Source organism: Pyrus communis, chromosome 15 (genome assembly GCF_963583255.1).
Source record: "Pyrus communis chromosome 15, drPyrComm1.1, whole genome shotgun sequence".
Lineage (NCBI taxonomy): Eukaryota > Viridiplantae > Streptophyta > Magnoliopsida > Rosales > Rosaceae > Pyrus > Pyrus communis.
Genome location: NC_084817.1, coordinates 2614540 through 2755575, shown reverse-complemented (window position 1 = coordinate 2755575; position 141036 = coordinate 2614540). Strand labels below are relative to the sequence as shown.

The window sequence follows — 141036 nt, the reverse complement described above, 5'->3', positions numbered from 1 at the left end:
CCTACCTATCAGGTTCTTTCGTTTTTGGGATTCTGAAACAACTAGGCTTTCCAGATGACAGACTTGTGACCTATGATACCCCTGAAGAGTTGCATAAACTTTTTCAAAACGGGAGTAATAAACATGGCATCTCGGCAGCTTTCGACGAGACACCCTATATGAAACTATTTCTTGCAAAGTATTGCTCAAAATACACCTTGGTTGAGCCGACATTTAAAGCTGATGGTTTTGCCTTTGTAAGTTCACCTGCTTTCGCTCCTTTGTCTCTATCATGTTCAAATGTCTGTTTTCTCATGTCATGTGGGATTATTTTGTGTCCTTTCAATTGAGAGTGTGAGTTTCGAGTCGGAGGATTAAAGCGTTGCATAAGTTTAATTATCCTTCGCTTATACTTAACTCCTCGAGAAGAATTACTATAAATATTTTCCTAATACCGTCTTTTGACACTTTCACTTTGTGACTTGTGTAGGTCTTCCCGATTGGTTCGCCTCTTGCTCGTGACGTTTCAAGGGCAATCCTAAACGTGACCGAGGGACACAAAATGAAAGAGATTGAGAAGATGTTGTTCAACAATCAGTCAAGTTGTGCAGACCCTAATAGCGTTGTCTCTCCCAACAGTCTCAGCCTCGAGAGCTTTTGGGGCCTCTTTCTCATAGCCGGTGTTGCTTCAACATTAGCTCTGCTCATATTTGCTGCCATGTTCTTGTACGAACACAAGGGCATCTTCTCGCAACTCGATCCAGAAGCCTCATTGTGGAGAAAATTTTGTGTCATGCTAAGAATTTACGACAAAAAGGACTTAAATTCGTTTACTTTTAAGAAGGGTGAACTGAAAGGTAACACCATCTTCCCGCCAAGTCCATCTGTCTACTCAAACGACACTGAATCGCGCAATGTTTTCGAGGAACAGATAGGAACACCGTCTACTGAGCATGGTGGTTTCAGTCACAGTGATTGTTCGCCAACTAGAAGAGAGATGGAATCAGCCATTGAAATTACTGAGAGGCCAAGACCTTACGAGATTGCCTGATAGGATTTTTACCATTTGTAAAAGTATAAATAAAAACATTTTAAAATACTTGCAAGACAATAAAGTAGTTGTAATAAGAATGCTCATGCAAGGTTGTTAATTTCCACGAAGATTATTTAAAATAATTTATATTAAAATTAAATCTTAATTAATTATTTAAAACAAAGTTTTAGAAAAAATTGATTTTGGAATTTAAAATAATAAAAACGAATATGAATAAAAATAATTAAATAAATCAGCAAAAGGAAAACAATTTTCAAAAATCAAGTTGTAAAAGCATATGGTTTACCGTCATCTTAACAATCCTACGTAATTCTCTCAATTACTTATGGCTTATACATGCATATTTTGAAGGTTAAGTTTTCCTAAAGTATGCTTTACCTGGACCCCAAGCTAACTTATACATGCATATTTTGAAGGTTAGGTTTTCCTAAAGTATGCTCTACTCAGGTCAAATCTAAACATATAAGACTCATTAATCTTTTTGAAAACCTCTTGAAAAATCATGCAACCCGTAAGACGTGATATTCATCCTAAGTAAAATTACAATTATTAACCACAAGAAGCCTTCGTCAATTTCAAGGACAATCCTCTAACCAAAATTGCATCAAATTACTTTTCTAAATATTCTAATGGTGATCAAACATCAAGACAATTAGATAATTTCAACATGGTGATTAATAATTCAAAACTTGCTTGCATAATATCACAAGTAAATTGAAAAGAAACTACATATTCTTGATAAGACTCATGGCCTCATCCTAGCAAAAGAGATTAGTTACACACAATCATAAAGAAAAATACTATTAAGAACATGGATAGAAAACACCTTGTAAATAAACTTAAATCGTCAAAAGCTCTCTAAGCCGAATTCTCCAAAGTAGTGCGTGGAGAACGCTAATGGCTAATAGGTCTTATTTATGCTACTACAAAATAAAATCCTTCCTATAAAATGTATTCTTAAAACTAGGAAACATAATAAATTAAGAGAAACTAGGAAACATAATCCTAATCAATAATGGGAAATCTACCCAGCCACGTTTCTGGGTCTTCAGGGCTCCAAATCAAATCCAAAACTACTTGAATTAAAGCTTAGAACATCCTCTCCAAGTTCCAACATGAACCTAATAGCAAAAGACACCATCTTGGATGCCAAAAAGCCAAAAACGTCACTTTGATAGCTTCGCGTGTTGGTCCTTTATTTCATCACCATAAATTAACTGCTTGGTAGAAAAATGTGAAACTTTGACACTAACAAGTTGAAAGACTCGTGAACATCTTCCAATTGGAATCACTCTAAAATTATCCGTTTGATTATTTTTTGCTCAAGAAGGAGCTGCGTATCTACATTAAGAACATAAATCAAAGTATTAAAATTCAAGCAAAATCACCAATAAATTATAAATAAGAAAAAAATAAAATATATAGTATAATATCGACTCATCATTGCCCAAGAAAGCAATTGATACAGTTTCATAGTTTCACATAGTCATGTACTCATTGTAGATGTAGCACCTATAATTATACTTAATCTTATATGGGTACAAAATATTGTAAATTGGGTTAGAAATAAAATGATAATATATATAACACATGAACACCACGGATTTTACAGAAAGCAAATACTAATTATTCTCTTTAATAAATACATAACTTTGTTACAACTTTAGTATACCTCTCGAACGCCAAGAACCTAATTATGCAGAGGTGCATATAAAGCGCCCTTATATGGCTTCTTAGAAAAAAATAAATGAACGAATTAGCATATACGTGAAGGAAGCCACCACAGCCTAAGAGAAACCAACTAATAATCTCTAATGCACCTTTCAGCCCATGAAATCCTTGTGAAGATCCCTCTTTCACATTCATCACATCATACTATGGATATCTTAGGTCATCTCCAACCGAAGGGTTCAGAGGGCCAGAAGACTGAAAATAGCCCTAAAACCGTCTTCAACCGAGGGCTATGCCAAAGTGCTCGTGGGCCCCACTAGACAAAAAAGGGTCAAAGGGCCAACCGGGCGGCCCAAATGAGATAGCCAACTAGCCCCAGGCCAGGCTAAGAAATTTGAATCTCAATAGCTAGCTAACGTCAACTAACCGTTATTTTTTAATTTTTTTTTGGGCCAAAAATTTAAAAAGAAAATTTAGTTAAGGCCCAAAAAGGTGATTGGTAAACATGTTTGATTGCTCAAACCTCTCCCATAGCCGTTGTGGGACAAATATAATGGGTGTCACACATGCAAGTTTTTGCTTGCTCAATTTTCTCCCGACGTGGGACAAATATAATGGGTGCCCTAAATATATGCTTCCTATTAGAAATGGTAAATGTGCATTTATACATGGTAAACGTGTATTTAATTTAAGTTGTTGTAGTTTTTAAATTTAAATAATATGTTTGGCCCTTTGGCCCTCGGTTGGAGATGTTTTGTTTGTGACATGGCTAAAACGAGCACTATGGTCCTTTGGCCCTCAATTAGAGATGGTAAGAAATATGGATATGCACTGTTCATTAAAATATTAATTTCTTGGAGGGCCAGAGGGCTAAAACGAACCCTCTGGTCAACCTTTGGTTGGAGATAGCCTTAAAGTTTGGAAAGCCGGATCAAAGTCCTCAACCCCATGAACAATCAGTCTTCCGTCGTTGTAGACATCCCACTCAGTGACTTTGACTTGGTTAAGAGAAGTGTATCCGTCAATGCCGGTGGGCAGGGAAGTAACAACGAGAGGATGACAGGGCCCTTCGACGACTACAAGTGAGAGCTGGGGTGGACGCTGATGGCGTCGGTGGCTGCCCCTTTTTTTTGGTATTTACATTTTAGAGTTAAGTGGCATGCACATGTCGGAAAGAAATAGAGGATACACGAAAGAGACATCGATTTGGGGACATTCGTGGCTCTGTTGATCTATTGGAGTACGTATTTTCATCCTCCAATAGCTAGACCAAATTTGATTTGTGCTATAATATATATATTTATGTATTAGCAGAAAAAACAATTAAGTTTTTTTTAACAATAAGAAACAAATTAATATCCAAACAAAGAAACAGAGAAATATTAATTATCTCAGAAGAAACAAATATGATTTTTGATGAGTCTATTACGTAGATTTGATCAATTTCTTCACGCACTTAACAGTAAGAAAAATTGTGTCAAAGAAAGTAAGGAAATACAGTTAATTAAAAAAATTGGAATAATGTAAAGAGTTACAACCTTAACTAAGTACCATAAAACGCCAAGAACCTAATGCAGAAGTGCATACTCTCCATCCTCAGTCGGCTTATTACAAAAAATAAATGCAGGAATTAGCAGATAGGTGAAAGCAGCCAGCACTGCTAGTAAGAGAAACCAACTAATAATCTCCACTGCCTTTGGCCACCAGAAAAATCCTTGAGAAGAATCCTCTTTCACCTTCATCACGTCGTACTGCGGATACCTGAGAGTTTGGAAAGCCGGATCGAAGAAGTTCTCAACCCCATGAACAATCAGCCGTCCGTCGTTGTACACATCCCACTCGGTGACTTTGACAGGGTTGAGAGAAGCAGTGCCGGTGGGCAGAGAAGTAAGAACGAGAGGATGACCGGGCAGAAGAGTGTCAACCTTGGAACCATGACCGAAAGACGCCTCCACGGAATCTTTGTCCATCTTCAACGGCACAACATGATACTTAAGTAGTGTCAACGGAGGCTGTGGATACTTGGAGTAAAAGAAACAGAAAAGCAAAGAGATACTATTAATATTGAAAGACAAAACGATGATTATTTAAGTTCTTATGCAGTGCCGGCAATTATTTTAATGAACTTTAAAGGCGAAAAGGCGTAGAGAGAGTTGAAGTGAGATCCTGGGGGGTTACTTTGACCCGGTTATAGCTTAAGGTTGTGTTATAACTCTAGATATTGAGATTAATCTAACGGCTGATAAAGAAATGCGCAAATAAGACACTTAAGAAGCCATTCAAAACCTATGGCTCGTTTGGATGTGCTTTTAAAATGATTGAAAAAGCTTTTAGGGAAAATACTTTTAGGTTCCAAAAGCACTTAAAGTGCTTTTTGCAAGAAACACCAATTATGTGCTTCTTTCAAGAAGCACTTTAAGTGTTTTTTTTCATAATTTACTTGCATTTTTACCAAGGATTGGTTTTAAAAACTCTTTTCACTAAAAACGCTTTCAGTAATTTTAAAAGCACATCCAAATGAGCTAAGAATGACCAAAAACCATCAACATAAATAAGGTTCACAGGAAAATTGGGTTTTCTATTTCAGCCCATTTCAATAATTTAAGGCCCATAGATTTTAAGTCGGCCCATTTCGCAAATTTAAGGCCCACATATTTTAAGTCGGCTTCACCTTCTTCTTTACCCCTCTTTTGACAATCCGAAACCCTAATTTAATCAGAGAGTACCAAATCAAGCACCTCTCTCCGTCCCCAAAGCCCCAAACTTTCCCCGTCTTTTTCTCACTTTCGCACCATCCAAACACCCCACAACTGCCACCATGAGCACAATCAGCCTCCGCAAGGTCAACACCCGCCTCCCGCCGGAAGTCAACCGCGTGCTCTACGTCCGCAACCTCCCATTCAACATCTCGAGCGAGGAAATGTACGACATCTTCGGCAAGTACGGCGCCATACGGCAGATTCGCATCGGGACGAACAAGGACACCAGAGGCACCGCCTTCGTTGTTTACGAGGATATCTACGACGCCAAAACGGCGGTGGATCACCTCTCCGGCTTCAACGTAGCGAACCGGTACCTCATCGTGCTGTACTACCAGCAGGCCAAGATGGGCAAGAAGTTCGACACGAAGAAGAAGGAGGAAGAGATCGCCAGGATGCAGGAGAAGTACGGCGTCTCCACCAAAGATAAGTGATTCCTCCGCCGCTCTTGTGGTTAGTGTTGTGCTGTATGGATGCTGGGATTATCTGATTATCCCATTCCAGGTTATCTTTATTCTGGATTATGTAATATGCTATTTGGGGTTCTAGATTTTAGAGGTGTTTGTTGCTTTGTTATCCTCAGCTTCGAATAGTGAAAACAGTTGATTTTAATTTTGAAAAGTTTTATCTTTTGGAGTTGTTGTATATGTACAATTCTATAACCCCATAATGCTGATAATATTTTGAGTGAAATATGAATCTGATACATCGATTACGGAACTTTCATAGCACAAGCAAACTATCATAGGTGTTTATGTCAATCGGGTAGGTAGTATTCGAAGCATACTATAAATTTTGGAATGTTACGGGATATCTGTTATGACTGTTATCGGTCCGGATTATGTAATATGCCATTTGGGATTTAGTTTTTGGATGCGTTTGTATGTTATCGTGGCTTGGAATTGTGAAAACAGTTGGTTTTAATTTTGAACAATTGATCTTTTTCGGAGTTGTTGCGTATATTTAGTTTTTGGATGCGTTTGTAATGTTTTGAAGAGAGGAATATGATACATTGAGTACAAAACTTTCCTAGCACAAGCAAACCTTCATTTTCTTTGTACACAAACGTAGGATTTACAATAGATGCTTGTATCGATCGGGTAGGTATTGTTCGAGACGGTCTTTCAATTTTTGAAACGTTACAGGCTTTGGCACGAATGAGTCCATTCCACTTTTGAAACATTCTTCTGCACTCTCTGAAAATGCATTTGCTGTCATCTGCATCATAATTTGATGGCATTAGTATATAATGCTGTTAGTAGCTTATGAGAAAACTTAGGTTAGAGCAATAAGACTGTAAATATAGGCGCACTGCTATGATCGGGATTCGCTTTCCACAAGGCGTGTAGCCATGACCGTTCTGTGTTGTTTCTGATGAAGGCAGAGGAAGCTCAATTCCAGCTTTCTCAGCTGCATCCCAGTTGCCAGTTTCTTCATAAGAACGTATAAGTCTTGTAGTTTGAAGGCCATCCATAACTGGCATGTGAACATCCTGCAAATTTTACAACAGCCATAAGTACCAAGATGTGTGTGATTCTTTTGTTTCTATAGATGAACACAGCCTTTGGAGTTTTGTAGAAATTATGTACCATGAGGATGAGATCGTATCTACAGCGTTGAACTGCACGCACAGCTTCCATTCCGTTGTTCACAACATCCATGCTATGGCCTAGCCGCTTCATCATGTTCTGTGCCACCATAACGTTAATCTTGTTATCTTCAACAAGAAGAATTTTAGGTTTTGATGTTGGTTTTGGTATTTTTGAACTGCTGCTACAAGTACTGTCCGAGTCTGCGTCGGGTTTCTCCTGCCTCTTACATGTACCTTGGGATTCTCTTGTGGGTGCTTCTACAGCTATTTCTCTTCCTTCCGCTGAAGGATGACTTGAAACTGTACTTATAGAGTCTTGGAATCGGTTATCCATATCATCTCGACCCTGTTTGTTTGTACTAGCTGGATTTTCACTACTAGGGTCTCGGTTGCGACTCGCTGAGGAACTCTCTGGTTCTGATAACGTCTCCGCAAAATCACCTTCCGAGCAAGAGTTTTCAACCGAAGCTATCTCCTCCGGTCTCATGTTACCGTTCGGAAACGAGTATGAATTTTGTTCAAGCCCATTGAGTTTATGCGAACCAGTCAACCCCATCTTTTGCGGTAACAATTTTGGTGTCCTGGCGGATCCATTAGAAGAGAACAGAGAACCCAAAGTCCTCGGCTGGAACTGGAAATAGCTCTCAGCTACTTCATCAGTTGCGCCCTCTTGGCTAGCCATATCCGAAGCTTCGTCAGAATCATTGGGGTCATCGGATTGTTGTTCCGACGATGTCGAGACCTTGTACGGGAGTACAAATGTAAATGTTGACCCACGTTTTTCTTTGCTAGATACTGTGAGTTGACCCCCCATTAGCTCGACCTGCACCAAAACACATCCAAATGCTCTAAGAAAACAGTTAAAATAAAATTGGGTAAAAACAGTAAATAATTTATGGCAAAAAGTATTTACCAATTGTTTGCATATTGCTAGACCTAATCCTGTCCCTCCATATTTCCGAGCATGATCGGCACTGACTTGCATGTATCTTTTAAACAGAGAAGGTAAAGAATTTTCTGATACATGAAAAATTCAAAAGAACATATTTAGAAATTTCAGTTTCTTCGATCCATTTGAAGAAGTGACCACTTAAAAAGCATACCTGGTATTCCGATTCCGGTGTCGTATACATCGCATCGTAACCAAACCGTTTTCGTTTCTGGCAAATGAGGTTCGTCCTCTTGATCTGCTGCATCCATCGAAACCTCACTCTTGGCCGGGGTTCTAGGTTCGTAGGTAAGCGAGCGATTTCGGTATGGTCGGTCTACATCGAAACCCTCTTGATCACAAGAAGTTTGAGATGCTGGTTTCTCCGCTTTCAGTCCATTCTCTGAAACCGTCGATTGAACTGTTTCCGAATTTTGGGGACATCCTTCACCCTCTTCCAATGACGGATCCGATACCACGTAGAGTTTTATCCCAACTTTCCCTTCATGAGTGAACTTGATCGCATTACTTACCAAATTGGTTAGAATTTGGCGAATCCTTAAAACATCGCCGATGACCTGAAATCGAAACAAGAAAATGAAAACACAAAAATATTTAGATGTCCTTAGAAAATTAGAAATGCAGAGGATGCAGGCGCTGCAATATAAAGCCCTCACTTCCACGGGAACATCCTCAGATACATGCCCTTCCAGGTTCAAAATCTTCTGCAATGATGCCGCCGCAGTCTGTAGTACATGCCTTACTACCTCTCGTGGCCGGAATTTCGTAGCTTCCAACTTCATTACTCCTGCACCAGCAGAGTTGAGGAATATCAGACAACACGAGGTATTGTTTCCGTGAATACGAGGAAAAGGATGAACCTTCAGACCTGACTCCACCTTGGAAAGGTCAAGGATGTCGTTTATCAGTTGAAGGACCAAATCTCCCGAAGATAACATGACGTCCAAAAGTTGGCGTTGCTCGTGATCTAGTTTCGTGGTGGTGAGAATCTCAGCCATGCTAACAACCCCGGAAAGAGGCGATCTTATCTCATGAGACATTGTTGCAAGCATCTGTTTCGCTCGCATTGTCTCCTCTGTGATGTGAATTGTTTTGTTCAGTTCTGTTTCTTTGGCTTTCTGGACCGCGATTTCCTCACGAAGCTTTGCCATCTTCTCTCTTTTCCTCACCTAAATCATGCATGAAGGTGTACGAAAACCTCGATTGATAAGTGATCAGAAGAAAAGCCTTGAAATTCAACACTAAAAATGTGCAAATACCTGATCAGTTACATCCATCCCCATATAGTTTATACCAATTGTCTCCCCTGCCTTGCTGAAGACAGGTTCCACATATATCAAAAACGTTTTCGACCCGAACAAGGGCGTTTCAAATGTCATCTCCCTTTTTGAAGGTATGCCTTTCTCTAGGACCTCTTTCTTGAAATCTTGAGATTCTTTAACGCCGGCTCCAGAAAAAATTTCAACATCTGTTCTTCCTATAATGTCCTGCAGAAAAACAACGAAAGCGATGAACTTTAAGTGGTTCAGTATCACCCTTTCACTTAAGCAATGCTGCGAAACAAGAAGCGAAAAACAGATTATAAAGAAGAGGTGAGGATTAAGAACATCAGTGGCAATTAAATTACCTCCTCTTGCAAACTTGGGAAGTGGTTATAGATAAATCGATACCGCAATTCTTTATCCTAAAACAGAAAGCAAAAGAAAATGGAAATCAGTGATAAGTGAGACCGTTTCGAACACAAACATAAGCTGAAGTTGTCCGATGACCAAGCCTTGTAGTTATGCTCGCCTAATCCTTCGTTACTCTCGCTTTATCGTTAAGAAAAATTTAAACATAGGATTCACATGGTATTCTAAATGTACCTGGTGGCCAATAACAACAGGTGCATTCTGAAGAACAAAATGCAAGAAATTATCTGCTCTTTTCAAAATCTGAGAAAGTTCTTCAACTGGCGATGACTGCCTTTCGAGACTCCGAATGCTTTCCTGCAATTTTTCCACAAGAATCTGCTCTCTCTCGGCACTCGCCTCCAACAGTTTCTCCAATTGCATTGCCCTCTGCTTCCAGTACGCAACAGTGTCATACTCGGCTTCTACCTCAACCCTCTTGGTCAGCACAACAACATCATGTTTCTTCGGGGCGATTTCCGGCCATATGTCATAAACTTCATCCAAAATCGAAATGGGGCGCTTGTCGCCTCCATAACTCTCTGCCTCAAAGCGATGTTCTTCCAGTATCTCCAACTTCTTGAGCTCAACCTCCTGCCTTTGCTTGCTTAAGATGTCGAGTTCTTCTCTGAGAAGGCGCACGGCATTTGCCTGCTTATACTCCCAGTGTTTTACGAGGAATGCAAGTTGCGAAGAGCCCTTATCGGTGTAGTTTGTCAGCTCGACAAGGCGCTGGAAATCAACGATTGTTGGTTCCTCTATGAATGTCACCTCCTCCAGCATGTCCAGATCTTGCCCCGGCTTGTCTATGTTGAATTGCTTTCCGGCATCAGCTCCGATGTCGTCAGGCCACATGGAAGGGAGACCTTCCATGTCCATTTCGTCGATGTTGTCGGTCTCCATATCCCAAACCATAACTTCAAAATTTTACTACTTTCTCACTCCTTGCATTTCAGTAAATCACAATTTTTAACTTTCTGCAACATATAAAAATGACAACTTTCCCGGGACCCTGAAGAAGAATCCCAATTCTGGTCAAAACCGAGATACCGAAAAAATGAAAGTAAATCAAATTCAACAGAAAAACTTAACTGGAAGTCTCAAAATTAATCGTGAGAAACAATTAAATTAAGAACTAAAGTGTCAAAATCGACAAACTATGTTGTTAATTTTTTCACTCGTAAGTTAAATCACTTCTCATTTTTTTCAATAGAAGGGAAGACAAGACAAGAACCTGAATTTCGGCACCATGAAGCCGAGATCCATGATCCATCAACAAAAACAAGTCAAACATGATTAGAAAGCCAAATGAATCAATGGGGTTGATCAAGCTGCATAATTTGAAAAATAAAACATACCCAAGTGAGAAATCAAGGCCAAAACAGTGAATTAACGACTGCCATTGACGAAGAACTAACCTTTTCGCAACGAAACAGAGAAAGAAGAAGAAGAACAGAGTCCGAGAATGGCGAAAAGCTTTCACTGTATATCTGAGGAGGGATCTTATCAACTGGTTTAGTCAATAGGCTTTCACCGAAGTTGAATCAACTAGAGAGAGAGAGGAGAGCATGTGAGGGAAAAGAAAACCACAAGAAAAATATTTGGGAGACGAGAGAAAACCAAGAAGCCATGTGCATTTGGAGGTCCAAAATCTTAGAGAATTATTGGTTCCTTATAAGATGGCCAATTTTTTATTTAAATCTTTGTTTATCTTTCTCTGTTTTGTTGGAGGTTTTACATCCTCTTCTGCTACCCACCAAAAAGATTTGATCTTGCATACAGAAAGCTTGGAATTCTCTCCCCGGTCTTCTTTCTCTCTCTAGAAAATGCGTGAGCTGGAGGGGAGAGAGAGAAGGGGGATTTTGGGAGTTTGGAGTTTTTAAATGGGGTGGGAGATCATGTTATTCCCCGCCATTTCCTAGGTGGGTGACGTGTGGAGGACGGCGCGTGTAAACGACGCGACAGCAGAGGGGGTTTGAGTGAAGAGATTTTTTAGTGTGACCGTCATACGAGATGGTACATCATATGTCACTATATAAATAGTGGAATTTGTGTGTTAAAAGGTTAATAACTTAAAAAGTAAAATTTTCCACCATTTACATAAAAACACGTGGTGTATCATTCGTATTCCCGTCACAATAAAAAATTTCTCGTTTGAGTGAGAGTTGATGCATTACATACTTATCATAGACTTAACACTTCAATTAGAATTTGAAAAAAAAAATAAAAAAATAAAAAAAATAATGCTACGGAGACTAAATTTGCAAACTAAATGATGTGTCACCAATGAGAATGAGCACGTTTTTCAACGCTTAAGTAATAAACCAATTATAAACTTCCATGTCCTTTAGTTTTCATAACATTACCCTTAAAAAAAAGGATAATGCTAGGGAGACTAAATTTGTAGACAAACTTTTCTAGAGTAAATTGTAGCAATGATCCCTCAATTTTAATCAAATTGGAGCAATGGTCATTTTCATCAACTTCGTCGAAAATTTTGTCAAAGTAAGTTATATTGGAAGGATCATTGCTACAATTAGGGTCCCTTAACTCGTCAAAACGTGTAGCTATGATCATTTCCATCAACTTCGTCAAAATTTTGTCAAAATAAGTTACGTTGGTAGGATCATTACTACAATTCGGTTAAAGTTTGATGGACTACTGCTCCAATTGGGTTAAAGTTGAAGGATTATTTATCCAGTTGGATTAAAGTTGCTAGACCAATGGTAATTGATTTTTAGTTGAGGGATCATAGTTGCAAATTTTGATGAGTTGAGGAACCAATGGTAATGAATTTTTAGTTGAATGACCATTGCTCCAATTCAGTTAAAATTAAGAGATCATTGCCACAATTACTCTAAACCAAATGATGTGTCATCAAAAGAAAATGAGCATGTTTATCAGCGTTTAAGTAATAATTTAATCAGCAACTTTCATGTCATTTAATTTGTAAATTTTATTTACAAATTTAGTCTTTCTAGCATTATGTTAAAGAAAAATATATTAACGGACCTGGCAAAACCAACTGACAACTTATGCATATATTCCGAGTTCTCATAGCTAATCGCGCCTTAAAGGAAGCCCTACGTGTAAAAAAAACACATAAGATACAGATTAATTATGGCACGGAAATTGAATTTACGCCAAGAGATATCGACATTTCGAAGTGATTAGTGCTCTAGGCAACTTCCTTACACCCTTAAACAAGGATTAAGTTGAATAAATAAATACAGGTCAATGTGATACGTACAGTCCCCTTTTCTACTGGGTTTATATGATTAGAACGTTTTAGGGTTTTTTGGTTTTGAGTAGATTATTAGAAACTTATTAAACAAACTCTTATATTCTAATTAACCTGCATTATTATTTTGTTAGGGTTTTCGTACATTATTTTTCTAAGGCAAGTGACTTGGGCTCTGTTTTCTCTGCAGCAATTATATATATTATCTAATTTGGGGAAGGGGATCGGTGCTCATATGATATTGATATGTACACAAAGACAGACCAAAACATCTGACTTGGTTAAAATACGCAGTATTTATTATAGAGTTAAAGTATACTACAAGTCTCTTTGGAGATTTATTAAAAAAGTCTTCTCTTTTTTTTTTTTAACAAATCATTCACAAAAGAAATTATTGACGGCAAGACTTGAACTCATATTTTAGCAAAAAAATTAAAGAGGTAGATTCTCTGTCCTCTTATTTTTCGTGTCCTTCTGTTTTGTGTGGTCACAGTTAAGTCACGTCAACATTTTATATTACTATTCCTTTTTGTCTTATTATCTCTATAAAAAAATAATATAAAATGTTAAAACGACTTAACCGTGATCACACAAAATAAAATGACACGGAAGGACACGAAAAATGAAAGGGTAGAGAATCTGCCTCCAAAAGTTAATCCTTACCAGCGCAGCTGAACCTCGTTGACTGCACGGCTGAGACTTTGCTCTAACCCCAACATGCAATCCACCATAAATTTTGGTGGAATTAGAAATTAGGTAGGTTTAACCAGTAGTTCTGCGCCACCTGTTTTGGTCAGGTTACGTCGGTCAGAAGTTAATTAACATGTTCATGTCAAATTCATACACCCACATGCACATAAGACTTAAAAAATGTTTGGTTACCAACCCTTAGTTTCATCATTTTCTTAATTCCCTCTACTACAAGCAAGACGTGAGGTCCCATGCAATGAACTTAATTATGAACGGATCCATATAAGGACTCGGAAGGTCCCGGGACCCTTCGTAATTCTGAAGAAACATTTGTGATCGATTTTCGGGACCCTCCAATAATTTGGATAGGTGCAACGGATAGGTTTGTTGCCTCCATGGACGTGCATGCAGCAATGCTTATAACGAAGAAGAAGAGGTTTCTAATTTTTATTTTAATCTTCCAAATCGTCGCAACCTCCCAACTTTAAACTCAAGTTACCCAATCCCCTAGCACCATTTGCCGTTTCACCACCTCTAGCTGCCTAAATTTATTTCTTTCAAATTCATTTAAGTTTTTTAATCCTAAACTCTAGTCTCAACTCCAAATTGTAATATATATGTTACGTTAACAAATTTCATCTTTGTAAAGTCATTAATTGATGCATTATGTTGTTGAGGAGAATTTGTTGGTTTTATTACCTTTGAGATTAATCTTGATGATTATTATTTTATTTTTTTTAAAAGCGGGACAACTAGTAGCAAGTCACGGTTATCCACCCCTTCTAGGGGCCTAGAAGACTCACATAGGCATTTTAGCTTTCTCCTAACCACGGTCAAGCAGACACACCAGCTTGGAGCCTCGAAATCCACGCCTTTACCACTGGGCCACTTGATGTGGTTGATTAATTTTGATTATGGGATACTTTGGATGAGGTCCCTAATCCTTAATATTCTTTGATTAAAACCTTAATAGTATTCAAAGTTTGATCAAAGTCCCTTGACTTTGTATACCTCATTATATTACTATTAATATTTATATTTTTATAGTTTTGACATTAATTGTTTGATATTTTATGAGATTTATAATCGTATAAATTTAAAATCCCTTATTATAATACTATTAGAAACGATTACAATAAAAAAATTCAAACATTTTAATTGAATAAATGGATAAAAATATATATATAAAAATAAGAAATAATAAATGGCAAAAGAATGTATCCGTTGTGACATCCCACATTGCCCAGGGGAATGATCCTTAAATGTATATTCTCATCCCTACCTAGCACGAGGCCTTTTGGGAGCTCACTGGCTTCAGGTTCCGTAGGAACTCCGAAGTTAAGCGAGAAGGGGGCTAAAGCAATCCCATGATGGGTGACCCACTGGGAAGTTGCTCATGAGTTCCCCAAAACAAAACCGTGAGGGAATGTTAAGCCCAAAGCGGACAATATCGTGCTACAGTGGTGGAGCGGGCCCGGGAAGTGATCCACCCCGGACGGGGATGTGACATCCGTAGTGTTAAAAAAATTGGTACATATTACAAAAAAAATGGTACATTTCACATTAACAAAGTGGTACATTAATAAAGAAGAATGGGTACATTATAAATAAATTAGGGTACAAATAAAAGATTAGAAAATTATGAGTACAAATGAATTTTTAAAAAATATAGGTGCTAAAAGAAATTAATACATGGGTACAAAATAAAACTAAAAATAAAATACTACAAATTTAAAAAAAAAAATATTGCAAATTAAAAGTGGGTACAAACTAAAAATATAAATATATGACATAAAGTTTAGGCATAAAACATAAATATACCATGGGTACAAACACAAAAAAAAACTTTAAAAAATATGGGCACAAAAAGAAACTAATATATGGGTACAAATTAAAAATGAAAAGAAAATTGGTACAAATTAAAAATAGGTACAAACTAAAAATAAAAATATATGATAAAAAATTTAGCTATAAATATAAATATACTAATTGTAACATTTTAACACTAAAGGAATATATTTAAAAATAAAAATATTTTATTATTCAAATAATTAATGATGTTATTAATACCCAAAGACCTTGATAAAAATTTGAAAATAAATAGGATTTTAATTAATGGAGTAACAAAAAGAAGGATGCGAACCTAATTTTCCCTTTGATTATTCAATGAACCAAATTCAATAAAAAATAGTGCTATGGAACCAAACTAGTCTAATAATTTTTTTTTTTTTTGAACTTTTATCTTGAGACCCCCCAATCTTGAAATCCTGGATCCGCCATTCGTTGTTAATGTACTCAATTTGGTAATTTGCGTATGTAAGCGATATGCAAATGTTAATTTACGTGGGGATTTAAAAATGGATCTTGTTAACGATTAAAAATCGCTCACATGCATTGCATATGAGACTAGTTAACAAACATCTTTAGTCGAATCCTCTTAACCATTAAATATCATTCATCCACATCGCATGATCAAATATTTTGTTTACGATTAAGAGTCACACTCATATACATTACATATGCGACTAATTAACAAACATTCTTAGTCAAATCTTCTTAACCATTAGATATCATTCACCCCCATCGCATAAGCAATTGTTGTTAACAATTATTCTTAAGAGGTGTGATATCCACACACTTCTTTTTACTTCTCTCACACTTTTTTAGTTTTCAGCTGTCGGATCGAATGAATTGAAGAAGATCAACGGACATAAATTAACAAGTGGTGTGTGAGAAGTAAAAATAGGTGTGTAGATAGCACATCCCATTCTTAATTGTAAAGCCATGCGCATTGAGGCAATACCGGATTTGGAATAACGCACATTTGATCTTGGTATCCATGCAAATAAACAAGGAGGCAGATTGTCTGCCCTCCTATTTGGGTGCCCTTCCCATCCCCTTCTATTTGTGCTGTCATGATTAAGTCACGTCAACATTTTATATTCCTTGCCTATTGCTTTTTGTTTTATTATCTCTATAAAAAAATCAATATAAAATGTTGACATGGCTTAACTGTGACCGCACAAAATAAGAGGATATGAGAAAGACATCCAAACAGAAGGGCAGACAATCTGCCAGACTCCATCAGCAATTAGGTGCCTGGTAGGCGAGGGCTCCACACTTTCATGCCACTCCAGCCAGCAAATTGGCCACGTTGAGTGCGGGACCCGCATGCTCACCCGTTTTGTGCGCATTTTTTCGAGATAGCTACCTGTAAAAACCAGCTTTGCTACGAACGAGGATCTTCTTCGGATTCACATCGTGGAAATTTTAGAAATTCTTATATTCTAGTTGTTCATTGTATATTATGTAGTCAGTTTTCGTCAGATATTATTTGTGTTTAATTTTAAATAAAAAAAATCAAATAATTTATGACCTCACGATACAAGATAAATGACTGAGATGTGAAAATTCTTAAAATCCCCACAGAGTGAATCCATATGGGATCCAATTCCACTACAGAAGAGGATCTTTGCTACTACAAATTTTCCAACATAAAATTAAAAGCTAATGCATTGCTGATGCTGATGCAAATTGGAAGTTGCTTTCCTTTTGAATTGCCCATGAAAAATTATATATATATATATATATATATATATATATATAAGACCACAATAATTAGATATTGTAGTTAGAGGTTTAGAGAGTTGTTAGGATTCGAATTCAATGGAGGTCAACGATTGTGGAGTTGGATGTGTGAAGTCGCATGTGCCACCAAAGAATGAAAAGAAACAATGCCAAGCACGTTCCAACCCAAAAAGGAAAGATGGTAGACGAGCGAGGCTTATTTGAGTTGATATATGTGAAATATTAAGATGAGCGAATAAATAATACCATGTATATCAACTGTTTTTTAAATTCAATTATATTCTTCAACCATGTTATGTAGATCGAGTTTAAGTGTCACATTTTAATGGTTCGACATCATACCAGAGAGTTAAAGTGAAACTTATGAAAAGAAAAAGATCGAGTATCATTCATATCAATTGTTTTTATCCAAAATGATATCTGAGAGATCACTTTGGCTAAAAAGCCTCGTTTTTAAATGCAACTATTTTCTCAATGCTCTTATGTAGATCAAACTATACATAAGCGGTCGCATTTTCATGATCCGACTTCACATTAGAGATTTAATTAGCACATCAAAAATTAAAAAGATCGAGCCAATGACGAATTATGATTTATGATCTCCAATTCCCGGATTTGGGAACTTAATTAGGAGGAAGTGTGGAAAGCACCAAGAACAAACACAATCCACAGAGTGCGGAGTTAGCTAACCCTGTTATTATTAACAACCTTGGATTTGTCAATTTGTCATTACAAATTGGATCACAGACAACTCCTGAAAAAATGGACTACCAAGTTCATGAACTTAAAAAGTTGGTAAGTTTCCCAAATTAACACGATTAAATAAATAATTTGGGAAACTTACCAACTTGGGAAACTTCCCAAATTAACACGAAGAAAAACTACATAAACATTTAAATTACCAATTGAACTGCATGCATTCAACTTTTGATATTGATCACAACATTTTTCATTGCCTACACACTCTACATATGTATTTACTACCGCGTAAAGTTTCAACCTGGTCGCATTTCCCTTCAGATTTGATTGCATTGTTTGATGTTGAAACTAAAAAGAATTAGAGGCACGAAAAGTAGTTGTAAACATAATATGCATTGCTATATGAATCGTGTTGTTTCATAAATCATCAACAGCAAGTTCCAAAGTGATTAATTTCTAAGCGAAAGCACAAATGCATGAAAAGATCACGGTCTTAGTTGATTTGCTCAAAAGCCTTCACTGCTACTGAACGAAGAAGCAATGCATTTGGGCCCGTAAATAAAATACTAACAATGTGAGTGAATTTTTTAATTCCTTGCTATTTTCTGGTATCATTTTCTCTGTCTGTTTTGTTTTCTGGGGTTGCATTCAGAGTTCCTCTTCTGCAAAACCTGAGACTAACAGCAACCACACAAATCGATATCAATTTACAATACAAAACTTGAATTCTTTGGTTTTAAATGCATATTAAAATAATAATATAAATTTTTTTTACCATATTTCATAATATGAGATATTTTAAATATCGCATGTAAAAATTATTATGAGTATCAATAACTTGTCAATTAATCACTTGATACTCAAGTAATTCATTATTTAAGTGACTTGATATTCAAGTAATCTTGCAGCTCCAATATGGCTAGAATAATAGAATCTTAACTCTGATTAATCAATTTGGTACAACAATTTGATTTAACAACGATTTGCTATTTGTGACACCTCAAAAAAAATTTATTTTGGCACATAAATTAATCATACTTTCCACCTACTACTTATAGTTGTGTTTCCAACCCACCTTATATCAATACTCTCTTTTATTCCTATTATTTTTATAATTACTCCATAAAACTTCTCCTTCACAAAAGGAAATTTACAAGCTCGTCTAAGATAAAATTTTAAACAACCCACGAAATTACAGAGTCGGCCTTATTTGCCATATTTGTAAAAAGAGAAATGCTAAAAATGCTCTTTCAAAAGTAGACTATTTGTGACACCAATATGGCTAGAATAATAAAATCTTAACTTTGATTAATCAATTTGGGACAACAATTTGATTTAACAATGATTTGCTATTTGTGACACCTCAAAAAAAATTTTTTTTGCCACATAAATTAATCATACTTTCCACCTACTACTTATAGTTGTGTTTCCAACCTACCTTATACCAATACTCTCTTTTATTCCCATTAGTTTTATAATTACTCCATAAAACTTCTCCTTCACAAAAGGAATTTTACAAGCTTGTCTAAGATAAATTTTCAAACAACCCACGAAATTACAGAGCCGGCCTTATTTGTCATATTTGTAAAAAGAGAAATGCTAGGAATGCTCTTTCAAAAGTAGGATTTTCTATAGATTCTTTATCATCTCATACTTTTGATGTAAAATATTATAATGTTGGCACAAAAATTAAAGTTAAACTGTGAAATGACAGATAATAAATTCATCATCCATGTCTTTTTCTTTGGTCTGCCTTCAAACGGCAAGTCCCCAAGGTTTCCAAATTAAAACTTGTAAACAAATAAGATACTCAACTAGACCCTACACCAATGTTCAAACCTAAAAGTCCACGACAAGTAATCAAGTAATGAAGTTAAGAGTTTTATCTAACATGGATCGAAATTCATGACCAATGAATTCTTAATGGGTTAATCATTTATTAAGAATTCACTCAATCTATACTTTAGACATGTCTATTTTAGAAAACTTTGATGAAATTAATTAACATGTTAGTAGTCGCTGAGTGTTGATTTGATCACTAATATTAGTCGAACATGCTATTTAATCGAACAGTTTGATCATATTAGATGATCAACAAATGATATGATTAAAAAGACTAACTCAGAGATTTTTTTCCCTTTTTGACAAACTCCATGAGCAACTATTCCCTCATGTGTCTTAGCTTGCGAATCTCTTGTTTTATGGACGAGCTCATTGCTTATTTGAGAATAACGTATTTTGACTGTAAAAATTTGATAATTGGAGATTATTTATTCATTCAAATGCATATAACAAACTGACAGTGCAGGTATCAAGTAATATATGGCTCGTTTGAATGTGTTTTTAAAATGACTGAAAGAGCTTTTAGAAAGAAAAAAAAATTGGGTTCCAAAAACACTTTAAGTGCTTTCTGAAAGAAGCATCAGTTATGTGATTCTTTCATGAAGAGCTTTAAGTATTTTTCCAGGATTTACTTGCATTTATTAAAGATTGGTACTAAAAATATTTTCATCAAAGACACTTTCTGTGATTTTAAAAGCACATCCAAATGAATACATATTCATGATGAACTGTTTATTTATTTGATACGTTAGACGATTAAACGATATCCAGTTCGAATGAATTTTTGTAGAATTGAGTTTAGATTAAACAGCTTTGGTCGATTTTATTCAATAAAATTACATTATTTGCAAATGAGAAAATATAATCATTCGTAAATCGGAATGAAAGTATTATCCAACATAAAATCCAATAAATGATTTTTTTTATTGGCTTGAATAAATAAATAAACTTTTCACCTTTTTATAATTTTCTCCAAATCATTGTTAACGTAACCCAAAAGCTAGAAGAACTAGAAACACAGAGAATGGGAAAGAACTCTCCAGAAAATAAAGTAGCTCCCCTTATCTCCTCTAACACACTCAAATTATAATTTGTAAAACCCTAATTTCCACCCATTTCTCTCTCTCCGCTGTTCCAGATAAAAAAAAAAAAAAAACCCATAATTTCCATTGGCGAAAGGACGAAATTGCGAGAAAATCCACAAATCGAGCTGCGAGTTGCGTCGATCACTGTATAAATTATCGATGAGAAGAATCTGGGTTGCGGAGGAATCGAAGATCGAAGCTGGGGAGGCGTAGATGCATGTCGCGGGAGTGAGCTTGGATCTGAATTGGTTCCTGCACTTCATATTTACAGTTTTTATAATCGCCTTCTGTTTGCTGCACCTGGTGAAGAACACGGCCTCGAAGTACTTTGAGGTCGACGCCAGCTTCGAGGGAGGAGGTGACGGGGGTGATCGGACCCCAATGCCTGGCGCGCTCATGGAGGATCCTGTTTGTGCTGTCTGTGGGAATTCGGGTTCCAGGAGGTGCTCTCGCTGCAAGGCTGTTAGATACTGGTATTGTTCTTCAATTTAATTCGTTAATTTTTTTTATGAATTTATGTGCTGCTTTAATCATTGTATCTAAAGATTGCTTCTTGGCACTTAATTATGGTGATTTAGTTTCTTAATTGACGCTGGTTTAATGGATTATGGAAAAGTTTTAATCTGTGGTGAAATTTATAAGTTGTCGAAGATATATATCTGAGGCAGTTAGATATTTCTGTTGATCATGTTGTCTCACAACTGTCGAGTATTAAGTGTTCTGTTTCATAGGAAAGATAAGGAGGGAAGAGTTATTGTTTTATTGAGTGGAAGGTTATTTATCTGTCTGAATTTCTTAGGGACCTTCGCACGGATGGTCAGTTGTCTCCATTTTATTTACATGTAAAATTTATTTGTCCAATTATTGCACTTTATATGGAAACTCCTTCTAGTCAGGCTTTGATTCCAACTAGGATGTTCAATTTGAAAATTCTGGTTCATGTTATGCTGTCAGTCAATGTGTTGCAAGCATCCTACGTTTAGGCTCGGGATTGATCAATAACATGGATAACTTTGTTTTCGGTATTGATACTTGCAATGATATATGGGGTTGTTTATAGGAGACGTGTGAAGTAGCAATAGCATGTTGGAACCTTGTTGAATGGGTGATGTGGTGGTATCAGTCTAATCTTATAAAAGTGGTGATTTGATATGTCAATTCAATATTTGTATGATGGTGATTGTTTTTAAGACAATGGTAGAGATTCCTATAAGCGTGTATTCTTCCTTAAAAATTTTGGTTATAACCCTTTATAATTTTGTAGCTCACCGAAATGCCAAGAAAAACATTGGAAGTCAGGGCATAAGACAGAATGCAAGGACTTTCAACTATCTGGCAGAGTGAATTCAGCTCAGAACACATTGAGTAATCGGAGATTTAAAACTTCTGGTGCTGGGGGCAAAACTTCCCCTGGACTTGCACTTGTTCCCGCTCGTGGAATTTCTAAGCCTATCAAGAAGCCTAAAGAGGTGAACTTCCATATAGTTTTTCATAAGAAATGCTGCTTATAGATTTTTCGTAATTCTTATCTGGCACATATACGTATTAACAAATGCTTAATACTTTTCAGATTCTTTTTCCCTATGAAGAATTTGTTGAACTTTTCAATTGGGACAAGCCAGGGTTTCCTCCTTGCGGACTGTTAAATTGTGGGAACAGGTTTTTCTTTACCCTTTTTACAGTACATTGTAATACCACTAATTGGGTACTTCCATTTGATCAAGCGGCAAACTTGACCACAGATGTCTTCACTCTATACATGCCTGTTGCCCGCAAGCACGCTAGCATGCAAGCACTCACACACTTGCACTGACATTCCTTTCATACTTGTACTACCTACAATTTTGTTTATGCTTCTAATTTCCCTTTTATTTGCAGTTGCTTTGCCAATGTGGTTCTACAGTGTCTTTCATCCACTCGACCGCTTGTTGCCTACTTGTTAGAGAAGGGCTACCGGAGAGAATGTAGAGTCTTAAAACCATTCAGTGTTACTTTTTTAGGATGAAGGTGCTTAAGCAAGTCTTGACTCATCAAACAATTGCTCTTGTTTTGCTTTTCAGGCATACGTGAAGACTGGTGCTTCCTGTGTGAATTCGAAATCCATCTCCAAAGAGCTAGCCAAAGTTTGCAGTCCTTTTCACCAACCAACATTATCTCTAGATTATCAAATATTGGTGGTAATCTTGGCTATGGGAGGCAGGAGGATGCTCATGAACTCATGAGGTTTCTTTATGTGCACTTGATTTAGTTTCTATATTGCCTGATGGCTGTTATATTGAATACATTGTCAACACTCTACTTGCACTTGATTTTGTGCATCAACAAATTGTATTGAAGTTCTTGTATTGTTTTGTAGATTTGCCATTGATACAATGCAGTCATTGTGTCTTGATGAGTTTGGTGGAGAGAAGGCTGTGTGTCCAAGCTCTCAAGAGACAACGTTAATTCAACATATATTTGGTGGCCAGCTACAATCTCAGGTTATCATCTTATGGCTAAGTGTAAATTCAGTTACAAGCTGAATTATTTCTTGATTTTACTGTTGAGCATTGCTTGATTGACGCTTACAATCATGTATCGACTCACGTATGTTAAATGGAGAATATGTCACAGCAGTTTTATATTCTATATCTAGATAGGTTGTAGTGCTTTACCTTTTTGGTTCTGGTATCATTACTTGGAATATTTTCAGTGTGCCTAACATTCGAACTTTGGCTGTGGCATTTTCCTTGTGTTTTGTAATTTTACATCCCTTCTAACGTACTTTCTCTTTTTGGAATAATTTGAAGGTGATTTGTACAAATTGCGAGAATATATCAAATCAATATGAAAATATGATGGATTTAACTGTTGAAATTCACGGGGATGCTTCATCATTAGAGGAATGTCTAGATCAATTCACCATCAAGGAGTGGCTTCATGGAGAAAATATGTATAAATGCGATGGGTATGATCTCTACTTTTTCTTTGTCAATTCCATTCGTTATATTTGTTGCCTTTTTCAGTTTTTTGTCAATTCCATTCGTTATATTTGTTGTCACAATTACAGTTGCTTCATGAAGATATATTGTTTCTGTTAACAGGTGCAATGACTATGTCAAGGCTTGGAAGCGTCTTACTGTTAAACGCGCTCCAAATATTCTCACAATTGCCTTGAAAAGATTTCAGGTTCAGCTATACTCATTTTATACATGTTGCTTTCTTAATTGATGCTATGGTGAATCCTGAAATTTTTGTGTTGGCAAATATTTCAGAGTGGACGGTTTGGGAAAATTAACAAGAGAGTAACATTTCCGGAAACATTAGATCTTAACCCCTACATGAGTGAAGCGGGAGATGGTACCAATATTTACAAGCTTTATGCCGTTGTTGTCCATATTGATATGCTGAATGCTTCATTTTTCGGACACTATATCTGTTATACCAAGGATTTCAGTGGAAACTGGTACGGAATCGACGACTGTAAGGTGATCTCTCTTTTCCCTCCCTCCCCCCGCCCGCCTGCCCCTCTCCCCCCCCTCCTCCTCCTCCTCCTCCTCCTCCTCCTCCTCCTCCCTCTCTCTCTCTCTCTCTCTCTCACACACACACACATCCTATAGCCTTCCCTATTACAGAATATTCAGATGCACTCGAAACTTTTATCTAACATGAACTATGTACCCAAGCAGCTTATTTCTTTGCTGACTTATTTGCTATTTTCACAGGTTACGACTGTAAATTTGGAAGAGGTACTTTCCCAGGGAGCATATATGCTACTATATAGCAGGTGTGTATATGTGTGAACTTTACATGTTACTCTGATTAAGTTCTATATAGTTGGCTTAGACGAATGCAACATGTGTGATTGTGGACCATAGTTCAAACTGAACTGATATTGTGCGTCATTTTTTTTTTTATGAGAAGCATTATGTTTTGACGATCTAAAATGATTTTGGTTGGCTGTTGCTGTGCAGGGTTCAGCCACGAGCATCATGTCTAAGGACTCTCGAACCTCCAAAGAAAAAGGAGGAAATGATGAATGTTGAAGGAGAGCCTTGCCAAAAGGAACAACTTGAATGTTCCACTACTGAGTCTGCAGATCCTACCCACAATTCTGGGTCTGTGCCATCCGATACTACATTGCTGCCACAGATTCCAAGCTCTGTAACAAACTCGGCTGCTGTAATTGATGCTGAGGTTGTCCTAGAACACTCTGATAATGTGGATCTCAGGCTTAAATCACCGCCAACTGTTTCAAAAGAGGTTTGCATATTTGAAAATGGTGCGGTTAATTCCCCGTCTTGCCCATCTGTTTCAAGGGAGATTTCTATAGGCGAGGACCCTGCTGGTGAGTTGGATTTGGATACCATAAGAGGTGATTCAACTCCAGCTCCAGATGGTATGGATATGTCTAATGGTGACTCATATCAGGCTATTCTGGACGATGTATCAGCACACTGCAAGAAGGATCTCTTTTCTTCAGGCCGCGAAGCTGAAAAAGGCATTTCCCAAGATATGGATATTGATCATTGTGAGTCAAGTTCATCGCCTGCAGAGGACATTGAAATTTGCCGGAGCAATGGGCCAACGACTCAAGCAAATGGGAACGCTTCTCCGGTTGTGAATTCTGGTTTTCTGAACTGGAACGGAATCCACAGAACAGAAAAAGTAGACGGATAAATAATCGAAGGTGGATTTCTTAACGATTATTATTTTGTTCATAATTCTTTAGGTCCCCTCATCGTTGCCATAAGGAAAAAGATGGAGGCTTGGGAATTTTTGTCCGGGGTTTCATTAATTGCAGAGACCTCCGATTAACATTTTAGTTGGGAGAGTCATTAGTAATTCTCATGACACAGTTAAGCGTTATTTGTATCATGAAGAAGCACTGATAAGTGATTGACCTAGAAACATTTTTAATTATTGCTAACAAATGTAGTTAGAAGCGTTTTTAGTTGTTAGAAATTTAGAAGTAGGCTGTCAAATAGTTCGTGTTTATTGTGTTCGTGTCATATTCGTTATCTTAACAGGTTGTGTCAAGTCAAATTTGTTACTTTAACGGGTGGCTTGATAACAACCGCATTCATACACAGATCATGTAATTTTGTGCTGGATCGACTGGTCCAGTTGTTTCGTGTTAGGTTAATTGGTCATGCAAGAAATTATCAATTTTAATGTTTAGGTTGGCAAACGATATCTAATAGAGTTTCTAACCAGTGACACGATTTGTTAAAGGGTTTTTAATGAGCAATCGGATTGATTTGAAATTTGTTATTTTTGTATTGTTTCGTGTCAAGTTAATGGATTTTGCGAAAAGATGTTTAGTACTATTTAGTAGTAGTCTTGAACGTGCTAAAATTTGGTTTCTTTATAATATTAAATAAGTTCATTAAGATTTGATAATCCAATTTAGCAAACGGGGGAAAAGATGCCAACTTGTAATTTACCAAAACGGTAAAACAGAAAAGAAGGCAACTTGGATGACTCGAGCTTGATGAAATGTACGCATCGAGATCTCTGCCAACTGCCATTGGCAGCCGACCTCCAAGGCCTTGGACTTTGGAGGAGTGTTAGAGAGAGAGGGGATAAAAAAAGTAGAAAATAGAACGTAATCGGCGGCTTTCTCTCTCTTGCTTTGTCTTTTATTCCTTGTATTCTAGTTCGAAAAAAAATGCTTTGCTTCTGGGACTCGAAGAATCTGGTCTGGCCATTGACTTTGAAGGCTCACGAGCTCCCAGATTCCTTAACGAGGCAAATGCAGAAGCCAAAAGCACCACCAGGTTTCTGCTTTTGCTTTTGCAAACTGCAAAAGTCAGCTTCCGGCAGCAGCAGAAACCCTAAAACTCAACCCACGCATCTGAAAATATGACAAAGACAAACCCTTTAAGCACTTTGAGCCTTTGACAATGTCATGATAATATTATTGGCATATATTGTATTCCCAACCATGTCGTTTTGTCCTTCTTTGCAACCATGCTCCGATGCTCTCTCCTCTTCTTTTGTGTTTAAAAATATTATAAAGATAGACGACCAATTTAAAGTGTATTCTCCTCACGAGGGAGAGTTCTTTATATTCGAACGACGATGCTGTTTTGGTATTTCAAATTAGAGACATTATTATGTATTATTTATATTTATTGTAACAATACTTTAAGCTAATTACTTATTGTTTTGTGTATATCAAGAGCGGAGCCAGCTAATGATTATTTTGCGTTTTAATCCTCTCCAAGTTTTTAAAGATGAAAAAATTTGGTGTTAAAAAAGCATGTTACGGTAATTCAGTTTAATATTGCACAAAATATAAATTTAGCCTATTCTTAACGACTAAATTTCACTCCATACAAGATAAAAAAATTTAGCTAACTCCTATATAAATTCTTAGCTCCACCTTAGTGTGTACTAACGCTTGACTGACATAGACATCATCACAATGAAATTTAACTGTATGTAAGTTAATTACACACTAATACATGCATTCTCGTCATAATTTACTTCTATTTTAAGTCAAACATACATTGTTATATATTACCTATAACTACAATGTCACCGTGCTTGTATCTCAAGTCATCCGACTAATCAAACACTGCTAAGTGCAACAATTTTTGTTTGGGGCTTAGGAATCCAAAGCCAAGAGGTGTTAGAGCAGGGAGTCAACTACTCCCTCCCTCTCTCTCTCTCTCTCTCTCTCTTGTTTTATAAATATTGGGCTGAAAAGAAAGAAAAACCAACCACCAACCAACCCCTCGTGTGTTTGTGTATGTTCTTGGTTGTCAACCCCTACAAAAAGAGCTTCCCAGGAAGCTTCACACCTTCCTTCATAGCTCTTTTTCTCCCTTCCTTTCTTTCCTTTAATCTTTTCTCCCAAACGCTGCCCAATTTAAAGACAGAGACAAAACCCACCAGCCTCACTTCATCACTCTCACTGTCCTCCTCCACTCATACCTCACGGCAGCGCCACCGTTGAAGCAGCAGCATCGCCGCTGAAGCAGCCGCAGCAGGAAAAGGTACATTTTCTCTCTCTGTTCATCTTCTCCTTTTGTCATCTTGTTGTTCAAAGTCTGCCTCGTTTTTCTTGAATTTTAGCTGTTAATCTGTCTAAATGTGACATTTTGACTGATGGGTACAACGTTGTTTCTAGTAACTCCAAGTCCTAGGATTCTTCTACTGTGATTTGGCGAATAATATGACTTTGTCTCGAGATCTGTTACTTCTGGACATACCAACGGTCCAATTTCATCTTTTGGCTGTGAAAATTTAACTTATATCTTCCAATTCTGGAACTTTTGAGCCTCTAAACATGCTTTTTCTCATGGATGGTTTCAAATTTTAAGCCTTTTTTGCTTCAACAATCTCAGTTCATACCTGTTTCTTAGTGCTTTTGACTGTCCTGTGATTTGCCATCCTCGGATTTTTCTTCAGTCTCACTCTCGAAAGAGAGTCGGATTCTTTCTTCGATAGATTAGATTGGTTTTCAACTTCTTCGCTGCCATACGAATTGTTTGATTAATAAGATAACCGGCAGATAGGAATTAGAAACGGAAGGATAGGGGCTGAGATGGCTAAATTGCGCTTTTGACTACATTTGGCAGAAAACACTTAAAAACGCATCTGGGTCGTTGAAGCACTTCTACCAGAAGTGCTTATGAGCATAAGTGCCCTTTATAGAAGCAGTCCCAAACGAGCCATGAAGTAGTTTAGAAAAACATTCCGTAGATTTTTGAAGTACCGGAGTCTTTTAATGAATGTTTGAGCCATATTCCCATTACATTCTTTGTATGCTTGATTTGAGCATTTTGTTTCTTTGGTTTCTATCTGATGGGCATTTATATAAATTCACAAGTAACACTTCGATACCTTTTTGTTACTGCAGTTGTGTTCTTACGAATTTCTAGTCCATGGAGCACAACATTTGCCCAGCTTTTACGATGAATCGGAAGAGAAAATCCCTAGAGCAAGATGATTGCATTTCAAGCACCTTTGGTATGGATGAGCTTAATGAAGACCTTCTCGAAAGGGTGCTGTCAAGACTACCAACATCTGCCTTCTTCCGCCTTACGTTGGTGTGCAAAAGATGGAAATCAGTTGCATCTTCTCCCAGTTTTAAGCTTGCCTGCTCTCAGATACCCTCTCGGGATCCATGGTTTTTCATGGTCGATCCCCTTCTCAATCGATCAATTGTCTTTGACTCCTCTGAAAGAAGCTGGAAGAAACTCAATCATCCACCTCTCCTCCAGATGAACTCCAACCGCAATTCCATGCCTGTTTCAGCCTCTGGTGGCTTGATCTGTTTCCGCAATTCACAGGGCAACTTCATTGTATCCAACCCCGTGACAGGAGTTTGCAACGAACACCCTCCGCTGGATCCATCCCTACGAAATCTCACATTCCATGCCATTGTGATGAGCTCATATCCCAAGTATGATCAGCGCTCTTACAAGCTTGTTGTAGTCTTCGGCGAGTTTCCAAAACTGTCCTTTCGAGTGTATAACTCAAGCACTGCCTGCTGGGAAGAAGAGACCGCCTTGCGTAAAAACTTTGACGATGATGATTCTACAGAATCAGACTCAAACGATGACAGTGCCGTTTACTTCCTTAGCAAAGCTGGAAATGTAGTGGCAACCAACATGCAAAGAAGCCCATCCAAGCAATACTCATCCGTCATCACTACCAAAAATGGCGAGGAGACACTCCATTTCCTCAGCTCATCAGGCTCCGTTGTAGCCTGCAACCTGACCACCAAGTGCTTCTCGGAGTACCCCAGGTTACTCCCGGTCTTCTTCGAGTACTCCATTGACTTGGTAGAATGCGGAGGCAGAATGCTGGTGGTTCTTCTCTCAGAATTCTTCGAAAGCGCGAGCCTCAGGGTGTGGTGCTACAATGAGGAAGCTCGATCGTGGCAACAAATCGCAGCAATGCCTCCGGCGATGTCACACGAGTGGTATGGCAAGAATGTGGACATAAACTGCGTAGGGGCTGGTGACCAGATACTGATCTGCTTAAGCTCTACCGAGATTTCGAGCTGTGTTCTGTGTGACTTGACTGCCAATGATTGGATTGAATTGCCCAAATGTTTTGTGGATGGTGAAGCCATCAAGTTCTTGTCTGCCTTCTCATTTGAGCCAAGGATTGAGGCTTCTATGTGATTTGAACATTGTGTTTTGGGATTTTATTTTATTTTTTGCTTCTTATTCTTTTAGCATTTGTGTCTTACATTGTATTGTTCTGTATTGCATTGTTTTAAAGCCAAGTGGAAAATTGGCTCTGATTTTATTGTACAATCGAAAATTGATTATAGATTGATGAGGTAGATCAATGTAATAGACTTCCATTTATTGGCTTTGTAACTCATGTTCTAGTTGATTCTCTCTTGTTAAATAAGGGAAATGTTTCTCCTCACCCTTTTTGCTTATTTATTTTAGTAGATCGATATGTTAGTGGATTTGATTGTTAATTGTTAGGGGGGAGAGGAATTGGTGGGATTGAATCTGCATCATGGTGCATACCGAAACGAACTCAAATAAGGTAGCTAATGAAGGACAAAAGAAAAACTCAAAACATAAAAAAAACCCAAAACCCAAAACATAAAAGCACAAAAAATAAAAAATAAATCGGAAAAGCATCATGAACACAATGCTCATTAGATACTGGTTGAAAAGCATTTTACTCAAGTGCTAGACTTGATCGCATTTATGTCTCTTCATGGATACGTATGTTTGCAAGTTGAGGTTTAGCTAGACCTATCTTTAAAGCTCTATGCCAGAAAGTTGTCAAGTCTGCCAACCGACTTGAGCGGTCAGAAAATAATTTAAGTTTTACGCTCGTCTCTCCTAATCGGTAGAAAATTTAGGGCTATGAGCGGTCGTCTTCGTTCTTGTGGTGGTGTTCTATCATATAGATTCCTTGGATTAGCTTGCAAGCCTAATAACTTGGTCCTCTCATCTTTTCGTGGGCTCTCTCTAACCCATCTATTGGGCACAAAAACAACTACATATTCTAATGGGTTTACAAGGATCTTGTGTTAACAGGAATGAAAACCAAACGAATTCAAATAAAATAACGTGAAAAGAAAGAGAGAAAAAAAAAAAAAACCATAAACAACTTGCTACATGTGATAACTTTTTGAGTGTCAAACATTGAATTAGTCATTCAGTACTATGGTCTGATCGTATTCCTCTTCATTTGGAAGTGTGAGGTCTTACTTAGGTTCGAATCTCGTGGTTGGTGAATTCGATATTAAATTAGGTTGTTCATTATATAGCTTAACCAAACTCTCTTTTTCTTTAATGTAAAAAATATCGATGTACTTAAAAAAAAAAAAAAAAAACATTGAATTAGATGAACCCAACCCTACCACTTATCCTACCCACCAGGCAACCCACGCAAGTGACCACGTGTAAAACAAACGACGTTGATAAAGGTGTCGTTAATGGAGTAATGAGGAGGCGTGGGAACTGGTAACGCAGTGACGTGGAATGACGGTTGGAATGTGAGACGGCGCGCAGGCGATCCGATTCCCACCTTCGTCTCCCAACGGTGACCTCCTCTCCTCGCCAAGCCAAACTCCAGAAATATAAGAAAAATCCGAAACCAAAAACGCAGAAAAATAAAAAATCTGATACGATACAAACCGATTTAACCCGAATCTGAAAATGGAAGTCAAATTCAAAGACGAAAAGAAATTAGAGCAGCGATTGATTGGAGGAGCTCCCCAAGGACGTTTCCAAGAAGCAGAAGTTCGAGGACGCCGTCGCCGCTCTTAATTCCCTGCTCCGGGACCACTACTCCTCCGCTTCTCCGTCGCTGCAGAAACTGTACTACGGCGTCGTTTGCCGGGTTGCCACCGTGTTGAAGGCCCGGTACACCTCCCCTGGTTTCTGGGCCGCCGGACTCGCCCGCTTTCAGCTCTCCCATTCCCTCGTTTCCGACCCTTCCGAGGTGGCCCATTTGCTCGCTTGCATCGATGAGGCACGACAGGTCGTTCATCAGGAAAAGGACCCCCCGCAGCCGTCGTCTTTTCCGAATCAAGGTACATAGTATGACTATCCTTTACAAGGAGATGTACAATCATGTAAGCTCCTCAAACCAAACTCCGTCTATGCGAAATGCAGTTAGCTTCCCTGTTCACATGATTGTATTTGACCTGTTGAAAAATGGCCATGAAGGATCATTAAGCGCAGGTCCAAGCAATGAGGAGTCAGCAGAGGAATGCTTTGAGGAATCGCTTTCCAATGCCTGCAAGTTCTCATGGCTTCGGTGAAGAAGATCAAAATTTGTGGGGAAGCTTCAGTAGTGGTATGTTGATGGTCGACATCACGCTTTTAGGATCTACAGAATCCCGAAACGATAGGTAAATTACCGATTCAGCAACATCTCTATGACATTGTCCTAGAATTTAATTTTCCTAAGAAACAACCAAATAATGTATATTAAAGCCCAACAACACATGAGAAACCTGAAGGTGACCTCAACTGGTGCTCTTTCATTTGGCTCACCTTTGCTCAAGTCTTACTATTTTCTGCGAAAACTTGAGCAACTAAGATAAGAAAATTATGCGCCGTGCAAATTTGATATCGAATTTGGTACGTACGTATGAACAGTTACTAAAAAGTGCTTCATAAATCAGTAAGATGAACGCATGATATGTTTCCTAGATGGTTTATTGATATCACTACTTTCACTCAGTCGTTCCACAAAGAAATTAGAAATGAGCAGCTAAAGTTAAATAATCCTTGAAATATGTAAAGGAAGACAATTACCTTTTAAAAGAAGATTAATATGTATGCCTAGCTCGCAAATCACCAGTTGATCCACATTACTCGTATCTTTCGAAGAAGAAAAATAAGAAAATTAAACAAATATGATGATAGCAGACATACTTGTGTAAATAAGATAGATAGAGCTCAATTACCTGTATTATGAGATTTTGATGTTTGGGATGTGAGAAATCTTGGGCCACTCCTCTCCACTGCCATGTTTACAGCGCTCTGAAAGACTCGGACAATCAAAAATGAAAAGATCCTGCAGCTTTGATTTGCAGAGGAAGTCTGGCAGTGTTTTTATGCCTTTACAGGAACAAATTTCTAAAGAGGAAAGGCATGGCATGATTGAAATTTCAGAATCCTCTTTGTTCCACCCTTCCACGCCTACTTCCCACTCTTCCAACGCTGACATCCAGTAGATGCTGAGTTGTTTTAACTTTGGAAAAAATGATGATGATGTCAATGACGTTTCATCTGAGTCAACTATTCCCAAAAATTCACCACCAATCTTTTTCAGCTTCTCCATAGAACTTAGAGTCAGCTTTTCAAGGTAGGGCAATTTCCCAAGAGGAGGCAAAAACTTGCATTCACTCCATTCATACAGAAGGACGATTCTTAAGTTGTGCAAAGACATCATCCAATTGGGGCAGGTGGTGCCCGAATGATAAAAAATATCTAAGGATTCCAGATTCTCGTGCAGTCGCAAGGCATTCAGTATTTCTACAGTGCTTCTTGTCTGCTTGTATTGAACATCCTCAGAATCAATTACGAGATGAAAGAGTTTCTTCATGTGCCACAACTGTGCTTTCTCAAGCTCTCTCTCATCTTTCACATTCCCCTTCAATTTTATGATGAGACTGCCCTCAAGGTTCAAGACTCCCAGATCTCCCATTTGTAATGCTGCTCTGTCTTCATCCTCACCACAAACCACAACACACTCATCAATTCTTTTCAATTTTTTTAATCTGAGAATTCCTTTTGGCAAGTACTCCAGCTTACGACAATACTGAACATACAGGTGCTTTAAGCTAATCAACTTTCCCATGTTATCAGGTAGTTTTTCAAGTGACAGACACCAATCAAGGCGCAAGGTATACAAATTGTACAACTCACAGATACTGTCCGGCAAGATCTTCAAATCATAATTCTGTGACAAATCAATATGCCTCAAATGTATCAATTCACCAATTTCCTTTGGGACTTCACTTATGCCACAACGACTCAAATTTAATGTCCTAAGACATTTCAATTGTAGAATAAAGTTTGAGTCTATCTTAGCAATGGATGAACCAAAATATGAGAGTGAACGTAGGTTTTTGTAATTGTAATATGCATTAGAAGGTGGGAGTGGCAGCGACTCACCATGTTTTGACCTAAAGGTTAAGGTCAAATAACGAACCTTTACACCCAAACCCTCTATTTCACTGTCAACATCCTCAGTGATCAAACATTCGTCCTTGGTGAGAGATTGCACAAAATCATGAATGATATCATGCATTTTGCAATGGGTAATTTTACCACTAACATTGTCTTTCTTCAAATCTTGAAAAAAAGACCGTGCTACTAAGTTATCAAAAATTGCTTGACCAACTTCTCCCTCATCTTTATTCCCCTTTGAATTAAGATAATCTTGTGCCATCCAAAGATTAATCAACTCATCCCTCTCAAACTCATGATCCTTAGGAAAACAAGCACAATACAAAAGGCAACATTTGACTGCTAGGGCCAAATCATAATAACTTACAAAAAGTGGTTGAAAAACTTCTTGCTCCACCTCTTCTCGATCCCATATCTTACTATTCAAGACATCTAGCCATTCCCTCCGTGTTTTCTTATTGTACATGAGACCACCTAAAGCTTTTGCAGCAAGAGGTAAGCCCTTGCATTTCTTCACAATATCCTTACTAATATCTTCAAACGCCTTGGACTCATCTACTTCTGTATTAGCAAATGCCATGTGATTGAAGATTGATAAACAATATTCTTCACGCAACTCTCCCAAATTGATCATTTCATTTTCTGCTCTCATCATATCAACGACCTCATGCTTTCGTGTGGTCACCAATATTCTACTGCCATGAGCACCATGCTGAATTAGTGGTGCCCTTAAATTTTCCCACTTTTTACGATCGTGGGTCCACACATCATCTAGGACAAGGAGAAACCTTTTGCCCTCGAGGGATGTTGACATATGTTGCAAGGCATCATCTAACTCATTTGAGTTTGGGGCATTATCACCGCATATAGCTTTGGCAATCTTAATCTCATCAAAAGGATCTGAGACACAAACCCACACTCTCTTTTCAAAATAGGCTTTAACCTTGTCAGCATTATAAACAAGTTGGGCTAGAGTTGTTTTTCCCATTCCTCCCATCCCTAGAATAGGGATGATAAGGAGCCCCCTTCGATCTTCTCTACCATTACTTAACAACTTTGTTATCAGAATGTCTTTTTCCTTTTCTCGACCAAATACCTCTGACACGACGACAAAAGACGAAGTCTTCTGTCGTTCAGGTAATTCTTGAATGCCTCTTTCTGTGTGTTGAAACCCATACCTTTGTCTTTGCTCATTGATCCTACTTAGTTTACCATTCAGATCTTTTATCTTACTCGCAATGTCACGGCGAAAAATCACCTCTTTGGTTTTGCGAAAACAAAAGCAGCTAGAGAAAACAGAGAAAGTTACCTTCTTCTTCTTCTTCTCAGGAACATGAGCATTTTCACCTTTTCGTTCTTGCTTCTCAACCTGTTGTCTCAGCATGTCAGTGTTCCACTCGTCCAGCACGTCCACCATCTGCAAGGATATGTCTTTGAGCTGATCTAACCAGATCCTCACGCTGCCGTCCTTGACCTGCCTTTGCTCTGCATCTTCGAGAACGGCTTGAATAGCTCTGAGATTGCCAGCAAATTCTTCAACATCTTTTTTGGCGTCCAAAACAAGCTTCACCTCTCCATCAATGTACTCGTAAATTGTTGAAGACAGCCGATCCAGTAGCATGGAGATGATCGCGTCAACCATTTTTTCAGCCTCCACAATCTGTTGACAGTGGAAAAAGAAATGAAGAAGAAGAAATGCAGAATGGTTTGTGGCGTTGGCTCTCTTCCATCCAGCTTATATGATTATTCCAAGTCCATAAGTTCAAGTAAAGTAAATGGGAGTATTATTCCGAGTCCATAAGTTCAAGTAAAGTGAATGGTAGTCTGCCGTTTGCTGCTATATTCTGTCGAGGCCAACTCCAACTTCGATGCCTTCATTGACCCCACCATTTATAAAATAAAAAAAACAAGCGTTTGTTTATTATTTGGTAATTTGTATTTATTTTAACCCTTTTTTTTTTTCTTGGCTCGGCACTTGGTCATTTGATGCCATCAACCAAATGTCACTATTAATTCAATTATTATTACATAAGGGGATAAATACATAAAATATTAATGTACCTTAATTTGAACGTTTCAATTAAAAGTAATAAATTTCTGTAAAAGGAAAATCTACGGTACTTTATTACACTATATGGTAACAATAATATTTAAGATATATTACATTTATTCAAAATTATATTTAGGATTATACAATCATGATAAAGTTTAAGCAATGACAAGGAATAACGTGAATATTACTATAACAAAATTCGCGGTTACATTGCTATTGTCCTAGTGCATTATCAGAAAAGATTTTTGTACTTCAACATAATACGCAATTGCATACAAATTAACGTTCAAATTAAATAATTCCGAGTCTTACTTTTGTTATTAAAGTACCGTAGACACTAAACAACGTGATTGCATTGCAATATAAATAATTTAAATTAAATATTGTGGACGGAGGAAAAAGCCAATTAGAGGCAAAAGCCCAAAGCTTTTTCTGTAATCGTGGCGCAACCTTTGAACAGAGAAATGAAGATTTACTTCACAAAATATATATTGTAACTGTGTATTAGTATGTGGGCTTTAGACAATGGAAATCGCCGCCTGTTTCTCCTCCTCCGCCGGCTTTGCCGCCAAATTTGGATGCCTGTACGATCACATCCCACTTCACGCCCATACCCATATCAACGGCTATGGTTCCTTCTTGGGATTTCGCGGGAGTAGCAGAGGCAGCAGAGCAGTGGTCGCAGGCGGCTCAGCCTCGGCCTCCGCCAAGAAGCTGGCCGTCAACGGATACGCCGGTCCCAGTTCCACCACTAGCAGGTTAACCTACACTTGGACCGATTCCTGTCTGGTGATTCCTCCGCCCGCCGGCAAGAAGCCACGCGCCATCATCAAGTTCTTGGGTGGCGCCTTCATCGGAGCTGTTCCAGAACTTACTTACAGGTCCCCGAAGTTTTTCATTCTTTGCTGTTTTGGGTTTTGTAATTTTCTTTATTTAAATTTGAGTCCTTCAAGTTCATGTGGATTATATGTCGCAGCTACTTAACTGAGCTATTGGCAAAGGATGGGTTTCTGGTGATATCAGTGCCGTACAATGTGACGTTTGATCATGTCCAAGCTTCCCGGCAAGTGTATGACAGGTTCAATGGCTGCTTGGACAACATCTTAGCTTCTGGACTGCCCAATTCCAATCTATCAGCTGCCCAACTTGCTCAACTGCCCGTGTTTTCGGTTGGCCATAGGTAAAATTTAGAGCCTTTTCAGAAGGGATAAAAGCGCTTTCTAAAAAGCACTTGCTAGGTGCTTCTTTACGCAGCACTTCCAAGTCTTTCTATGTAGAACTTGGATTTTTGATAAAGATTTTAACATGTTTCTAACAAGCGAAAGCACTTATTGAATAATTGTTTTCTACTGAAGGTATGTCAAACGGATCGTAAGTTGAGTGGTTTCTAAGTTAATTATCAATGTATCCTGGCAGCATTGTGACTGGAATTTGTGTTTTGAATATTTTTTCTAGCAATGGTGCCCTTCTTCAAGTACTTGCTGGGAGCTATTTCTCTGATAAAATCCCTAAGGTGTGGTTTGTTTTGGAAAGTCCTCCTTCGTTTTAGGTGATTTGAGAAATTCATTCGGTTTGACAAGCAATATTTTTGTCCTTTGCTAAGGCCAATGCGATAATAGCATACAATAATAGACCAGCAACAGAGGCCGTGCCTTACTTTGAGCAGGTAATCGATCTGTATGCCCTGCTTCATATAGTACATTTACGTTTAGGATATATTGTTGTAAACGTGTATGATTTGATTGTGCAGTTAGGTCCTTTAGTTAATCAAATGGTGCCTATTATAGAAGCATCTCCAGTTTCTTCCGTGGCAAGGACTGCCTCAGGTAGCGTTCTGACTTGCTTTCATTGTATTTATTTTCTATGATTCTGTTTATTCTTTTCTCTAGTTTTCTGTATGGATTGCATTTTTGCTTACTTATCGGATTACGCTTTCCTTTCCCTTTGTTAGCTAGTCATAGTACCCTACAAAAGCCTGAATGATGATATACTTTCAGAACATTTAACATACTTTCAATGCAAGTCAGAGAGAAAGAGAGTGTTGATACTTTATGTTTTTCTGTATTGGTTCATTTTCTTTTGGTCAATATGTATTGGTTCTTTCTTGTAAATTCAAACTCGTAATTATTCTGCGATGTATGGCTACCCGGTGGCAAGCCATAGATCATCATGTTTTCCTAACTGCCTCCGCATTGCATCCTTTGAATGCCTTTGAACTGAACTACTCAATTTGAGTGGTATACCATATCAAGGGTGGTGTACTGAAACTTTACAGCGTTCCCACTTTTCACCACTTCCTATATATAGGAGATGCATGGAAGGCGCTGATTGGTGCAGCTGGAGCTATGCTACCAGACAATCAGGAAACTCTAAGTTCGGTGACTAAATTTGTTGATCAGTTGCCCTCAGTGCTAAATGAGGTATCTTGTTGGCTTGGCAGAAATCGTTCCCTTTATTCTGCAACAGTTAATATTGGAAACTATTTCTGCGTATTAGTCTCATTAATTAGAAGAAAAAAAAAAAATCATAATCTTTCTGTCAGGTAGCACAAGGGATATCAGAGTTTAAGCCAACACCCTCTGAAAACCGTGATTTTTGTAAGAGCTCGTACAATGTCAAACACACGCTACTGGTACGCATGATGCCCCACTATTCTGAATCGTCATGCAATTAATGAAAATGATCTGTTCTCTGGTGTAACTATTATTTGCATTTTTAGGTGAAGTTCAATTTTGACGCAATTGATGAGACAGATATTCTTGAAGAGACGTTAAAGCCTCGCGTGGAATCTATTGGCGGAACACTCGAAAAGGTCGAAATAAGTGGTAACCATATTACTCCATGCGTACAGGTGAACTTAATTCTAAGCTTTATTTCGTTTTAAAGTTTTAATGCTTTTGCTTCTGTAAGTTGTGGATTCCATAAAAAATTGTTTCCATATTTGATGGAATCCACAATTTTGCATGAGGCTGGAAGTTTAGAGGTCATTCCTTTACAAAGTTGAAAGCTAATTTAAACAACCTTTCTGACCTTTCAACAAATCGCTTATGCTGGTGCACTCTTTTGAACATATTTTAGTTTTGTGACATAAATTGGTCGAGATCAATTAAATAATCTTTAGTAAGAACTGTCAAGTTGATTAATTACTCAAGTTGGTTTAGATTTCCGCACTAAATATGCAACTTCTTATGCTTTTAACTAAAGTTCTTTACCTTGTTTGTGCTAGTATGATACCAATCGAAACTAGACCTTTTCTTCCCCAAATCTATGTCATGTTAAAGGGGAATCAATTGTGATAATCGAATTGCTAGTCACACCAAAACATGCCAAAGAGCCCGGGAAACGGATCAAGAAATCACATTTGACTTTTATCTTCATTCATATCCTAACTTGAACCCCTTATGGAGTCTTCATGTCCATATCGCTGTGAGCTATTAGGAAACAGTCATCTCAGGTTTCCAGCATCACACAATTTGCATTATCATAAGAAGTTGAGAACTATGCATCTCCTTTCTGCTTGTTTGTCTTAGAAGCTTTCGGTTTATGGTCATCATGCGTCGTAATCTCTTCTCTTTTCATTTTTATGGCCTGATCAGGAACCTAAGTGGCAAGCAGGTTACGTTTACACTCCAGCAGATGCTATTGCTCAGAGTCTTAAGACGCTTTCGCTAAATGACGTTAGAGTCCTTTCGAGAACTATAAGCGACTGGTTCAGAGGCTTTGAAGATTGAGCTGCCATGGCTTCAGTGAATTCATGTTGTTAGTTAGAGTCCTTCAGAGAAAATTCATGTAAAGTTTATGCTACTTTTGAATACATTAGTTGGGCCACCAAGAGAGAAATGTCTCATCTTTTACTAGCATTGGCCTGATATTGTTACAACAGTAATGTCACACTTATCGCATTTTTTATTGCATTTGTACTTTTTCTTTAGTACAGGGCAGTACAAACATGGTATATAAAATGTCATAAATGTAGCTTTTTTTTTTTTTATTTTATTTTAATTTTTAATCAATTTTGGCAAAAACTGAAAACCATCACGAATCTATTTTTGTGAAACATTTTATCTCAATATAAAGCTTTGTAAATTTCATGGCCAACCGACTATTTTAGCCAGATTCAAAGCTTCGCTAATATATTATAACCTAATGTTTCATTTTCAAAATTAAAAGTTCAATCAAAAATGCATTTTCAATTAAGTGGTGATCTCTTTAAAGGGCTTATAACATTTCTCTATTTTGTCGATAAAATATTCTTGGAGAAAACCCAACATTCGCATTTTTGACAATAATTGTGGAGCTATTGCTGACGATTTTTAATCAATTTTGTCAAAAATCATCACAAAACCTATTTTTGAGGAATGTCCCACCATAAGCTTCTTAAAATTTTAGGACGACATTATGAAGCAGGTCGACGAAAACACTACTATGGCTAATTAAGTTCAGAGCTCCACTAGTTTTTTTTTTTTTTTTTTTTCAAGCTTAAAAATTCAACGAAAAATACTTATATCGTAAAACTGCTTTTAAATGGTTTATAACGTTTCTCCTGAAAATGGAAATCTAAGACTTTAGATTGACTGTGAAACAAGTTTGGGTGGCTGTCCGAAATGTTTCAGAACTAAAATGGTATTTTGAAATATTGAAATTACAAGAACTAAGGAGTTCAGGATGTCGAACTACATTGATGGTTATAAGATTTAGACTACGATCTTCTCTTTCTTTTTGTGGTATTCAGCAAGAATCATGCCTGATATACAGAAGTGGCTTGCAAGATTAATGTGACCATCTTTCCAACTTGAGGGCAAGGCAAGCCCATTGTTTGATTTTAATTAATTATGCACGCAACTTCTGAAACCTTTTGCATGCATGTCACCAACAACCCCTTTCATGTGCCCACATTTAAGCTTTTTTCACTCTTGAAGGAATCGGCAGGTGGCTTCTCCACAGTAGTCTATTTTTTCGGAAAATGAGAAGACTCAAAAATGTGTTTTAATCTTCCTATAAGCACTATCGTGTGATTTTTCCATGCCAAAAATTAAACCCAAAACGTATCATGTGAATACGGACCTGGATTCATCATTAACTACTAAGCCACCCGTAATGGTTGTATGACCACATTTAGTTGACTCAGAAAAACAAAAATGAAAATTTGTGTTCAGCTAGATAGATCATAAAAATTCATCTCAATCTTCTTGCAAGAAAAGCGGCAAAGTGTTGTTGTTTGGGAACAACTTGTCAAACATTTTGACGATGATAACGATGAAGATTGATGGTGGATAACTAGATAAAGATGATCATATACAGGACTAGTTTCTTAAAGAGATTTTGCTCAACTATACCAAAAGCGAGATAGGATAATGTTCTCCTATTAACAGGACCAGTTTCTGAAGGAGATCCGCTCAACCATAGCAAAAAATGAGATAGAATAATGTTCTCCTATTGACCGTTTTATGATCACTTAGTGACTATTTGGAATTCAGTAGTGTTTTTTTTTTTTTTTTTAAATTTTTTTTTTAAAGGAGGACAACTAGTGACAAATCACGGTTATCTACCCTTTTCGGGGGCCAGGAAGACTCAAAGAGGCATTTTAGCCTCCCTTGACCACAAGTCTGGCTTCCACACCAGCGATGGGTTTCGAACTTGAGACCTTGGGTTTTTAGTTTTAAGGAAATCTCATAATCCGTCGTTTACCACTGGACCACTAGCTCGCGGTTTGAAATTCAGTAGTTTAAATTTGTCTTTTCTTTGGCTCCACAATATAAGTGTACAGGCTTTATGATCGATAATGTGGTCACAAAACAGTCAATACAAGTGAAGCAAACCCCGTTAAATAGGACAGATTCTCTCATGCAACCAAATTTAGTCATAAAAACATTTTTTTTCCAATAAAATTTGTCATGTGTTTAAAAAGAGTATTATTCGTTTAATAAACAATTCATACAAGATCAACTCATTATGTGCACTTCGTAATGTATTTCAACGATATTTCAGTACATTATTCATAGATCATCCTTACAAAAAAATTAGACAAATTCAAATTCATTAAGATATTCATTTATAGGGAAAAAATGAACGAATAGAGATCTAAAAAACACTAAATTTAATACAACGGTCATATGATTTCAATTTGGATGATTTTTTATAGATTTGATTTTTGAGGTAAGGCATTAAAATAGATTGTTAGATTAATGTTGAAGTGCATTAAGAAGAGACTCCGTAAAAACGTGTGTCAAAAGACATGTTCCTAAATCCTGAACATGATATTAATATATAGTTATATGTACATATATACGTGTGTGTGTATGCATATGGCTATACTCACACGTATGCTGGTTATGGTCGGTAGCGTGAGGATTAAGGATTGGCTTTACTTGGTTTTTATTGATTGCAACTTGTGGTTTGACACCATGACTGCTAAAATTAACTCCTTTGAATTTAGATGCTTTTTTTTTTTTCTTCTGATAACAGTAGCAAGCTTCTTTCTTTCCTTTCTAGAACACATTGTCACGTACACGGTACACTCTCTCTCTCTCTCTTCATTTCTTATGCTAACCGTTCGCCTTTATGTCCTTGCCTCTCAGTAACTCAGTGACTCAGTCTCATCACAGAGAGAGAGAGAGAGAGAGAGAGAGAGAGAGAGAGAGAGAGAGAGAGAGAGGGTAGAGGGTTGTTGGTGTTGATGACAGATTAAAAATGTTATGGTCCACCGCCACCCCCCACTTATAGCGGAAAGTGACCATACAATTTGGCGGTTAAATGAAAATGGGAGATCAGCTGCAGCAAACTGTGTCACTCAAGAGGCTACCAGCAGCAGCAGCAGCAGAAGCTACTTGCAATTGCATGCAGCTCCCACCCTCTTATCTCATGAGAGGTCCCTAGCTAGCTAGCTATCCAAGTCCAGTAAATATGAACAATTTTCATTTGATTTACCACATTAAATACCATTCGGCCATTATTTCACACGATTTAAATATAAAGCAAAAGTTAATACATACGATAAAATATCGAATATAAATAAACTCCTCAAGATAGTAACACATCTATATAGTCATTATTTTGGGACCAACCGATTTTATAGTTTTGAAAGGTTATTACTTAATAGAGATGTGCAAAAAATATTATCTTTTGACTTAGTTATCATTAATAGAAATTATATGAGTACAAAACTACTAATAGAGCACGTCGATTTTCAAGATGAAACATTGAAAGAAAAAAAAACGCCTAGGCTTTAGAATCCAGTTGATGTATGCATGTAGTACTCTTCTCTATAAATATGTTTGAGAATCTTAAAGAAACATCATGGCTGTACTAAGAAGATGTCCATATTGATGAGGTATTACTTACTTTTAAATTGAAAAACATGGTATCAACTCTTAAAAATAAAATAGTGTTCCAAACAATTATATGAACAACGTAAATAAAACTAATATAAGCATCCGGAATCACATAATATTGTCCGTTTCATGGAGATATGAGAAAGATAAGTCTTTTAGCTCATCTGAAACAAATATCGCATATTTTTGTATTTATTGACAATTTTATTATTATACAAAGCTACATTTCCTTAATATTGAACTTAAAAAAAATTGTACAGTATAAAGTTTATTCATATACATAATTGATCCAAGTCGAAGACGATATTGAGGATCTATAGAGAAGTTTTATGGTAATAGAACTTTTGCAAAATCCTCGCTCTAACCTTGAACTATTCTTTTTGTTTTCAATTGTCTAGAAATAATGAAAAAGATTTTAGAATTTGACAATAATATTTTTATGTATTCAATGCGATTATTGGTGTGACATAGTAATTGTATTAAATAAATATATTCATGTAAATTATATTTATAGTTATATTATTAATAACGTGCAAATATTATAGCAAATCCGCCATATTTTATTCAGGTCTTTTATTTTCTTAAGGGGTACAATCTTTTTTATTTTTATTTTTTATGAACAAATGATATAATCTATATTAAAAGAGAGAATAAAAGTAAATTTAACCTCATAATAAACTAATAATAATATCATTCAAATTCGTCTTATAAAATAATTAAATTTAAAACTTTTCATTTATAAGTAAAATGGTAATACAAAATGACAAAGCTTGTTTTCCGTTTAGACACAAAGAAAATCCTCTTCTTTTTTATGTTTTTTGGAAAATACCAAAATGGTCAATTAGGGTTATTAATGGATGCCGCAGGCTTTTTCGGCCAGGTGGGCCAGGCCCATTTGCTGCCGATTTCATGTTCCCTTCGTCGTTTCCCACGTGGCAACCTCTGTCTGATTGGAGCCTTGGACCCCAGCCCACATGGCCATTTGATTAAGACCCGTCACATCATACCCGTCAGTGTTCACAGGCGGTCCCACAGTTGTTTAAGCTGAGAACAATTTCCGTATTGCGTTGTGCACCTCCACGGTTCCAATCGTTCTTCGTGGAAATGGGGAAATAAGTACTGAAAGTAAATTTTAGACATACTAGTTGGCAATAAAAGAGATTTATTTGTTTTGTTCAATTTGATGCAATTGATATTGAAGGAAGAAAAGAGTAAGAAATCTTCACGATTTTAGCTACGATTTACTACATTCTTGTTTCTTAAACAAGAATTTGAAATGACTTTGTTACTTTAAAAAAAATTTGTGTATATTATACGAACAATGTTAGTATTGTTTGTCAATTGGATCCATTGCAGTCCAATTGCTCATTATGTAATTCGTACATCGCTTATGCACATGTGAGTGATCAAAGATTGAAGATTACTTATGTAACGTGTCGTTTGTGTATACCCATATGGGTGTTCAAAGACGGAACTAGTTTATGGCTTGGATCAATTGTAACTCTCCCTAACATTTTGGTTGACATTTTCTTATGTAAAGTTTGGTTTAATTCTTAATTTCTTTTAACATAATATACAGTTGCATTATGGTGTAGAAGATTGGGCAAAACCAATTAATGAGCCAGTTACAGTAATTTGATACCTTACTTGTTATTTATAAGAATTGAGCTTAAAACTTTTATTTAAAAATCAATAAAACTGTCAGTAAACAGTAAGCCAAAGTACTGAGTACGAAATTTTCAATCACAAAATTACAGGATGGTGATATGGTACTACAAAAATTTTCCTATCTTCTAGCCCAGCCCAACCCGTATTAAAAACGTAATTCCGTCACTGCAAGTTGATTGTGACACTGACATTTTCCTTACAGTGTTTTTACCAAGTTACATGTACAAATAGATTTCTCTTAGAAATTATAATAATTCGGGGTTCATTTCCAATAAGAGTTAGGTCCTTATTTAATACTACAAGGCAGTACTATAGTTTAGTGAAGTCCAGCATGCAGCCTGCAACCCTAATTCAGATTTGGGGAAATATATCTTTGTTATGGGATAATGAGAGGGCAGAGAAAAAGGGCACGACCAGCAGGGCCTGCAAATCAAAAGCCTTTGATGCAGTGACTGCAGTGAGGGCAGACAACAAGACTGAGCTACTAGTGGGTAAGAATGGATTGCACAAGTGCGAGCTCTTTTTGGTGTAAAAGAGTTATATAAAAACTCGAGCTGATGTTACTATTTGACTCTCAAGAGATAAGAAGTTTTATTTTCTCTCACAAACACAGCGGTGTGAAATGTGAAATGTGAAATGTGAAAGGAATCCCCAGAGAGAGAGAGAGAGAGAGACAGAGAGAGACAGAGAGGTGAGGCGGTTGGTTAGGGTTTTGGTGGGTGAATGTGATTCGTCAAAAGTCATCTGTTTTGTGATTTTATCTTGAAGACACCTGCACCTGCTGCTAAGCGAGGGGATTGGTGGAAGCTGGCTGCTTGTTTTTTGATTTTATCAGGAAAAAGAAAACTCATCAAGTAATCAAAAGCCCACATGCATCCATCCATTCAACTTTGATGTTATCCACAGAACACCGCAGAAAAAGAAGAGGTCTGTTTCTCTCTCTCTATATCCCACTTTCTTACGTTCTTATATATTATGCATTTATTATTATTATTCCGAATATTTTATGCCCTTCATGTCCTTTTACACTTGTAAATCATCTATGTTGTTCTTCCAAGTTACCTTCTGATATAGTTTGCTGATCTATCTGTATCATGCGTATCTTTTTTACCAAAACAAATATTGTTAATCCTTCTCATGTTTGTGAATTAATCATCTGCTGAAGTATTTGCTCCAAGATTGTATTTAGTTTGTAGGGCTATATTTCTATTTTGTTAAAAGTTATAGGGTTTTACTTATTCAAAATGTTCTACTTTGTTCAGAAAAATGGTAAACTAGCACAATTTTTGGTGTTGGAATGGTTATTTTCAGTGACGTGAGTGCTTGCGTAGCTCATTTTAGATTTATTTTCATGGCAAGACTTGATATGTTCCAATCATGAAAACACTTTGTGTGGAGATCAGTTTTATCCTCCGGCATAATTTGTACTTGGGATGACTTTAATTAAATTAGGTGGATAATTCTAGTTTTGCTGGGATTTCTTTGATGTATAGTTTTGCTAGCTAGTCAGAAGCTTGTCAAATCTGTTTGATCAACTGAACCATTTGTACTACTCAAAAACAGCTTTTCCAATTAATATATGAGGGACCCCTTCGATTAGTGATGGTATACATTAGAATTTTAGTGGCTGTGTACGGTAACTAAGATAAGTTGATTGAAGGAAGAAATTTTAGCTGATTTTAAAACATTATGCAGATTTTCAATTGGTTTTCACTCTTAACGTAGATGAAAAAATGCTGCCACACCCATCTGTTTACATTGTTGCTCTTCAGAGTAGCTCCAGCATATCAAAGGTCCCCTAGGGTAACTTCCTATTGAATTCCCTTCAGTGAACAGTAATTGCCTTAATGAACAGTAATTGTCTTTTGCATCTCCATCCCTAACTGAATAGCCATGACAATAGGCAATAAAATATTAGTATTTTTTATTTTATAAAATAATACAAAATAATTTTATTTTTAATTTCAGATAAGATTTTTAATCGTTCTCGTTGCGCCACATGTTATTATCCGAAATGACAATTTTATCCAATGCCATCATGCCACGTGTCGTTACCTTTTCAAAATCGTTGATGATATATTTTCGATAAGATTTTTAACCAATCATGTCGTGCCACGTGTCACAATCTGTTTACAATTTTTGAGGATAGATTTCGATCAGATTTTTAAATGACGGCATGTCACATACATTATTATCTACAACCTAATCCTTTCTTTTTCCTCCATATAACCCACCATCCATCCTAAGAAATCACACACCAAAATCAAAATCTCTATCATTATTCATAGTTTCTGCTTCCTTTTTACAATGTCTTCTTCAAGGATGTTGTGGGAAATCGATGAGCAAGAGCAATAATTGTTTAAGCAAGGGGAAGAAATGTTCAATCTCCAGGTGGGCGAAAATGAAATGGAAGATGAAGAGGATGAGGAACGTAGAAGGAGAGATGACGAAACAAGAAGCCAAAAAGCCTCAAATTCCCGTTGAGTTATCCAAGTTATGGTTCAAATCTCCAGTTCTGCAAACATTGATAGAAGTAGGCAACAACGAGATACGGATCTCTTGGATGATTATTTTGTCCGTAACAGTGCATTCCTTGATACGTACTTTAGACATCATTTTAGAATGGAACGACATTTGTTCAACAAAATCATGATTGTTGTTTACAACCATGATTCTTACTTTGTGCAAAAAAAAGGATGCTTTTGGTGTTATGGGTCTCCTTCGTGAGCAAAATATTACTGCTGCCTTGCCAATGTTTGCATATGGAGCATCTACAGACCAAGTGGATGAGATAGCGAGGATGGGGAAATCAACCATTCTTGAGTTCCTTATGGGGTTTTGCTCTGCAATCGAATCATCTACACCACAAAGTACCTCTGGAGACCTACTAAGATGGACTTGCAAATGCTTTTGAAGAAGGGCGAGATGCGAGGTTTACCTGAGATGATTGGAAGCATCGATTGTATGCACTGTTAGTTTAAATAAAGTACTCTATTCAATAAATATACTCTTAGTTTAAATAAAGTACTAAATTCAATAAATTGGAAACAACATAAAGTACTCTATTCAATAAATAAGAAATTACAACTCAAAGTGATTGGAAAATTATGGGCTCTGATTAAAAACAAATTCCTTAATCCCTCATGAATGGAAAATCATCACCTAACCAATTTGTGATGTTAGGACCATCTTTTCTTGCTCTCGCTTTTCTTGCACGCCTCCTTCGCATCATGTCTGCTTTCTCCGAATTCCAAAAATATTTAGAATTCAGAGACATCGTCTCTACAGGCTCCTTCATAATGTCACGATCTTGTTGAGCCATTCTTTCTTCTTTAAGCTCTTCCCTTCTTGCCTAAGTAACTATCTTTCTCTCTTATTAGCTTGAAATAATCTCTTAGCAGTTGTAGCTTTGCCTCATCTCTAACCTTATCAGCCTTAAATTTAGCCATTTTCTGCGCCAAAGTCAATTCACCTTGGCGAGCAAGTTCTTCCATATATTTTGCATAATCATTCTTGAAAGCACTCCATTTTTTCTTTGATGCCTTCTTACCTTAAGGCCTAATTGGATAACGGGTTGATCCCAACCCTTGTTCAAGGGTCGCTTTCGGCACTTGTTTTGTGTCGCTTTCATGAACATGCAAGTGATGATCGGGCGTAGAGTGTAGATGGGTGCTATTCATGACAACTTCTGGACCAACAAGCATAACTTTGAATTTAGGACAATCTTTGACAATATTCCAACATTCTCACCGGGTGAATGATTTGTTTTTGTTTTTGTTTTTGTTTTTGGTTTTGGTTTTGGCATCATACCAAGCTTGTGCTTGAAGTGTCTACACAATGTGGGAGAAGAAATAATTATAATCAAAGTAGCTAATATAAATTTGGATATAGTACAAACAAATAAATAATATATTGTTACCTGATCCATGAAATTTTCCCTACTTCGAATATTACTACTAGTTTGTGCCAAGACATCTCTCCAATGACTAAACGATTGGCTGAGTATTTATTCTCCAACGACTGTACATCGATTCTTTGGTTCTTTTCCCACCAATTTTCTCAAGAAAAAGGGTATGAATAAGACTCCTCATTTCTCGCAACTGCATCTCATTACCCGTAATTGAATCATGAGTAACTTCAACCCAGCTTTAATAAGCATCCAATTCGTACCTGCATCATTAGTCCTTTTGTTGGAAACCAATTGGATTGAAACTTCGAGAGAAAGATTGGAATGTGGTTGAAAGTATTTGAGAAAATATGAAATTGTGGTGTAAGGTAGAAGATAATGAGAAGGTATTTATAGAAAAGTAATTTTTTTTTTTTTTGGATTTTTTTATTAACTTAATTAATTTCTGCCGTTGGATTAAAAAAAAAATTTGAAATTCAACCCTCCAGATTGTGCCACGTGGCACAACAGTAATATATCTAATTCTTTTTCCTTTTTTTCTTATTTTTAAAGACGAATAATGTGGACTGTTGATCTGAAATCCAACGAATGATATTGTGCCACATCATCTAGCTGTTGGGGGGAGGTTTGAATTTTTGTTTGCCGTTGGAAATCCAACAGTCCAAAAAATTTATCCATTGAAATCCAACGGACAAGAATGTGCCATGTGCCCCCATAAACGGTAGCATTTCATACCTCTGGATCGTGGGCCCCATCGACTGAAAAGTTGTCGGTGACGCACCCCCACACTTAAGTGTGCGACACGTGCCTGACGCAATTTTTTTTTTAATAACGTGGTTGACGTCACCCTTGCATCATCCGGCCTCAGGCACTCGGGCCCCCCTTAATCCAATCGCCCTCATGGGTTGGAGCAAGCAGCTAGGGCAATTGGGTAGGAAATTCATCCTGTCCACCGAGCTATTGAATACAGTGGAGTTGCTCTCATGCATATAGTCTATGGCTACTAGACATTTCTGACATAGTGAAATAATTCAAGGGACTGTTTGAACAGTGTTGACGCCCAAAAATGTACCTAAAAGTCCTCCAACAAACAGATATGAGGATGTCTTCCCTCTCTTTATGGATTGATTTAACAGATATAATTCAGTCTATAGCATAGTGTTAAAAGCAAACATTGTCAGTGTAAGGATTTTGTAAAGATCAAAGATTGTTGATTTGTTAAATTACTTTTGTTGAGAATAACTTTCATGCGATTGAGATATCTTGAAATATCAATGTCGCCATGACATCTTAGGTGTAAGTAAGTTTCTTTCATACTTTGTTTTCATTGTCATTCGAAGTGATTTTGGCACACTTTGTACATATCCTTCTTAATTTTGGTCATTAGTTATCCTTTACTTTGTTTAATCCAATGAGTAAAGAAAAAAGATGTGCAATATTAATTATTTTCCCCGTTGTAACGGCTTCTGGTAAAGTCTTATATGAGACAAAGAAGCCATGCCTCTGTAACCACCAATTAAAGTAAAGAATGACAGTGAGAAAGTTGATTAGAAAGTGCAATAACAAAGTGAAAAAAAAAAAAAAGAACGAATAATTTGAGAGAAGGTTTAGAGAGAGGGAGGTATGGAGCATTTCTGTCTTGAACATGATGTGGCATGGCTTTGCAAATGCCAAAAGGTCCAAGTTCTTTGTTTCATCAACAGATTCAAATCAAGTTGAACAACTTGTTTAAAACAGAAAATTTGGATGGTTTCCTTTCTCCACCAAAAACCAGAAATTTTGTAATATATATGAAGGTTACAACAGTAATGGAGATTCTTCTGTCAGTCTTTGTGTTGGCTTCTGCTGACGTTTTTAGAGCACGGTCCCGTTTTACTTGCAGACAAGATACTAGAACACCATTGAATTGTTTTATGCCTGAAATGTCCTCTATGTCTTGAGTTAATTACTAGCAAATTACATTACCAATGATCATCAAAGAAACAAGGTGCGTTTGGACGAGGGACTTTGAAATTCTATGAAATTTAGGTTAAATTTGTTAGGAATGCATTATAAAAATTGTATGGAGATTCCAAAAATGACTATCTGGGAAGTGTCATTCAGAAACTCATTAGTTTAGTGTCTTTACAATGAATTTTTAGTTGATTTAGTAGTACGTTTGTAGTGTTTGAGTAGTTCTTTCAGATTCTTTTTGTAGTGCATTTTTACCATTTGAGATTAAAGTTTCTTAAAACTTTAAATCTCTCATCCAAACATAGTATAAACGAAACATATTGATGTCAATTGAATTTGTGTTCTCTTTTCTCTCTTTTTTGTTTTCCTTCATTTTTCTTATTTCCTGCTACGGATTATTTATTTGCACACGTTATACAACAATTGTTAGGGAGGTGTCTCTGGGCTGTGGCTTGCATATATATTGTGTGAATTTATGTCCTGGTGTTGCATGCATGCCAGCTCCATCTGTTATCATTTTCATGGACAATCTTCCAAACTTCCCACGAATCAATTTGAGAAAATTAAATATTTTCGAGTGATCGAGGCTATATGTTGAATAATGTCCAAGTTGTGCACGGCAAAAATCTCTGCAGAACGATATGGTCGAAATTATATATATGGCCTTAGCTTTCGCACTAGAATTTGTTCTGTTAGGCTTCCATCTACTTACCATAATTTGAAATAGGTTTAATTCTATGTTAATGTTGATTTAATGAGATCCAGCATGCTTATTATTCTCATTTCCCTAAATTATGCGATGATTCGGATGTAGGTTTTGTATCTTTGTCTTTTCATTTCATGTCACTTGAGCTAAGATTCATAAATTACTTAGTGGTAGAGCACTGTGCCTTGTAATTTTTTGTTTATTCTTTATTGTCCGTATCTTTATTTATGTTACGTTACTTAACGAGAGAAATATATATAAAAGAATATACAACTGAAGATTTCAAAACATCCATCTTGCATTATATAAACAATTATTTTAGGAAATAAAGAAAGCTTAATTATTAAGACGAACATGGGGACTTCGAGTTTAGTATTTTCCCATCTTTAGTGGTAAAAGGAACTTTTTTTCTGAAAGAATATTCTGCAGGGAATAGAAAGTAGTTAATTGGATAATCTGAAGGAGATCATCTATTAAATTATATTTTATAACTTATATGACGTAATTGTAACATCTGACATTGATCAACAGAGAGGGGGTGATGTGCCTTATATGTACATGCCCACCTCCATATAGCACGAGGCCTTTTGGGAATTCATTGGCTTCGGGTTCCATCGGAACTCCGAAGTTAAGTGAGTTCGGGCGAGAGCAATCGCAGGATGGGTGAGCCATTAGGAAGTTGCTCGTGAGTTCCTAGAAACAAAACCGTGAAGGCGTGGCTGGGGCCCAAAACGGACAATATCGTGCTACGGCGGAGTTGGGACTGGGATGTGTCATAATGGTATCAGAGCCACTCTGCCGTGGTGTGAGTGTGCCAATGAGGACGTTGGGCCCCTAAGGGGGGTGGATTGTAACATCCCACGTCGACCAACAGAGAGGAGGTGATGTGCCTCCCACTGGGAAGTTGCTCGTGAGTTCTCAGAAACAAAACCGTGAGGACGTGGCTGGGGCCCAAAGCGGACAATATCGTGTTACGGCGGAGTCGGGATTGGGATGTAACAGTAGTAGTTGATTGATTATTATTGATTAACATGTTTATATCTTATTTGTTACACACATAATTTGTAAATTTGGTCTAAAAAGTTGATTAATCAATCTAAAATTAAGCTAATAAAAAGGAGAGACTAATTAAGAAAATGTGCAAAATCATATTTTATAGATCATATTTTGTAACGGTTGATGATTAATCTTTTAAAAGTTTTAAAAAAGGAAAATAACCATGAATCGCCACCTCAAATAATTACATAATACAATTTAAGTAAATAACCTCTCTAATATCACCAAACTAATTAACATGAATCTTTGGTGGTAATTACAATTGAACAAAAAAAAAAAAAAAAATTGAAAACTTTTATCAATGCCAACTTTCCTAACTGCCCATTTAAAGCAAATTTAATGAAACTGTAACAAATGAGAGGTTTGCCAAATCACAGAAAAATCCAAGAAAATTTAAAAACCCTAGACTGTCCTCCGCTATTTATAGCTCCTCCGGTCTTCTCCGGATCAACCTGTGCTTATCTGCACAGTGTGTACTTTGTTCTTCAGAATTTAGGAAAAACCCCATGATTCTCTCAACCCACCCACCTCCTTCTACATTTCCCACTATTTACAGCTAAAATTTGTGAGAGGGATGAGGCAGCTGAGTCGATCCTCAAACCAGAAAACCAGACAATTAATGGAATTAGATAAACTCAGTAAGCTCAAAGAGGAGCCTCATCATCTCTCTGGTGCTTACATCCGTAGCCTAGTGAAACAACTCACCTCTTCAAGATCCACCATGAACCCCAATAAGGACATCTTCCTGAACTGTGACGGTATCCCAAGTCAAACCACTGTCAAGTTTGGAGATGATAATTTTAGCGAAACCCGGCAACACACCCAACAACCCCACCAGCCTCAACAACACAAAAAACAAGTGAGGAGGAGACTCCACACCAGCAGGCCCTACCAAGAGAGGCTTTTGAACATGGCTGAGGCTAGGAGAGAGATTGTCACTGCCCTCAAGTTTCATAGGGCAGCTATGAAACAAGCCACTGAACAACAGAAACAACAAGACCAACAACCTCAGGAGCAACAGCCACTTGAGCCACAAACCCCTCGACCTCGCTTAGAACAAGAAGCGAGGATCAAATCGAGGAGGAACCCTCGAATCTACTCGTCAAGCGCGTCGAATTACCAGGAAACTCCGCCCTTCTCTTCTGATTTTTCTTACCAATATCCAAATCCATATCAATATTCAAATCCTTATTCTTGGACTCCTTCCACAATTGCACCTCCACCACCTTATGAAAATTTTGATTTCACACTTCCAAACCAAACCCTTGGCCTCAACCTCAACTTCCAAGATTTCAACAACATAAACACAACCCTTTACCACCACACCAACAGCCCGTCAATTTACTCCGCCTCCACCTCATCTCCCTCGTCATCTTCTTCCCCCACTCTCTCTGCTACCACTACCGATCCTGAAATTCTGACCTCAGCTGCAGGAGCTTCTTTCACTTCCCATATTGAAGCGGAGGATGCTCCTGCGGTGGCTGATGCTGTTGACTCGGCCGGGGTTATCACAATCACTGGCGGAGATGGCATGCATGCAGCAATGGACGACAAAGAGATGGCAGAGATCAGATCGATAGGAGAGCAGCACCAGATGGAGTGGAACGACACCATGAACTTGGTCACGTCAGCATGGTGGTTTAAGTTCTTGAAGGCCATGGAGCTCGGTGGGGGCCCGCAAGTGAAGGATGAGGACGATGACGATGGATACCACCATCCGTTTGATGAAGTCATGGAATTTCCAGCCTGGTTGAACGCAAATGAAAGCGGTTTTCAGAATGATCATTTGAATGATTGCTACTCAGACGATTATTTTCAAGATCCTGCCTTGCCTTGGTAAGAACCAACAAATTATCTTGGCAAACTCAGAAACTGTTTTTTATCTTTTCATCTCCAATTTTTTAATTTATTTTTTCTGCCGAATTGAAAATATTTTGAGTGATTGATTGCTTGATTAGAATCTGTTTCGTTTTGGATTTTTCTGAAAATTAGTAATTGGAGTTTTTTTTGGACCGAACCAATTGCCACATTATTTGTTGTCATTCGTAGAGCTGGCCATTAAAATACGTGGGAGGCCAAGAGAAAGTGCTGTTGCCACAGTTTCTGTTGTCCCATCAGCGTCTCTTTTTTCGTTTTTTAGTCAGCTTGATCAATTGAGGGGTTTTTTTTCTGGCCAAAAGCTTTGTTGAGAGCTGTGGGAGTTCAATTTGACTGTAACAGTGTACAACCAGTTTCGGGACATTTCAATCTCCCAATTCCGTATTTCTCCTCATCATAAAGATTATACAATCGAGTACAAAGCAACACTCTTCGTCAGAGGATTTTAAATGCAATCAATAAGTTTGTGTTTTCTTCTTTTCTTTTGCCTCCTTAAGTTTGAGCGAGAAATTGTCTAAATTTTGTAACTTAGTTATGAGGGAAAAGAGTTAAGCCTAAAGTTTATAAAAAAACGAGCTCGATATTAATTTATTTATTCATCCGTAATTTAAATATTGTTGTATATAAAAAATCGAGTGATAAACCCTAAGGACGCAAAATTATCAAACTTGAGCCTTAGCCCAATGGAATTTTTGTTTCTAAGTCTACATGCCTATGTCAGCTAGTCACAAGCTTTTTCTACTAATGACTGCATTATTTGACTGAACCAGAGGAATTCAATTCACTTCTTTGAAATATTGGTTGTTACTTAAGGAGGATCATATTATTGCATGGCCGTACTATTAAACAAGACAATCTGATAAGTTTTACTAATTTCATTTACTTGCAGCATGGACATTGGAGAAATTGAAGGGATTGATGCGGAGTGGCTAGCCTGAGCATGCACAAGGATTGATGTGTTTTTGTTAATCAAATCTTTGGCTCTCTTTTTTTGTTTATTAATTCTTTAAATAGTTTCTTTCTCTTTTTAGTTTTTTTTTTTTTTTTCATCTTTGAGTATATAATAAAGGCTTGCCAAAAATATATATATTAGGCAGGCCATAGAGGAAGACAATGGAGGAAGAAAGGACTGTGCCTTTTATCTCTTTGCTGGGCTTTTGATATATTGGAAACTTTTACATATCTTTCCTCAATTAAATCTTCAATCTTTGCAAGTTTAAGGGCTATTGCTTCATATAATATATTTTAGAAGATTTGCATGTGGTTCTGTGTCTTAATGAATAGAGTGGTGGGTTTCAACCCATGCATTACGAGTTCGAAACTACCCTTAATAACAATAATATATATATATATATTAGAAGATTTGGTTTCCATGGGCCCCACTCTGGAGAAAAATTTGTCTGGGACTCTAGGAAAAATAGTTAAGAGTTTTTTTTTTTTTTGTTTTTTTTTTTTTGGGCTTCGCCTCAAGTTAGCAATAATATTGTTCAAATTCATTTTTGGTAAGAATTGAATATAAGACCTATTACTTACAAGTGAAGAGGATTACCACTAGACCGTAGTACGAAATGACAATAGTTATGAGAGTTTTAAATATAAAAAATAATAAAAGTTATAATCAAGACTTTCTATATGTGGTGAGTTTTAATTGGATAGTAGTGTGACTCAACAAAGTTCAGTGGTAAGCAAAACTCTACACAAGTTTTTCTCCACTATGTGAGCCAGTGATATATGAGATTTGTATATAACAATATAATAACAAAAGCATAATTTTGTTATTTTATTGATCAAGCAGCTAAACACAGCTTATGAATAATATGAAAAAGAAATGCTTAAATCAACATATGGGGCGCTTAAGAGCCTAAAAACTAGGTTAATTACGTAATAAGACTTGATAGGGAGCTAATAGGCACTCCAGAACAAGCTTCGAAGCTTCGAATTCGCTCATTTTTTGTAGCGCAAAAGTACATGTTTGGGTTCAATAGTCAACTTCTTTGTAGTCTCGGCTGTTATAGGGGCTAAAAGCTTCTGAAAGCCAGTTACTTTTCCTCCAAGATTTCCATCCCATCTCTTCACAAATGTCGTCGCTGTGGTTGATACTGAAAGTTGAAATGCAGTGCCTCTTGTAAAATCGGGTTGTCTTCTTCATCACTTCCATCTCTCTGCCTATCTGTTCAAGCATTTTTTGGACAGTCGGAAGCTTGAATTCGTTGTCAACCAATCTTCCTAACCATTTGCATCTCAACTCTGCTGTGTGCAGGTTAGAAACACTCTCTATGAATCCAACGAATGCCATGTTGGGAATCAGTGGATGGATCGTACCCCTGAAATAACATTCATGTTCAATCATTACATTTTTAAGTTAATTATATATTTAGGGATATATATATATATATATATATATGTATGTACACGCTACCACTTGTTATTAATCAATAATTAGACTCTCAATGTGTTTGTACATGTAAATTATATTGTCAATATCGACTATTAACAAATGTGTTCATGTCAGTTTGGTAATATGACGACATAACAGTACAATTTAAACTATTAGTAAATGAGTTTTGTGTCATATTGGCAGTATGAAGACATAAAACGTCAAATATTTGACAGTAATTAGGGTTTACCTATACAAGGGCATAGTTCCAGAGGAGTCAACCATGAGACTGCGGAAAGGCTCGGGCAATATAGACTGGAGTTTCTGCTTTCCCTCATAGCCAGTTGCAAGAAGCACAACATCGGCCTCCAATTTGGTGTTGTCTTCACATTCAATTCCTCCGCTCCAAAACCACCACTTTGGTGACTTTTTGAACAATATTTTGCCCTTGTCCGCCTCAGCGAAGAAATTCTCCGGCAAAATAGCCATCTGGCAAGAAGCATAATCCTCCAAAAATGGATGATCTGGCTTTAGTCCATACTTCACAAGGGGAAGCTTCCACTTTAAGTATGATTCTATGAACTTGGAAATTGCCATCCTCTGGTTAAAAAAAAAAAAAAGAAAGAAAAAAAAAAAAAAAGCAAAATAATAGTTAGTAAAAAATAGCTAACAAAGCATATAGAGTACTAACGATTAGGGTAAAATGAATGTGTTAAGAAATATGTATTTTTACCATGGGTGATGAAAGAAGGCAAAACAAGGCTCGGAATAAGTTCTGGTTTGGCCTTTCATGGAGGAACTGAGATGACCTTGTTGAAAAAAACAGGAAAAATGGAAGTCCCCAAATCCAATAAGATGGAACTGTCCAATGTAGAGTCCTTATTACCATTGTGCATGCCTGCCCATCGGGACCTTGAATTCACCAAAATAAAAAATAAAGCACACCAAAACTTTCAATTTATGTTTGAATGATTTAGAGCATTCAATCGGAAGAAAAAAGAAAAAAAATTAACTCACTCTTAATTTAGTGATATTTCTCTTTTAAATGTTAATAGATATCTCAAATTTCTATCGTATTTTTTAATAGAAAAACAAAATTAAAGAACCCGGGGATCATTTGTTACAAATGATTTTGTTTTAAGGAGTTTTAATGAAAAGCCTACGGTACTGTTCATTTTAACGAAAAACCATATTTTTACACTAAAAAGTCAATCCTAGTACTATTTATTTTACCCTTTATTTTGTCCTTATCATTAAAACTCAAAGTTTTCAAATCGTTTTTATTAGTGTTCATTTTATTTTATCTAAAGTGATCCTGGTGTGCTACAAATTGATGCCAATTACGGACAAGGCCAATAAAGTAGGTGCTAAAGCCTCAAAGCAAGCTATAATTGGTAAAGTGGTCAACTGAACTGAGTTTAATGCCTAATCTATGTTGCTCATGTTACTTTTCAGACTGACAGTTCCCACCAGATTGACCATATATGTCTCATTAGGTGGCTACTGAGATAACAAAATATTGGATTTTTTTTTGCTTCAATATTGATAATTAATTTTGTACGGATGTGTTTACTTTTTACATACTTTTTATTAATTTATGTTATGATATCGTTTAATTCAGTCGATTTAATGACCATAAATTAACAGGATGTGTATGAAGTAAAAAAGAGTGTGCAGATAGCACATCTCATTTTGTAATGTCTTTAGAATTAATAATATGATTAGGATGTAGGATCAGATTTTAATATTTTGTATATACCTTGGTTTGCCTCTGCGCACTCAATTGCCATATCAATAGCTGACTTCTTGTAGCCAATAACTGCAACCTTCTTGCCTTTGAGGAGCTCGCGAGCTGCTTGTTGGTCAAGCTTAGAGTAATCCATGGAGTGCAAGACTTTGCCTTGAAATACTTCTTGACCTTTGTTGCGCGGGAAATTCGGCATTCTTGGTATGTCTCCATATTTTCCAATGCAAACTACTATGAACTCGAATGCATACCACTGCTAGGTCCAAAATAAGGTGGGGACAATTAGTTAATAACCCACATATATTACCAAAATTTAATTAAAAATTTTACGTAATTTTTTGGTCAAATTTGAGAGACGAATCTTTCCAAAATGTGTTTATATTGATGATTGTATGTAAAACCTTAGATGTATATCTTGTTGTATATGTGAGAGATGTGATCAATAAATATACTTTATGGTTGTACAAGATTTATCAGTAACTATTAATATACAAGTTTATATGAATAAAGTTAGAATTAGGAATGCAAAATTTATCAGAAATAACAAGAAGCATGCATTAAAAGACATGTAAAACTCAATTTTTAGAAAAAAACAACCTGAATGGTGTTTGGATTGCTGGACATCTGAACAGCGACCTCCCAAACAGGATCACCATTCAAAAGGTTCCCATACTCCCCAGAGTTCGAAATCCCGGAAAATTGGGTGGTGGTTTGATGACCAATACCACCAACATAACGTAGTTCCACCACTTTGGACTCAAAGTTGACATATTTCAATAGGTCAAAGTGTGTGGCATAGCCATGCAAGTACTCCAATACCTCTACATGAGAAGGGAAAGATGAATTGTCTCTCTCAGCCCATGGGTAGTCAGAAAACTCGAAATCGCAACGAGGGGTTTGGAGTTTGGTAGAATTGTAAGAACAATGTTTCCAAACACCCCCAATGGAATCAGTGGCCTCAAAGACCACCGGACTATGACCTGAAAGCTGTTTAGCGGCGGCGATTCCGCTAATACCTGCCCCTATAATCCCTACTTTTGATACTGAATGAAGGTGGTGGGTGTTGGCAGCAGCCATTTCGTAAATTTGGTATAGCTAGCTAAGTAGGACAACAACAAGGTGGCTAGAGGAAAGGTATGTATGAAAACTTTGTAATAGATATTAAGCATGTGTTATGGACTTGAGAAATGAGGCCTATTTATAGAGATAAACGCTGACCTTTTCCTCAACTAACCTTGTATACTAGCTAGGATCAATATTAATTATAAAATGTTGTTGGTGTAGATTCAGTACTTTTAGTCCATTTCAATATATCTATGTTATTTTATATCTGTATAATCAAATCCAAGTGGGTAAAGTTTCATCTCTAGCTTTGTCTCAATTATGAATAAATGATTTTTGCTCTATTAAAAGTTCCTAGTTGCATATCTGAGCTAGATTAGTTGTCAAAGCGGTGTAACTGTTCTCTGTATTTGAGTTTAAATTTCCTATTTATAAATTAAAATAATTTAAAATATGGTTTTTTTTCTTTTCAAAAAAGGTACTCAATGGTCAAACACCTACTTTTTAATTTGTGAATTCAACTAAATTCTACCACTTGAGTTAATGATTATAAGCTCGGTTTCATTTATTTTTTGTTCGTGTAAGCTGGAATAGTAACGATGCTACAAGACATTTAGATGACATTTGTTAGGGAGGATTGACTTGACTAAGATAATATACTATCTTAAACATATTTTGAAGGAAAAAATTAATGACAATGCGCTTATTTTGTCCAAGTTGAAGATACTCAATAGAAGAAAAGTTATCCCTTAATATAATTCTACTATTTTTGCTAGGACTAGCAGGAATAATTTTTCTTTATGAGTAACTTTCAACTTACAAAGTATGGAAGTTGTCATTTATTTATTCTTTCAAATATATCTCTAATATAACAAGTAATCTTATCCAAGTTAATTCTCTCTAACAACCACCACCTTAGTGTTAGCTCACAAGCAAATAATAATTTGGTATGCTAATTTACGGTATTGTTTATGATACAAGTAGTATTGGAGAATGAGGAATTATAACCACGAAATGAAGAATTACTACACATAATCTTAATCTGGAGATACTACTCTTACCCACTTGACTTCGGGTACTATTGCCATTATTTTTCATTTCTAATTCTTTTAGGAAAAAAAAAACAAATAACTAATGGGAACTAGGAGACTATAGCTAATTTTATATGGGATTAGTTAGCATAACACTGGTTTGACTTCCTTGTGTTCCCATGGATACAAGTTAACGATGCATGTGTGGGTGTTTGTGATCAAATTAGGTCAATGCACGTATAGCTAATTTGAGATTTGAGTCTACTAAATCAATTGGAATTATATGAACTCTTCCTGTATCAGTGATTTTATGTTACAAGTACATGCACGGATAAGCTAATAACAAATTAAGAGTTCATATGTAATGATTAATTTTTTATTAGTACTAATTAGAAGGCCGCGTTCACTAATCATCATCGGTCTTAGTAGCGAGTAGGATAATTTGCCGCGGCTTAGACCACATGGCAATATCTAATTATCGATATCTGCCACTGCGTGTAGCACGTTGCCTGCCCACAGATTAAAACAAACTGTCAATGCACTCAATCCATTTAAATAATGGACACCTATCACTACACTGTAGTTAGGTAAAGTACGTTTAAGAAAGTCATGAGTTTCAAACTAATCAACGATTAACACTCACTCATGCATACGTAAAAAGCCGTTAGGAACACTCACTTTGAATATGCTTTTCCTGAATTCTTCTCAAAACAAGATATTTTTTTCTTTTAAACTTTGACAAGCTCTCACTTCTACTCAATTTTCTTTAGCTTTATACTCATTTTTATTTACATCATTTATGGTTGAGGGTGTAGATTTACTATTTAGAGCTTTCCGGGGTTTTATTGGTTAACCCTTCAAATTTTAAATATCATGTCTCAAATTTTGGTGTACTTAGTTAGAACTAAAAGTTTATGCTCTAAATGTGAACTTATTAAACCGCAAATAATCAACTATGTTAACAAATGAAATTGAGCTTAATCTTATAAATGTAGAAAGAACCCGAGGATGTGTTATACGGGTAAAAAGAGCTCGAGGATGTGTTATATGGGTAAAAAGAGCCCGAGGATGTGTGATGTGGGCAAAAAGAGCCCGAGGATGTATGATTGGGCAAAGTGGCCTTGTGAACGATGACTTTGGCGAAATGACCCATGAAGAGTGAAGGAATGGTTGAATGAGCACAAAGACCCAATGTTTACAGGAAGAAGTTCCAAGTGTGGGCAGTGATGATGAATTATTGAAGTGATAAAAATGTGTGATGTGTATTGGCTAGGTATATTACAATCTTTTCCAGCCTACTAGTCACTGATTGAGATAAAAAGAAAATGGTGGTGAAATTATTATTTTGACAATGATAAGTATGGGTAGAAATTTTAAATCTTTTGGCCAATGATAATTATGGTTGAAAATTTTAGTATTTATTAAAGTCATGATGATTTATCGAATGGGAATAAAATTATAAACTGTGGTTATGGTTGATCATTATATTTGGAATGATGAAAAAAAATCATAAAGATTTCTTCATTTATTATTGGTGGACATGAATGAAAATATGGAATGAGATTTCAAGTTCATTTAATATAAATGTTTTCCCAGTAGAGTTTTTATGTTGATAAAAAGAATTGTTGGGGAAAGTTATAATTACAAATTTGATTGGTTTGGTTGCCATAGTTATGGGTGGTTATTGTTGGATTTGATATTGCGAACAAAATTGATAACGAGCACATATTCTCGTGGCTGTGTGATTAATAAGGTTTAGTTTGTTGGCCAATAGAGTTGTAATATATTTAAATTTTTCTCCTTTGGCTGATGGAATGTGAATAGTACTTTGGATGTACGAGTCACTCATTTATTCGATCTGTGGCTGCACTTTGAAGCAATTTAAAAGAGAAACAATTGAAAGGAAAAAAAAAAGGTTTTTAAATTTACCATGCGTAATTTAGTTTAATTGCGAAAATGAAGGAAATCATAGAAGGAGGTTTTATGTTAGTGGTGTTGCGGATTTGGTTTTAAATTTCTTTCCTCTACCCAGTGGGTGTGATTGGAACTCCACTGATTTTGGTTGTAATTTTTTATATTTAATTTGCCAATTATAATGTTTTGGCTTGCAATTTTGATATTTACTTAGCCACTGATGATTATGGCTTGCATTTTTTATATCTCTTTGGCCGATGATGGTTATGACTGAAGTTTATGATCATTGTTTTGAGGGTGATGTATATGGAAAAAGAAAAAAAAATTTATGACGTATAGTATTACTGGTGATTGTGATTATTATGCTAGTTATTTATTTTTGGTCATGAAAATTGTGGCTTGATGGGGATATTTATTCTGCCAATGAATATGGCTGGGAATTTGAAATTGTGGGTAAGAATCACGATTGTTATTCGTTGGTTTACTTATTTTCGGAGCTTGAATAAAATCGTAGACTGAGATTATGATTTTATTCACCATAAAAAAATTGGTGAAAATAGTTCTAATTTATTTTCGTAACTAGGTGGTGGAAATCTCGGGGACGAGATTTATTTTAACAGGGGGTGAATGTAATACCCTGAAAATTTAAATATATGAGTATGTGGAGAAAAATTGAAAATAAATCCATTAATGGATATGAAAAATTGAATTGAAAACTGTTAAAGTTTTGTTTTCGGAAATTATTATTAATTATGTTGTGAAATTTATCATTAAGTGGAAAAGATAGAAATGCACCTAGCTGACTTAATGTAATTATATGAGGACGTATTTTATTCTCATATATTTTATCGAATTTCTTGACATATTTGGATAGAGGATGATCCTATGAGCGAGTAGGGGAAAACCGTTTGTGAAATGGAGTTACAACGAAGAAGTTATTAACAATAAAAGTTGAAGGCAAACTAGTTATTTTGACATTAAGTTGGAAGGTTCCAAAAAATCTGGAGAAAAGAGAGTGCCACGTGTGTGGCTGTGATGGAAATGGAGGGAGAAAGAAAAAAAAAAAAGGAGAGACTCGGACCAATCAGAAAGGAAGGAAGGAAGAAGGAAAAAAAAAAAGAAAAAAGAAAGAAAGAAAGAAAGAACGGAGGAACCGGCTTAACCGGATCCAATGGACCTGTCGACTTAACACGGTTCCACCTCCCTACTCCGGCCACCTTTGACGACGGGGACGGTGTCAAAATGATCCTTCATTTGAGGCCAATCGATACCTCTCTCATTTTCACCCTAAAACAGATGAAATGAGGTTCGATTTTAGGAGGAATCTTACGGTGGGTGCGGCGGGTTTGGGTGGAGATTCACCAAATCTGAAGCTAACTCAGGCAACCACTACCACCAATACACTTCCCTCAACCTTAGGAACAAATCACATGCATTGGATGGGGCGTTAGAGTTCGTTTTGGTGTTGAATCGAAACCACCCAATTCTAGGATTTTTCACGGATCGAGGCTAATTTCGGGTGTTTCCCGGCTGAATTGGACTTCGTCCCAGGTATAAAAGTTGTTCCTCTCATTGAGATCTACCTACGTATAAAATTTGGTAAATTTTGAAGTTTGTTGGAAAACTAGGTTCCATTCACCGGAAACCGCCGGCGGCGGCGGCAGTGGTGCGACTTTGTCTTTTAAGCTAATTTTGTTATTTTGAATCCATATTTGATATGCTTGTGGTGTGATTCAAATGTTTGAACTTAGTCTCGAAAATGTTAGTCATTTGAATGATTTAGAAAGTGGTGGACGAACTATGAACGGCTTGATCCCCTTCGAGGGTACGTAGGCAGTCTAACCAAGATGATAGATACAGCCATAAATTAAACGAGGTTAATTAATCGAGTTTTGACCTCTTGTTGGGAATTAGAGTAAAGAGGAGAGTTAAACTAAAAATAATAAACGTATGTTTTCGATAAGTAAATTTAGTGGTAGACTTTTGTGAGTAATTAAGGAATTTTAATTAAAGAATAATATGTAATGGTAGCAAATTAAATAAGAGTTTGATTTGGACCTATCATCGGAACTATTTCCCAAAAATAAATATTTCGAGAGCAGGGTGTTACATAAATGGTCATGTCCAATGCCAATGCGACTGTGCGGTCAAGATTCAAGAACTTGAAAATACATTTTCTTCTTTTATTTTTTTCTTGAGATAAAATATAACCCGCTAGTAATCAAGTATTTGACTTTAGAATATGTATAATTTGCATAAAAGATGTACTATATGTAGAATTTGGTAATTCTCATCACATATTCTGGTTTGATGGCCCTATGGGTTACGTGACTCAGTTGATCATGCAATTTTAATTTTAATTAATACTAAAGTCAGAGAAAATAACGTGTTTTTTTTATATTTTATAATAGAGACCTTAAACCACTTGCTAATTAAACTTCCAGGATCCCTTCCTCAGTTTAAATTTCAAAACAAGGGACCTTTGGTCTTTGTTAACAATTTTCAAATATTCAAGTCCAAGAACGAGTAGTCACCAGAGGATGTCTTGGGTCAACTACAATATTCAAAAGATATTATTTACCAGTTTGTTAGAAAAAGAAGAAGGGTGAAATTGTTTATTAATGTCATCCTGTCCATGCCGCGTGCAACTCACGACTGAGCTCGGTCGGACGAGTCGGTTGGATAAGTAGAATAGATGTGGTGGTGTGATGTCGAATGTGTTGTTGACTTCTGCACTTGAGCGACTATACCTGAGGAAGGAACACCTCTCGCAGCGCTGAGATTTGGATAGATAACCAACTGAACTAGTAATGTTGTGTAACCAAACTAAAGATACTCCTAGATCGATAACTCTAGTAATGTTCCAACGAACTGAATGTGTTGCCGGTTTGCCAACCTAGTGATGTTCAACCAAACGGAATATGTGATGATGGAGGGGTTAGGATAATTAATGTTTTTCTTAGGGTTGTGAGAATGTTTCATGTATAGCCTTTTGAGTTGAAGGGGCCCTCTACGTTCAAAACCTCAAATTTATAGGCGTAAATTGTGTGATGGCCAAGTATGATGAGTTGTAAAGTTATTTAATATTTCAATTCCTTGACATATTCTCTAAATAAATTCAGAATTATTCTCAGTCAAAACTCTATCACCGCCAAGTCTTGTCATCCTCAACTATAAGTCTAAACCTAGATTGATTATGTGATTGATTCAACATGTATTCAAAAATCAATCTTGATCCTTAATTAATATTTCTTTCATGTAACATCTTATAATATATGATCCAAATGTGTGCAAAATCAGATCCAAACAGTAGGCCCTATTTGGGTATCAATGATAAGTTGGGGGTTTAATTGAGAACTGACCATCTAAAAAATTGATGTCTTACTACTAAACCAAAACCCCCCGCCCCACCAACCCAACAAGCTAAGGACTTTGAACTAATTAATAGGGATTTTTTAGCTAAAAAGCGTCCCCACTCTAGAACCAATCGGTTTGGGAAGGAGTGACTTACATCCTTGTAAATTCTTGCAATGTTTCTTGTAACTTCTAATGCGACACAATTCTTCGCATCTTCACAGCTATTAAAAGTTAAAACCCCATTTTTTTTACGTCTTTCTTTTAACAATTATTATAACATTTTAATATATGATTAGCCTTGAATTTGGTCAGTGGTTTTCAACTTTTGACTTCATCTTTACAAGTTCTCTACTTATCTTTTAGTACAAAAAAAACGTTCGTTTGATAAACTTATCTTAACGACTAAAAAGGTACATTAAGCTCATTAACACGGAATTTAACTAATGACAAGCTTTGAGAATCAACGTCGCCAATCATATTCATTAAAAAAAAATGGGAGTTGAAACGTCTGAAATAACCATAAAATGTCCAAAATAATCTTGAGGAATTGGAATGGGGAATTGAAATGTCCGAAATAACCTTGAAAAATAAGTCGATGTGCCTTGTACATGGCTTATTTTGGATGGAAAACTTAAGAGATGTGAGATGACAAATTAATAATTTTTGAAACTTAATATGACAAACTGCTAAAATTTTTAATTTAAATGACAAATTAAAAAAAAGTACAAGTTTATATGACATTTCAAAAAAATTGAGTCAATTTCATGTAGTTGATTCCATTGCAAATCAAATACAAATTGCCCACTTTCATCTGCCACTACGGGAGGCATCAGTGCATGATTTGTTTCTTATAGTGGTGGACATGCAGTATAATGTAGGATCAAGCTTGGACCGGTCTGGATGGTGTTAAATTATAGCCCAACAGACCTGTAAACCGTGAGTCTTCTCTGTAAAGTGAGCTCTCAACCAGTATTATCATCACATTTAGGAGGACATCATTTTTTGTATTACGTAGCTGCAGCAATTATTAAGCTGAGAAACCTTATGAATCACATCGTCACTAAGCAGATTGATGTCGTCCAGTTTCCGGTTCAGCATCATCACAATGGTCCGATCAACATCTCTCAGCGCAGCTTGGCACATATTATCGAACCTTCCAAAGTGATTCACCATATTCTTCAATGAATTAGCATATCTGTTGTAATGGATGTGTTTATTAAGATGTCGCAGCCTCTTATGCACGCTTCGCATGTTGCTTAAGTCGTTGATCAAGCCCATGACACAACCAACTAGCACCGGGGTATCAGTGTCAATGGCTTGTAGTCTTGAGCTGGGGGATGGTTTGACGCATTTCCGGGTGTTGGTAACTTTGTTGGCAGTTAATTTATGGTGTGTCGATCTTCCAGCCTCAGTCTCTCGCTCTCGGGGTCCTTATAGTTTGAATTTACTGCACCAACTATACAAAAATGGTGCTTAGAATCAAGGTGATGAGCCAAGTTTTAGTTGCCATGGTACCGTTTTAAGTGGTGGATTAGGGTTTCTGATGGGAGTGTTGGAATAGGCCATGCCTTAAAACTTTCATTTTATACGTATCTGGGAGGTCTTAGGTTGAATAGGTCCTTTTGGCATGGCCTAAGCTTGTTGAGTATGGGAACTGATAACATAGCTAGTTACAAGTTTTGCAACAAGTGCGCGGCCTAAATTTATGCTAACAAAAAGTTAGAGGCTCATAATATGATTTCGTGCCAAAAACAAAGTCCATTACAGTTTATCGTTGAGGCCTTGTTTGGTGGCTAGGATAAGTAGTAGGATCGGATTAGTTTAATCCAATCCAGTGTTTGGTAGTTAATTGTGAAGAGGGCCGTATTAGAATCGTTAGCCATAATTTTATTATTTAGGTATCTTTACTTGCCTAGAATAGGAATTGGGATAACTTACTTGTAATCAGATATCTTAAGATGAGAAATCAAATCAACTGAAAAGCTAGTTAATCCGATTCTCTTTTCTTCATCTATTGAAATATTCTTCGATTCCTTCATTCTCCCATATCCATCAAGAAATGCAGAAGTACTAGTGCAAGCCTATAAACATTCAAATACTTTCAAATTAAGTACTTTACATTTAAGAACCCCCGCTTGCCAATATCCTAATTAATTTCGGTAATAAAAAAAAATATAAAAAAAAGGTAACTTGAAAAACAAAAGCAAATTAAACGAAGAGGGAGATTTATAAGATTCACTCCATCTTTTTCACCAGATAAATACAATAATACATGGCCTCCTATCCAGCCTTCATCTCCAAGCTTAGCTTAGAGATTCACTGGGTATCGTTCAATGCAGTCAAGCCATGGGTTCCTCGAGGGCTTCCTAACGCGGCGCATCGACCTCCAAACAATGCTGTTGCATTTGAATCCCGAACCAAATGACAACTGCCAAACCTTATCTCCTCTCTTCACCTTCTCTTTCGCTTCCAAATAAGCCAACTCATACCATATGCTGCTGCTCGATGTGTTTCCAAAGCGGTGAAGCGTCATCCTAGAAGCCTCCATGTTTTCCTCATTCAACTCGAGGTTCCTCTGCAGCTCATCGAGCACAGTCTTGCTCGCTGCATGTACGCAAAAGCACTCGAAAGCCAGCTTGAAGTCCGGAATGTAGGGTCTCTTGCTTGAATCTAAAGATAACATTGAACTGCCTTCGCCGGAAAACAAGTACCTCGAAACCAATGTGGCAAAGAAGAGGAGCTGCTCTGAGAGCGGCAGCACTAAAGGTCCCAATGTCGTGATGTTGGTTTTCAAGGCTTCACCACCAATTTCAATTAGGTCTTTGCTGATCTTCAGCCCCTTCAATCTTTTTTCGTCTTCCTCTTGGTACACACACCTGTTGCATCACATGTTGTAATTAGGTCAAAACCTAAAAAAAGTTAATTTACAGTTCACCGATCTAATCAAATAACTTAAGGTGAATATACGTAACTTTTAGTGCGGAATAACAATTTGCTGATGTTTTTTAAGAGTCGAAATCAACCAATACAATATTTACCATATGTCGACCAAATTCCTAAGATAAGTCAAGTACTGTAAATTTGTACCCAATACCATGTAATCTTTCCTAGTACGTCCAAAAGCAGAGTTTGAACCTAACTCTTTTTGTTTTGTCTCCTTCGTACCCAAAAATCATTACTGGATTAAACCAACATATTATTTGTCATAGGCCAAGTCAAGCAAACCAATTAATGCTAACTTTGTGACATGCAGCTCCAAATCTCTAATCATCTATATTTTAGGATGATGATCAATTAGTTTATGGGACTTGGGTCCCAAATTTAATTAAAAGCTTCCATTTCTCAAACAACAAAGGGAAAATCCTGTACAATTAAAATGTATTATGACTTGCAAGTAAACATATTTTCAACGGTAAAAGCATAATAATCAGCAAGCAAGAGAAGGAAATTTGACAAACCTGAAACTCCGATCATCAGCGCCTTTATGTGTCCGGACAACGTGTTCAAGCCGGTACTTAGCACGGTGATAATCGCGGCGGCGATTGGAGAGCAACACAGCGGAGCATCCCATGCGGAAAAAGCAATTCGCAACGAGCATGGACCTGTCACTACCAGGGTACCAATTATACCCCACACACTCAGTACTCACCACAACAGCATAGTTATTAGGGTTGGCTTGAAGTATGTCTCTAGCCAGATCAATGGCTATGATCCCTGCACTGCACCCCATTCCACCCAAATTGTAGCTCAAAATGTTGCCTCTCAATTTGTAGTGATTTATGATCATTGCAGACAAAGAGGGTGTGGGGTTGAAGATGCTACAATTTACTACTAGGACTCCTACGTCCTTCGGACGGACCCTAGTCTTTTCAAAGAGCTCGTCAAGTGCCCCAAACATGACCATTGAGGCCTCAGCTCGGCCATCTTTCATGGTTGCCGTGTTTTCAGTCGACATGATGATCGATTTTGGGATGTAGGTCTCGTCTCCTAAGCCTGATGAGTTTAGAATTCTCTTCTGGAATTCTAGGCTCGCCTCGTCGAATTTGCCTGATTTTCTTGCTACCTCTATGAATTGCTCCTTAGAGACCTAATTAACATCACAAAGTAACATGTACTCATAAATTACTTTCATTTCCAGTAATAAATAAATTACGTTCCCCTTAATTGCAATTAATTATTTTAATTTGAGATTAATTTCCAAATTACAAATGATAAGGACATAAAAAAAAACGCCATATACAACATGAATTTTTTTCCCCAATCCATGAAGGAAAAACTAAGCTAATTATGGAGGCAAGTCAAATATTTCTGAAAGTCATTCGGTCTAGCAAAATTTAGTCTTTACTTTGGTAATTAGAAGTTTAAAGTTCAAATCTCGTAAACATGTTGAATGAAGAAAAATCGAATCCAAAATGTTTTCCCATATCACAAATTAAACAAGAGAAACCAACAAATATAAGATCGACAAGAAAAAAACAAGTATAAGAGTGTTGTAATTAATGATTATAACTTTTCACCATAATCACAAAGGCATGAAAGATTAATTAGATGTTGAAATTAAGTTGTCAAAGTCGTATATTAACACACATATATGTATAACGATTGCAAATAATTCATTGAAAAAGTCACAAAATTAATCCATTAATTAAAGTTAAAACTACCTTAAGATCGTCATTAGGCCGAAAACAAGCGAAATCAACGAGGTAGATGGATCGAGGGCGTGACATGATGTGAACTGACAAAGTGAAAACAAATACACCAAAGAACCCTAGCACAGTAGCTAGGTCATAACGTGCATCATCCCAAAGCTTCTTCCACAGCTCCTCCCTGCTCAAACTTCCCACCTCAGCACTGAACACCAGCACAAGCACAGGGATTGTTGCTAAATATATGGCATTGTTGATGAGGTGGTGGTACCCCAACTTTACATACTTAAGGTTTACGGACTGTAAAAAGTCCGGCAGCCGCCTTTGCACCCTCACTGAGAATGTGGGGGAGCCGGCATTGGGGCCGGATGACTCAACCCCACGGTTGACAATCTCCGTGGACAGAAGATCTTGCTCGCTGGCCATGGTGGATGGGATTGGCATGGACTGAATTGGACTGGATAGTGAGAGAGATGAAAGGGGTGTTGATATATATATATATGAGCATGAAAGGCGGTGGGTGGAAAAGAGTTAATGCAAACACCAACCAGAACCAACTTAAACAACGATTAGTTGGGGGGGCTTTTAAGAGCTATAAATTCCTTTTTATGTTTACAGTAATGGAATGGAATTTGTGGGGTGTTCAATTCCAAGGCTTTTCCTTCTTGGTTTTCTTTACTTTTTTAAAAAATAATTCTTCTAGGAAAATTAATTGGTTCTGGTTATGGATGATGTGAGTGGGAGTGTCACACACTTTGTTGGGTTTCTTGTGAATATTAAATATGAGTCAAAAGCAAAGAAATTTAAAGGAGGTAGTTGGAGGGAAAGGGGGCATTTGCCCTTCAAGGCCATTAGCTGGCTTCACCAAAGGAGAGGCTTACAATTTTTTTCATCTATGATAAAGAAATTTTTCAGTGCGCCTAAAACATAAGATGGTACTTTACAAGTTATTATATATGTGGAGGAAGTTTTATTTTTCAAGTCTTCCATCACTTGTACAATAACATGAAATGTACCACTCTGTATTCAAAACATATTAAAAAATCTCTCCACCTACCATCTTCACAATTTAATTATATTTACCTAGGTTAAATCATCGTACAAGAAGTAAATGGAATGCTTTATTAGTGGAGTCCCTTTATAACTGTTAATATCAGTAAAAAAATTGTAGAAGGCGACCATTTATTTGTCACCGGTTAATGTTGAGGGTAAATGTAATAAGTCTAATAACAGTTGAGTCTTGAGAATTGAATCTTCGAAATGCAGGTTTAAGAGGCTTATTCGTGAAGAATTTAATTACAAGACTCGAATAAAAAAGAAGAGGAATATGGATAAAGTTTGTTGAAGATGCTCATTCGTTTGGATAAATCACTTTAATTGTTCTTCCTTCAAATGGGGCAACAATGACAGTACGGTGTGGATCAAAATTCTTTGGTGCTACGTCTCGTTCTCTCTTTAATATTTGGTCATCGGTGAGGAAAGTCAGCTGGACATTTCATACATTAACAAAGTTCTATCTTAAAAATACTTGATCGTTATCGTCATATTAACACTTGATGTTTACTAATTTGTATGTTACAATATAGACTTGCAACAAATTTATATTTACGAGAAATTTTTTTAATGTGATATTACAAATCCATTCATGTTATAAACTTATAAAAAGGTGGGTTTTTCTTTTTCAAAACACAAAAAGGTGGTTTATTTACTAAGGTTTTTTTAGCCAAAATGATTCATGAGACTGACATAACTCCTTAATTTGATCTCTGGGATTTGAAAGCGATAGAATTGGTTCCTGAGTTTATTTATCATCAATCATTTTGGTTATTCTGTGGAAAATCTCTGTTAAATAGGATCAAATGATGAAAATACTCTTAATTTAATAAACAATGGGCAAAAATGATGAGAAATTTTGAGGGTATTTTTGTCTTTATATTCTTATTTAACCGTGACCACACAAACAGTAGGGCATAAAGAGAGTATGAAAATAAGAAGGCAAACAATCCAGCTTCAAAAATAAAACACTTGACTGTAACATCACGATCATATAGTTGTGTGACAGTAACAACGAAGACTTAATTATGGCGTGTCATTTTTTGGTTAATAATTATTATGACTTGTCTTGAATACTAGAACTAACACCAACCCCCTTGCAAGCTCCCCAATTGTCAGCCTTTCTTTATTACGCATGGGACTTTTGCACTGCCAGAAGTTCCATTATTACTTTAATACTGGGAATGACAATTCTAACCGTTAAATTCAATAACTGTGAATAACCTTCCAAATGGATTGGATTTGAATATGAAAATTTAGGTATGGTATGGATATGGGGAAAAACCGTGAACTTTATTCGGTTATGGTTTTGGATATAGTTATAGGGGTCTCCAATCCGTATCCGTCCCCGAATCCGACCCAAATATATATATATATATATTATATAATATAATTTTATTCAATTTACAGAACCCTCTTGTACTAATTCATTATGCATGCATCAAACCCTATATTATCTTTATTATGCACCAAACATCATGCATAGGGCATACCAACAACCTCATCAATTCAATACTCTTATCGTTATACTCAACCAAATTAATTTATTGAATCATTTTATATATCAATTATCAAATATTACAAGTTTATCAGATTCATCTCTCTTCAAGAGTCTCATTGTCAAGAAATTGGTGCATGTTATCATTAACAACTTCAAATATATTGTTAGTTTTTTGTAATTGGATGTTGCTATTTAATTACGGAAATAGTATCTACTAAAATTTATAATGCGTCAATTGGATAATATCATTTTTCTTTTGTTTTTTGACGAAGATGGATATAACCGATAACCAATTGAAAATTTGTTACTCGGTGTATATGGTTATGGATAATCCTGGATGGTTAATTTGCAGTTATGGATATAGTTAATTTTCGTGGTTATAGGGATGGATATAGCATTTTCATCCCCAAATCGAACCATTGCCATCCAATTGCACTGTTCCATGCTCGCTGTACGACACCTCATACATGCAGTGCAAGGCAACACATCCACTAATTAGTCACGTACTTTTGCTAGATAGTCACGTGATTGTAACGTATAAGTAAGTCATCACCACATTAGAAAAATAGAGATTCAAATCCCCTCCGAATCTCACACTACAGAGCCCGCAGACTAGCAATCTAAACCAGTCAATTTAAGTTTTACGGTCTTCATTAACCTATTTCACTAGCCGGCCACTTGACACAATCTCTCTCTCAAACATCCAAATATCTTTCTTGAACGGTTCAGAGTGGTAGATTCATGGGCTTTAGAGTGTGAGTTACAAAGAGGATTTCATGTTTTACCTTTCTTTGGATAACAATTCATGTTTTACTTGAAAAGGCTAAATTCACATGCAATAGCTGCAAGCCTACAATGTGTTTTGAGTCTTTGGCAACAAAAAAATCTTACGGTAGGGTTACTAAAACCACACCATGATTCTACTGGGAAAATGCTTATAACTTTACCACACGATGTTCGGGAGTGACTTCCGCACCCCGCACTTCCGCTTACACTTCTCCCTTTTTGTTTTACCCTTTAGATGTTAAGGGTGAAATAATAGACAAGGGAATGAGTGCAAAAGAGAAACAGGAGCGTGAAAATCACTATCCTATAATGTTTGATATGGTCAAAAGTTTCATCCAAGGTAATGTAATACTGTAGCAGAGAAGGAAAGGCATCAGAAGATTAGAAAAGCAACTACTCATCAGGGTCAAGTCATCAGAGTACTCAAACTAATTAGAGAGAATATAACTTCGATAGATAGAACCCTCTTCATCCAGCCACTCATACTAGCCACAATTTCTTAGAGGAGAATAAGTACAATAAGGAAATGAAATTAAAACTTCACAAAAAAAAAAAAAAAATACATGCTTGTTTAGAAGTGTAAAAAGAAATGAAACACTTTTGGTGAAATTGGTTTTGAAATCCAAAAATATTTTTAAGTGTTTTTTGGAAGAAGTATTAGATATGTGCTTCTTGCAGAAAGCATTTCAAGTGCTTTTTCAGAATCCACTTGGATTTTTACTAAAGATTAGCTTCAAAGTTATTTTCATCAAAAGTACTTTGAATCATTTAAAAATGCTTCCAAACGACATGAACCAAAGATACTCATACAATTTTGCCAACATATGAAGACATTCATCAACTTCTGTTAGTTTCTCGTACGAAATGCATCAAAATACCGTTTCAAGTGTCACAAACATTACCATTCTCTACAAGAAAATAACAAAAGTTGACATTCTCGAATTGAAATAATTTGTAAACTAAAGGGACTAAATTCAATGCAATGCAAATACAAGGATAAAAGCGGGAGAAAATTACACGAACTAAAACAGTGTTTCATTTTTGGGTCAAAAGCTATAATTGGGCCTAATACCAAAGCCCAATTCAATTTTGGCCCAAGCCGAAATAAAGCGCAAGTTTATTTTGGGCCGAAGGGCAGGTCTAACCGTCAACTAGATTCCTCTGGTTTTCCTCCGTAAATTTCTGTCACCTTCTTCGTCTGTTTGCTGACTCTCTCACACACTACACTTCCCTATCTCTCTCTCTCTCTCTCTCTCTCTCTCTCTCTCACTCCGATCCTCATTACCTTCACCTCCACCGATCACCGTCGTCTTCTTACAATGCCCGGTGACGAAAAATGGTGCGTGGTCACCGGAGGCCGAGGCTTCGCGGCGCGCCACTTGGTCCAGATGCTGATCCGATACGACGTGTTCCGGGTCCGAATCGCCGACCTGGGCTCCACCGTCGATCTAGAACCTTCCGAGGAGAACGGCATTCTTGCCGAAGCTCTGAGCTCCGGCCGCGCCCAGTACGTGTCCCTCGACCTTCGCAGCAAGAGCCAAGTTCTTCAAGGTCAGCTTTCTTTCTCGTCCAAATCTTGAAATTGCATCAATGGTGGCTGATTTGTTTTAGCGTGATATGATTTTGTGCGTTTTGCTTTCAATCTGCAGCGTTTCAAGGTGCGGAGGTTGTGTTTCACATGGCGGCTCCCAATTCGTCCATCAACAATTACAAGCTCCACCACTCGGTCAATGTAGAAGGTACACAATCACAATGGTGAATTTTACTTCTTGTTGTTTGCAAATGTGGTTTAGGCCAATAAATACTTTCCTAATTCGGGTTTAGTCAATTGATTTGATCGATACTTGGAGTGTGTTTTTGGGGTTTTATGCAAATTTTTAGTTTTATTCAAGCTATGCTTTGATCTTGTTCAGGAACACAGAACGTGATTGATGCTTGTACTGAGCTGAAAGTAAAGAGACTAATCTATACTAGCTCCCCGAGTGTTGTTTTCGATGGGATTCATGGGATTGTTGACGGGGATGAGTCGTTGCCATATCCACCTAAGGTACTAGTATTTGTTAATGAATTTCCAGTGATGTAAGAAACACAATGTTTCACTACGATTTTGAGTACGGGTTGTGTTTTGTAACTTGTTTCAGCACAATGATTTCTATTCGGCGACGAAAGCTCAGGGAGAAGAATTGGTGATCAAGGCAAATGGTGTTAAGGGGCTTCTTACATGTTGCATTCGCCCTAGCAGCATTTTTGGACCTGGTGATAGGTTGCTCGTTCCGTCTTTGGTAGTTGCTGCCAGGGCAGGGAAATCCAAGGTAAGTAAGTGGTGGTCTTGTTACTTTAGTCTTGCATCTCCCTTACACCATTATCAGTTAACACCTTCTTTCACGATATCTGATGTTCATTGTTTTCTCCTCTTTATCTCAATTGAACAGTACATCATTGGTGATGGCAACAACATTTATGATTTCACATATGTTGAAAATGTGGCACATGCGCATATATGTGCAGAGCGAGCTCTTGCATCAGAAGGGACAGTTGCAGATAAAGCGGCGGGGCAGGTACCAATATATTATTAAGCTTTTTGACACCTGGGATGAATATAAGAGAGGGTGAGGGGCTGTTAAGTATTATAGATGATGAAATAAAGAGAGGATTTAATTACTCAACTGCATTGATTTATTTACTACCATAAAAAAGATTTGTTGGATACTGGTTCAATACGTTTTCTGAAGCTCACAAGAGAGGCTTGCATGCTTCGGGAAGTGCAAGCTTTTTGGGGAATAAACTGTCAAAGTTTCATTAAATTATCTGACTGTAGATGTAAGAATAAGATTTATCTTTTCTACTGAGTCATTCCTTCACGTTTTCTTACCTTATATTTGCTCTAAAACATGGGATGGTCATGCTTTTTTGGAACTTACTTTGCATGTCTGCTTGATGTCAAGCTAAACTACTTGGAGACGGCATTTCTAGCTAAAAGCCTAAAAAGATACTGCGTGTGCAGGCATATTTTATAACCAATATGGAACCTATCAAGTTTTGGGAGTTTGTTTCACTTATTCTAGAAGGTCTTGGTTATGAAAGGTACTTCCTTTTCGTAATGCTTTCATTTTAAGCAGACCTTAAATGTAATCACCATACTCCTCAATGCCTATTATAATGATTCTTCAAGTTCTTTCTTTTTTGTTTTCCCTGAATGAATGTTGTTTGCAGGCCAAGAATAAAAATCCCTGCATTTATTGTGATGCCAATTGCACATATGGTGGAGTTGACATATAAGCTGTTAGGCCCATATGGGATGAAGGTTCCACAGTTGACCCCTTCGAGAATTAGACTCCTCTCTTGCACCCGATCTTTTAAATGTTCGAAGGCACAGGATCGAATTGGCTACACACCCATCGTATCGCTTCAGGTTCAATATTTTTTCATAAAAAGAGTGATAAGTCCTTTGGTTAATACAAGAGAATTGCGCTGAGCACTCTAGATGGTGGATCATCCAACATTTATATTCTTCTCTTTCACACCTTCACCACCTTGAACATTTGAATCTGTGATTAGGATGTTGGCTGTGCTATATTAGAATACGGAATGCGTCATTAAACTTATATCTCCTATTGGTGAGCACTTAGTAATTAAAAAGGTCTAAGTACTCTCATCGTGTCATTGTGCATTTTATGTTCAAATTCTGGATAAAGTACTTTCTTGTGACACACTGGTATTTACTTTATTCAGGAGGGTCTGAAAAGGACAATCGAGGCATACCCACATTTGAGGGCTGAACATCTACAGAAAAGAGGAGGGCCATCTAAAGCGTCAATATATCTTGGAAGCGGAAGGGGTATGAATCTTCAGTTTCTACTCACCTTACTTTGATTTTTTTATAAGTTAACTGAACTGTGTTTTTTATAAGTAAACTAAATTCAGGCATAATGACATCTTATGATTGACTCAGCATGCGCAAAATAAAAGTATACATGCACTCATGTGTTGCACTTATGGTTTTGACAGTTGCTGACACATTACTCTGGAAGGATAAAAAACAGACCTTCAAGGCGTTATTTGTTTTGATTGCAATCTACTACAACTTCGTTGTACCTGGATCTACAATTATTACTATGCTTTCAAAGGTTCTCCTGGTAGCTTCAGTATTCGTGTTCATTCATGCTGTTTTACCAGAAAAGATGTATGGTTTATGCCCCTTCTTGTATTCATATTCTTTAGCTGCTCTGTTCGAAAACTGATGTTTTCCTCGTCTCTCATAATTAAGTGAAGCTGACTTCTAACTACAAAAAAAATGTCACTGCTCCAGATTAGGATACAAAATTGAGAAGCTTCAGTCATCACATTTCCACTTATCAGAAGAGACGTCGCAACAAATTGCCAAGTCTGTGGCTTCATCATGGAATGCATCTGTTAAAACATTGAAATCTCTTGGCAAGGGAAATGATGGGATTTTGTTCCTTAAGGTATCTATCTGCTGTTCCCATCTTCTTTTGTGCTTCCAGCTATATATTCTTTTGATAGTGTATAAGTTCACATATTGCATTGATGCATTACTTTTAAGGTCCAAAACTGGCCTGGAATGTGCCTGAAGAGGTGCAGAATGCATATACTAGTAATTTGAAGAGTTGCAGCTCTCTTCGTCCTTTTGTTCTCTTCTTTTCTGACGTATACTTTATATTTACTGGTGATGTCGTAGGTTACTCTCACCCTACTGGTTCTTAGCTTCCTTGGAGCATTTTCACTTCAGAACTTATATGTTATAGGTATCTACCTTCTCTCTTTCACTCACTCGCAGAATTCAAGGCATCGGGATTTTATTTGAACTTTGAACCATATTAAAACTTCTGACATTCTGAAATTCGGTCCTGTTTTATATAGAAAATCATTAAAATTCATCTAGAAAATAGAAGGGAAGTTTGGAAGTCTGAAAAACTGGTTTGGGTAATTAATGAACAAACCAATGTTTAGGACATTGAATTTATGGTATTTAAATTTCTTCCAATTGCCTGTTTTTGGGATAAGCTGTTCGTGAACTAGTCTCAGCAGGATATGGTGTAAATTTTAAAGAACCCGTCATTTGATGATTCTTACACCAGATAATTTAGCCGAGTACGGACTTGGTTGGATGGTCATGGGGGGTACTTTAATATTTCTTTGGACTGACATCACTCATCCTTTGGTAGTTTAGGCATCAAAAAATTTCTTTCTGCCCTGCCTTGACCCTTAGTGTCTTTGTTTTATTATTGTTCCAGGAGTTCCCACTGCCTTCATAGTTTTCTACGTGTATGAGAAGGAAGAGCAAAAAATTGACGACATGGTCCTCGAAGCTCTCTCTCGTGGATGCAAATTGAAATCGGATATTGTAAAAAAATTCTATACTTCCAAGAAGATTGAGTGACTGACTGCTGATAACTACCATATTGCTGCCCGACTACCACTGCTTGCCTGAGAATTCATTGAGAATTGCGGTGTTCGATATGATTGGTGTGCCCTGTATTCGCTTCTCTTTCTTCAACCCGAACCTCACTCCAGAGAGATAGGAAAAGAAGAAAGACCCCATTTGATTTTTTGACCCATTTTTTTGAACCTGCATTGTATGGTTTTGTGTATTGCTCCATTTCTTTGATTCCTATGGAGTTACTTACCAGGTTGCCACGTTTTCTGTTAATATTATCCAAGTATGTTCTTGTTCCTTGTTCTCGTGTTGATTATATAATGTCACTTTCATAGCTTAAATGCTCGGTTTAGTAGCGCATGCGCACCCGGAAGGTTGATTTTGGCCGTTTATGTTTGTGGAAACCGTAAGTCAAGATAAGCGTGTGGACGACTAATTGTAGCACTTGTTTTAGTGTTGTTATAACTCATCATCCATGATATCATAATAATTGTAGACAAACTAAAATGACACGACTAATTGTTTATCTCAGTGGTCACCATCATGGAGTCAAATCATGAAATTATTTATTTGGTTGCACGTTACATCCCTAAACTTAAGTTCATATTAGAGTTTGGTCATTAAATAATTTGGGGTCAACTTGTAGATGATCCAAAGCCAGAGAAATTTTTTAGCGTGTTAAAAACACGATTTGATATTTAAATATTATAATACAAGTGAGTTTGAAAAAAAATTTCGAATTTTCAACTACTTATATTATGATATTTAATATATCGGATAGTGTTTTCGTCAATTGGAAAATCTCTCCCAATGCAAAAGGTGTCAATCAATTCGTGGAAAATGATTGACATCCGAAAGGACAGCTATTGAATTTCCACCAAAACAATAGTGACCGCAAATTGTCCACATTGTTTCTTTCAGCCGTGGTACCAATGCAATCGAAATACATTGTGCGTAAGTTTTTATAGACAATTTTACAGCATCCCCCACCAAATACCTAGAACCGAGGTTAATTCTTTTTAAACATCAGCTAGGAAATTTGAACTCCAATACAACGGAACGAAATATTATCTTGATTAAGTAGCTTAAGTTATGCGAAAATTGGTACTATGGAAACCACCGTATTTAATTTCTTACGCATCTCTATTGTTTTCATTTAATTTTTGTTCAATACGATGACCAAAAATGATAAGAAAAATGCTAGAAAATCACGCTTTGTAAACCACATCTAAATTATATGTCTAATAAAGAGATGATTGTAGTCTACGAAATATGGTATTCTATCATCACTAAATAAAAAAGAATGTGCAAGATGTATAACTAGAGTTATATTTTGATGTACGACTGATTGCAAGCAAAAAATACTAAAAAAAAAATATCAATCTAAATTATAATATTAAACTCATAATTAATTTAAATACACCGCTACAATGATATATGGAATAAAAAGATGCCAATTGCCAACCCATGAAACAAAATCACAGGCCCAATTGAGAAAACAAAAAGCGTTTTGACCAAAGCCTCGCTGGCACTTTGAATTCGCTTTGCAATTTGCGTTGCAAGTTGCAATTCCCGTTTCCTCGAACCAAACTTTGCTAAAAAGAGAGCAAATAAAGTAAGTAAATACTCAAAATCTTAAACAAACGGCACGTAATTCAAAAACTCTCTTTTTTCGCTCTCTCTCTCTCTCTCTCTCCCCCTAAAGAATCCATCTTTTTCAGATTCTTTCAGTCATTCCGTTTGTTTTGTGTTCGAAAGCGAATTTACTTGTGCAGTCTCCCGACCCAAAATTCACTCTTTGTCTGCAACCTCTCTGAATATCTCTCTCTTCCTCTCATTGCCTGCCAACCACTTTGATTGCTTTATCTTCTTCCCTTTCCTATAAGATTCTTATTCCTCCACCTCTGCAATTTTTTTCTTCAATTTTCGTTGCTGGGTCGCATCATTTCTTCCATTTCTCAATTGGGTTTGCTCAATTTTTACTTCATTCAAAAACGCTTTTTTTTCCCGCGCACCCATCAATTCTTGTTCTTTGTCCTTTTTTCCACTTACCCTTTTGAGATTTTTCTGATTTTTTTCTAAGTTCATGGAATGCTGGTGTTAATTTCACCGTAAAATTTATTTACATTTTTTATCGGAAAGTCTAACGGAGACTTGGTGGGTAATGGTGAATTTGTAATGGGTGGCGGTGCCGGTGGAAGAGTGGAAGTGGTGAAGAGCAATGGTTGCTCTTGGCTGTCTGTTGGGTTACCATCTCCATTGCCTTCCTCTAAAGCTCTGCAACCATTTGAGCCAGCATCGCCGGCCGTATCCTCTGTTGGGTCGGAGGCGGTGGCTCGATCAGGCGGCGGACCCTTTGCCGGCCTTGTTATCTGCGTTACTGGCCTATCCAAAGGTAAAAGAAGACAATGTGATGGATTGAATGTGTTTTCATATTTATATTTTTTTTAGAATTTGTAGCTGTTAATAATTGTCATTGTTGCTTTGGCAGAAGCAAGGAAACAAGTCAAGGAAGCAACTTTGAGATTAAGTGGCCAGTATAGCACTCAGTTGGATCCTCAATGTACCCATTTGGTGGTCCAAATATCCTTAATTTTCGAAATTATCGAACTTTCTGTTTTTTGTTTTGTTTTTGGTATATTAATATTTGGGAGAAATTTATCAGTGTTTTGATACATTTGGTGTTATTATTTGTGTAAATTGTAAGGCTTGAGTGCAATCTTTAACTAGTTTTACAGCTTCGGTGGACGCAAGTTTGAGCATGCTCAGAAGCATGGATCAAAAAATGGTCTCTCTATTGTTACCATTGGATGGTTTGTGGATAGTGTTAGGAAGAATGGTAAAAAAGACCATCGTACTTACATGCTACCTTCATTTCTTTAGTTTTATGTTGGTTTGGCGAGAAACGCTCTATTGGTATTGGTATATATTATTACTTGATTAGTCAGTCTAAATCCATTTGCTTTTGTGTGTTGCAGTGAGGCTGAATGAATCACTTTACAGTATCAACAGTTTTGGGGAGAATGGTATGCGTTTAGATGAGTTGAATAGGTTCGTTGGGTTAATTGGCACGGAAAACACTTGTCTTCCTGTTGGTGTTCGTGGAGCCAAGCAGTTGGACACGATTGAAGAACCACGTTTTTCCTTTCCCGGAAGAGAGTCTACCAGAAATACTGACTCTAGTCACTCTACTCTGTCTGGTCACTCCATGTATGTCGACTTAGACATTTCATCTGAACTGAGGAAAAAGGTAAACTTATTTCTAGGCAAAAGTTGCCTGGTTTCTTTTGAAACACAAACTTCTCTTTTAGTCTTTTGTTATACTTGTTTTACCAGTGCCGTTTTGTCTGTTTTGCAAGGTTATGGAGGCTGCTAGTAGAGAGGGTGCCACATTTGTAGATCAATGGTTTGTCGGTTGTAAAGCCAGTCATGTAGTGTGCGAAGGGTCTTCTAGTCGTAAATATCTTGGCCATTCAAGCAATATCGTTACAGTGAGTCCTGCAAGACATTCTTTGGTTTATTTGAATCAGCACTGTTTACAATATAATAACTTTTGGCTGTCCTCGTATTGTTCCTCCTTGTATCATAGACAACTGATGAAATCACTTGTAATTTAGAGATTTCAGGAGTGCTTTGATACTTTTTCTATACGATGAAATTTATTGGTGTTTGATGTGCCGCAGCCACTGTGGGTTTTGAAAACAGCCAAAGAGAAGTGTGTGCAACGGCTTGTGCACATGTCTGCAGATTTGGCCAGGCAAGTTGGTACGATGCTTGAAGAGTTGCAGAATGGCATTGCAGATGGGGTATCTTTCTACACAATGAATGAGTAGTGATATAATTTTGGTATGCCCAAGTTCGTATTTTGACAATATTTTTATATTTATCTAATAGGAAACAGATGAGGGAAAAGTCCCTGAAGATGTTCAAGTTTATAGAAATAAACCAAGCCATGAAAAGAGACAACAGATTGTGAATTCTGCTAAAACTGGGGTCAGAAATCGTCGCGGCCTTCGTATGCAGGTAATGATTAATTTTGTTGGATTCTCTTTGGTGTTTGATCAATCTATGCTTCTTCTTTAGTGCCTCATAAGTGAATTCGTTACATTTGTTGTGAAAAAATTTCATGGTGAACCCTCTTATTCATGTGCCTTTTTCTCCCAGACTTGCCAAACGCCAATGCGTCCAATAACCCCTAGCAGCCTTTTGGATTCAATCTGCTGGTCAATATCCGAACCAACATCAACGGCTTCAATCTACACCGAAACTGTCAGTGTTGAAGATGGTAGCGAACATCATGCATCTGTATTCTTTGATGCAAAAGGTGATGGAAAGGATTCCGAAGCTTCATTTGCAAACTTAACCAGGCCGCTCAAGGAAAGGTTGTTGATCTCTTTCTTCCTTCCCACTCCCAAATGAAAATTAATTTCCCCTACTTGTTATATAATCTCACACCAGTTCTCTCTTCTGTATTTGTCTGCAGTGAGAAATCTGAATTGATATTCAAAAACCATTTTCTTACTATCCTGTTTCCTGTCGACCGATTTGCTGAGATGGGGCCATCTTCTAGAACATTTGTCAGCGATAACGGGTTCACATGCTTGCAGGTGTTGGGTCATATCTATGCATTTTATCAGGTACACAATAAGACATTCCCCTCCGGAATCCTGTGTCACTGGCTTAATGGTGGGAAAGTCTCATAATCTCATGTGTATTTGTACTGCAGGAGAACATGTCAGCCCTTGAAATAGAGTCTGCAATCCACACCGATTCAAGGCATGCTGATCGGCTTCGATCAGTGTACTCCAGTAAAGAAACAGCAGAACGCGGTTACGCAATTTTTAGGCGGATTGACTTTCTAGGCAGTCGTAAAAGTTTTGAAATGTTGAAGCGCGTCAACGGAGAGAACAGCAGCAATGTGTATGAGCTTTTAATTAGAGCCTAAAGATCATCTTCCCCTCACTTCTTCCAAGTCTTGAAGGAGCTCAAACTAAAGTTCTTCAAGGCCATGACTTCAAAACTTCTGCCGTCTTTATTAATAGATTTTTGGAGTGCTAATAATAATTCTTTCTTTATATAGGATTTTACGAGATTATAGCTACTTCAAATGTATAAAATTTGTGTGCGTAACAAGTTTTGGATGAGTAAATTCCCCCAACATTTGTAGTTTTTACCAAAGAAAACATATGAATTGATACATGAATATCCCGAAATACCAAGTCTCATTACCTTGGTTGCTTTTACTTTATAAAAAGAGTCAGATACGCGACATGTTGGAATTCAAAGATCACTTGAACTATGTTTGGTCAGTTGGTTAAGACAGCGTCCACGTCTTAATTTATTAAGACGGTAAAAAGTTATTTCATCTTCAAGCATCTGACTAACCCGAAATATAAGTAAAATAAAATAAGATAAAAACTAAGCACATAGAGTAAGAGAAAGGAGAGTAAAAGGTGGTGAAGGCAGCACATAATTTACAGTTTTATTCCTGGTGATGTTAATCTACTTACATTGAGATTAACTATGCTCCATGGATCCATGGCAATGCCAGATCCCAACTGCTCCATAAGAACAAAGATAACTGGGATGGTGGATTCGAAAATTATTAAACCCTCCGATTCTTAAATTATGAAACTAGCCGGAAAAATATATGGTATCTTATCACCCACCAATTACAACTCTTCCCTGCCGTTGAAGCTCTTGAAACAAGACGACGGCTGCAGAATCTTCTGAACTCCCCTTGTCAGGTCTAGCATCTCCTGTGCATTCAATGACGCCGGAGTTGGGTATGTGCAAGGTTACTTGTGCGACAAAACTGTTGAAGTACTTGGTTGAGCTTTCACCAAATGTGATTGGAGTTCTACGGGAAGAAAGACGGTTGTGAGGCCAAAATAAAAATTAAAACACAATTTTGTAGTAGATTTGTAGGATTTGGTTATGGACTAACCTTGACTGAGTTTCTGTTATTTTAAAGCCTGGCTTTGGCCACTGCTGTTTCATGCACAGAGCAAAAAGAGCAGATCGAGGCCCTCCTTTCTTCATGTTGATTGCTTTAATGACTGCATAAAAGAACCCGCAGCGAGCATGAAGTAGATTAATAACATAGGATAATGCTTAATAATAACATATGATAAGCCATAGCTCCTATCTGAATCTCTAAAGAAATGAAGCCACTTAAAGCAATCCTTGATCTTGTCAGCGAGCATGAAGTAGATTAAGAAAAGCAAATGCTTTTATGCATTCCAGTGATCTATCAATTTACCATTTCATTTATGAAAAACAGTTTTGAACGTTTATCATACAATTTGGAATGCATTTTACCCGTTTGAACAAACAGGAAGAAAGAGATTATCATGCAAAAATGTTAAATATCATGGATCTTTGCACTAATTCGTAGAGTAAAAAAAAAATCCTCTCAAAAATTGGGATCACTTCAATTATAGAAAATTAGAACGAATAAATGGTGCAAACCTGGGGCGGCATTGTTGGGGCTAGAGGTTTTCCTGGCAATTACTGAAGGAGAAACTCCAGTTGGTGGAGCAGCTAGAGGCATTTCAGTTGTCTTTCGCCTTTTATAGACCATTAACGCTGAAGAATCTTTGACAGTTACTTGGTCGCTGACCTTATGGTTGATGTCAAGGGAAGAGAAGTCACCTAATTGGTCAGCATCCAGTTTCCTCTTCTTGGAAAATGAAATACCTCTCTCCTGTTCCATGACAAAGTAATACAGTACTAACAACGTTTAGTGAAGGGAACTTAACAATCAGAGAGATGCAGCAGACTACTCATTAGCAACAATTTGGTACCTCAGATCTGAACCAAGACACATGAACAAAAAATCCCGAACCTAGGACTCAGAACCCTAGACCTTGAAACCCTGGCTTTGACCCTAGAACCCAGAAATCCTAACACCGGAGCCCCAGCTTGAAACATGAGCCAAAATTTCCAAATTGGGATCAAGTTACAAGCAAATATTAGAATAAATTTCATTCTTTTCCTGATCCCCTCTCGGTTCTCATTCCCACAAACAAATAAAAACTAACAGACACTTAGAAAACCAACAAACCTCAAGTTTCTTGAGTAAACGACGAGCTGCTTCTCCTTTTGCACCTTTTTTAGTCCGATCGCACCCCTCTCCAGTCAACAGAACATCTTTCAGTTGTACAGTCAGCTCCGCATGAACTGTTTCACCCTTATTGATACACTTCTCTTTTTTATAGTACCCGAACAAGTCGCATAATTCAATCAGCTCCCGTAGTGGAGGCAGCTCAAGTTTGTCAGGAGTCACAATTGGAGATAATAATGGCTCAAAAATTCTCCACACTTCATCAAGATTAAGTTTGGTATCAATTAGAATAGCCCCTGCAATACTTTCCACCATGTCTCCAAGAGCCTGCACAGATACTATTCATGATTACAAAAACAATAATATATAATATAGTAGTAACAATCGTTGTGACAATGGTAACACAGTGATGATAACAATAGAGATTTAGTCATGATATTTGACTTGAAAAGGAACTATGGCAAAAATACATGGGAAGTATACAAAAGGACCCCTCCAGACCGTAAATTTTAAATTAGAAAGCTGAAAGAACCAAATAAAGATAAAAAGGTGACTGCCTTAAAGAAGCAGACATTCAATCTTTTAGCAAAACCTGAAAACAAAAGCTCAAGGATACCTTTCAAAAGTATTGAAGAGAAAAACATTGGACATTGAGTGAGATCTTACCTTAGGACCTTTGGTGCCTTGAAGTGTGGTACCATTGTCAGGTTCTGAAAGAGACTTCACATATTCTGTTATCTGACTTAGAAGTAACATCGATGCATGTTGCAGATGCTGCTGGAGGTCATGTCTAACAGCAACTTGCGCAAAACTTTCATTATTAACAGAAGCTGAGCGCAAGTCAGTTAACTCGCCTGGATCAATATCTGTGTGGCTATGATAGAGATGCCTTGTGATAAGCAGGTCCAACACAGAGTCGCCTAGAAATTCAAGTCGCTGTTGAAAATTCAAGAAGTTAAGAGAAGTAATATGGAATTTTCACTCTCGTTCTATACTTGGTCATTTATTACTTGTAGGTAAAACAAATAATCTATCAAAGATTCATTTTCATAGTAGATTGATTGGTCAATTTCGGTTTCCAAGCTCACAACAATTTTCCTTCTTATTGTTGTAAACCATATGAGGAAAAAAAAAGTGAAAAGGTAAAGAGTCGATCAAGGAAACTCCGCATAGAACTCTCAGTATACCTCATAACAGTAGCCACCTCCTGATTCTTGGTCAGATGCATGTGTCATGGCCTCCAGTAAGAGACCCTTGGTAGAAAATTCATAGTGAAGCTTTGACTCCAAGACTGCAATCTCATTAGCTTTCGAGGTGTACGAATGAAGAGATGCCGTCATAATTGCATCAGCAACCAAGGAAGGTTCAAGTTCTACATCAATATCGAGCCACTTCATCACATGCAAGGTAGCAGGCAATCCACCAGCAACATAGTATGCTCCTATAAGGGCTTCAACACAATCAGAGATTGTTTTTGAACACATCCATCTATGGCCCTTATCACAGCTCTTTCCAACCACAACTTTCGGGTCTTCGGTTTGGAATTTGCTATCTAATGGTACTTCTAAAGTCTCCACTCCACAATTACAAGGAACGGGTCGTAGAGAAATCTGCCCTGGAGCAACCCAACGACATGGGTCAAATGCACCATCACGGATATATCCCTATTAAAAATTTGCAAAGCCATTACGACATGAGCTTGAATATCAGTACAACATGAGGTTGAACATCAGTACCTGAGTGAATAAATATAAGCCATAGACAGCATGTAGTACAAGGGAAATACCTGTAACTTGCGATTCATTCCCAATCTATGTAGGTTTGAGTTACAAATAGTCAGCATGCGATAGTTAGTTAACTGTCCTTCATGCTTTTTGGGATATTTGAGAAAGAGGTGGCAGCTCACAGTATATTTTAAAATTGAATCACCAAGCAATTCCAGGCGCTCCATAGAAAAATCATCATTACATCTTAGTGTTGTAAGTGCTTCTAGAATCTGGTCACAAAAACATCATTCAGATAAATCTTCTATTAGAATGATAAAAGGGCAAGTCACGTAGTCTCTAAAGAGATGACATACCAATGAGCTTGATATCCCAAAGCTGCTACAATGATAATTAATCTCTTCTCTAAGTTGACTGGCTAGCATCAGGGACTCCAAGCGATGAATCAATGATGGTAGTAAATAACATGACTTTAGAACGTCTCTTGGGACACCAATAGTGACTAGAAGCTCAGGTGGCATGTGAGCATACATGCGCTGCCTTCCAATAACAACACCAGATTGCAATGTCTTACCATTACCACCTGCCCAGTTGAATATTAGCAACCAAACATACAAAACGCATTGTATTGCTAACCTAGGTTCAATAGCATGTAACTAACACTGCAACAAGTCAATTACTCACACCCACAACCTTTTGTCACCTCCATTTACTCTTCAACAACATGCATCAGATAGATTTATTAATTTGATTGTAAAAGGACCACATGCTCAACAAGTCAAACACCCAATCCCACCATCCGCAAGACCACACTTTCGAATGATATACTTCATAATAATATTGAGTACCATTACTTGCAAGAAACCACAGAAGCAGCTGTCTAACTTTAAGTTTTAATAACTAGGGGGAGTAGAAGATGCAGAACTAAGATAGTACTTTCACTCAGTACATAATACATATATGCACTGTTAGGCCAATTTTCTGCTTCAATCAATATTGGAACATGGGGAAATACAATAGAAGGGACATGAACAACAGTTTCATGAAAAACTTTATAGATACAAATATAAATTAAAGAACGGGTGCTTACAAAAAATAATAAGGTATATTGCTAAAAGATCAAGCTGCAAATCAACAAACCTTCACCATTGAAGTTCACAAGAAGGTTGTGCGGATTATGACTTTGTTTCAGTCGCAACAGAGGCTGACCAGGATATAGGAGCACAATCCCATATCTGAACAGAATTAACATCATTAAGAAAATTGTACGGTAATATCACTAAAACATCACACAAGGTATAAAATAACTTACTTTTTGTTGAAGTACTCAGAAAATGAAGTATATTGTGATGGTACATTGTCTTTCTTTCCATCAAAAGGACTCTCAGCCGAAGTGTTACTCATAACCTCATAAACTGAGTAGATTCTTCCAGTATGGATAGCCACCACCACCGTATCTTTGAGATTTTTTACATCAACAGAGCAATTAGCAAAGTGAACTATCCCCGCACTGCTGCACTCAGTCTCAGATGAGACAGTTCTACTTGGAACTGAATTCCCTGTGTCAAGGTGACACTGGTGACTGCCCAAAGACGAGTTTCTCTTTAAGAACTCTACCACAGAAACACAAGAATTGATCCCTGCCCAATTTATTCTCCAGGATTCATCTTTTGAATCATTCAATGTCTCAACCGGAAGAAGCAAATATAAGCATGATGGAGTCCACAGTTTTCTTGTTTCTTTCTCCAGTAAAAGTTCTCTCTGTTTTCTAGCTGATTTGGTTCCATACAATTTCCCAAACAATCCATTAAAGAAAAATTCCTGGAAGCACTTTGCTTTTTCCATCTGTTAAGAAAATACTAGTTCCAGTAAGTACTACCACGAAATGAAGCAAATTTGAGTTCAACAGCTTAAGTTGTACCTGTTCCCCGTCCAAATGAACCTCCCCACCGGAAGAAACAGAAGCCTTAACTGTCTTCGAAAGCAGGTAAAGATCCAATTTGATATTCCCCACATCATCAGCCAGCTTTGATTCAATGAGAAAAACAAATCCAGAATACAACTCACTGGCAATATTACAGGAGAAGTCAAACTTATATGCCTGAAAAAGAGCACCATCAAGTTTCTCCCCCCAAGTTCCAGATAGCATACGAATGCCAGTTGTACCATGTAGTTCCTTCCTTTTAGTAGTTCCTTTAAAGACCAAATACAATTATTTAAATTAAAAAGATGAGAACAAGAAAAGTATGAACAGAAACTGCATCAGCACATAGCCACATGCAATATGGGGTGCTGAAACAAAAATCAAGCTGCAGTAAGACAGGGATAAAGCTGCTTTAGAAAGTGAATACAGATGTGATACCAAAACATTTTGGCTGCCCAGTTTATATCATTTAGCAGTTAAATTTAAAGCAAATGACACCAAACATTAGGCCAAGGAACAACTTGTTGACTTGAAACCACAATAGAAAACAAATAGAAAGTATCATTCATAAACATAAATCAAAGAATGACTGACTCATAAAAAGCAACTTAAGTTCATTGTGCATCAGTGAACAATCAGCCACTGATTTTCTCAGATAGTATGTACAGAAAAACTACCTGCACCAGAAGCTTCCTCTTTTCTTTTCACATCGGGCACTTCAATGACTGGGAGAAGATGGTCATTCAGGGCACCCATTTGATGTAGCTGCTTACATGCTTCCAAGCAGACAAGCTGTTTTGCTAAAGAAGATTTCTTGCATGCAGGGCCAACTAAAGTTTGGAAAGCCGCATTTGGAGGCAAAGTAATCTTACACTCATAAGACCCTCCAAGATATGAGAAATGAAAAGTTGGGTTTGGAGTGAAGTACCTAAGTTACAAGTTACACGGTAATCAGATAAGGGTGCAATAAGAATTAATTTTTTTAAGCAGTAAATTCAAGAAACAGTACTGAATAATTTACAGATGCATACTTATCCCTAGGCAGCGTTTCACAATATTTATGTATAAGACTGACACTGGAATCTGCAGTGACTAATGCTCTGGTGGAATCCACAGTATATATATTTGTTTCCTCCAAAATACATTCTTTCAAAATGCATGCTTCAGGATCTCTTTTGACAGCTGTATCTGTCAGCAAACACTCACTCTTGACAATCTCATATAGTTGATCCCTTTGTTTCTTGTTTCCCCTGTACTTTATGAACATTCAGAAAATAATTACATACATGAGAAACACACAATAAGGACACCTACAGAGAAAATCTTCAACTCACTGAAGGTTCTCTATATATATCTATCCACTACCCATATGCCGATAAAGTGGAACAATAAAGAGATGGCCTCACCTCTCCAGCATTGTGATGAATTGAGAGTTATCTTGCCGAGCTCGTCCCCTTGACTGGACATAACTACGCACTGTCTTTGGCAAGTCGAAACGTACCACACAGGAGCAGCTCAGAACATGAATTCCCTCCTCAACTACATCGGTAGCAAATAATAAATTGACCTATTCAAAAGGGGTCAATTGAGTATCAGGTTTGCAAATGTCAAAAATTCTCATGAGTCAGTTCCTTTCCTACAAAATAAAAGATCATATACCGCCCCAGAGCAGAATAACTCCAATGTCTCCTTTTGTATTTTCGGCGCCAGAGCATCAACTGATGTAGTGCTTCCAGTCAAATAGGAAGCCGTAAAATGAGACAGGGAGGTAACTTTCTTAATGAATCTCTCAATCACTTTAGCTGTGATGATTTTATCAACAAATACGAGGCACCGTACTTCCCTAGATCTTCTGCAATAAAACATTATGGATTGTAAAGCAACTTGCAATGATAAGAAATTGCGCAACAAAGGTATTGTCTTACCCAAAAGAATGAAAAATTTGAACAAGTTCATTTAATTTTGGAGATATGTAGCCCACATCTACTGCCTTCAAATAGTCAAACCCGAAATCCAAAAAATTTTCAGAACCTGACAATAGAAGGAAATAATAGCTCATTTTACTACAACAAAATTGGAGTTATTTGCATCATCAGAACTATATGGCGACAAAAAGTATGTTGGGAAAATAATGGCATTATTCATCTATTCTCAAGCATCTCAATGATAACACTATCAGAACTGAGCAAAGTGCTATGTCCTTATTAACTGAACATAACAAGATTATTGTTGAACAGGCATCTTCTGCTTTTAAAAGCTAAAATCATATGATCTAATGCCACCCCATAGTCAGCAAAATAATGGCATTATTCATCCATTCTCAAGCATGTCAATGATAAAACACTATCAGAAATAAGCAAAGTGTTAAGTCCTTAATAATTGAAAAGACAACAAAAGCAAACAGAAAAGGGACCAAGAAAGACAGTATATATATATATATAGGGTTAGGATCCGGGGACACACGCTTTTGACACACTTTGTAAGGTATTTTAACTATCCTAACCATCTATATTTTAGTACATCATTCATACATCATCCTTGTAAAAAAATTAGACAAATCCAAAATCATTAAGACATTCATTTGTAGTGAAGAAAATGAACGAATATGGTTCTACCAAGAAACACTAAATTTAATCCAACAGTGGTTTTGGATTTGGGTGACATGACCTTTGAGGTAAGACATAAAGATAGACAGTTGGATTATGGAGTGAGCCCCACAAAATCATGTGTCAAAAGAGTGTCCCTGGACCCTAACCCATAAATATATATATATATAGGGAGAGAGAGAGAGAGAGAGAGAGAGAGAGAGAGATTTCAGTACTTTATAGCATATCATTAACAGATGATTTTTAATATAAAGTTAGACCAGTGCGGTATAAATGCTGATAAAAGAGTTAGGAAAGAAAGCTAAGAATGGCATACCGTGCAGAAATGATTCCTTAATTATACCAAACACTTCCTCAAGAAAACATCTGCACTGCAAAGAGCCTTCTCTATAAAGTTCAATCACCTCGTTGCACTTCGGCGCATTCTCTAAACAGATCTTAACAGCCTACAAAAGAATTAAGGTTATATGTTCTCATAATTAGAACCAGAAGGAAAGACCATAAAGTAGAATTGGGGAAGAACAAGGTGACCTTTCTCCTGTACTACCATCTTAAGATATATCCCAGTACATGGCTATATAAGAGTACTTATAATCGGAGTCATAAATAAAAAGCACCAAGCCCCGGTAATGGGTCACACCATGTGTATCATAGAAACTATTCGGTGTGACCTGATGAATAACTGTCCATTAAGGCTCACATTATGCAATTAGACTGCTTGAATTTGTTTAGAATGAAAAGAAAAACCAGTCTGAGGGTGACAACAGCTCGGTCCTTTAATTTTCCTAGAACAACCACCTTTCACCCGATGCGTTATACTTACAGTCATACCTCGTAAGTACATATGAGACCAAGGTCATCAAGGCAATACAAGATCTTTGTGTAGTCATTAGACATTCGTTTCCGCAATGTCTTAATTTTATCCTCCATGTCATTCACATTACTTTCTACTGATTCTTGCAACTTTGACAATGAAGCATCAACCTGTCAATGCAAGTTTGTTAGTATTCACACAAGTTTGCCACACGAAAGTAGGCTAACAATGAATGGTAAATTTGTTAATATATATGTAATGCAGAAATACCTTGGACCAAGAGGCTTTCATCTTTTCTTTCAAATCTGAACACGGAAACCATGTTTGGCCATAAAATCTACATGTTTCTTTTGCAGCGGGGACACATACTTCCATCTCTGTTATGTCCTTAATAGTATAAATCTGTGTAAGCAAATTTCAAGATATTAAACCATTATCATCAGTAACTGATACATGTATAGTAATATTACTGGAATATTTCTGTATACCTGGGAATCTAAAGTGCTTTCAAGTTCTGATAACTGGCCCTCACAATCCTTTGTGGATGAGACACCTAACGCACAATGTTGTATATAAAGATGCACATACTAAGATTTGTGATACAGTAGGTTTGGACTCAATAATGGACATGTAAAAAAGTGAACATACAAAAACCCAGCAACGGGTTGAAGGAAGAGAGAGCACAAATGATAAACAATAGCCATATATTACCTTTTTTGATAACAGGTGATGCCGTCAAACCAAAAATCTTTGGCTTTTTACTAGACTTGTGATAAAATTCCTTCACCACAACAAACTATTTGTCAAGATAACCCTTAACTATAAAAGAAATAAAGGAGACAAAACATAGCAAAAATGAATTGAAAGAACATTACACAAAAGTGAAATTAACCTTCATTATCTTTGTATATGGATGATTCCCAATAGCCCGATGGCACTCATCAACGATCATCAACCATACTGCTTCCAAACTCAAGAATGCCTTTCTTAAGCCATCCAAAAGAATCTGGGGGGTCATAACTAGCACCTAATGGATAATATATATAAAACCAATATGCTTCAATTGAATAGCCTCTGCAAAAAATTGAGAATACTATTTTGTGACAAGGTTTTTAACATATCACATGTGGTGCATGAATTCCACTCTTTTGAGGATTATAGTTTTGAAAAGTTACCCTGATAATTGTTTTCTTCACATTCTAAATAAGTTCTCGCTATGCTAGAAGTCAAACAAATGAGGCGTCAACAATGGGTAAAGCAAGTAAAACGGGCCTACATGAGCTCTGAAGGAAAATTAAGTGATTCTTATAACTAGCAAGAAAAGAAACAAACTAAGCAAAGTGAAGCATCAATTAGCTGCTAACATTATCGGCAATAATTGAAAGGATAAGAAACGCTCAAATCATCGAAAAGAAGCATGAACCGATACAGATTGTGATAGTTTTCAATATTACTCAACAATCAAAAAATGGACAACTTTTGACAAAAAAACGAAGATAACTTACATCGTGCTCATTTATTTCCTTTTCCCAGCACTCCATGTTCCACGAGTCCACCCCCAAGGCTCCATAATACTCACCCACTCTACAATTTGTGCTTTCTTTAATAACCTTAAATTGCTGCAATCACAAGAACATATAATTCCATTAAGTTACAAGACCACCAATGAGCCACATTGCATAACGGCATCCTACCACGACGCATTAGCCACATAAAAAGAAAAAATTTAAAGGAATAAAATTAGGAAATAATACCTGGTGAACAAGATGAACAGTTGGAGCCAAGAAAATAATCAATTTTTTGGCACCACTACTTGAATTAATAGTTTGGCAGCCTTCGTAGTCTCTGATGAGCATCACAGCTATCATCGTCTTCCCGGAACCGGTTTCCAGCACCGCTATCGTGTTCTTCCGCCGCGCAACCTCATACACCTCCGACTGATACCTAAAAATTCACGCCAGAGAAATTCACATTGTAAAAAACAAACCTTCAAATTTAGAGAGAGAAATATTAGAGAGAGAGAGAGAGAGAGGTAGGGAGAGAGACCGTCTGGGACTGAATTTCTTGGAAGACTGCGGTGACTGGTCATCATCGGGGGTATGATTGAGGGGGCTGGAATTGGATTCCTCTACTTCCATGCCGTGAAAGCTCCGTCCTTTGATTCCGATTCCCGCCGGGAATGCGAGAGAGGCCGGAAGAAGATGGCGGAAGGTGAAGAACGCGAGAATCGTGAGCCCCGGAGATTGGGTGCTCTCTCTTCACTGCTTTTGCAGAGTAACGGAGAGTGGAGAGCTAACACTGTCCCTGTAACTCTCTTTCGCAGCCCTTTTGTGGGTTTTGTTAAAATCCGCCAGCGGTCACGTAGCGGGAGACGACCTGCCTGCTTTAATTGTCCTGGTTTTTGGAAATGTTGTCGTTTTGTTAGTTAGTGGAGTCCCGCGCTTTGGTTGACACTGACACGTCGCACGAGGAATTGTTATGACCGTGACCGCTTTCTAGTGCGGGCCAGCACCGGATTCGGGAAGAAAATCGGTGAATCAAAAAAAAAAAAAAAACCCTTTTTATTTCTGGTACCGTTGTTAATTTTTGTTTTTTAATTTTGTTCAATTCATCTGATTCAATTGTCAAAAATTAAAAAAATACACGTGAAAAGTAAAAAAATAATATGTGAATAATACACTCCAAAACGAAAAAGGAGTTTCCCTCAAAGGGTAGGAAGAAAACAAAAATAAATAAGGAAGTTTTAACCAAACATTCCTAGTACTGTTCACTTTTAATGAAAAATCACATTTTTATCTTTCCTTATATTATTCAGTACACATTTATTTGTCCTTTTTCATTAAAACTTTTTTTTTTTTGAACTTTTCGTTAGTTTTTCTAATAAATAAAAAACTTGTGTGAGCAAATGAAGGAGGATTGCCTTTTTATTTTTAATTCTCACTTTTTATTTTCTATTTAAACGGTCATAATTAAACTACGTTAAATTTTGTGTTAAATTCTTTATAGAAGAGAAAGACAAAAGGAAAAATGTGAGAGGAGAAGGGAGAAAATAGAGAGGAAATAACCCGGCTCCGCCTAGAAGGGTATACAAATTATCACTCAAAAAATTTACTATTACTGTGAATAACACTAGAAGAAGAAGAAGAAGAATTTATAATTCACCAAAACACAAAAGAATTTACTAATTACTACGGATAACATTTCCTTTAGTTTTAGGTGGGAAAATGATTCTTCGTCCTTATTGATGTGTCATTATTTTACTATAGAAAAAATTTCGTATTCTATAGTGATTATCTTAAAAAGAATTTATTTGATTTGAAGACGGTTTATTTGTTTATATAAATCAAATGAATTTACAGTTTAATTGAAATATCAACACGGAAATCATGTAACGTAAAACTTGCTTTTTAAGTGTTCTTTTATTTTTTAGATTTAATTAATTTATCAAGCCCTTGACGGCCGGAGAACATCGTCGAAGATAAGATATTAAGTTGTCGGTGACTTTTTTCTCTCTACTTTTGTGGAATCATATTTACAGGGAACTTTTTGGCAGATACAGTCACTAGCATTGGTTTTAGTTTTGGTAATGTTCATATTTGGGATGGGACATTGGCTTCTGTGGCGAGAAAAGCTTTCTTGTTTGAACGAGGGTCTTCTCCTGATTCTCTTTACGAGGATTCCGAAAATTTATAAATCGTGTCTTTTCATTATACATTGTGTAATCAAAAATAATTTTAATTTTTTTATTTAAAATTGAATACAAATAGTACCTGACAAAAACTAGCTGCACGATATACGATGAATGAACACGATTTATGGATCCCTTGGATCCTCCCAAAAAGGATCCAGAGAGAATCATCGTTCTTCTTAATTGTGTTAGAACTGGTTGTGATCATGGTAGCCCTATCTAGTGCTTTTTCGTTTCTTAGAGCAAAAAATAAAAATAAAAAATACTGTATGGGTAAAGTCTTTTAACATTTTTTCTCAAAATTCTGTGCGCGCTAATGAAGCTTAATTCACTATAAATTCTTTGACTAAACACTCTTAACAAATGATTTCAACACGCTATCTTTTTTTTCATGCTAAAACAAATTAAGTAAAAACAATGAACCATATGACTCTCACCTCTTCCCATTTTCCATCAGTCATTGAAGTTAAAAGGGGGATGAGCCTTCCAGACATCAAAATGTTGCCAATGAGGTGGTTCTTACATAAGGCCCTGAGGTGATAAACAAGATGCCAGACTCAAATGTTTGCCTTGCCTGTTAAGTGAAGATATGGGGATTTCCCTCAAACCCTCTAAAAATCTTGAACTTTGCCATCTGACTGTCGTTCCACATTACGTATCCGAACATCATTGCATTCCAAGATGCCAGATTGAACTTAAGTTTATTTCCGACAAGGACTTCGTCCTCCATGTTTCGACTTCTGGAATAAACATCCATAAGAGCCGTCGAAACAAAACTGTCAGCAACAATATCGGATTTTATATCATGAACATGAATCTGTTTGCTGGCTGACAGCCCTTCTTGAAGCGAGGAGCAAGCCCATAAAACACTTGCGATAGTAAATTGATCGGGTTTCAAACCATCATGTAATAACCTGTAAATAAGTTTACCGCTTCCTTCCTAAACCACTTTGCGCACAACATGATATCATGGAGTTCACCGAAATTAGGTCCACTTCTTTCACGCGATTGAACACTTTTTTCGATGAATAAGCAGCAGGAGTGTTTGAATACACTATAGCAGCCCAATTTTCACCAGCTTTAACATACTCGGGCAATGTCTTGTTCCAAGAATATATGTCCGAAGACTCCGACTTTGTACCATACAGAAACAATTTCTTCGCGTATGCTTGAACCTGCCCCATATGCCTCTTGCATCTATAAGAATCAACTTAGTCAATCCCACAGAGAACAGAACGCACACTAACATCATCAAGACGCAATCCACTCCGATGAACTGCAGAGAAGAAAGAAAGTCCTTCCTCAATACCCGTTTCCACACATGCCTTGAGCATTGTATTCCATAACACAACATCCCTTTCCATCATCCCATCAACAACACACGAGCGGCCTTAATTCGTCCAAATTTAGAATATATATTCACAAGAGCACCAGAAACAAGCTCATTCCAAATCGGTCAGTAGAATCCCTAAATCCAGCAATGTTGCCAATGAAGCACCATAAGCAAAAACCGAAGGTAGAAGATGGGGTTACCCAAAAGTGATTCACCACGAAATCCATCTGTTCATAAAATCTGGGTCGGTTAGCAGGCAGCTGCGCTGAAAGACCCCCATGAAACAATCTCTCTGTGATAAACCTTCGATATGTATTTGACTGCATTATGGCAATCTTCACAAACTCTTAAGGTTTTTTATCACCCAAATGGTAGCAGACGGGGGAGTGCTTATGAGTCCATAAGCTATTGCTAGCTTCTGACTGTGGTAGTACAGAGAATGCTGCAGCTGCGTAGATGTTGGATAAAAGCACGTAAGCAGACGAGTAAGATATGGCTCCACAGCCAGGAGCTGTACTGCTACCCGTTTTACAGTTTCGGTTTCCCCTTTGACTCTACGAGCATAACTCTACAAGCACATAGAAGGGCTCTATACATTGAAGCAGAAGCTTCAAAGGGCATTGATGCTATCAGTTTTTCTGCCTCTTGGACTAGACCTGCGCGGCCAAGGGCATCAACTAGGCAAAAGTAGTGCTCCATCTCAGGTTCAATGCCGTAATCTTTCTGCATTTTAGAAAAATACTCAAATGCTTCGGATACTAAACCAGAATGGCTGCAAGCGGAAAGGACTCCAATGAAAGTAACTCTATCAGGCTCTATGTTCTTTGTTTTCATGACTCTGAAAAGGCTTAGTGCTTCTTCAGCATTTCCATGCTGAGCTAAACCGACCAACATGGCATTCCACAGGGCGACATTCCTAACATCCATCTTCCTGAATAAATGATAAGCATCTTCTATGTTGCCGCACTTGGCATACATGTCAACAAGTGACGTCGCGACAAAAGGGTCTGAGGAAAAATCCAGCTTTATCACATCAGCGTGTATCTGTTTCCCTGGTGCTAATGCTGTCAGACAAGAGCTGGCTTTGACAAGGGTGGCAAAGGTATATTCATCGGGCTCGACTCCTAACTGCCTCATCCGATGGTATATATAAAGAGAGCGCCCTTCATCTCCATTTTCTACACATCCTGAGATCATAGTTGTCCATGCAACACCATCGGGTGCAGGGATGTCGTTGAACACTGTGTGTGCACTCCCCATGTCACCACATTTGATATACATCTCCAGAATTCCACTGTTAACACATAAATCCGAAACAAACCCTGTTTTTATGGCATGAGCATGAATTTGCTTTCCTGGTCCTGATCCCAAAGCTACCAGGCTACTAGCAGCCTTAGCCGCAGTTGTTAAAGATATCGCATCGGTGCTGTGTCCACCTTCGTGCATTATTCTCATAAGTTCCAATGCCTTATGACTGTCGTTACACATTATGTATCCGAACATCATTGCATTCCAAGATGCCAGATTGAATTCAAGTTCATTTCCAAGAAGGACCTCTGCGTCCTCCATGTTTCCACTTCTAGAATAAACATCAATAAGAGCCGTCGAAACAAAACTGTCAGCAACAATACCGGATTTTATAACATGAACATGAATCTGTTTGCTGGCTGACAACCCTTCTTCAAGGGAGGAGCAAGCCCTTAGAATGCTTGCAATAGTAAATTGATCCGGTCTCAAACCATCATGTAATAAGCCTATAAATAAGTTTATGGCTTCCTCTCCTAAACCACTTTGCGCACAACATGATATCATTGAGTTCAACGAAATTAAGTCCACTTCTTTCATGCGATTGAACACTTTTCTTGAAGAATAAGCAGAACGAGCCCTTGAATACATGTTGATAAGGCTATTTGCAACAGACACAACAGAATCAAAACGTGATTTCAAAGCAAGACCATGAATCTGTTTCCCCAACTCCAAATCATTTACACTGGCAACCGTAGACAGAATAACAACTAATGTCACCGTGTCAAACTCCAATTTTGATCGTACCATGTTTCTAAAGCAGTCTATAGCAGCCCAATTTTCACCAGCTTTAACATACTCGGACAATGTCTTGTTCCAAGAATATAGGTCCAAACACTCCGACTTTGTATCATACAAAAACAATTTTGTTGCGTATGCTTGAACCTGCTCCATGTGCCTCTTGCATTCATAAGAATCAACTTTGTCAATCCAACTGAGAACAGAACGCACAGTAACATCATCGGGATGCAATCCACTCCGATGAAACGCAGAGAAGAAAGAAAGTCCTTCTTCCTCAAGACCCGTTTCCACATATGCCTTGAGCATTGTATTCCACAACACAACATCCCTTTCCATCATCCCATCAAACAACACACGAGCGGCCTTAATTCGTCCGAATTTAGAATATATATTCACAAGAGCACCAGAAACAAGCTCATTCCACTCCAATCCAATCTTAACAGCATACCCATGAACCGCCTCGGAAACCCATAGGTGCCCTGATATCAAACACATCTTCAAAACCGGCGCCAAAGTGAGCCGACTAGTAAAAACAACCGACTCACGAAGACGCCGGAAAAGGCTAAGACCCTCTTGAACATTCTCAACATCAGAGCCCGCAGCATGCGCATAGGCCGCTAGAATGGAGTTCCATGTGACAAGGTCTCGGCCGCGCTTTTTATCAAACAGGCGGCGTGCGGATAAAAGCGATCCGCATTTGGAATACATGGCGATGAGGTTGTTGGTCAAAAAATGATCCGGGCCATCGCCGGAGGTTACGATCAGCGCGTGCACACGCTTTCCGAGCTGCAAGTCTGCGGCGGCGACGGCGGCGCGGAGGATGGAGAACCATTGAGAGGAGGAGGAAGAAGAAGATGGGGATATGCGGGTAGAGTGAGAGAGGGCAGAAGATAGAGAAGAGAAGGTGAAGAGAGATGGAAGCCATTGTGGGTGTGGAGAATTGGGTGGAGAATTGGTGAGGAGGGAAGTGGATTTGGGGCGGAAGTGGTGGTGCAACCGCATTATTGTTTCTTGTTTGCATCATTTGACTTTCCCTCCAACACTCAAGATTCTGGTGTTCGTGGATGGTGCGAACAATCATAAAACACCTTGAAAATAAACTTGAATTGTCAAAAGCTCTCTAGATAGTGCGTGCGTTCTTCTCCTAATCCTACCTAGAAAAGGTCTTCAAAAAACTAGGAAACATAAAAACTTAGAGAAACTAGGAAACATAATCCTAATCAAATATGGGAAATCTGCCAAGCCACAAATTAGCCACGTATTTGGACTTTCAAGGCTCCAAAACATGCCCAAAATGGCTAGAATTAAAGCTTGAGATGTCCTGAACAAATTGCAGAAAGCCTCGAACCCAAAAGACATCATCTTGGATGCCAAAAAACCCAAAAAAGCCCAAAATGTCAATTTGACAGTAATGCACGCTGCTCCTTTATTTCATCGCCATAAATAAACCGCTTGGTAGAAAAATATGAAACTTTAATACAAATAGGTTGAGAGACACACGAACATCCTCCAATTGGAATCACTCCAAAATTCATCTGTTTGATCACTTTTTTGCTCCAGAGAAAGTCAAATGTCCTACATTAAAAAATATCAAAATTCTACAAAAAAATAACCAATCAACTATAATTAAGAATATGGTAAAATATATGGTATAATATGGACTTATAAGCACTGTAAATGCCCCATATCAGTTAAGGGTAGACCTAGGTGAGTTTGAGGTCTCTTAAACATTTACTTCAAGGATATATGCACAAATAAAATCAGTTACAAACTTTTTTTATTTTAATGAGACGGTGTATATTGTAAACTTCTCTAATCTTTGGACGGAGGCATCAGACTTCAATACAAGGGAACGAACACACAACAGATGCCCAACTGGGCTTAACCTTTATACTAATTATAAACGTGTAATAAACAAAATAAAACTCAAAGACCACTAAACAGACGATAAAGGAGCACTAAATTGTAATTTTTTTTGTGCTTCTTTAAATATCAACTTGTATTCAATCAGGATTTTAAAATAATTTATTAAAATCCTAAAAAATCCCAAGTGTATTCAATTAGGATTATGAAGAAGTTTAGAACATTCTGAGAGTATTTCATTACGAATTTGTTTTAACGAATTTTAAAAAGTTAAGGAGTTTGAGAGAATTTGAGAGATTTCGTAAGGTATTTTAAGCATTCACAAACCTCACCTCTTCCCTTGAGATTTCAAGAGAATTAGATCAAAATTTTACATGGAATCTCTAAAAATCAATTAAACTCCATCAAAATTCATGAATTTATAAATCAGTTATCATCCGTCAAAATCACAATTGAACACACCCGCCTAAAACAAGAGTGCTTTGGTTATTTATAAACTTGGGACAAATTGCCCATGATCAGACCTAACCGTGAAACGGATGTGAAGATTTGGAATAATATTAAATCATCCCTTCCTTGTTAAGATTTCCACAGTTGATGAAGCCGGACTCCGGTAAGCCGGGAAAAGAACTGGAAACGGGAAGGTAAAAACCACTCCCGGTTGCCGGCGAAACATAAAGTTCCGGCTAAATGGTACAGGGTATAATTGGCAAGGTGAATTGTTCTATCATGTAATTCAATTCTATCAGTTACATCTGGGAATCAAAAAGGAATTTGACAAAGAAATAAAATTTTAAGATACAAAAAAAAGCAAAAGATGCAAGGCACCTGCTAATGTAGGATCATTTTCGGCTACAGAAAACGTAATCCCTCGGTCAACTGCTCCAACTTAATGATACACTTCTCTTTTTTTTTTCGTTTTGTCGGCCTTTTTCCCTAACTTTCCGATCCTTCTCTTCGTGTTTTTCTTTCTTTTCGTTTTTCAGACTTGGACTAAACTTGTTTGCTTCCCATATACAGATACAAGATTCGCTATGATGACTATGGCTTCCCGGACTGTGCTGTGTTAAAAACATCCTACATCTCAAACACGTCATCTTCGTGGCTCAGTATAACAGAACTCGGAGCAGCCCTGGCTGTGGTTCAGTGTAGTCAAGAGCTTCTTCTTCGAGTAGGTATTGCTGTACAGCAATTGGGAGCCTAGCTGGAGTGCGGGAACCCCTGGTGTGGTGGCCCGTTCCAACACATATATAAACCAGAAGACCAGGCTCTCCTGCTCTGGCAGCATTCCTCAACACGCTCAGCTCGTGCTTCAGGACATGAAGGGCTTCACTTACGTGCAGCCCATGCAGGTCTATCATCCTCTCTTGTGATCTCCCATTGCCCTGCATCTCTGGAGAAACTGGGTTCCTGTGTTTTCAGAAAACAGTACACAACGGCAGAAAAGGCAACCAATTAACTTTATCAATAAAACAAGAAAAACATCAAAACTAAGGTCATCGAGGGTGAATGAAAAAAATTAGTCAACTGCGTTAAGTATGTTGTCCAACTCATGCTCTGCATGATCAAGTCGCACTCTAGCGATGCTTATATAGAAGCATTCTCGGATCAAAATAACAAGAAGTTTAGGAGGTGGTCATAAGTCAACCAGAATATTCGTATATTCCCTCAAAGATAAATGGATTTCCGGTAGACAGAGAAGAGGAGGGGTTTAAAATTTTAGCCTAATCCAAACGACTTAACTAAGAAATGAAAAGACTCCAAAAGACAGGCATCAAGCCATCACAAATGCACATAAGTATAGACAGTATGGTAAAACAAAATTCTATAAATACTCGGGCATCCTTGCCCAGAGGAAACACAAACAGTGGGGGACAACAAACCTCTGACGATATATAGACTCTTGAGCTTTTCCATGAGCTTCTTTCATATGCATGTTGTGCAGCTGTCCTTTAACGCTCAGCTCCTTCGCTAGAGCCTTGTTTCCAACAAGGTACGCTTGCCGTGCCTGTTTTTTAATAGAAACAGTCAGGGTAAAATTGGTTTCATAGCAACATTAGCTGCAAAGTTAGTAGAGGGGATTGGAGTGAACCCACAAATCATTATGTGGCTCAACATTCGGCACACATGGTAGAAAGGAAAAAAATGAAACTGCAGTGGCATGCCGGTATGACAATATGATATGGGAAAAACACTCCTACTAATACCTATTGGCTAAATACACATTTGTTTCAAACCCATGGAAGGTGAACACCCGCCATGTGCTGCTGAAGTTTGTTTCTTGGCCATGTATTTAATTTTCAATGTTGACATCTTAGCCAAAGAGAATTGGTGTTCAACTCACTAGAGACAATCATGATTGAAAATTAATCTACCAAGATGTCCATATGCTGCACTAACACAATTTTAAGCTAATTTAAGGCTTCACTCTTAACATAAAGCAAGAAGGATGTGGCGGAAAGGGTGCAGAAACAGACCATTTAAGGCTAAGAACATTGAAGACAAACCTGCTCAAAATATGCATTACGTAGGCGTGCATGGTCCCGAGCTTCATCCCGCAGATCAGAATACATATTTGCTGTCATCTCAACAATGTTAAAGCATATATAGATCGAGAAGAATGTCCATAACTAAATAAACATGAACAGAACTAATTTGGTTGACCACGGGACATTACCAACAGCATCTCCCGTTTCAAGCCAAACAGGGGCAGTTCGAGCTGAACCACGATTCTGCGACCTGTCGCTGTACATGCCTCTTCCATGCCCAGTATTGTAAGTGCTGTTCGAAAGATGGGAACGCCTGCTTGAGCCAATAGCAGCATCAGCAGAACCATTTCTCTCATACTTCCATCCAGAATCCTGGGTCGCCAATTTTCTGACAGCTGAAGCAAAATCTATTGCACCTCTATTAGGAATTGATGAGCTAGACTTGAACAAAAGCATGTTGTCCTTATCAGAAGATCGATAAGGATTGCTTTGCTGGAGATCAGCATCTCCAGCATATTTTGAATGACCATGATGACCATCTGTTGGCGTAAGTGCAGGGAAGTCCATTGAACTAAGATCAGGAGCTGACACGGCCTTTGAGTTCAGATTCTCATTAAAACCACCGTCAACTTGAAGCTGCAAGTCAAAACAAATAAATCCCATCATACACCTCAATTCACACACAATGAAAAGGATACATAGAATCTACAGAATTAGCATGAACAATTTGATAATGTTTTCTTTGACTTGATTTTTTGAAAAATACAATATTTAACTTTAAAGAGAAATATTAACTGACAACAATCCAATGTAACAGAAGACATGCAAGCTGCCTTGATTGAGGATGGCAAACTTATTTTGTCAATTTGAATTAACAGATGCAAGTATACCTCCAACTGAGTCAACATCTCAATAGTCAGGTTCAAATCACAGCCATTGGTAAAGTAAACTTCAGCAACGCTCTGAGCAGAGAAGCCAGGGAACTGTGCAGCCAAAAACTCAGCAGGGTTAATATCAGCATCTTCCACAACTGCATGCTCACCCATCATATCATTCATGAACCCGTGTCTCGAAAAGCCATCATAAGGAGACCCCTCCTGACCATTGCCAACAAGCTGATTACTGTTCAGAATCTGCTTTTCCCAAGGCTTCGGTGACATATGAAGGAAACTGGCCGATGAAAGATCATCCCCGCCAAAGGGAGGTGCAGAAGCTCTTAACTTTTCGGAAAAGCTATTGCCATTAGTATGTGACTCGTTTAATAAGTATCCACTGCCCGTAGAGGCAGGAAACCGTGTTGCTTCAACATCATCGTGTAAGGACAAACCTGCCAAAGAGAGGTTCCCAAGGCCTTGCGACTCATCTTCTCCCATGACCTTGAAGTCAGGGGTAATATCGTCGGGGAGCTGGTGGCGCCAATACTGGTGGGCCTCGTCATCGGAATTGTTTGATGTAGAAGATTCTGTTCGATCTAGTAATGCTTTTCCAAATGTTCCAGCGGAAGAAAACTTTGATGCGCCCTGAGCCGTGCTGGTGCTTCCAGATGACGGAGATCTGAGGGAAAAGGGAACAAACTCCGCTGCATTGGGATTCAACGCAGTTGCCTTGTTTGAGGTGCTTAGTTTGGTGTCGTTGGTAAAGGATCCTTTCTTGGACAAGCTCATTATTTACTCAAATGAAAATAACTAAAACAGCTTTGAATAAAAACAATAACTTGATTTTCATTAAGCTTCAACCAAACCCTGCAAAACAGTTCATCGAGTGTTATAATTAGTCCATTGACCAAAAACTTCCCCTTACTGAAAAACTAACTCGCAATTCAACAAGCCCGTCAAAGTCGATGCGACCAGTTATAAAATAATCGAAAACAATAGCAAAACAGGAAGAGAAAATCTACTTATTTTGAAAATTGAATCATAAATATATCAATCATTTTCAAATATACGATAAACTTGCAATTATTTGTTCAAAGAAACATGCTTTAACCCCTAAAATTCAAGTTCAAACACTGATTAAAGTAACAAACAACAAAATTAAGCAGAAGTAAACGATATAACCCCAAAAAAAAAAAATCTCACACATTGATTATATTCAACGCTCAATTAATTAAGACCTGATTTTCCACACTACCATTTTCCACAGAAAAATCTATACAAAAATCATGATTAAAAATAAACAATAATTAATAACACTTATTACTCAAGCAACCAAATCCATAACTACTCAAGCAACCGAATTCGATAGATCTCAACAAATTCAACGTCAACGATTAAAAATAAATAAAAACAAAAAATAATAATAAAAAATTCAAGAAACGAAATTAATGAAGCTGCAAAATTGAACAGATGAAGCTCAAGATCCGATTGAACGAAGCAGCAAGAGTATACCTTTTCGTACCAAATCGAAGGGATCCATCGGCTAAAGATTACACAAACTAAAGAGAAGAAAGAGGGAAAATAGAAGATTTGGGGGTTTTGTATGGAGTGCTTGGAGAGCTGTGTCTCCAGTATTATCTTCAAGCTTTCAGGTCTATCTATCTCTCTCTCTATCTCTGGTTTCTCTCTCTAGTTTCTCTCTCCTCTGCGTGTTTTTGTTTGAAACCCTCCGTGGGCTAGAAAGAAAGAAAAAGGAGGAGAAGGGCTAAATGGAAATACCACCACCACCACCACAGAAATTTGTAAAAGACAACCCAACCCCCTTCGCCACTCGATTTGACCCCTCCTCTCTCTTTCTCTCTCTACTTTCTCTCTCTATCTCTGTACAACTCACTTATTGCTTTTATTTTAATATTTCTTTGACGTAATCGGGATTCGGGGGAGAGAGGATGAGCACAACTTTTTTAGCTCTATATTTTAGTTTTTCTTCATTTTTTTTTTCTAATTTTTTTTTTCCTTTTTTGTTGGCGTCATATTTTTGAAAAATGGTTAGGACTTTTTTTCTGAAGAATATGAAAATGGATAGGTTTGGCAATTTGAGTTTTGCTTGTTGGGTTCAAGTTGACACGACATAACAGATCAATACTACATGATTATGAATTGCATCATTAATTTCAAATTGAAATAATACACGATTTTAACGTGTTAAATGTTAAGAAGGCAGTAAATTCAAGTTCTATTTTAACGTGTTATACTTGAGTTGGCTCAAAAATAGGTTAATGCGATATGACTTGAGCATAATTATGGCCAACTTTTATCGTTTTTCAACTCATTCTCGTGTTGTGTACTAAATAGTCATCCCTAGATTAAGACTTATAATCCAAGGTTTTTTATTTATCAAAATACCATTATTAATTGTCTAAGAACTTGAATTTCAGATCATGTTTTATGATTCAATATAGTTTTAATTGTTGGAATGGTCTTTAAACTAAATAATCAAATGACTAACACACATTTTTAGTCAAAATGATAACCAATAATTAGTGTCTCCCTTTTTATGTCACTAATTACATATGCAGAACACAATAATTTTAAGACTGAGATAAAGTTTTTCTATTAGGTATAAATGTATCATATACATAAGTGAATATCTATCAAGGATTCTAAGATTTTTTTTACTGACAATGTTGACTAGCTGATAAAATACTTTAATACTGTAACAATTTGTAACTTTATTATTAATTTTACCAATTTTTAAAACATGAAATTGACCCTAATTTCTAACTGCTAAAAAAACAATTACTGTCCACATTTCCCATATAATAATATGGTTGTGCCGCTTTAAATTGCCTAAATAAAGGAAGCAATGGTACATGCACATGAGGATTCAGTACAAGCAAAACCTAAATCAACTTATTATCTTGTTTATTATTTCAGCAAATAATTATGTGTTCGTCTTTTTCGTCACATGACTTTAATAAACAAGTGACGACGGTATGATAACTTGAAACGAGGAAAATCATGAATATGAATTGGAAAGGGAAATAATGAAATAAGATCAACTACTAATCAAGTCAAACTAGTTTCTAATTTATGATTTTGTATAGTAAATGCCCTTAAAGTGTCATAAGATTTTTTAAAAATGTTTTTAAAATAGTTGAAAAGGTTTTTGGTGAAAATGATTTTGGAATGAATTCTTAGTAGAAATACAAGTAAATTATGAAAAATCATTTGAAGTGCTACAAGAAGCACATAATAATAAAAAATCATTTTCTCTAAAAGTACTTTTCGTAATTTTAAAAATACTTCCAAACCAGTGCATATAATTTTTCTATTTACACTCCAAAGGCTAATCTTAGTTCACCCTACAAAATTTTTTACACCTCAAAACCCTTTTTTGCCCGTATTCAAATCCCAAACACCCACTTAAAATTGAAAAAATAAATAAAAGCTGCACTCCACCACCCTTCCTCAAGAGATTTTAATTTCGTTGAAATCGTTTTAATTTGATCTCGTTGAAATCCATTTTGATCTAATTCCGATAACAACCAATAATTCGTGTAGAAATTGCCCGACAGAAATTTTGGTTTGATCTCGTTGCAAATTATACACATGCTTGTCATCACATGGTCTAGGGAGAGGGAGGGGGTCCCTTGATGGTGGTAGGATAAGAAGAAAATTGAGAGAGAGCAAGTTTTATTCAATAGTTTAGATACTCAATAGTACGAAAAATAAACGATTACTATTAAATTGAGGAAATATTATTTTTATTTACTTGAGAGATATAAAGTCGGACTACCTAATAGCCGAAGTACTAAAAATTTATTTGAGAGAAAGAGAAAGGTAGTACGGGGAGGGAGGATGGGGTCCAGCCGTCCAGGGTGGTTGGTCTTGTAGGAGGCAGATTTTCTACCCTCCTGTTTGGGTGCCCTTTCCATCTCCTCCTACGTCAACATTTTATATTGATTTTTTTATAGAGAAAATAAGACAAAAAGTAATAGGAATATAAAATGTTGACGTGGCTTAACCGTGACCGTACAAATAAGAGGGGATGAGAAGGGCACCCAAATAGGAGGGCAGGCAATCTGCCTCCGATCTTGTAAGAGCAATATTGGATATTTAGGTTTAAAAACTGGGTTGACCTTTTTTTTTTAACATATAGTACGACAATTTACTTTAAATTACAAGAAGGAAGATTTTAATACGAGACTTCAGATGCAAAAATGCAATGCGTTTAACCAACTAAATCATAAGCTACTCGTTATAGAGTGACCTTAGATTAGTAGCGGACTATAACTAAAAAAAACTCAAAATCCTAATTTAGAATAATTGGGATGTCTATTCTTGATAGGTAAACATAGGGCTGGAAAAAAATCCCAAAAATCCCAAACCAAACCGAAAAAATCCCGATCCCAAACCAAAAAAATCCCAAACCAAAATTCCCGAAAATTTCGGTATGTCATCCCGAACCAAACCGAAATTTTCGGTATGGGATTCGGGATTACATCTCCATTTTTTCGGTATTCCCATACCGAATAGAAATAAATATTATATATATATATTATTTTTTAATTATAAGAGAATTATTTTTTAATTAATGGTATTGGTAGCCACTAGTGTGATTAATCTTTGTCTCAACTAAATAACTAATGTTTGTTTGTTCAATTTGTTTGTTTCTATATTCCAGTTGTCTCAACTAATGTGATTAATCTTTGGATATTAGTTTCCTGCATACCTAGCCACTAGTGTGATTAATCTTTGGATATTAGTTTCCTGTATACCTAGCCACTAGTGTGATTAATATGTGGATATTAGTTTCCTGCTTACCTAGGCAAATCAAGGAAACAAAGGAGCAAAGACCATTATGCATGCATGAACATATCAGTATACATATATTGTATATATATACACGGACAAGGTGGGTACAGGGCATGCAATTAGTTGAGCTCAAATTTTTTTTCTTTTGTTTTCGAGTACACAATATAGTTGTTCTTTCAGACATGGGCGCCGCCAAAATTTTCATTTAATTACAACTATGTGGAGGAGGAATCAAAGTTGAAATGTGGGGTGGGATGGCATTAGCCCAAAAACTTTGTGCACAAATGGGTAGTGGGTAGATTGAAACTTAATTTTAGCCCAAAAACATAATATGTCAAATTTTAGCCCAAAAACATAATATGTCAAATTTTAGTCCAAAAGCCCAAAAACATTTCGGGATTCCCGATTTGTCCCGAAATCCCGAAATTATTTCGGGATTCCCGAAAATTGGGATTCCCGAAAATTTGGTTTGGGATTGGTATTGAATTTGGGATTCCCAAAAATTTCGGTTTGGGAATCGGGACAAGGGTTTCGGTATGGGATCCCATACCGAACCACCCCTAGGTAAACATGGTATTCACATCTTTTGTTTTGAGTATGTTTGCCCACAACGCATAATTAAATGCTAACTTTAAAAAAGCACATTAAAAAAATGAGAGAATATTTTGTGTGACCGACACACGAAATGATACATCATGTGTTACTATAAAAATAGTGAAATACGTGCGTTAAAAAGCTAATAACTTAAAAAATAAAAGTTTTTACCACAATACGTAATGTATCATCCGTGTTCTCATCACAATGAAAATTTTTTCCTAAAAAAAAGTGTTAAGAGACATGAAACTGGACAATACAGCAAGAGAGGCGGCTGTTTGGCGTTTTGCAATGGGAAAGAGTGGATTTTTATCAGAAATAGAAAAAGAAAAAAGAGAAAGAGTCTACCTATTTATGGAATTTAACCGCACAGAAGAATACTTGAAGAGCTTTGGAATATTCCAATACTGGAACATACACGTGTCAGGTTGTTGGAGCTGGACCATCTGGTCTTTATGTTTCTTAACAAACTAAATTGTAATAACTCTCAATTTCGTGTGGCTAATATGTCAATGGAGTCCCCCCCATTATTTATTGCCACCATTGAGATATGTGGACTATTCTGTAAATAAAATGTTTGGACCCTTTTTTTATTGAGCCTTGGATTGGGCCTACTTGAATCAAAACATTGACTTGGACCGCTCCATCTTCTCCAACTATTTATCCCAACCCATGTTATAGTGTAAAACTTATTCAAGCCCAGTCGAACACACATTCATAGCTAGTTCCGCCACCGCACCAAAATAAGACGAGAGTTTTCGGTGGATCGAAGCACGTACATATATCATAATTACGTATGCAATAGCTGAAAATAATTGGAGTGTGCGACAAAAACAATCACGTAACGAAAGAGATAAATATAACTCAAATTTATAGAAGGAATGATTGAAATCCAACTAAAGAGAATTGTTATTGACACTAAAAAATTCTTATCGTATATTCTGTAATTTCAATATTTAAAATAAAAGTATAGTTGTGAAAAGTACATGATGAAAATTGTGAATTGTCAAAACAGTTCTAAAATATATTATTATTTAGAGATTTGATTATTCTAGAAACAAAAACCTAAACTTTAATTTACCCATTTAGGGATCATAGGTACAACTTAATCGCACGCGAAACACGTGATTTGCTAAAACACAATTTCTTGGGACCCATCCTCACATAACCGGACTCCGCCTAGCATAAAAACTCAACCTTCCACAGACGCGCACGTGCACAAAAAATACCGCGTGGTTTCTTCCTTAAGTATCATGTTTGGCTCGGAGAACTCGAAACACTGTATGCTTTACAGAATGAGAAATTTTTTGTTGTGATGAGAATACAGGTGGTATATCACGTATTTTTATATAATGGTGTGAAATTTTATTTTTTAAGTTATTATTTTTTTTAACATACATATCCCACCATTTATATAGCAATATGTGGTGTACCACCTTGTGTGATGGTTACACTGAAAAATCTCTCGTACAGAATCCGAAAGTTACAATCCCCTACCCAGCAAGCCAAAGAATGCAACCCTCCTCCCAATCACAACACTACTCGTGGCAGACCAAAACGAGATCAGGCAATAAAATTTGGAATGTGTTATCCACACATTCCTTTTTACATTTCACACACATTTTGTTGATTTATATCCCTTGTTCTTCTTCAATTCATTCGATCCGACAATCAAAAATTAAAAAAAAGTATGAAAAGTAAAAAAAATTATGTGAATATCACACCCTTAAAATTTAGAGGCCATCGATTCCACCCAATCGCAAGGCCGCACGTGGAAAAATCCAAAACAAAATCAACCAAACTTTCCCAAATGTTAACTCCGAAACCCAAAGCAGTAACAAATTGACGAAACATACCGAAACTCAACCCGAAATCCCAAGCTTCAGTAACAAAATTACCGCGCCCCCCAAATACGGAACTCCTTCCGGAATCCGAATCCGAATCCAAATCCGAGAAGTGTCCTATTTCGGCTCCGAAACAGTTCACTATAAATAAAACAGTAATACAGAGCAAATCAAGCCACTCTGCAAATTCACAGTGAAGATTTTGAAGTCTCTGCCATAATCTCGCCGTAACGTAAAAAATTGCGTCAGGAATTCTTCAAAGTTTCGTTTTTTCATGAGAGGTTTTGTTATGGAGTCGGCGGAGGCGAAGCGGGTTTCGGAGCCGCAGGAGGAGGTGGTGGTGGTGAAGTGCTACTGCTGCGGTTTGGCGGAGGAGTGCACACCGGCGTACATAGCGACGGTGAAGGAGAGGCACCAGGGCCGGTGGATTTGCGGACTCTGCACTGAGGCGATCAAGGACGAGAACTCGAGGTCACCGAGGAAGATTAGCACGGAGGAGGCGATGAAGCGGCACGTCAGCTTCTACGAGGAGTTTCGGATGTCGAGTCCTCCCGCGAACCCGACGGAGGATCTGATATCGGCGGTGAAACAGCTGTTGCGGCGGACTCTGAACTCGCCGAGGAGGGAGAGGCTGGGCGACTGCCGGCCGGCGATGGTGAGGTCGAAGAGCTGCTTTGCGACTGTCGGGAAGGCACAGGGAAATTGATTGACTGAGAAACTATAAACAAGACTAATGGAGATTGTAGGATAGAATGAGAAACTAATAATACGGATTAGTGATGAGATTAGTGGAATTGGGTTAACCGATAAAGTAAGATTTTTTTTTTTTACTTGATTAATTAGGTTTAATTGGTTTTTGATTAAGTGGATTAGTTCTCATACTTGATCTAAATGTACATGTTCTTTCTTTTAATCCAAGTTTCTTTAGATACATGCTTATGTTTTTTGTTTTTAATTATTCAATTTTATATTGGTAATTAAACTAGACACACAAGACATAAGAGTGTGCCTTGGAGTGTAAGTTTTGTGCCCTAGCTAACTGCAAAGTGAGTTTTTTGGTGGGTTTTGTTCCATGTCGATTAACGACTCTCAGGTAAACAGCGACGGGGTGTATGAATTCTACAACGTCATTATCTTCGATTTTGCGCCATGTCTTCTATTAACTCGTATTCCATATTTTTTTCCTAGTCTATTTCCAACCCTTCCTCTGTCTTCCTCTACCCTTATGCCTTGAATCTTCGTCTCATAGTCACATCTTCTAGCCGGAGCATTAAATCTTCGGTTCACATGTCCAAACCGCCTAAATCCTAATCTCTTGTTTGTATACACAATTATGTATTTATTTCCCACATTTTCATTCAATGTGTTTTTTTTTTTTTATTCTTTGTTGATGTGTTAAGTCATGCGATGATAAAAATATACAAACTAATAATACAGAAGTTGAGTTGAATATGGTCATCTGGTAATCTGGTGGATCGGTGGTTGTACTCTTGTAGGCTTGGAGCATTATTTTCCATAGCATGCATCAGTGTTTGTGTTTGGGTACAATTTTAAGACTTCTATAAATTTTAATGACACTCTTAGCGGACCCCTAACCTTGATTTGGCTGAAGAAATTATCATCAAAGGGTGTTGTTTTCATGATGGAATATTTGGAAAGCGGAAATTCCTTGAAAAGAATTGCATCAAACCAACCAAACTCGCATGTGCAAATCATAAAATCCTACCATACAATTGTATTGAATTGGAATGTTAATATTATTGGCACGCAACTTGTTTAGACTTTCGTACACTCTTTTTATTTTTAACTTCAAAATTAAATGAATCAAACAATATTAAACAATAGTATGTAAAGAAAAAATTGAACGGTCTTTGTTATTATTTTTATATATTATTCTCTAATCAATAGAAATTTTTAACTTATATTTTCCATATATTCAACAAAATTTGTAATTTTTGCAAAAAAAAAAGTTGTAATTTAGATCTTTCCCCAACCATGATCGCAGATAAGATATGCCACGAAAAAACCAACAAAATCTAAATGATTTGAATTAGTTAAATTTTAAGAGCTTTAACGAAGGCCCTCACAGAACAAAAATTTTAACCACAAAAGTAACAAAACTGAGACAGACCTAACAATAAAATCAAAGCCCAGCACAAGGCCCATGAGGACATTGCCAGCCCGCGCATGATTCACATGCAGGACAGAAAATCATCAAAAAAAAAAATCCGAGGAGCAACAACAAGACAGTTTGAGCAACATTGTGTTTTAGTAAGGAAATTTAAAATTACGAAAGAATTTCAAAATGATCAAAATAAAAATGATAGAATTTCATTCATTAAAATTTGTGAATGTTCTTATTTGGTTAATCTAAAGGAACAATGAAATTTGATAACGAAATTTAATGTGTATAGAATCATTAATATATAAATGAAATGTGCCAGTAGTGATAGTGGTGACGGCGAAGACGATGATGATGGTAGGTCGAGATGGCGATGATGATATCAATGGTGATAGCAACAGGGGCCACAACGACATGTGATAGTGGCAGTAGCTGTGATTTTGATGATGATGATAAATGGTGATGGTGGTGATAGGTGGTGGTGGTGATCACTCATGGTTGAGTTTATTTATTTATTTTTTAAGTCTCACTCATAAAAACTCGAAAACGATACCTATTTATATGGAATTTAAACTTGAAAATTAGAGATCTCAAATTCCAATTATTTTTTTTTCATGCGAAAATTCTAATTTTTGATTGTTAATTTGATTCCCCCAAAGTTAAAAGAAAGCAAATGTCATGCCATGCCATGTCATTATAGTACACTTGTTTTCTAGAAGATAAACATAAACAACACCAAATTACCTGCCATGGCAACTCCTGCAATTTGTTAACCCTTCCACTTACAATTTTTCACTGATCTCTTCCGCAGATTTGATAATCTTCATCGTTAGCATGTTTGTTTATTGGATTTAATTTGGTTCCTTTTTTAAATTTCACCACTGGTTTGAAGGTATTGTTTGAACTACAATTGTAAATTTTTCATGATTAATTACCCGGTGCAAAGGTCCAAACACACAAACCAAAGAAAGCAAAATACAATATTTACGAACCAATGCATATAATTTCTCAAAAGCAAATAGAGAAACAAAAGTAAATTCAATGGTGTAATCAGTAACAGAAAGGTTTTTAGCCAAAATTGTTCATAAGATTGTCACAACTTCTTACTTTGGTCTTTAAGATTTAAAATCGATAGAAGTAGTTTATGAGATTATCCACCGTCAATCATTTCGGCCATTCTGTGAAAATCTCTATTAAATTGAAGAAACCAGTAATTCAAGAGGAGGAGTTGATTTGACAAGAATAATTTCAATTTAACGATAATTTCTCACATAATGACTAAAATGTTTTACAGTAAATAATCTCATGAACTACTTCTATTGATTTTAAATTTTAGCGATTAAAGTAGGGATAAAAACCTAACAAAAATAGACGATCTGGGGTGCATGAATGTGCACAACTTGTGCAGCAAAAGGGTACATACGATATTCAGAATAGTTGTAAAAAATGCACGCTTTTCTCAAAACAGAAAAGTTGTTTAATTGATCTAGTTTCCAAAAAAAGTTGTTTAATTGATCTTGTATCCAATAGTTCCTATAAAGAAGATAAAATATATTTATATATTTATTTTATAACGATATATTTACACTAAGTGATAAAAGAACAAATTAATATCGAACTCATCATTTGAGATGTTCGAATCTAAAAAAAAATTCACTTACAAATGCATAACAATATCAATAAATTAGGAGTGCATTTTTGCCCACTCCTTAAGTGAGAGTGATACTCACCCTAGTATTGATTGCCGTTAAATTATTTTAAACTTCGAAATTTGTTTGTTAAATCAATTAAACCAAACAAATCTAATTTTTTACTACTTATTACAACTGAAACCCCATGGGAAAAGTTGCACAACCCAACCAACAAATAAAGAAGACGAACAATACCAAAGCTTGGCAATGCTCCGGCTGAAAATTTACAAAAGAAAAGAGATCAGACGATTAAGGTAAAATCTAAAAACATAGCTATGGTTTATCAAAAACGATAGCATGGTTTTACTGATAAACAAAAAATTACAAGCGGTGCTGACATAGATTAGATACGTAAACTCCATAAACAGAGCTAGTATTTGAATACGAATTACCAAGTAATAATTGAATACAAATTTCTTGATATTTCTTTTCACTTGTGAATGAGAAGTCTTAGATTCAATTCTAATCAATGACGAATTTCAAAGTGCACTTCCTTTCCTTTAATGTACAAATATCGTTTGTTAAGAAAAAGAAAAAAAGTAATAATTCACCAAAAATAAAAAGAAGTAATAATTGAAAGCTTGTCTTTCATAAATGGTATGGAATGAAGGCTTTATTTTTTGGAAGAGGATTCTCAAAGTAATAATTTGAACGCTTGTCTTTCATGAATAGTAGGGTAATGAAGGCTTTATTTTTTGAAGGAGGATTCTCTCCGGATTTACTTTGTAAGGATCCTAAGGATCCTCACATCTTAACCATTTATTATACATTGTATAGTTAGTTTTCATCAAATATTATTGTGTTTAATTTTAAATAAAAAAAGTCAAATGATTTCTGACTACACAATACACAATGAATGACTAAGATGTGGAGATCCCTAGGATCCCAACAAAGTAGATCCGGATGGGATCCAATTCCTTATCTTTTTGGAAATTTTAATGAAACACTCCCGGTACTGTTCATTTTTAATGAAAAACCACATTTTTACCTTTCCTTAGTATTATTCACTACACATTTATTTGTCATTTTTCATTTTTTCTTTTAAGACTAAAGTTTTGAACTTTTAATTAGTTCTCCATATCTTTCTTTTTTCCTTTTTTGTGGTGCGAGTTGGAGTTGGCCTTCAAAAAACATGACAACACACCAACCATTCTACTTTATTTGACTTGGAATAATCATATAAGCTGGATAGAAGAGAGGCAACGCTACAATCATTCTGCATTTCGTCTTCTTCATTTCTTTTTCCACCGTCAATAGATTGCGAACGTTGAAAAAATGGCTGACGGGATCATCTCCATGCTATTGGATCAGCTGGTTTCAACAGTGTACGAGTACGTTGACAAAGAGGTAAAACTTGTTTTGGACTCCAAGAGAGATGTTGAAAAATTTGCTGGCAATCTCAAAGCTATTCAAGCTGTTCTAGAGGATGCGGAGCAAAGGCAAGTCAAGGACGCCAACATGAGAATCTGGTTGGATCAGCTCAAAGCCATATCCTTCCAAATGGTCGACGTGTTGGACGAGTGGAACACTAAGATGCTAAGACAACAAGTTGAGTAGCAAGAACGAGAAGGTGAAGATGCTGTTGTTTCTAACAAGAAGAAGAAGGTAACTCTCTCTGTTTCCCCTAGCTGCTTTTGTTTTCGCAAAGCCAAAGAGGTGATTTTTCGCTGTAACATTGCAAGTATGATAAAAGATTTGAACGATAAGTTAAGTGTGATTGATGAGCAAAGAAAAAGGTATGGGTTTCAACACATAGAAAGAGGCATTCAAGAATTACTTGAACGGCAGAAGACTTCATCTTTTGTTGTCATGTCAGAGGTATTTGGCCGAGAAAAGGAAAAAGACACTCTGATAACAAAGCTGTTGAGTGATGGTGGAGAAGATCGGAGGGGGCTCCTTATCATCCCTATTCTAGGGATGGGAGGAATGGGAAAAACAACTCTAACCCAACTTGTTTATAATGATGACAAGGTTAAAGCCTATTTTGAAAAGAAAGTGTGGGTTTGTGTCTCAGATCCTTTTGATGAGATTAAGATTGCCAAAGCTATAAGCGGTGATGATGCCCAAAGCTTAAATGAGTTGGAACGCGTCTTGCAATGCATGTCAACAACCATCGAGGGTAAAAGGTTTCTCCTTGTCCTAGACGATGTGTGGACCCACAATCGTAAGAAGTGGGAAAAATTAAGGGCAACACTAATTCAAAGTGGTGGTCATGCTAGTAGAATATCGGTGACCATAAGACAACACGATGTTGTTGATGTGATGAGAGCAAGCAGTGACGTGATCAATTTGGGAGAGTTGAGTGAAGAATATTGTTTATCAATCTTCAATCACATGGCGTTTGCTGATACAAAAGTAGAAGAGTCCAAGGCGTTTGAAGATATTAGTAAAGATATTGTGAAGAAATGCAAGGGTTTACCTCTCGCTGCTAAGGCTTTAGGCGGTCTCATGTATAATAAGAAAACAAGGAGGGAATGGCTAGATGTTTTGAATAATAAAATATGGGATCGAGAAGAGATGGAGCAAGAAGTTTTGCAACCACTTTTTCTAAGTTATTATGATTTGGCCCTAGTAGTCAAATGTTGCCTTTTGTATTGTGCTAGTTTTCCTAAATATTATAATTTTGAGAGGGATGAGTTGATTAATCTTTGGATGGCACACGATTATCTTAATTCAAAAGGAAATAAAGATGAGGGAGAAGTTGGTCGAGAAATTATTGATAACTTAGTAGCACTGTCTTTTTTTTTAAGATTTGAATAAAGATAGTGTCAGTGGTAAAGTTATAGGTTGCAAAATGCATGATATCGTTCATGACTTTGTGCAATCTCTCACCAAGAACGAATGTTTGATCATCGATGTTGAGGGTGTTGACAATGAAATAGAGGCATTGGGTGAAAGGGTTCGTCATTTGGTGAATTGATATATTTGAGGCATATTGATTTACCATGGAATGATGGTTTGAAGATATTGCCGGACAGTACATGTGAGTTGTACAATTTGTATACCTTGCGCCTTTGTTATTGCAGGTCACTTGAAAAACTACTTGATAACATGGGAAAGTTAATTAGCTTGAAGTACCTTTATGTTTATGGCTGTAATTGGCTGGAGTACTTGCCAAAAAGGATTCGGGGATTAAAAAAATTAAAAATAATTGATGAGAGTGTTGTGGTTTGTGGTGACGATGAGGACAGAGCAGCATTACAAGTGGGAGATATGAGAGTCTTGGACCTTGAGGGCAGTCTCACCATAAAACTGAAAGGGAATGTGAAAGATGAGATGGAGCTTGAGGAGGCACAGTTGTGGGACTTGAAGCAATTATGTCATCTTGGAATTAATTCTGAGTATGTCTTTTACAAGCGGACAAAAAGCACAATAGAAATACTAAATGCTTTCCGACCGCACAAAAATCTGGAATCCTTAAACATTTCTTATCATTTAGGCACCACCTGCCCCAATTGGATGATGTCTTTGCACAACTTAAGAATCATTAGTCTATATAACTCGAGTGAGTGCAAGTTTTTGCCTCCTCTTGGGAAATTGCCCTACCTTGAAAAGCTGACTCTATGGAATATGGAGAATTTAGAAAAGATTGGTGGTGAATTTTTGGGAATAGTTGACGAAGGTGAAACTTCATTGAAATCATCATCATCCTCATTTTTTCCAAAGTTGAAACAACTCAATATTAGCCGCATGGACGCATTGAAAGAGTGGGAAGTAGGCGTGGAAGGGTGGAACAAAAAGGGTTCTGAAATTTCAATCATGTCATGTCTTTCCTTTTTAGAAATTAGTGACTGCGACTACATACAAACCCTGCCAGACTTCCTCTGCAGAACACCCCTGCAGGATCTTATCATTGAGGGTTGTCCCATGCTTCCAGAGCGCTGTAAACATGGTGGTGGAGAGGAGTGGCACAAAATTTCTCACATCCCAAACATCAAAATCTTTTATCCTTAAGGTAATTGAGCTTTGTCTATCTTATTTACACATTTATGTATGCTATCATCACCATATTTGTTTAATTTGCTTATTTTTCTTTTTTCTTAATTCAGATAATCTTCAAGGGACATAAACAATGTCGATCAAGTGGTGACTCTCGAGCTAGTCATACCTATTAATCTTCTTTGAAAAGGTATTTTCTTTCCTTTTCATATATATATATATTTATCAAATGAGAATTGGTATTGACACCAAAATTTTCATTTGCACTCCAAACTTTCTATATTTAGAAAGAAAAATACACTTGTGAAGGAGTGTATAATGATATTTTTGGAGTGTCAATAATAGTTCCCTATCAAATTAGTAATGATTATTTAACTTCAAACCACTCAATTCTAATTTCTCTGCAAGACGACTGAGTGAATAGTTGTGATATTTTTATCGTGCATTTCATGTAACTGATTTATGACACGCGATTAGGTAATTATGCAGCCGTATGTACAAATTTGATATCAAATTCCCACGACGCAGAGATTTGCTAATCTTAGCTGCTCAAGTTTTCGCATAACATATGAGAGACTGAGCATATGTGAGCCAAATTAAGGAGCGTCGATTAAAGTCACCCTTAAGTTTCTCGTGAGGTTTGTTGTTTGACTTTAATCTACGTATAATATAGTTGTTTTCTTAGACTAGGACAATGTATTAGAGATGTTGAATCGGGAATCCGTCTATCGTTTCAGGAATTCTGTCAAAGCGCGCTAAAAGCGTGAAGTCGACTATCAACGTCCATAACTGAAGATTCAATTGAAATTTTGATCATCTTCACCAATGTCATGAGAACTTGGCAGGCATTGGAAAGTGATTCCTCAAAGCCTTCCCTGCTGACTCCTCGCTGCTTGGACCTGTGCTCTTTCATTGTGATTTTTCAACAGGTCAGATACAATCATCATGTCAACAGAGAAGCTGACGGCATTGACTGGCATGAAATGGATTGACGGTGGCAAGAAATGGATTGAAGCTGACGGCATTGGACCTGTGCTCTTTCATGGTGATTTTTCTTAATGAATGAAGTTAAATTTTCATCATACAAGAAGTTAGTTACAGATAGAGTTACAATTTTAGTTAACTTGGCCGTGCCCAACGCTGTATCAAAGCACGTGACTCCTAAAAAAAAAGTCTAAAATTTCCATTTTTTACAAGTGCTTTTAATAAAAAAAAAGTCTAAAATTAAAATCACTTCTAAACGATTCTCATCCCCGAAATATACAATGTGCTATGTTTCTTTATCTTCGCCATCCTCCGCAGAAGAATCTTTTCTCCTCTTCCAATTGTAGGCAGCTTCGAAGAGCTTGCAGTTCGTGTTAAGAGCTTCTTCTGGAAAAAGATAATCAATATATTCTTCAAACCCTGCAGAACCACCATCTTCAATAACTATTGGCCTCTTCCTCTTTAATCTCCGCGGCAGCTTCGCTTGCACCAACTTAACAACACCGAAATCCCCAAACTCCTTCTCCTTCTCCATGTTCAGCCATTGTTCTAGCAGCATACTTCTTTGTTCCTTAAGTTCCGGTGCTGAAGTCCTAAAATAGTCCGACGCTCTCTCAAAAACCCTTCTGGCGCGCTGAATGCATTGTTCCTTTTGCTCAATAACATCTTCTGAGCGCATTCCGTCTCCTCCCACCATAGCCGATGCCTCGAATGCTGCGTAACTGATCCAGACTCTAACGTGTTGGGTCCGTTCTAAGAGTCGCCTGTACAGATTTCTAGCTCTCTCAAACTCTCTCTCTGCTAGTTCAAAGTCAATGTATGACTTCCAAAGCAATTCGGGCTTGTCGAGTTGTTTTTGCCCGATGGCCAGTTCATAAACTGATCTAGCTCGTTCTGTGTCGCAAATTTTTTTCTCAAACTCTGCATACCTGATCCACGCGTAGCAATTTTCTGGCGACCAATGCAGATACTTTTCATACAGTTTCCGACAGCGATCAGCATTACATAGTTGCCACTCAATCTCAATGTACCTTTTAAATATCTTGCCTTTAGCTGCCTTGCCAACTGCAGTACCAAGTATCTTACGTGCAGACTCGAGTTTCAGTTGTCGGATCTCAAACTCGGCTGCGAGAATCCACATTTTTGCAAATGTAAACTTCTTATGAGGAATCAGTTCAAGGCACATTCTATAGACAACGCGTGCATGGTCCTCATCGCGAGCATCAATCTCCTCATACAGTGCATAGTTGATCCATAGATAAATGTAGCGCTGCCAATACCGCTTTTCTTGAGCCGGTGGAACATTGGCAATCGCTCGATCATAAACTTGTCTAATCTTCTCTTTGTTCCCTGCATTTTCTTCTAGCCTTATATAACCAAACCAGGCATCATAATCTATAGGATTCTTCCTAACCTCCTGCTCATACTTGAACCTTGCCTTGTTCAAAATTGCATCCTCGATCGCTTGTCTGTCCCCATACCGCTCCTCAAATTCCTCGAACATCCTATATAAAGAATCAGCCTTTCCCTTTGGTATACGATCGTGCCCTAACTTATAAATACTCCTCGCACGCTCGATTTCTTTGCACCCTTCTTCAAATTCAGCAAAAGCCAGAAACAACTGTTCGGCCCCCTCATCATTGTCTAGCATATCCACTGCCGTCTGAAACACATCCCTTACCCTTGCAAGGTCACCATTCTTCATCTCAAACTTGGCATACCGAATCCAAGCGTCAGCTTTTGGATGACATTGTACGAACTGCTCAAAAATCGCTCTCGCGTGATCTACTTCATTATACCGAAGCTCAAACTCGATGAATTCGATCCAGCCTTGCCGGTCCGGCATCCAATCCATCCACCTCCGAAATATTTCCCGAGCACGAGCTACATTCCCTATCATCTCCTCCATGTGAATATATTTGTACCAAAGCTGATCCACCCTCGGCAAGAGTTGCACAGCACGCTCCCACACATTCCTCGCATGGTTGATCATCTTATTCTTCATCTCCATCGTGGCATACTCGACCCAGACGGTGTGGTTTCGATAATCTACCTCAAGTAGCAGCTCCCAAACAGAGCGTGCACGGTCCAATTCCTTCTGGGACTCCTCCCACCGAGCATACTTGATCCAGACGCGGGCATTCTGCTTTTGGCGCCGGACTTGGTCCTCGAATCCCTTGCGCATTCGGAGGCGAAAATCAGCAAGCTCGGTAGCATCATTTATTTGCTGTTGGGGAGGACGGATTTCACCCTCCTGACCCTCACGCGCCTCGCGGAGGAGTTGCTCTGCGGTGATTTGGACAGGGGCTGGGGCTTTGTTCTTAACCCTTCTCGCCCGCGGCAGCTTGTCATCGGTGTCCTTGTAGCCATTGTTGTCCTTCGCCATAATTCTTTAGAAACTAAAAAGCTTGAACTCGAATTCGAAAAAACCCCAAATCAAAGTGTGGAAAGGAAAGAATGAGAGGTGTGATTTTTAATTATGGTTACGAAAATCACAATATATAAGAGACTGAGCGTCCCAAATCAAATAGGAAATCGAGAATCCCAAATCAAACAGGAAATTGAGTCCGCGATAAAATTGGACTAGGAGTTCCCCTATGTTCCCTTTACTTTTGTGCCAATTTCGTAAGGGTAAATTGTAGTAACGTTTTTTTTTTCAACATCAATGGTTTCATAACTAAAAATTTATTATTATTAATTCTTCAATTTATCAAAACGTGCATACTTAACTAAAAATTCATTACCATTAGTTCTTCAATTTTAATTTAATTGGAGAAATTGTTCCTCAACTTTAACCAAATTGGAGCAATGATCCTTTAACTTTAACTAAATTGTAGTAATGGTCCTTCCAACATAGCTCATTTTGATACAAATGTGACGAATGTGACGAAAATGACCATAGCTACACGTTTTGATGAGTTGAGGGACCCCAATTGCAACAATAATCCTTCCAACATAACTCATTTTGATAAAATTCTAACGAAATTGACGAAAATGACCAGATCTACACATTTTGATGAGCAAACATAACTCATTTTGATAAAATTCTAACGAAGTTGACGAAAATGACCAGATCTACACATTTTGATGACTTGAGGAACCAATGGTAATGAATTTTTAGTTGATGGACTATTGTTCTAATTTGATTAAAGTTGAAGGATCATTATTACAATTTACTCATTTAGTAAGGAACAAAAAAAGATGAAATTCGCTACAGGGTTAAAATGTAATTTACTCTTAAAAACGCGACGGCTCGGCTCGGCTCTTATTTCTGGTTGCTTCTATTTCTTCTTCACTCGTCTTTCGTAATTTTTTTGTGAGAAATTCAGTAACAGAGGGAAAGAGAGATGGCTTGCCTGCACGACCACAGCTGCGAGGATCATGATTGTTCGTCCGGTTGGACTCTTTATGAGCATATTGACCTCCCCAAGGTCCAAATTCTCTGCCTTTCTCCTTTAATTGCTCTTAATTTTACTATTCTTGCGTTTTTTATTTTTCCAGTGAGCTATCACACTGCTGCTCTATATATGTAATTTTTTGGATGGTTTTTTGGGTTCGTCTGAAAGTACCCAGATGGAAATTTTTAGTTGAAAGATCAGTGAGTCGGATTAACCCGTTGTGCTAAAGTTCTATATCTTGCTAAGCGTTTTGGGTAAGCATTGTGTTTGTTGTGTATGGATTTCTTGATTTTAGTGGAACGTTATGAAATGGGTTTGTTGGGTTTTTTTGTGTGTGGTTGGCTTTGCGAGGAGTATTCGATGATTTCTGCTGTGGGTTTGTTGATACTTTGGAATACTTAATTGTTCTGTAAATGGCGTGTTTCATTGGAGCTTGTCTTTATAACGTGAGCTACTGACTGCATGAAATGAAATGGACGGGGACCGGTAGATGCAGTGTTTCAGTAGTTTCACCCATTTTCCATCTTTCCGTTCGATGTCAATGGTAACATGTACCTGATTCTCCATAATCTGGTCTGTATGAGTTTGAGCAAGGGACTTAACCTCAGTAGCGTCTTCAGGTTCTTCCAAAACATGGCACATAATATGTGCATCATTTTATGATTATCCTTTTTTCTTGATCTCATAGCTTCTTTCGTGTTTCTTGAATGGCTTGTCGTTCCTGTGAAATCCGTAGGAGATACAAGTCATGATGTTGAGGATTTATTACTTTTCATTGCTTGTTTCTGCAGAGATTTTATTAGAACCTAGTATTCGCTGATGTTCTAAAATCGTCCAACGCTCCCTCGAAAACCCTTCTGGCGCGCTGAATGCATTGTTTCTTTTGCTCAATAACATCTTCTGAGCGCATTCCGTCTCCTCCCGCAATAGCCGATGCCTTGAATGCTGCGTAACTGATCCAGACTTTAACGTGTTGGGTCCGTTCTAAGAGTCGCCTGTACAGATTTCTGGCTCCCTCAAGCTCTCTCTCTGCTAGTTCAAAGTCATTGTATGACTTCCACAGCAATTCGGGCTTGTCGAGTTGTTTTTGCCCGATGGCAAGTTCATAGACTGATCTGGCAAGTTCATAAACTAGATTTCACTGGGGAAAAAGGGTGTTGGTGTGCTACAAGGATACGCCAAGGGCTAAATCTCACGCGACATGACACTGTGGTCAACAAAAGTCAACGGTTTACCTCGAAGGGCATTTTCATAAATTCACACTTTAAAAAATTATAGATAAAAAAGTAAAATTAATGATGGATCGTTACAATCTACCTCCTTAATAAAATTTTATCTCCGAATTTTGAAATAACTTGCTATATGTAAAATACTCGAAAATAGGGAGAAAATATATATATATACCCAAGGAAGAAATTAAGTTAGAGCGGTTGCATAAAAGAGAATATCATTCCGTCACGATAGGATTGCAATGATTCATCTTTCATGTTTCCAAGCTCATACCTTCTTTCTTTCTTTCTTAATATAGTAGTATAGTATAATACTCGTATAAAATATAAAGTTGAAAATACAAATTATTATGTAGTAACATAAAGTCAAAAATATATATACATATAATAAGACGACGATAAAAATAGATATATAAAAACGTACAATTCCAATATTTGTACTGAGTTTAAAATCGAAAGTAGAAATAACTACCTTACCGGAGAAACCAAATTTGCTGTATTATTTGTCTGAATCACAACATACCTTACCAGAGAAACAGAGCACACAATCACGGCCATGCTTAATGCGACGGAATGAATAAGAATTTATGGACGAAGCTGCAAATTTGACAAACTGCTGAACCAAATATCATCCTTTAAACATTAAACATATATGTATTCACCACCTCGAATCGCATTCGAAGCCCCTTTTCTATCTTCTTCGGCCTCCTTCTCCCTCTCCTTCCAGCTCTCGTATGCATGATCATCCGTCTGCGACTCATGCCGGCGTATCGGACAAAAATTGCGCTCATCCTGCTCCACTCAAAACAACCCAAAAACCCCAGTCAGTCAGTCCGTCGAAAATCGAATTGAACGCAACCAATGAGATACATTAACAATATAACAAATGTTCAAATATTTGAATACAATGCAAGGAGGGTGAAAAGTGTGCTTGCAGGGTAACTCCTGCATTTTTTTTTTTTTCATTCACAAACAAGTTTTCCTTACAAATGCAGCGATAAGCGTCCACGCCGAGCTTTTTCAACACCTCCTCCGTGATCGTGATCACGGCAAGATTCGCCGCCACCAGTTTGCATGCCGGCAGAACCCTCGGAGCCGCCTCACGTCATCCAAAACTCCCTGTTTGGACCCAAAATTAAGCAGTTGGGCCTAACCAAGGCCCAACATCTCACTTAATTCATGTTTTGCTGTTGGGTATTTATTTTTACCATAAATGAACAGTGAACAGCCCAAAGGTTTGAAAGTACTTCTGACATGGCAAGAATGGGCGGCGAAGATGCTCTCTTCCACACTGAAAGAGGCTTACTCAGCGAATTTTGCAGAGCCATGGCAAAATCTGTAATTTCGAGAGGACTAAAGCTCAAGTATCCAATTGGGAGCTCATGGCAAAATCTGTAATTTTGCAGAGCTTGCTCAAGGCTTGACCAAGAAACCTTTAAATTAACAACACTTTCTCACTCTCTTTCAAGGGAGGTTGTGTGGGATCTCGCATCCAACACCCCTAGCGGCAAAACAGTGTCAAGAGATGCCAGCGATCCAATAATATCCTCAAAATTTAGCCAGGCACAGTCGAGAATTATGTCTGTCTTGAATGCATATTTCCATTGAATTGTGTACGTATATACGTATCAGATTCCTTGTACAATGGGAAAACCAAAATTCTAGGGATACAATGTAAATATAAAAAAGTGTTGTTATTTCTATCTCAGTGTTTTATATTCCCACCCACGTTTTAATGTATTTGTTAATTACAAATTTGCCCGTTTATAAAATGACCGATAATGACCTTAAAAGATATATAATAACGAACTTAATACAAAACAGTCATGTATTTTTCTTATGATAGATGAAGCAGATGAAATTTTAGAACGATTATGTCCTTAATCTTAGTTTTATATATAATTGTTTATATTCTATTTTCTAAGAGGATAAGTTTATAACTTTAGATATATATTAGAGGTTATTTTAGGAATAATAGTGGGTGAAAAAATAACATTTCAATTTTTGAACTCTTTACGGTGGGTGGAATTATAGTGTGGGTGAGAAAAATAGGACATCATGGTGTGTATAGTAGCTCTCATACAGAATCAATCATATATAAGTTTCCTATCTAATCACCGTGACTTTCTAACAACCCCCTCAAGTTGGAGAGTAGATGTCAAGAACTCCCAACTTGCGTAATATCACCTAGAACATTTTCTTGCCCACTAGTTTCATAAAAACATCGGCTAATTTGAGAAGAATTCACATGTCATGGGGTTTTTGTGCCATCAACTATCTTGTCCATGATGAAATGAGAATACATCTCAATGTGCTGAGTTTTCTGATGAAAAACTGGATTCACCCCTATATGTAAAGCTGCCTAATTATCACAATATAAAAGAGATGCTCCAGAATGCGGCAGTTGTAAATTGTACACCTTCCAAAATAAAATGTAGCCAAGTACACAAGAAGTACCAGCCATAGCTCTATACTCGACTTGAACTTTAAAATTTACACATCCAACAAAAAAAAAAAAAAAAAGAACGTAAAACCAGATCTAGTGTTTTTTTTATCGGAAATGATGCATATGATTAATGAACAAATGTTTACAAGCGATGCCGACATGAACTTTAAAAACAGAGATTTGGATGGGGATCTTAGAGATCCTCATATTTTATCTGTTTATTGTATATTATGCAACCAGAAATTATTTTGAATTTTTTAAATTAAAATTAAACAAAAATAATAATTAACGAAAACTGACCATGTAATTTATGATGATGATTATAATGTGAAAATTCCTAATATCCCTACCACCAATAACTTTACTTTACTTTAATTGACTTGATTGACTTGGAATAATATGACAGCACACCACCATTTATCGGAAACGATGCATATGATTAATAAACAAGTGGTTACAAGTGGTACCGGCATGGACCAGGATCCTTCTCTAATCTAAGAATAAAGATATGCATCGTTGCATAAAAATATAACTGTTATGATTATTATAACTTTAAAAGAATCTCTCTGTTTATAGCTGTTGGATAAAATCCAACGGTCCACATCCTTTGATCATGAGGATTCTCATCCTTAGATTAGATTAGAAGAGAATCCTGATTCGTACCGACATAAACTTCAAAAACAGGGATTTGGATTTCATTTTGATCTAAATTAAAATATGAGTAGAAAAATAGTACATTCTTGTGGATCTAGCAATTATCATACAGAATCAATCATATATAAGTTTCTTATCTAATCATCGGTGACTTTCTAACACCCCTTAAGTTGAAGAGCAAATGTCAATAACTCTCTACTTGCGTAACATCATCTTCAACATTTTCTTGCCTAATGGTTTCGTAAAAACATCAGCTAATCCGAGAAGAACTCCCACCTTGGTAGTCATGGTATTTTTCTCTCTTTTTTTTACACAAAATTACTTCATTTCTGTGATGTGGGTTGGAGTTGGCCTCCACAAAATATGACAGCGCACTACCATTTAATTTACTTCACTTGAAATGATTGACATCGCTTTAAATTTTAATTTCTATTTTAATTTTAAAATAGTTTATAAATTTATATGATGTTATAATTTTTGTTTTTTTTATTTAAAATATTTTCTTACTACCTAATATACTCACGAGAAAAGTTGCACAATCCAACCAACGATTAAAGACCATTTACAATACCAAGCAAATTTGGTAATGCTCCAGCAGAAAATTTCCACACAAAAAAAATAAAAGGTAAAAACAGAGCTATTGTTTTTTCTATCGGAAACGATGCATATGATTAAAAAACAAATGGTTACAAGCGGTGCCGACGTAAACTTCAAAAACAGGGATTTGAATCCCTATTCAGATTTAAATTGTAAAAATCTTAGAAATTTTCATATTTTAGTTATTTATTATATATCGTATGATCAAAAATTATTTTAATTTTTAATTTAAAATTAAACAAAAATAATAACTAATGAAAACCGACCAAACAATATACGATGAACATAATTCGAATCCTCTTTTGATGCCCAAATTACAGAGCTAGTGTTTGAATGCAAATTACCAAGTAATAATTGAACGCTTGTCGTTTATAAATAGTAGGGTAACGAAGGCTTGATGATTTTTTTTTCCTTTTCTTTTTCACATGATTACTCTTTTTTTTTTTGGTAAACTTTCACATGATTACTTTATTTATGCGGAGTGAGATGGAGCTGGCCTCCACAGAGTAATGACAGCACACCAACCAATCGCTGCACTTTATTAATTGACTTGATTGACTTGGAATAATCGCATAAGCGGGACAGAAGAGAGGCAACAAACCATTCTGCATTTCATCTTCTTCATTTCTTTTTCCACTTAGTGTCAACAGATTGCGGACGCTGAAAAAATGGCTGACGGAATCGTTTCCATGCTACTGGGTCGGCTTGTTTCAACAGTTTACGAGTACGTTGACGGAGAGGTGAAACTTGTTTTGGACGCCAAGGAAGATGTTGAAGAATTTGCTGGCAATCTCAGAGCTATTCAAGCCGTTCTCGAAGATGCAGAGCAAAGGCAATTCAAGGACACCAGCGTGAGGATCTGGTTGGATCAGCTCAAAGACATATCCTTGCAGATGGTGGACGTGCTGGACGAGTGGAACACTGACATGCTGAGACAACAGGTTGAGAAGCAAGAACGAGAAGGTGAAGATGTTGTTGTTCCTGAGGAGGAGAAGAAGAAGAAGAAGAAGAAGGTAACTTTCTCTGTTTCCTCTAGCTGCCTTTGTTTTCGCAAGGCCAAAGACATATCCTTGCAGATGATTTCTCGCCGTGAGATTGCGAGTAAGATAAAAGATCTAAATGGTAAACTAAGTAGGATCGATGAGCAAAGAAAAAGGTATGGGTTTCAACACATAGAAAGAGGCAATCAAGAATTACCTGAACGGCAGAAGACTTCGTCTGATGTCGTCATGTCAGAGGTATTTGGTCGAGAAAAGGAGAAAGACAATCTGATAACAAAGTTGTTGAGTAATGGTAGAGAAGATCGGAGGGGGCTTCTTACCATCCCTGTTATAGGGATGGGAGGAATGGGAAAAACAACTCTAGCCCAACTTGTTTATAATGATAAAAATGTAGAAGCCTATTTTGAGAAGAAAGTGTGGGTTTGTGTCTCAGATCCTTTTGATGAGTTTAAGATTGCCAAAGCTATAAGCGGTGACGATGCTTCAAGCTCGGATGAGTGGCATCATGTCTTGCAACGCATGTCAACATCCATCAAGGACAAAAGGTTTCTCCTTGTCCTAGATGATGTGTGGATCCACGATTGTAAAAAGTGGGAAAAATTAAGGGCACCACTAATTAAGCATGGTGCTCATGGCAGTAGAATATTGGTGACCACACGAAAGCATGAGGTCGTTGATATGATGAGAGCAAGAAGGGACAAGATCGATATGGAAAAGTTGAGTGAAGTATATTGTTTATCGATCTTCAAACACTTGGTGTTTGCTGATACAGAAGTAGAAGAGTCCAAGGCGTTTGAAGATATTAGTAGGGATATTGTGAAGAAATGCAAGGGCTTACCTCTCAGCTTTAGGTAGTCTCATGTACAATAAGAAAACACGGAGGGAATGGCTAGATGTCTTGAATAGTAAGATATGGGATCAAGAAGAGGTGGAGCAAGAAGTTTTTCAATCACTTTTTCTAAGTTATTATGATTTGGCCCCAGCAGTCAAATGTTGCCTTTTGTATTGTGCTTGTTTTCCTAAAGATCATAAGTTTGAGAGGGATGAGTTGATTAATCTTTGGATGGCACAAGATTATCTTAATTCAAAGGGGAATAAAGATGAGGGAGAAGTTGGTCAACGAATTTTTGATAACTTAGTAGCACGGTCTTTTTTTCAAGATTTGGAGAAAGACAGTGTTAGTGGTAAAATTACAGGTTGCAAAATGCATGATATTGTTCATGATTTTGTGCAATCTCTCACCAAGGATGAATGTTTGATCACTGATGCGGATGTTGACAGTGAAATAGAGGGTTTGGGTGAAAAGGTTCGTCATTTGACCTTAACCTTTTGGTCAAAACATGGTGAGTCGCTGCCACTCCCACCTTCTAATGCATTTTACAATAGCAAAAACCTACGTTCACTCTCTTATCTTGGTTCATCCCTTGCTAAGATAGACTCAAACTTTATTCAACAACTGAAATGTGTTAGGACATTAAAGTTGAGTAGTTGTGGCATAAGTGAAGTCCCAAAGGAAATTGGTGAATTGATACATTTGAGGTATATTGATTTGTCATGGAATACTTATTTGAAGATATTGCCGGACAGTTTCTGTGAGTTGTACAATTTGTATACCTTGAGCCTTTTTTGCTGTTTTTCACTTGAAAAACTACCTGATAACATGGGAAAGTTGATTAGCTTAAAGCACCTGTATGTTCGGCTCTGTAATCAGCTGGAGTACTTGCCAAAAGGAATTCTCAGATTAAAAAAATTGAAAAGAATTGATGAGTGTGTTGTGGTTTGTGGTGAGGATGAAGACAGAGCAGCATTACAAGTGGGAGATCTGAGAGTCTTGAACCTTGAGGGCAGTCTCACCATAATATTGAAGGGGAATGTGAACGACGAGAGGGAGCTTGAGAAGGCACAGTTGTGGGACCTGAAGCAATTCTTTCATCTTGAAATTAATTCTGAGGATGTCTTGTACAAGCAGACAAAGAGCACAATAGAAATACTGAATGCTTTACGACCGCACGACAATCTGGAATCCTTACGTATTTCTTATCATTCAGGCACCAATTGCCCCAATTGGATGATGTCTTTGCACAACTTAAGAATCATCTATCTATATAACTGGAGTGAGTGCAAGTTTTTGCCTCCTCTTGGGAAATTGCCCTACCTTGAAAAGCTGACTCTGTTTGCAATGGAGAAGGTGGAAAAGATTGGTGGTGAATTTTTGGGAATAGTTGACTCAGATGAAACGTCATTGACATCATCATCATCCACCTCATTTTTTCCAAAGTTGAAACAACTTGAAATTCTGGACATGTCAGGGTTGGAGGAGTGGGAAGTAGGCGTGGAAGGGTGGAACAAAGAGGATTCTGAAATTTCAATCATGCCATGCCTTTCCTCTTTACAAATTCGTTACTGTAAAGGCATAAAAACACTGCCAGACTTCTTCTGCAAAACACCACTGCAGGATTTTACCATTGAGGATTGTCCCATGCTTTCAGAGCGCTGCGAACAAGGCAGTGGAGAGGAGTGGCCCAAGATTTCTCACATCCCAAACATCAAAATCTCAGAATACCGGTAATTGAGCTCTATGTATCTTATTTACACATGTATGTATGCTATCATCATATTTGTTTAATTTGTTTAATTTTCTTATTTTTCTTCTTCGAAAGATACGAGTAATGTGGATCAACTGGTGATTTGCGAGCTAGGCATACATATTAATCTTCTTTTAAAAGGTAATTGTCTTCCTTTACATATTTCAAGGATTATTTAACTTTAGCTGCTCATTTCTAATTTTTTTGTGGAACGACTGAGTGAAAGTAGTGATATCAATAAACCATCTAGGAAACATATCATGCGTTCATCTTGTAGACATCGAAATTTCGGTGAAATGAATGTTAACCAATAATTAAAATTTCAACGCTTACGTGTCACATAAATTTTACATGTAGCGTGTGACTCAACGAAAAATCGAAATAAATTGGAAAGGTCATCAAATAGGACACGTGTCAATATCTGGCAGAAATGATTTATTTCATCTGATTATTTAAATCCAAAAATCAAGTTTTGGAATTCTATAAATAGGAGGCCAAGGCATTCATTTAAGAGGGGAGGAAGGAAAGGAAGAAAAAGAAAGGAAGAAAGAAAGGAAGGAAGGAAGAAAAAAAGAAAGGAAGAAGCCTTGAAACTCTAAAGCTCTCAAGCAAATCCCGAAGGATCAAGAAAGCTCTCTTCGTTCTTCGTCAAATCCTCCTTCAAGATCAAGCCCCAACGGCCCTTGAAGAACTTCCACCAACTCAAGATCAAGCCCCGACGGCCCTTGAGGAAAGTGTTCATCGTTCATCATCCATTCATCCTAAGATCAAGCCCCAACGGCCCTTTGGATCAACAACCTCAACAAATCCACACATACACTCAGTCTTCAAGATTAGGCCCAAAAGCCCTTGAAGATCCGTTCATCCATCAACCTTCAAGATCAAGCCCCAACGCCCCCTTGAAGAAATCTAGACACCCAGTCTTCAAGATTAGGCCCAAAAGCCCTTGAAGATCCGCTCATCCATCAACAACCTCAAGACATCTGTTCAGTCTTCAAGATCAAGCCCCGACGGCCCTTGAAGAGAAGTGTTCATCATCCGTTCGTCCTAAGATCAAGCCCCAACGGCCCTTTGGATCAACAACCTCAACAAATCCACATATCCAATCAGTCTTCAAGATTAGGTCCAAAAGCCCTTGAAGATCCGCTCATCCATCAACCTTCAAGATCAAGCCCAAAAGCCCTTGAAGATCCGTTCATCAACTGTTCATCCCTAGATCAAGCCCCGACGGCCCTTTGGATCAACAGCTCATCCACAAACCTACACCCTACGAAGATAGAATCAGAGGATCAAATTACAAAGAGATTGTAACCCCAAAATCATTAATACAAAAAATATATTTTGTACACGTATTCTTGTCTCTTGTTTCAGGAATTTTCCGTGTTTACAAATTTGGCACGCCCGGTGGGATAATCTCTACCTCTCATCTCTGTCTCCGTTCAAGATATTCAAGCACAGTCCATGGCTTCAAACAAAGAACAAGTCATGACTATCGGCACTACCTCCATTGAAAGACAGCTGGTTCAGATGAAGGAAACAATTGCAAGGCTGATAAAGACTGCAGAGGAGAAAAACTTGCAAACCGCCGGACTCATCAACCGTCTGGAGGCACAGCATGGCGTCAAAGTGAAACCAAGCTCTCTTCCAACTAAGAGGACCGAAGAAGGCTTCAACCCAAATGCCTACGAACTCATGTCAAAGGCTAGGCATGACTTTGCTTCCTCTTCAAATCTTGGAAAGAAGGTTTCAAACACCGTCAACGACAAAGATCGCGACCTCACCGAGACTCAAAAGAAGTTGAAAGAGCATGATTATGGAGTTGACAACAACAAGGCTGAACTTGGCTTCACACCAAATGCACCCGTGAAGATTTCAAGCAAAGTGAAGAAAGCTAGCGCTCAACACATCAGCGTGAGCATTGAACAAGACCAAGAAGAGCCTAAACCCTCCCCTCGGATGTCGGTCTTCAATAGGATGAGCCATTCAAGCTCCAGAACTTCAGTGCTTAATCGCATTGGTGGTCAAGACCGAACCTCTGTCTTCAAGAGGCTTAACGCGCCGACATCCCAAAGCTCTGTTTTTGAAAGGTTGTTAAAGCCTAAGAAACAAAGCAACACAGCTATCTCTCCTCTGCAACGATCAGCTTCAGAAATATTTGAAGATAATGGTAAGCCTTTTGGAAAGAGGAAGACAACCCCAAAGGGAGAAAAGCTCGATGGGTTAGGAGAAAAAGACGACGCTCGAAGCTTGATTCCTTCAAGGATGGAGCGCCAAGCAATCCTAGAGGTTGACACAAAAGGACCACTGAAGGTAAGGAGGCGCATCATCGTCCACACTGGCAAATCTTCATGCCAACAAACTCAAGAGAACGGCACTGAAGAGGAGATCCAAGATGTTTTCTACATCACGGTTCAAGAAGGTAAAGAAGACGAAAGCCCGAAGAAATACTCAGAGTCCCTACTCTTCGACCCTGATCCAAGCGGCAGTACAACCATGCAAGTCATGACCACTGGAGCAACTTCAATCGAGGAGCAGCTAGCTCAGATGAATGAAGTAATCGCAAAGCTCACACGGACTGTGGAAGAGAAGGACTTGCAGATTGCCGCACTTGTCAACCAACTAGATGCGCTGCCCGACGTGAAAGTCGACCCAAATATTGGCCTATTAAAGAAAGAAGACGACGAAGAAGAGGAGCCACCAGTGGAGAAAGTTGAAGAGAAGCCGAAGCTAGACCAAACAATGACATCCATGGGATCTCTCTCTATCCAGCAGCTACAGGAGATGATTGCAAGCACTATCAAGACACAGTACGAAGGAAGCTCGCACGACTCCGTACTGTACTCAAAGCCTTACTCCAAGAAGATTGATGCTTTGAAGATGCCAAGGGGTTATCAACCCCCAAAATTCATGCAGTTCGATGGAAAAGGCAACCCGAAGCAACATGTCGCCCATTTCATTGAAACTTGCAACAATGCTGGGACAGAGGGAGACTACCTCGTCAAACAGTTCGTGCGTTCGCTGAAGAGTAACGCTTTTGACTGGTACACCGACCTCGAACCCGAGTCTATCAACAGTTGGGACCAGCTAGAAAGGGAATTCCTCAACCGTTTCTACAGCACTCGTCGTACTGTAAGCATGCTAGAGCTGACCAGTACGAAACAGTGGAGAGATGAACCTGTCATCGACTACATAAATAGATGGCGTTCATTAAGCCTGGATTGCAAAGATCGGCTTTCTGAAACCTCCGCCATCGAGATGTGCGTTCAAGGCATGCAGTGGGGACTACACTACATCCTTCAAGGCATCAAACCACGAACATTTGAGGAGTTAGCCACCCGCGCCCATGATATGGAGTTAAGCATCACCCGTCATGGGAAGAAAGAACAGATCACCGACTACAAGAATGACAAAGTTTTGGGGCCCAAGGTGGATAAGGCTGCGTGGAAACCCACCAAGGAAGCAATGACGGTCAACACAACTCCAGTCAAAACCCATACACGAGGCAAGGCGATTCAAACCGAAGCTTTTCGTGATCAAGAGATACGTAGACGCACTTTGAAGGAGCTTGAGGAGAAGACTTATCCATTCCCCGACTCTGACGTGGTTGCCATGTTAGATGACTTGCTTGACAAAAAGGTGATCGACCTACCTGAGTGCAAACGGCCGGAAGAGATGAACCGTACTGACAGTCCAAGGTATTGTAAATTCCACCGCTTCATTGGTCATCCGACGGAAAAGTGCTTTGTGCTAAAAGATCTCATCATGAAGTTGGCTCAGAAAGGGATCATCGAGCTAGATCTTAATGATGTGGTGAAATCAAACTACACCTCCGTCACTTCTGGCTCTTTGAACTCAAAATCTTCACCTCAACCGCTGGGGGCATGCTCCAAAACCATGTCAGTCAAGTCAAGTGAAGTTGAAGGATGGACTTATGTCACTCAAAAGAAAATGCACAAGAAACATAGGTTTCCTCCACAAGTTCACCAAACGGAAAGGGGGCAAAGCAGCTACCGTCAACCTTCAAAGCTACATGAAAATGTTGAGGATGACGAAATTATGACACAAAGATCGTCTGTTGCCATTACGATGCGCGATTTCTTCCCAAAAGACTTCTTCAATCACTCAGTCAAGACTCCTTGCTATGAAGATCGCAAGGAATGCCTCTCTAAGATCGTTTGACAAATTCAAAAAAAAAAAAAGCTCCTCGTTCGCACGAGCCTAAAAGGCGACAACAAACGCTCCTTGCCTGCATGAGCTGAAAATGCAAACGGCACCAAGAAGCTCCTTGCCTGCATGAGCTGAAACTGCAAACGGCACCAAACGCTCCTGGCCCGCAAGAGCATAAACTGTGTACGGCAAAATCATCATAAAAAAACCATCACTCATTTGAACTACGTTATGACTTGATCTCTTCTTTGGAAGAGTACGTAGGCAACTTGAAACTTCAAAACTTCAAGTACAGTCACATCAAAATAAATAAATAAATGTTTCATTAAAGAAAGTCAATTTTATTACAAAAGAAAAGAAAAAAAAAATACATATGTTACTATGTATTAGAAAAAAATATATATATTCTCTACTCAAAAAAAAAAAAAAAAAAATACATATGTTACTATGTATTAGAAAAATATATATATATTCTCTACTCAAAAAAAAAAAAAAAAAAAAAAAAAAAAAATACATATGTTACTATGTATTAGAAAAAATATATATATTCTCTGCCCAGTGCCATCATCATCCCCAGCTCGCTCGAGCAGCCGGATTCCACTAGCCCAAATCCAGGCCCAGCTCTCTCTCTCTCTCTCTCAACAAAAAAATAAATAAAAAAATAGATAAATAAAAAAATAGATAAATAAAAAAATAAAAAAATAAAAAACAAAAAATAATAATAAAAAAAAATAGTGAGTGATCGATCGTCCCCTCCATATGATCATGGAAGCAGATAATGGGATCCGCTGCAGGCCCAATTTTCCACTACAATCCGTCGGATCTCTCCGGGTGGGTCCAGAGCATGCTCTCTGAGCTCAACACAGGCGACGATATGCCCTCAATCGATGACCCTCTTCTCGTTCCGGCTCAGTCCTCGTCGATAACCTCGATGAGCTTCTCCAATTCCCAGCGGAGTCGAGTTTTCAGCGATGATTCTGAATACGATCTCAGGGCTATCCCTGGCAAGGCGGCGTCCCTGTCAGCACATTCGTTGTCAGAGACCGAGAGTACGAGAAAGTGATTAAAGACCTCAATTGGGTATGATTCTGGCGGGATTGCAGTCTCCGGCACTGTATCCGATCCGACTCGGCCTCTGGTTCTGGTCGACTCACAAGAAATCGGCGTCTAACTCAACCACACCACTCCCATCGAGCCTGACTCGCTTTCCTCCGCCAAACCCCACCTGCTGCACATGGTGCGCACACCCGGAGCAAGGTAGCCTCCACCACCTTCAACCAGGAGACCCTCATGCAGCGCCTCCAGGCCCTGATCGAAGACGCGCGCGAGAGCTGGACCTACGCCATCTTCTGGCAGTCTTCCTACGACTACTCCGGCGCCAGCGCCGGCGCCGTTCTTGGATGGGGCGAAGGATTTTATAAAGACAAGCAGGACAAGGTTAAGGCCAGGGCGAAAACGACGACGTCCGCCGCCGAACAAGAGTACCGCAAGAAAGTCCTCCGAGACCTGAATTCGTTGATTTCTGGCGCCGACACGTCAGCAGACAACGCCGTCGTTGATCAGGAAGTGACCGATACTGAGTGGTTCTTCCTGGTGTCCATGGCCGCCGCCGCCGATCAGGGAGAGAACGACCCTTCGCTCTGGCTTAACGACCCGTCAACCACCACTGTGGAAGTGAAGGACCCGGTGAATGCTTCGGCACCCACCAGCACCAGCAACCAGCCCATTTCAAAGCCGATTCAGTTCGACAACCACCCGAGCTCCAGTAGCTTACCCGAGAACCCAAGCTCGGTTCAAGTACCACAATTACAGCAGCAAGTACAACAACAGCGGACGCAGAGTTTCTTCCCCAGGGAGCTCAATTTCTCCGACTACAACGGATATGACCCGCACAGCATAGCCGAAAGATTACGGAGAGAGAGAGTTGCAGAGAAAATGAAGGCTCTGCAGGAGCTGGTTCCCAACGCCAACAAGACGGACAAAGCTTCAATGCTGGATGAGATAATCAATTATGTTAAATTCCTCCAGCTCCAAGTCAAGGTTCTGAGCATGAGCAGGTTGGGCGGTACAGCTGCTGTTGCTCCCCTTGTTGCTGACATGTCCTCTGAGCCTTGTAGCAGAGAAATGCAAGAAATGAACTCTCTATTGAACGCCTCGGCCTCTGCCACCTCCACAACTTCGTCCTCCAGCGGCTCCTCGTCGTCAAATAACTACTTCGGCGCCGTTTCCGGTTCCACCCCAAGATTCCCCTTACCGGCTTCCACTTCACTCAAATTCAACTGTTGTTCGTCGTCCTTGCCGTCATCATCGTCAATGAACTGCTTTCCGTTCCAAAAGAGCTATCAGCCTTCCGTGAAGGTGGAGGAGCACAACTTCTTTAGCAGTGAGGAGGCTTGTAGCTTCTTCTCCGATGAGCGAGCACCTTCACTTCAGTGGTACTGTCCTGATCAATGGTCTAAACCACCCTATGAATTTCCAATCAAATCCAAGAGCTCCGCTCCCCTTTTTTCTGCAACAAAAGAACATGAAGTCAGTAAGAGAGGTTAAGAGAAAGTGACGGAACACGACAAGGCACTTCTTCCTCTCCATCCATGCAGCTCCTCGCCTGCAAGTCCCTCAGCTTCACTTTGGCCACCGTGGTCAAAATCGGCGAAGAACTTCAGTGACCGCTGTCAAACGACTAGCCGATCATGAAGCTCGACGCTTTGCACTACTTCAAGCTCTGGCTGCTTCTGCACCTCCGCCATGGCTGCTGCCTTTGAATGTGATCAACAAAATCAAAGTTTGTCAACTCACACCCAAAGATCTCATCCGTCTGCTTGCCTCTGCTGCTGCCTTTGAATGTGATTGACAAAATCAAAGTTTGTCAACTCACACCCAAAGATCTCATCCGTCTGCTTGCCTCTGCTGCTGCCTTTGAATGTGATTGACAAAATCAAAGTTTGTCAACTCACACCCAAAGATTTCCTCCGTCTTCTCTCGGACTCGGCCTGGGTTTTCACCCACAAACTCAGCCTTGCAGATCACCATATAAAGAAAAAAATAATAATGGAATCTGGATGGAAAGCACCATCCCAAAAAAAAAAAAAAAAAAATATATATATATATATATATATATATATATAATAAAAACAATGATGATGCTTCCGGAACCATGTGCAAAAAGAAAAATATATATATAT

General features: G+C 37.5%; 16 protein-coding genes and 3 pseudogenes across 17 annotated transcripts in view; 11 read left to right on the top strand and 8 right to left on the bottom strand.

The window, feature by feature from the left end:
* The window catches only part of LOC137717514 (glutamate receptor 2.9-like), a 4245-nt gene extending 3109 nt beyond the window's left edge, over nt 1-1136 (top strand). Inside the window, exons 4-5 of the mRNA XM_068456903.1 lie at nt 1-236; nt 470-1136. The exon at nt 1-236 is cut by the window's left edge and continues 171 nt beyond it. Coding sequence (XP_068313004.1) covers nt 1-236; nt 470-1030 — 797 coding nt within the window. The 3' untranslated portion in view covers nt 1031-1136. The remainder of the gene's footprint in view (nt 237-469) is intronic.
* Nucleotides 1137-5401: 4265 nt separating this feature from the next.
* LOC137717895 (splicing factor 3B subunit 6-like protein) lies at nt 5402-6095 on the top strand. The gene has a single exon (XM_068457397.1). It carries the CDS (start codon nt 5523-5525, stop codon nt 5895-5897), a length of 375 nt encoding a protein of 124 aa, XP_068313498.1. The 5' UTR covers nt 5402-5522; the 3' UTR covers nt 5898-6095.
* Nucleotides 6096-6452: 357 nt separating this feature from the next.
* Nucleotides 6453-10688, bottom strand: LOC137718582 (histidine kinase 5-like). The gene is made up of 10 exons (XM_068458131.1): nt 9869-10688; nt 9631-9687; nt 9263-9490; nt 8872-9172; nt 8660-8790; nt 8158-8560; nt 7968-8071; nt 7053-7877; nt 6776-6955; nt 6453-6681 (listed from the first exon to the last, which is right to left on the bottom strand). Exons 1-10 carry the CDS (start codon nt 10586-10588, stop codon nt 6538-6540), a joined length of 3093 nt encoding a protein of 1030 aa, XP_068314232.1. The 5' UTR covers nt 10589-10688; the 3' UTR covers nt 6453-6537.
* A 10053-nt stretch (nt 10689-20741) lies between these two features.
* LOC137718197 (ubiquitin carboxyl-terminal hydrolase 18-like) lies at nt 20742-25841 on the top strand. Its single transcript, XM_068457700.1, has 11 exons — nt 20742-21291; nt 22083-22287; nt 22389-22477; nt 22697-22782; nt 22879-23041; nt 23175-23298; nt 23608-23765; nt 23902-23986; nt 24073-24285; nt 24523-24584; nt 24772-25841. The coding sequence occupies exons 1-11, from the start codon at nt 21032-21034 to the stop codon at nt 25475-25477; spliced, it is 2151 nt and encodes a 716-aa protein (XP_068313801.1). The 5' UTR covers nt 20742-21031; the 3' UTR covers nt 25478-25841.
* A 2832-nt stretch (nt 25842-28673) lies between these two features.
* LOC137718849 (F-box only protein 13-like) lies at nt 28674-30114 on the top strand. Its single transcript, XM_068458380.1, has one exon. The coding sequence runs from the start codon at nt 28693-28695 to the stop codon at nt 29938-29940; it is 1248 nt and encodes a 415-aa protein (XP_068314481.1). The 5' UTR covers nt 28674-28692; the 3' UTR covers nt 29941-30114.
* A 2145-nt stretch (nt 30115-32259) lies between these two features.
* Nucleotides 32260-36076, bottom strand: LOC137717909 (putative disease resistance protein RGA3). 2 transcript variants are annotated; one of them, XR_011065834.1, is made up of 3 exons: nt 32706-36076; nt 32554-32619; nt 32260-32312 (listed from the first exon to the last, which is right to left on the bottom strand). XR_011065834.1 is itself a non-coding variant. In XM_068457415.1 (2 exons), exon 1 carries the CDS (start codon nt 35573-35575, stop codon nt 32711-32713), a length of 2865 nt encoding a protein of 954 aa, XP_068313516.1. In that variant the 5' UTR covers nt 35576-36076; the 3' UTR covers nt 32524-32619; nt 32706-32710. The 2 variants fall into 2 exon arrangements, 1 of the variants encoding a protein (XP_068313516.1); XM_068457415.1 differs by lacking the exon at nt 32260-32312 and having other exon boundaries at nt 32524-32619.
* Nucleotides 36077-36381: 305 nt separating this feature from the next.
* On the top strand, nt 36382-39917 carry LOC137717910 (uncharacterized). The gene is made up of 9 exons (XM_068457416.1): nt 36382-36867; nt 36963-37166; nt 37442-37499; nt 37590-37652; nt 37737-37812; nt 38294-38406; nt 38529-38618; nt 38706-38837; nt 39583-39917. Exons 1-9 carry the CDS (start codon nt 36512-36514, stop codon nt 39715-39717), a joined length of 1227 nt encoding a protein of 408 aa, XP_068313517.1. The 5' UTR covers nt 36382-36511; the 3' UTR covers nt 39718-39917.
* Nucleotides 39918-53181: 13264 nt separating this feature from the next.
* LOC137718092 (uncharacterized) lies at nt 53182-55423 on the top strand. The gene is made up of 4 exons (XM_068457604.1): nt 53182-53555; nt 53688-54096; nt 54175-54443; nt 55375-55423. The coding sequence occupies exons 1-4, from the start codon at nt 53182-53184 to the stop codon at nt 55421-55423; spliced, it is 1101 nt and encodes a 366-aa protein (XP_068313705.1).
* A 1040-nt stretch (nt 55424-56463) lies between these two features.
* Nucleotides 56464-67116, bottom strand: LOC137718091 (probable flavin-containing monooxygenase 1). Its single transcript, XM_068457603.1, has 7 exons — nt 67015-67116; nt 66055-66178; nt 59207-59652; nt 58622-58862; nt 57596-57774; nt 57113-57462; nt 56464-56809 (listed from the first exon to the last, which is right to left on the bottom strand). Exons 1-7 carry the CDS (start codon nt 67114-67116, stop codon nt 56464-56466), a joined length of 1788 nt encoding a protein of 595 aa, XP_068313704.1.
* A 925-nt stretch (nt 67117-68041) lies between these two features.
* On the bottom strand, nt 68042-71100 carry LOC137717771 (3-ketoacyl-CoA synthase 10-like). Its single transcript, XM_068457248.1, has 3 exons — nt 70635-71100; nt 69432-70060; nt 68042-68849 (listed from the first exon to the last, which is right to left on the bottom strand). The coding sequence occupies exons 1-3, from the start codon at nt 71061-71063 to the stop codon at nt 68282-68284; spliced, it is 1626 nt and encodes a 541-aa protein (XP_068313349.1). The 5' UTR covers nt 71064-71100; the 3' UTR covers nt 68042-68281.
* Nucleotides 71101-75169: 4069 nt separating this feature from the next.
* Nucleotides 75170-79654, top strand: LOC137718126 (3beta-hydroxysteroid-dehydrogenase/decarboxylase). Its single transcript, XM_068457630.1, has 12 exons — nt 75170-75510; nt 75609-75698; nt 75873-76006; nt 76101-76271; nt 76392-76517; nt 76964-77043; nt 77173-77371; nt 77692-77797; nt 77968-78142; nt 78269-78425; nt 78659-78725; nt 79215-79654. The coding sequence occupies exons 1-12, from the start codon at nt 75279-75281 to the stop codon at nt 79358-79360; spliced, it is 1683 nt and encodes a 560-aa protein (XP_068313731.1). The 5' UTR covers nt 75170-75278; the 3' UTR covers nt 79361-79654.
* A 1344-nt stretch (nt 79655-80998) lies between these two features.
* On the top strand, nt 80999-84563 carry LOC137718492 (uncharacterized). Its single transcript, XM_068458055.1, has 10 exons — nt 80999-81752; nt 81849-81949; nt 82094-82196; nt 82336-82607; nt 82717-82848; nt 83041-83163; nt 83252-83380; nt 83522-83739; nt 83841-83994; nt 84084-84563. The coding sequence occupies exons 1-10, from the start codon at nt 81536-81538 to the stop codon at nt 84300-84302; spliced, it is 1668 nt and encodes a 555-aa protein (XP_068314156.1). The 5' UTR covers nt 80999-81535; the 3' UTR covers nt 84303-84563.
* Nucleotides 84564-84818: 255 nt separating this feature from the next.
* Nucleotides 84819-95842, bottom strand: LOC137717776 (endoribonuclease Dicer homolog 3a-like). The gene is made up of 25 exons (XM_068457257.1): nt 95538-95842; nt 95246-95435; nt 94997-95110; nt 94384-94518; nt 94203-94272; nt 93980-94044; nt 93762-93893; nt 93509-93661; nt 92994-93123; nt 91997-92102; nt 91731-91923; nt 91478-91638; nt 91103-91321; nt 90749-90999; nt 90069-90340; nt 89460-89992; nt 89288-89382; nt 88504-88730; nt 88210-88419; nt 87611-88087; nt 87090-87359; nt 86424-86750; nt 85829-86063; nt 85305-85416; nt 84819-85217 (listed from the first exon to the last, which is right to left on the bottom strand). Exons 1-25 carry the CDS (start codon nt 95627-95629, stop codon nt 85019-85021), a joined length of 4968 nt encoding a protein of 1655 aa, XP_068313358.1. The 5' UTR covers nt 95630-95842; the 3' UTR covers nt 84819-85018.
* A 1638-nt stretch (nt 95843-97480) lies between these two features.
* On the bottom strand, nt 97481-101618 carry LOC137718566 (pentatricopeptide repeat-containing protein At4g33170-like; annotated as a pseudogene).
* A 1506-nt stretch (nt 101619-103124) lies between these two features.
* Nucleotides 103125-107436, bottom strand: LOC137716922 (polyadenylate-binding protein-interacting protein 7-like). Its single transcript, XM_068456273.1, has 6 exons — nt 107298-107436; nt 105801-106652; nt 105099-105546; nt 104929-104999; nt 104305-104429; nt 103125-103831 (listed from the first exon to the last, which is right to left on the bottom strand). Exons 2-6 carry the CDS (start codon nt 106572-106574, stop codon nt 103528-103530), a joined length of 1722 nt encoding a protein of 573 aa, XP_068312374.1. The 5' UTR covers nt 106575-106652; nt 107298-107436; the 3' UTR covers nt 103125-103527.
* Nucleotides 107437-113330: 5894 nt separating this feature from the next.
* On the top strand, nt 113331-113747 carry LOC137718088 (uncharacterized). The gene has a single exon (XM_068457600.1). It carries the CDS (start codon nt 113331-113333, stop codon nt 113745-113747), a length of 417 nt encoding a protein of 138 aa, XP_068313701.1.
* A 4343-nt stretch (nt 113748-118090) lies between these two features.
* On the top strand, nt 118091-120808 carry LOC137718087 (disease resistance protein RGA2-like; annotated as a pseudogene).
* Nucleotides 120809-121955: 1147 nt separating this feature from the next.
* LOC137718766 (uncharacterized) lies at nt 121956-124213 on the bottom strand. Its single transcript, XM_068458304.1, has one exon. The coding sequence runs from the start codon at nt 124161-124163 to the stop codon at nt 122064-122066; it is 2100 nt and encodes a 699-aa protein (XP_068314405.1). The 5' UTR covers nt 124164-124213; the 3' UTR covers nt 121956-122063.
* Nucleotides 124214-130616: 6403 nt separating this feature from the next.
* On the top strand, nt 130617-133916 carry LOC137717347 (putative disease resistance protein RGA3; annotated as a pseudogene).
* Nucleotides 133917-141036: the final 7120 nt, after the last annotated feature.

Bases quoted from the DNA above. Each gene is read 5' to 3' on its own strand.
- LOC137718091 (XM_068457603.1), bottom strand. From the start codon at position 67,116: ATGTGCCAAGCTGCGCTGAGAGATGTTGATCGGACCATTGTGATGATG. The intron at 66,179-67,014 runs GTTTCTCAGCTT...GAAGATGCGAAG, and splicing joins GTGACGATGTGATTCATAAG to AATTGTGTCGCATTAGAAGT. The intron at 59,653-66,054 runs GTTCAAAGTCCT...ACCTTCATTCAG, and splicing joins TAAAAAATCCCTATTAATTA to TATCAAAAGTAGGGATTATA.
- LOC137717909 (XM_068457415.1), bottom strand. From the start codon at position 35,575: ATGGTTGACGCGATCATCTCCATGCTACTGGATCGGCTGTCTTCAACA.
- LOC137717776 (XM_068457257.1), bottom strand. From the start codon at position 95,629: ATGGAAGTAGAGGAATCCAATTCCAGCCCCCTCAATCATACCCCCGAT. The intron at 93,124-93,508 runs GTATGACTGTAA...ATTCTTTTGTAG, and splicing joins GTCTCATATGTACTTACGAG to GCTGTTAAGATCTGTTTAGA. The intron at 87,360-87,610 runs GTATACTGAGAG...AATTTTCAACAG, and splicing joins GAGGTGGCTACTGTTATGAG to CGACTTGAATTTCTAGGCGA.
- LOC137718092 (XM_068457604.1), top strand. From the start codon at position 53,182: ATGAGGCAGCTGAGTCGATCCTCAAACCAGAAAACCAGACAATTAATG. The intron at 53,556-53,687 runs GTTTCATAGGGC...GATCAAATCGAG, and splicing joins GAGATTGTCACTGCCCTCAA to GAGGAACCCTCGAATCTACT. The intron at 54,097-54,174 runs GTTGACTCGGCC...GAGATGGCAGAG, and splicing joins CTCCTGCGGTGGCTGATGCT to ATCAGATCGATAGGAGAGCA.
- LOC137718088 (XM_068457600.1), top strand. From the start codon at position 113,331: ATGGAGTCGGCGGAGGCGAAGCGGGTTTCGGAGCCGCAGGAGGAGGTG.
- LOC137718126 (XM_068457630.1), top strand. From the start codon at position 75,279: ATGCCCGGTGACGAAAAATGGTGCGTGGTCACCGGAGGCCGAGGCTTC. The intron at 76,518-76,963 runs GTACCAATATAT...CTGCGTGTGCAG, and splicing joins CAGATAAAGCGGCGGGGCAG to GCATATTTTATAACCAATAT. The intron at 78,426-78,658 runs GTATCTATCTGC...GTGATGTCGTAG, and splicing joins ATGGGATTTTGTTCCTTAAG to GTTACTCTCACCCTACTGGT.
- LOC137718849 (XM_068458380.1), top strand. From the start codon at position 28,693: ATGGAGCACAACATTTGCCCAGCTTTTACGATGAATCGGAAGAGAAAA.
- LOC137718582 (XM_068458131.1), bottom strand. From the start codon at position 10,588: ATGGTTTGGGATATGGAGACCGACAACATCGACGAAATGGACATGGAA. The intron at 9,688-9,868 runs GTACATTTAGAA...TTTCTGTTTTAG, and splicing joins CTGTTGTTATTGGCCACCAG to GATAAAGAATTGCGGTATCG. The intron at 9,173-9,262 runs GTATTTGCACAT...TGCATGATTTAG, and splicing joins GGATGGATGTAACTGATCAG to GTGAGGAAAAGAGAGAAGAT.
- LOC137718197 (XM_068457700.1), top strand. From the start codon at position 21,032: ATGCATGTCGCGGGAGTGAGCTTGGATCTGAATTGGTTCCTGCACTTC. The intron at 21,292-22,082 runs GTATTGTTCTTC...ATAATTTTGTAG, and splicing joins TGCAAGGCTGTTAGATACTG to CTCACCGAAATGCCAAGAAA. The intron at 22,288-22,388 runs GTGAACTTCCAT...AATACTTTTCAG, and splicing joins CTATCAAGAAGCCTAAAGAG to ATTCTTTTTCCCTATGAAGA.
- LOC137717771 (XM_068457248.1), bottom strand. From the start codon at position 71,063: ATGCCAATCCCATCCACCATGGCCAGCGAGCAAGATCTTCTGTCCACG. The intron at 70,061-70,634 runs GTAGTTTTAACT...GATGTTAATTAG, and splicing joins GGCCTAATGACGATCTTAAG to GTCTCTAAGGAGCAATTCAT. The intron at 68,850-69,431 runs GTTTGTCAAATT...GTGATGCAACAG, and splicing joins GCTGATGATCGGAGTTTCAG to GTGTGTGTACCAAGAGGAAG.
- LOC137718492 (XM_068458055.1), top strand. From the start codon at position 81,536: ATGGGTGGCGGTGCCGGTGGAAGAGTGGAAGTGGTGAAGAGCAATGGT. The intron at 82,608-82,716 runs GTAAACTTATTT...CTGTTTTGCAAG, and splicing joins CATCTGAACTGAGGAAAAAG to GTTATGGAGGCTGCTAGTAG. The intron at 83,995-84,083 runs GTACACAATAAG...TTTGTACTGCAG, and splicing joins ATATCTATGCATTTTATCAG to GAGAACATGTCAGCCCTTGA.
- LOC137718766 (XM_068458304.1), bottom strand. From the start codon at position 124,163: ATGGCGAAGGACAACAATGGCTACAAGGACACCGATGACAAGCTGCCG.
- LOC137717895 (XM_068457397.1), top strand. From the start codon at position 5,523: ATGAGCACAATCAGCCTCCGCAAGGTCAACACCCGCCTCCCGCCGGAA.
- LOC137717910 (XM_068457416.1), top strand. From the start codon at position 36,512: ATGGAAATCGCCGCCTGTTTCTCCTCCTCCGCCGGCTTTGCCGCCAAA. The intron at 38,619-38,705 runs GTACGCATGATG...TTGCATTTTTAG, and splicing joins ATGTCAAACACACGCTACTG to GTGAAGTTCAATTTTGACGC. The intron at 38,838-39,582 runs GTGAACTTAATT...TGGCCTGATCAG, and splicing joins ATATTACTCCATGCGTACAG to GAACCTAAGTGGCAAGCAGG.
- LOC137716922 (XM_068456273.1), bottom strand. From the start codon at position 106,574: ATGAGCTTGTCCAAGAAAGGATCCTTTACCAACGACACCAAACTAAGC. The intron at 105,000-105,098 runs GTAATGTCCCGT...TTGAGATGACAG, and splicing joins TGAAACGGGAGATGCTGTTG to CAAATATGTATTCTGATCTG. The intron at 104,430-104,928 runs GTTTGTCTTCAA...ATTAAAAAACAG, and splicing joins GTAATGCATATTTTGAGCAG to GCACGGCAAGCGTACCTTGT.